This window comes from Theropithecus gelada, chromosome 13 (genome assembly GCF_003255815.1).
Source record: "Theropithecus gelada isolate Dixy chromosome 13, Tgel_1.0, whole genome shotgun sequence".
Classification (NCBI taxonomy): domain Eukaryota; kingdom Metazoa; phylum Chordata; class Mammalia; order Primates; family Cercopithecidae; genus Theropithecus; species Theropithecus gelada.
Window position 1 is genome coordinate 14,313,560 of NC_037681.1, and position 124,791 is coordinate 14,438,350.

Sequence of the window (124,791 nt, forward strand, 5' to 3'; positions counted from 1 at the left end):
TCTCGAATTGTAATCCCCACATGTCAAGGGAGGGACCTGAGGAAGGTGATTGGATCATGGGGGTGGTTTCCCTCATGCTGTTCTTGTGATCTCATGAGTTCTCATGAGATCTGGTTGTTTGATAAGTCTCTGGCACTCCTCTCTCTCTCTCCCTCCCTCTCTCTCTCTCTCTCTCTCTCTCTCTCTCACCTATCACCATGTAAGACATGCCTTGCTTCCCCTTTGTCTTCTGCTATGATTGTAAGTTTCCTGAGGTCTCCCCAGCCACGAGGAACTGTGAGTCAATTAAACTTCTTTTCCTTATAAATTGCTCAGTCCCAGGTAGTGTCTTTATAGCAGTGTGAAAACAGACTAATACAACCTACAGTAGAATATTATTTACCCTTAAAAATGAAATTCTGAAATATGCAGCAACATGAATAAATCCTAAGGACGTTATGCTAAGTAAAATAAGCCTGTCACAGAAGAACGAGTATTGCATGTTTTTACTTACATGAGGCATCTAAAATAGTCAAACAGAATCCAAGAATAGAATGGTACTTGCTAGGGAGTTGGGGTAGGGGGAAATGGGGAACTGCTCATCAAAGGGGCATAAAGTCTCAGTTGTGCAAGGTGAATCCTTCTAGAGGTCTACTGTACCACATCATTTCTATAGTTAACAATACTGTATTGTACACTTAGAAAGTGGTTAAGAGGGTAACTTCATCTTAAGTGTTCTTGCTAGAATGAAATAATTTATTTTCAAAAAAGAAACAAATGCATTATGTGTCCCTTCCTAAATCCAATGTGACCCTTGCCTCAAATCCTCATTTTATTAAATGCAAGACCGTCTATTTGGCTGCTTAAGAAACTTTGGCATTATACTTGGTTATCTCTCTTCTTCATATGCCACATCAAGTCAAACTCCAAGTCTTCTTACTATGACTTCCAAATATCACTGGAATCCATTCACATCTCTTCATCCCATTTGCTCCTCCAGCACCTGGAGCCTAGGATACCTCAGTAGCCTCTCTGCCTCCTGTTTCTCTAATTCTGTGATCCATTGTGTGGCGACAATAATCTTTCCACTCAAACTCTGTGCTACATCTAACTGCTTTAACTTTTAAGCCATCATGCCCTCCATAACTCTTACTCATACTAACACACCTCTTCTCTACCTCTGCCTTTTCAATTCATATTTATTTGCTTTTTTAACTCACAGCTTAGATGTCATTTTCTTTGTAAAACCTTGCTTTGTACCATGACTCTAGGCAATGGGCTCCTGTAGCATTTTTCTTTGTAAAACCTTGCTTTGCACCATGAGTGTGCCTTTCTAATTGGCTCCTGCAACATCCCACTGAAATGAAAGTTTCTACTTAGTTGTCTGGATCCACTTCTGACTTACAGAAACTACGGTTGTCTTGACCACTGCTGTTGTGATAGAACCTAGTATGGCACCTGGAATATAAGAAATATTCTAAATAATTGTTGAATGAATTAATTCTTAAATTAGTAAATTGTTTTAGGACTAGTTGAAGACTAAACAGAAGTAAGAAATTAGATTGAGAGAATTAAGGTGCAGATTATCTAAATTATTCATCATGTCTATTTTGTGTCATACATTCCTGAAAAATGCACTTGTAAGCATGACTTTTATATGTCTGTGATATATTTCATTAATTACTGTCCATTCTTCATTTCTTTCTGATGCTATGACATTTTTCAAGTAAGTTAGCAAAGCTCTCTCACCGGGGGCAGGGTATATTTCTCTACGTCTTAGCCCTGGTTTCAACCATGAGGGATGCTTGAGGCAGTAGATTAATGTGAAAGTAACACTGTGTCATTCTGAGTCTAGGACTCAAGGGGCCTTGCATGTTTCTGCTAGCTGTCTTGCACCTCAGCCATGCCATGAGAAGACTATGCCTGTGCTAACCTGCTTACCCCAGGAGGAGAGTGAGACCATGTTCCACAGCTATACTAGCCAAGATGCTGTGGCTGAGCCCAACCAAGCCATGCTCTTGGTGGCTAAATAAACGCTTATTGTTTTAAGCCACTGAAGATGGGGGTAGTTTGTTATACAGAAAGCTTGTGTCAATCAATGCCCGATATATAGGTCTGTCACTTTAATTATTTGGGCCTAGCTACCCTACAAAATAGTTATGACATTTACTTGCCATTTTTCTTTAGGAGATAATGATATTTTGAAAAAAAAATTTTGCAATACACAGATCTGGCTAAATATTTGAATCCAAAATATATAACTCAGAGAAAACAATAATCAAAACACAAAAACCCAGTTAAGAATGGCCACCCTATTAGACTTGGATAAATATTTCCCAAAAGAAGATATGCACATGAAAAGATGCTTAATATCATTAACCATCAGGAAATGCCAATTAAGATCTCAATGAGATACTGTTTTACGTACAGTAGGGTGACTCTTATAGAAAAATCTGACAAAGCTAAATGTTAGTAAGTGAAGCAACTGGGACTCTCATCTATTGCTGGTAGGAGGATAACAATGTCCAACCACATTGGAGAAGCCTTTTGCAATTTCCTATAAAGTTAAACTTACTCCATGACCCAGAGATTTAACTCCTAGGTATTACTCAAGAGAAGGAAAGACTCTATGTCCACAAAAAGACTTAGAGAAAAACGTCATGGTAGCGTCATTCATAATTGTCTCAAACTGGAGACAACTCAAATGCCCATCAACAGGAGAGTGGATCAATGAATTGTGGTGTGTTCATTCATACACATTGAGTCAAAGTAAAATACTCCTCAGTGAAAAGAAACAATCTGCTGACACACACACCAATTTGGATAAACTTCAGAAACATAACAGAAAAGTCACGTGATTCAATTCACATGAAGGTCAGTATAGCCAGAACACAACTATGTGACAGAAATTAAAATGGTGTTTTTCTCTTGGGGGAAGGTTGCAGAGTTGACTAGAAAGGAGCATGAGAGGATTTTCTGGGGTTTGGGAAATGCTCACTATTTCCTTATGGGTGGTGGTTAAATGAGTGTCTACAATTGATAAAACTAATCAGGCTAAATATTCAAAATCTTAACATCTATGCATTAAGGTAAATTATATATCAATAAAAGATTGCTTTGGCCAAAGGGAGGGATGTATATATAGAGACAGATAGATGAGAGAGAGAGAGAGAAAGACAGAGAGAAAGAGAGAGAGAGAGAAAGAGAGACATAGAGAAGGGAAGAAATAATCAAAATTCAAAACTACACTTCAACATAATACAGCAACTGCTGTATTATGTATGCAACCATGTGATAAGGGAAGGTTATTAAGTTTTGTATAGGTTTTCCCTATACAAAACTTAATAACAAACAGAAATAGTGCCTTATATAGCATACATAAGGGATTTGTGCAATGAATGCTACAAATGTTCCTGAGGTAGACACAGTGAGATCTTCCAAAGACCTGGGACTACTTTATGAAGAATACTGAAGTGCACGTAGAACACAAGAGGCTACAACTGCGACCTAACAAGATGCTGCTCTACGTGGTCCGCTGTAGTTGGGAGCCTCTAGAGGCTGACAGGGTGCTCCCCTGGCTAATGGCACAAGAGCAGCACTCATGGGACTCCAGGTTTGCTTGAACTGGATGACTCCTGCCTGGGCTCTACACCTGGCAAAACAGCAGACCATGGGGAGCGCCATCTACTTACATGGCATAGGTATTGGTATTTGGTACAGTCCAAATACAAATGAAGCAAATACTTTGCTTTTTGCTAGCTGATTACTAAATTGAAATGAAAGTATTTTTTATTTTTTATTTTCTGTTTTTTTTGGTGTTTTTTTTTTTGGTTTGTTTTTTTTTGTTTGTTTTTTTTTTTTTGTTTTTGTTTTTTGAGACAGAGTCTCACTCTGTCACCCAGGCTAGAGTACAGTGGTGTGATCTCAACTCGCTGCAACCTCTGCCCCCTGGATTCAAGCAATTCTCCTGCCTCAGCCTCCCAAGTAGCTGGGATTATAGGCGCCTGCCACCATGCCCAGCTAACTTTTGTGTTTTTAGTAGAGACGGGGTTTCACCATCTTAGCCAGACTGGTCTTCAACTCCTGACCTCGTGATTCACCCACCTCAGCCTCCCAAAGCGCTGGGATTACAGGCATGAGCCACTGCACCCGGCCATCTTTATTTTTTCTAATCTTGGAAGCCAGAGATCAACAAATGTTAGTTCTCATGACCCTGTCCTGTATTTGAAATCTTGAACACCATTTGTGTATTGTGTGTGTCCCTCCCAATTTATGTCATGGTGTAACATTTTTTGTTAAAAAATGCCCAGTCCCACTGAGAGCTGATATGACTGTTCTCTAGTTGTGTTCACTCTAACAATTCTTTTAAAATTTAGATTCACTTTGCTTATTACCATAGATGAATTCCTGGGAATTTGATAAGCCAATTAGCAAATCATCTTCATGCACTGGAAGGATTCACTATTTAAAGGTTTTGCAATTTAAAGGAATATTATGATGAACCTCTCTCTATATAATCGTGGCAGCATTTGTGGTTGCAAGGAGAAGGAATGCATTGATTATCTTAAAGAGGAACTGAATGCATTGGAAAAGTATCCGGGGCTCAGAGCATACCAGCTTATGTTCCAGACTAGACCAGTGCCACAGATCTCTGGAGCACTGTGCTGCAAGGATCACAGACAACATCACACTGTAGCCTCCACACACTCACGCAGCAGCCGCCACTGCAGCAGCTGTGGCTCCAACCTGCACCATCGCCCTTGGGTCCCTCTCTAAAGAATCAGTGTCCACAAGAGAGTCGTATTGTCCAAGGGTAAGCCACATTGTATCCACTGTCTTGCTGGACCCTACCACCTACCACTGACACACAATGGAGCCATCCTCAAAAGATGATCCCATAGCAGTGGGAAGTGTGAGAGGGAGCTGAGCATGGGGGATGAATGCCAGGAGCTGAAAATTGACAGGTATCAACTACAACTGCATTTATAACTGATGCATTCCAAATTGATATAAGATGGAGAAGGCCGGGCACAGTGGCTCGCACCTGTAATCCCAGCACTTTGGGAGGCCGAGGCAGAGAGATCACTTGAGGTTCAGAGTTCGAGACCAGCCTGGCCAACATGGCGAAACCCCGACTCTGCCACAAATGTAAAAAATTAGCTGGGAGTGGTGGAGTGCGCCTGTTATCCCAGCTACTTGGGAGGCTGAGGCAGGAGACTCACTTGAACTGGGATGCGGAGGTTGCAGTGAGCCAAGATTGTGCCATTGCACTCCAGCCTAGGTGACAAAGAGAAAGTGTATTTTAAAAAAAAGATGGAGTTATTGTTTCTTTTACCTATAAAACTGGAAAAAGTTAAAACCTGCAGTTACTAACCATGTTGTTACTAAGGATGCTGGACAACATTCTCTTATTCTGTGGCTAGACAGAAAATTGATCTAATTTATTTAGGGGCAATTTGGCAATTTCTATTAAATGTAAAACTGGGGAATCTATTTGAGCCCACAACTGACCTTCTAGGACTCCGTGTACAGCTATACTAATACACATGTGCAAAACAGATTTGCAGGGATATTCTGGGCTGCATTGTTTATAAAACAAAAGGTGAGAAACAAAATAAGTGTGTTCATCAATAGGGACATTGTCAAGTAAATTATGGCCAGGATTTATGTTCTGTGAGGAATATTCAAATATTTTGTTTTATTTAGTAAATTCCATAAAATTCGTGAATATCAGATCAGGAATAATTTTGAATTCAAATTTATAGGGAATCAATTTTATTACAGATGCAACATTTTGGGATTCAGATTTTTAAAACTATCTTTAGAATATGTATTGAGTTGGATGTGAGGAAAGAGAAAATTAAGTCCTACATCTTGATTTGTGTTTAAGCAACTACATTGAGAAAATGCAGTTTAACTGCTTCATACTAAAATTAACAGAATAAGTTATTAGATGATCTAAGTAGCTATATTTTTCTTCCTAATATTAACAATTAACCATGATAGGAGCAATTCATCTACAAAGAGGAAGGAAATTAATTGGCTTTGATAATATGTTTTGTAAGTATCTACATGTAGTTTTAAAATGTTTTGCTAAATAGTTTAGTCATCTAATATTAATGTCTAATATTAGATAATTAGATCATTAATATTAGTAAATATAAATAATATTAACTAATTATTAAGTCATTAAATCATTTAGAAATATTCATGAGCTTTGAGATATTGATTATTATATAGCCAGATCAAAAACATTCAAAGTAAAAATGCAAAAATTTTTGCAATGTCATTTTTGTCCATTTTTTTAATCAATAATTAATGCTGTAAAATGCATTTGGAATGTTTTGCTAGGTTCTCACAATCCATTATATAGGTTACAAGCTCTATTTTAAGATATTAACTATATATATAATTTAAGATATTAAACTATGTCAGTGCCCCATCATTTATATGGTACCAAAAAAAAAAAAGTAAACAAACTAAAACACTAGTGTTCCACGAATTGTTTGTAGGTAAGCAGTAATGACCTGACAAAATAGTCAATTTCCATGTACTTTTACATAGAACTTTCACCAGTCCTCAACTCCCCCAAAAGTGCTTTCTCATCAAATGTTTTAATTTTTGAGTGTGGTTGAATTTTTTTTTTACCCCGAGTACTTAAACTCACTAAGCTGTAGCACTGATCTGGGCTGGTCCCTGCATGGTGCTGTATATTTTCAACAGGGATATTATGTATGCACAGATGTAGGGATCTGCCTTTTGATACGAGGCTTTCCTCCATGGGTGCCAGATTTAGCAAATATAATTACAAATGCCCACTGAAATTTGAATCATAGATAAACCAGGAGTAATTGTTTAGTATACGTATGTCTCCTTTGTTTATCTGAAACTCAGATTGAACGGGGCTCCCCCTCAAGAGGAGCAATTTCAGGAAAAGCCCTTATGCAACTTCGCATCACGATAATTGTTAAGGATGTTGTTTATTGTACCACATAGTTTCTCTTTTCACAAAGAACCCAAGCATGTTTTTCTTTTTTCTAGTCTAATACCAGGAAGAGTTGGTTGTCTTCTGGGAAACGTATTTGTTTTTATGCTATGTGAAGGAGTTCTTGACCAGGTTATTCTGCAGTGTGGCTTTTAGTATATGTGGTCTGTTCGTGTGTAAGCATGCGCATAGATACCATGGTGATGCATATTCTTAACGTCTTTACTGGCTCCATTTTACGGCCCCATCTTTGGTTTCCTTCCTTCTACTTTATTATTGTTATCTTCTTGGGTTTTGTATCATTTTTAGCACTCTTCAAAAGTTTTGGGGACAGGGTGTGTAAAGAAAAATAAACAGACTAAACCTGGAGTCTTACAAAAATAGTTGGATAATTTGATACGGAACTCTTTGTTTTGAATTCCACCAGGGTCTGATGGCCGACGGTTCATTTATTGCTATTTGGAGGCCTACAACACAAACCCACTGTGAAAGTGGTCACAGGACCAAAACCCCAAAGATGGCAATGAAGTGAGGATCCAGTGTATTTTCATTCTTCATTCAAAGCAGATGATGTTTTAATGATTTAACTGGCATATTATATACTCTTTTCTTTCTTACCACCTCTAAAATCATCATTGTTTTGTTCAGGTAACATTTGTATCAATATGACATTTCTATTCAAAGATATACCTCATCTCCCTTTTTTTCCTTTAAACCCGAAGTAATCAGTTGTATGCTGATAAGCAGTTTTATATCTTCTGATTAGATGGGGAAGTAGGCCCACAGTCCATATGGGATGTTGTATGTATAATCCCGTCTGAAGTTTGAGTTAATTAGGCAGAAAGTTAACTGATTCAGTCGGTGCAAAGGTTGAAACTGGGACACCCAGTTTAGTGCTAGAGTCTCAAAGTTAACTCTTAGCTGGCTGGTCCCCTATATTATCAGTGCTTATTATTTGGTGGCAATATTCCTGTTTTTACTTCTTTCATGGGATTAAATATTCTTGTACTTAATTTCTTAAGCAGTTATCAAAGTCTGCCTCTTTTATTTTCTCTTCCCCCTAAATTTTACACCAAGTACTAGGAGTATGAGAGGAAACAGGGAACTGGAGAGATGGGTACCAGTTCAATGGCTCCATGTATCAGTATGCAAACAATAAGTATGAATAAAAATAAAAAACAAGAACAGTTTTAAAAACCTACTCTAAAGCACAATGATTTTTTTTTTAAATGGAGTGCAGTTTTTTAGATACCTTAATTAGAATGTCTTGGGTAGTTTATTAAAAAAAAAAAAAAATCAATGCACATTGGCCAGGTGCAGTGGCTCACCCTGTAACCCCAGCACTTTGGGAGGCCCAGGCGGGCAGACTGCTTGAGAACAGGAATTGAAGACCAGCCTGAGCAACATGGCAAAATTCAGGCTCTACAAAAAAATGAAAATCAATGCATAGTATGAAATATTTAAGTTTTTAATGATGACAAACTAGTAAAATTATTTAGGAGAGCAAATCAAAGCTTATGCCCCTGGCATATGACCATGGAGAGAAAGAATCAGACAAGCTGTTAAGAAAACTGCTGAGCTGGCCTACTCGCTGGGACAGACCAGTGGTGCTGTTGCTCTCTCCATATGCTGTGAACACATTCGCATTTCATACCATTTTCTCTTCAGTTCTGAGACTGGGCACAGCTCGCGTTTCAACCTCAACTTGACTGTCATTAAAATAACTCCTTTCTTCCAAGAGTTTCTCTCTGCACTTCCTGGTTTCATCAACAGAGGTCACTGTGGCACTACTGCTACTAACAGCCTATCCAGCTAGCAAAACAATAAAGAAAAATTCATTCATTCAGTCACTAACCATTTACTGAATGTTATCAGACACTACTGCCAGGCACTGGGGATAAGAAAGTGTATAAAGGAGGCAGTCTGGGCATCACTGAAAAGAACAGGAGTATAAAACGAGGATAGAGTTAAACATGCTAAAATAATAAATGTGGATCAGATGGTTGGCAAAAGCACCTAAATATCCGATTTAGATTTGGTATGCTGATAGGCACAAATAGAATTTAGTAGCATTTATGTAAAGTATCAAACATGAACTACTTTTCTCCCCTAAATCTCATCAACTTGCATCATTTGAATCTATTCTATATTTCTAGATATTTTTGCAGGCATTTCTTCAAACAAACAAATAGACAAGAACATCCTCATGAATCTTTTCCTTTGAGAAATAAACTAATATGTGTTATCATTCATCTTTTATTATTGAAACTACCTGCAGCAGGTAGTAGTCAAACCCTATCCATTATCTTCCCCTAGAACAGTGAGAGTTTCTCAACCTAGCGTAGGGGGCCTTTTAAAAATCCCCATGCCTAGGCTTTATCCCAGGCCAATTACATCAGAGCCCTGAAGGATGTGGGGGTACAGGCAGCCATCACTATCTTCTAAAGCTCCCACAAGAGTCCAATATGCAGCTAAGATACAGAGCCATCGCTCTAGCATGTCTTCAGCTGTGGTCATCACTTAGGCTCCAAAACTGATATTTTATGAATGATTGTTTTTAAGTCTATTTCATGGAAACTGCCTGACAAATAAACGGTCATTTAGTTCTTTAAAAAATATTTGCATGGACTGAAAGTAGGGCTGCTACTGCGGTTGGATTTGAGGAAATGGTGTTGTTGCAGGAGCTTGTACCCTTTTGAAGGCTGCCAACGATTATCTGTGGGTCATGTGAAATGAGTTTTATGTCAACAGAGTTGAAGCTGTTTTCTCTGAGTGGTTAACTACTTTTGCCTGGTTAAATAAGCAAACAAAAGTGAAATAGGGAAAAGAGCAGCGTTTGATTAGCCTTGTGTTCACCTGAGATAAGTGGCCTACCTTTCTCTTAGGTTTGGTCTAGAACAGAAACTACCTGTCCGGCCGCCCTGGCCCTGGATTGTAATTGATAGCAGGTGCTTATTGATACGGGGACATTAATATCCACCATATTCATCGGTTCTCATCACAACAAGTATAGGTCCATGATTTGAGTTTTACAACTTCCTTCTCAAATGAAATGGCTACTCCTGTAATTGACATGAGCTTTAAGCTCGGTAAACACTAGCTGCGTGACGAGAATTGGTATAATTAAAAATACTCTTATAAAAATTTAGTTTATTGAAATCTAGTGATTATTTTTAATGCCCCCAAATTGCTAAATTAGTTTACCACATTATGGACAAAGTATGTAAAAAAGATAATTTACCTAAAAGAAAATAAAAATGTATAAGCAAGATGAAAATTGTTCGACTTCATTTATAGTGAAAGGTTGCAAACGAAAGCAAAAATAAATGTTATTTCCTCTACTAAATTATTTTAAAAAGTACATTATGGTGCCTAATGTTGGGAAATACATAAATAAAACTAGTAAATCTACCCATTGCTGAGAAGCACAGAAACTGGCAGATAATGTTTGAAAAATAATTTGACAACAGTTATAAGAGCTTATAAAATTCAAACTCTAAGTAATAGCAACCTAGCACTATTAATATAATACTCAGTGTTGGTAATATTAACATTATAGGCTATAAGAGGAAAATATATTTTTAAAAATTATAGAACCATTTGTAAGTCAAGAAAAATTCCAGAGTGTAATACCTTTTTTAAAAATTAAAATCAGAAAAGAGAGCAAGGACATAGATTTATTTAAATATACATTCTTTTCCAAATACTTTTAAATTCAATTATTTGGAACATAATTAAATGTAAATGTCTAACAATACATTATGCACTTATATCTACATATAAGGTATTATTCAGGTATGTTGAATATGCCAAAAATATTAGTTTAATAATTTCAAATTACCACGTTGCTCAGGCTGGTCTTCAATTCCTGGGCTCAAGCAATCCTCCTGCCTGGGCCTCCCAAAGTGCTGGGGTTACAGGTGTGAGCCACTGCACTTGGCCAATGTGCATTGATTTTTTTTTTAAATACATTTTAAAATAAATTTAAAATTATTCATGATCTCCCCGGCACCACCTGGTTCTACCTGTCAGCCTCTATGAAGCAACATAGAAAAAGTTTATGCCATACATGTGATCAAGAATGAGTACATTCAAAGCTCAGGAATACAATGATGAGTTCCTTAAGATCTCAGGAAAGAGGAAAAAAAATCAAGCAGCATGCAATCTTTGCTGTAATAGAGGTTTATCTAATTATTGTGTAACTTAAGGTGGAGAGACAATATTGGGTATTTAGTCAGCTTTTGAAGTGAAGGAAGAAGCACCTGAAACAAAATTTGGGAGGGCAATATCAGCAGGCAGATATTTGTGTGCAGCTGGTTAACCAGCTATAGGAAGCAGACTAATCAAAGAGAGAAATACATGTTTGCAGAAGGCATGCTAAGGAAGTGAAAATAAATTATTTTGTTGATAAAATCGTACACTCTTATCCAGCAATTCATCCATTCATTCAATCAGCCAGGATCTACCGAGCAGCTACTTTGACTACACACTTCTGGGTGTGCAATTTAGTGGCGAGTAAGATACTGTCTCTGTACTCAAGGGGCTCAGAATCCAAAGCATAAGACAGAAAAGGAGTTAAGTGTTAAATTGACGTAAGTGCTGTGCAGATAATTCATTTGGGGTGGTGATGCTCCCAAACATTCATTATTGGATTTCGTGACAATAGTAACCTATGAAGTAGAAATTCTGTGTTGGGACCCTTTAAATCAGTTTGGTGAAGGACTAACGATCATGACATCAACACTCAAACCAAAAATGCACTCCTGAAATAAATTTTCCAACCGAAGAATAAGGACTAGCAGGAGGAGGAAATCACAACTTTACCAAAGAAGCGCAAACCATAGTTTTTCACTCATCAGACTTTATTCTCCTTCAATTTTTGTCCTTTAAGATTCTGCCTGGACTTTGAGATTTAGTATAAAATCCACCTTCCCTATTCAAGATAAGCCATTTCATTTAATGAAGAAATATTTGCTTGGTACCTACTATGTGTTAAGCACACTGCTAAGGTCTGCGGACACAGATGATTCTCACTCTCTGACCTCAAAGAGCATTGACTGTAGAGGAGGTGGCCAAAAACTACGTGATCAAAGCTGACAATCTTGTACTTCAAAACCAAATTGGGCAATCAAGGCCAGCTTCCTGAGAGAAGTGTGATTTGAGTAGGGTTTTGAGGGATGAATAAGAGTTCAAAAGTGAAAAGAAAGAGGTGTGGAGTGATAAAAAACAAAATCCAAAGGAAAAGCACAATGGTAATGAAGATCTAATTATTTATTATGCTGTTATACTGGATGTCATGCATTTTACATACATTAATCAAATCTTAACATCGAATCTTAGCCTTATGAAGTAGGTGTGACTCCTGTCATCATCATCTCTATTTAATAGTGAACTGAGGCACAAAATTGTTCAAAGTGTGGCTCTGGAGGCTAACTTTTATCACTGGAAACTAACAGGAATATTTGATCTCTCCTAGTGTTGGACTCCTCTCTCAAACTACAGCTCATTCTGTTGGCTGTGCCGTGTTGCGTTATTTTCTGTTCATGGATGTATTTTATCTCTCAACTGTACTGGAAATTCCCAGAGAGCCCCACACTGTGCTTCTTCTACCATGCATGCTGCTTTACAGATGTGCTGAGGCTTCATGTTGCCAGCCATTGCAAGAGGAAAAGCCTGGTTTTAGCAAACCAGCAACAAAATAAAACAACTTTGCAAGACATAATCCTGGTCTCTTTCAAATGTTAGACATGAGTCTGAAAACACTTATTTTTTCTTAATGATTTCTTCATGTGTGCGACATACATAAAAGTCTCAAGAATGTTCTTAAAATCTTTTAGGTGATTTATTGCTAGTAATAAGTTGCCTATATTTAATCCATAATTTGTTGGGCCATATATTGCTTTTATCTTCCCAAAACTATCTCTTCCAATCTGCAATAGGTCTTTTGAGTTTTTTAAGAAGACAAGGCCCAGCAGGTTTTGCTCTTACCCACGTGTTTGCAATGACTCTGGAGTGAGGCGCCAGCATGATCTCCACGGCACCACCTGGTTCTACCAGGCAGCCTCTGTATTCTTACCTCTAGGGAATTTTCACCTTTCCAGATACACAGATTCTAACCTATTTATTCTACCTCCTATGAAACCTTCTGTAACACTTTAATCATACTGTTGCTTTTTTAGATCTGCTTTGTTTTTTTGTGAAGTGTGATAATCAAATCCATATGACAGTTTCAGAGGGATCATTTTCTTAAGGGTATGAAGTTTATTCTGGGAGCATTGAAGCCTCAGCAAGTGAGAATTTGTTTCCTATGTGATTAGCACCTGCCCAAAGGACGTAAATCATAACCAGAGATTAAATTAGGCACCAAGGAAACACAGTACAACAGGGCTTAGCTCCTCGGGGAAGGAAGCAGGGCAGGCAAGGGGAGAAACAGAGGCTGGGTCACGCAGCGCAGGTCTGGCCCAGAAAAAGAGAGAGCCTTTACACCGGAAATGGTTACACAGTCCTGCAGTCGAAATGAAACACTCTGGTTTACCCGTGATCAGACACTTGATGTAGTTCTCAAAAATGTAGATTCCTGGGCTCCAGCATAGATCAACTAGGTCACTTGAAGGAGAAAGGCAGAAGGGTGTATAGACATCTGAGCTTTTAAATTCCCCAGGTGATCCTTTTAATTTTTTTTTTAATTTTTATTTTTTGTGGTTACATAGTAAGTGTATATATTTGTGGGTTACATGAGATATTTTGACACAAGTGTATAATGTGTCATAATCATATCAAGGTTAATGGAGTAGCTATCACCTCCAGCACTTATCCTTTGTGTTACAAACAATCCAGTTTTATTTATTTATTTATTTATTTTGAAACAGAATCTCATTCTGTCACCCAGGTTGGAGTGCAGCAGCGTGATCTCGGCTCACTGCAGCCTCCGCCTCCCAGGTTCAAGTGATACTCCTGCCTCAGCCTCCTGCATAGCTAGGATTACAGGCATGTGCCACCATGCCTGGCTAATTTTTGAATTTTTAGTAGAGATGGGATTTCGCCATGTTGGCCAGGCTGGTCTCGAACTCCCGGACTCAAGTGATCCGCCTCCCTCGGCCTCCCAAAGTGTTGGGATTATAGGCATGACCCACTGCGCCTGGCCCTTTTACATTTTTTTAAATGTACAATTTAATTATTATTGATTAAAGTCACCCTGTTGTGCTATCAAATACTAAATCTTACTCATTCTTTCTATTGTTTTTGTATCCATTAACCAACCCTACGTCCCCCTCTCCCTCACTATCCTTCCCAGCCTCTGGTAACCATCATTCTGCTGTCTCCCCAGGTGAGTGTGTTTCTCACCCACAATGAAGTTTGAGAATCATTAAGATAAAATGTTAGTGGAACAAGTATTATTTTAAGCGTGATTACCCTTAATCCTGAGAAAATAGTTCCTGTGTCCAAATGTCCGGAAAAATACTTTTTAAATCTTTCTACTTGTCCAATTGCTTCCATTGAAAGCCTCGAAAAGAACAGCAATTTAAAATCATGTGGCAAATCTAAGATGGCATAATCTCATATTTCTTTCAACTTTGGTTAAAGATACATTCTAGACTGTTGAGAGAATGCTTTCTAATGTTTAGTTTGGACTTAAAGTAACCACTTCGAGTTAGTTCAAGTTCAGCCAAAGTACTAGTTTAGACCAATTTTTGTTTTAGTTTGAATTTGTACGCTAATCTGTGCAAACGCATTTCCTTTTAGGAAGGCTGTCCTTAGTATGAGAGGGAAGTCCCTCTTTCCCCAAAAAACCCTTTTAAGCCACTTTCCTGCCTGAAATTCATTTTTCTCAAACTTGGCTCAGATGCTGGTATTCTGAGAAATCTAACCCACCAAAATGGAAGGCGTTTGTTCTGAATTTTCCTAAGAACATATTTTGATAAGCGGGGGTTGGTGTTGAGGCCTGGAGGCGGGTCAGGGCAAGCAGAGGAACAGCAATCCAGATCCTTTCATGACCTTGGCCACTTCATTATTTCCCCAGGAGCAGCTCTGATGTTATACCACTGCATTTCCCCAAAAGAAAGAGAATAGCCATTTGAAGATAATGGCTGGGCACTCCCAAAATCATAGCTGCTGGAGCTAAAGAAATCACTCACTCAAAACCTAGCTGTTTGTCTAAAAGGAACAGAGGAAAAGTTGTTGCAATGTACCCAGATAATAGATCAAACCAGGGAAAAATGATTAGTCCATAAAAGGCTTTTGGCCCTGACTGTATTTGCTATGGAGAAAAGAAAGGAGTTCTATTTCAGCTACCCTGTACCTCCTCCCTGAGCTAATTAAGGGTCACTCCGGGATCTTCAGAGTTTTCTTTGGTGGCTTCAGAAGAGAAAGATAGGAGGTGGCTTTGAACAAACAGGAACCTCACCCAGAAAGTCAATCTCATATTTCAACCTCAGTTCTTTTGCCAGCTAAAGCACCCGCATAGAGCTGGGAGTGGTCCATTGTGCCAGGGAATTCACCCTTAGGGAAAGACAAAACCTCAACAAGCAAAGACTAACAAAAGAATCTCAGAAACAAGGAGTCACACTGGCTTTCGGGGAGAAACACGCTCTGACTCCTCATTCCTTATCATTGAAGATAATAAGACCAAACATCAGGGGCTGGATCCAAAGGTGGACGGATACAGTGTGTACTTAGGGATAAAACTTGGCCTTCCCCAGTTGTAGCCAGGGGTCATCTGTAGTCGCTTGAAAAACTTCTGATGACTCCCAAAGCCTTCCCTGCCTCTCTGCTAGCTTCCCTGTCTCTCTCCAACCTCACAGAGCTCATCCAGCTGGTAACTCTTTTCATGGTCTTTGGGTGTCACCTAGTGATTCTGTCCTGCCACCACCAGGCCTGAAGGCATCTTCTAGGAGATTTGAAGAAAAGCCAAATGGAAAGTCAAACAGGCAGAAAGCTTAGCAAAGAGATTAGTTCGCATTAAATAATGTGTGTTTTGCAGGGCTGCCTTGTGCATGGAAAAGCACTGTGGAGGTTTACTTTGGTTTTTAAAAGCTAATAATAAATGTTATTATTATTATCTAGCAAATTTTAACAATCATCTTTAAGAGGGCCTTTGGCTAACATCCTATCTACTTTACAAAAAGGAAAACTTCTCTTAACGCCCCAAACCGATATTTTAAGTTTAATATGCATATGTTTAGGTTTCAGCCTCCATAATTTAAAAAAAACTCTTAAAATTTTGATGAATCAAACTTAAATATTTATTGAGAAACTTGAATTATCTTAAGCTTTCCATTGATATTTTTAATCTTACTAAGATGTCTACTTAAAAATCATGAGTTTTTCAATTGCTTAAAAATATACTTCAAATTGGAATTATGAGGTCAATCTGTTGTTTCTATCAAGTTAAAATTTTGAGTGATATATATACATGTAAAGTATCAATCATGCACAGATTTCTTATTTCAAGGATATTAATACCATATATTTGATTCTTTCAAATATTTTCTATATTTAGTTTTAAGTCTTTCTGCCTTTGAAAGATATTTGCCCATTAAGTAAACAATTATTGCATTCTACTCCATTTGATGACTATTGTCCTGTGCAGTTTTAGGGGACAGCTTCTCAATTTGGCAAGTGTCTTAATGACCAGAGATTTCAGGCAGGACATGAGTGATGTTTGGTTTGAGTCAAATGGGGTATATCGTACCTATTTGTGTTGGCTAAGTCAATACTCCAATACTCACAGGAGGTCATCAGGTAGTCCTAATCTCAGAATTAATTATACAATGACTAATTACGTGGAAAAGATCTCCAGAAGTTATACAATGACCCAGAGGGTTAATTAGATTTTGCATTTCTTTGGCTCTTGAGATACATTTGTTTTTCCATTTCACTCTAAAGAACTGTGGATCTGATATAACCCTCTACTCTGTTTCAAATATGTCCTGTCTCTCACTGATATTAAATTATATCTGCTTATATGTTGACTCTCCTCTTATGACTTTATCTGGGTACTGGATTGCAGTTTTCACAGTCCTTCTACTAACAGGAAGATTACATCGAGAACATGCTGCGAGGCCACCTACACAGCTATCTGGGCCTGATTCATCCGAACATATGTGGGCAATAAGCTAGAGAAGTCCGTTGCTATAAGCTGAGCAAGTTCTCCGTGCTACTTTAACTGGTCATTTCAACCCTCATTTTTTCCCTCATATCCTTGCCATTGTTATTTTCCACAAGGCTTGTTATTGCCAGAAATGAATGCAGGGGACCATGTTAATCTGAAGCTCAAGAAACAGAAGAGCCACTTGTGAGGCTTCCCAGGGAGGATTTGCCACATTCTGAAGGGTCTGGTATATAATGGCAAGGTTCTTTGGGAACAAGAATTTGCTGCCCATACAGCTCTACAGAGAAGTAGAGCTTGGAAGATGCCCAACAATAAGGCAGAATTGGAAGGTAACGTGAGTTCCAGGTACTGAAACAATAAAACGAAAGTGAATACTCTCAATCAACCAACCAACAAAAACCCTAGCGAAAAATAAATAAAAATAAAACACTGGACATAGTAGGAAGTGTCATATTAAAAACAACAACAACAACAACAAAATTCAACTGTTATGTACAGAAGGAAATGACCTATTTTGACTAGAAGAATTAGGGACCAGCTTCATGAAAGAGAGAGAAAAGTTCTAGTGAACTTTGAGGTATAGATTAAATTCAGGTTGCTATAGCTAAGGGAAAGGTCACAAGTTAAGTTGAGCTCTGTGATGACAAATATATCCCACTGTTATGCCTCCTTCTGTATAAAATGCATATATATATACATATATGAACCGCCCTTTAGTGATCTGTGGGACAGTATCGGGCAGTTTAACATTTATGTGATTGAAGTCACAGAAAAACAAGAAGAGAAAAAAAAAGGCAGAAGAATATTTGAAGGAATAGCTAAAATGTTCTTCAATTTGGGTAAAAACATCAAGATACAAATCCAAGAATCTCAGTGAAACTCAAGCAGGAAAAAACAACAAAGAGAAGGATATGTGAACACACCATAGTAAACTGCTGATAATTAATGGTAAAGATAAATTCGTAACAGGAGGCAGAGAAAAAGACATTAAGTAGAGAGGAACAACGTAAAATTATGGCTGAATTCTCATCAGAAACAATGGCGATCAGAAAACAGCTGAATTACGTTTTTAAAGAGCTGAAAGAAAAGATGGCCAACCAAAAATTCTATGTCCAGTGAATGTACGAAATAATAGCACAAAAGGTAAGAGAAGGGATAAAATGAATTATACTGTTAAAACATACTGGGGTGTGTGTGTGTGTGTGTGTGTGTGTGTGTGTGTGTGTGTGTGTGTGTGTAATGTTGTATCAAGTCAAATTCAGAATTAAGTTGGATTAACATTCAAGTAGAAGTGAAGTTAATTCAAGTAGAATAAAATAAGGATACATATCATGATCCTCAGTGTAATCCCTTAAAAATAGAGAAATTCAACAGAGGAGATAATATACAATGCTGAAACGCATGCAGCCCTAAAGAAGGCAAAAAGGGAAAAACCAAAAACAACATATCCATGAGACCAATAAAACACACACTTAAACTCATCCATAATTACATTAACAGTATATCAGCTATACCCTTCAATTAAAAGTCAGAGATAATCACACAGGGCAAAAAGGAAAGAACCAACTATATGATATTTCATGATTAATATAAATATAAAGACACAGAAAGTTTAAAAGTCCAAGGATAAGTAAAAAGATATATGATGCCATCAGTAAGTATAAGAAAGTTGCTTTAGCTATATTAATGTATAGCTATATTAATGTAGAGATAACAATGGATATTTTATAATGATAAAAGGGTCAATTCTTCAGGAAAACATAATCTGAAATGTGTATGTATTTAATAACAGACCTACAAAATAAATGAATAAAATTGGCAGAAATAAATAAATAAATCTCTAATCATAATTTAAAATGTTAACATCCTTCCTTCAGTAATTGATAGAATGAGAAGACAAAAAGATATTAAAAATTTGAACAACAATATCCAACATGGCCTAATTGACATTTATTGAAGGAAACACCCAATAAATGCAAAATATACATTATTTTCAAGTGAACATGGATATCGCACCAAGATTGATCATCTGATAGACCATTAAAAGAACCTCAATACATTTTAAAATAGTGAAATAATTTAGAGTATGTTCTATGAAGTTAACAAAATTAAATAGAAATTAATAAATTAAATTAATAAATTAATAAATTAAATAGAAATTAATAATGAAATATCTAGAAAATCTCTAAATATTTCACAATAAGGCAACACATTCCTTAAAAGGATATGGTTCAAAGGTAAAATAACAAAGAAAACAGACAACATTTTGAACTGCATGATACTGGAAAATTTGTGGGATGCGGGTAAAACAGTCCTTAGAGGAAAATTAAGTGCTTGTATTAGAAAAGAAGACTAAATGGTCTAAGGTTTCATCTTAAGTTCTTAAATAGAAGCACAACTTAACCTTAAATTAAGGAAGGAAATAGTGGGAATAAAAAAAGAAATGAACTGAAAGAGAAAACATTCCAACAATAGGCAAAGTCAGCAAAGCAAAAATTGGTTTTTTGAAGACATTATTACAATTGAGAAACCCTTAGCAAGATTAATCAAGAAAAGATAACGAAAGTGGAAGTGACATCATCAATGTAGCAGAACAGGAAACTCCTAACTCTCCCTTCACCCACAGATGCACCAAATACAAATCTATTCATGAATCAGTTCTCTCCAAGAGAAAGTCAGAGACCAATTCAGAGACTCCTACCCACTGGGCAATTGAGAAAACATCCATATCAAATATGTAAGAAAAGCCGAGGAAAACTTGGGTATGGACCCCATCCAGGCACAGCAGCACACAATTGGAAAAGGAATCCCTGTGGGGAAGAGGGTCTAGACCTCACATGTAGGACCCTAACCCTAAGTTTCCCATGGGTTGACTCTTAATTCACTAATGAAATTACTGGAGCATAGATTGGACAAAAGTGTTGTCTCTTTAAACCATAAGTAAAAGTAGTGGTTTTATACAGACGTACAAACACTTCCAGTGAGTTTATCCCTCCAGGAGTATGCACAGAAGGTACTTAAAGAAACACAGGCCTCTGTTTCTTTCTCCAAGGGGCTTAGAGAACACTCATCCAGTGGTTTTGTTTTGTTTTGTTTTGTTTTGTTTTGTTTGTTTTTTTTGGCATAACTCACTTTCATTTTTTTTAAATTATACTTTAAGTTCTAGGGTACATGGGCACAATGTGCAGCTTTGTTACATATGTATACATGTGCCATGTTGGTGTGCTGCACCCATTAACTCATCATTTACATTAGGCCAGGACATAGGCATGGGCAAGGACTTCATGACTAAAACACCGAAAGCAATGGCAACAAATGCCAAAATTGACAAATGGGATCTAATTAAACTAAAGAGCTTCTGCATAGCAAAAGAAACTACCATCTGAGTGAACAGGCAACCTACAGAATTGGAGAAAATTTTTGCAATCTACCCATCTGACAAAGGGATAATATCCAGAATCTACAAAGAAACAAATTTACAAGAAAAAAACAAACAACCCCATCAAAAAGTGGGCAAAGGATATGAACAAACACTTCTCAAAAGAAGACATTTATGCAGACAACAGACACATGAAAAAATGCTCATTATCACTGGCCATCAGAGAAATGCAAATGAAAACCACAATGAGATACCACCTCACACCAGTTAGAATGGCGATCATTAAAAAGTCAGGAAACAACAGGTGCTGGAGAGGATGTGGAGAAATAGGAACACTTTTACCCTGTTGGTGGCACTGTAAACTAGTTCAACCATTGTGAAAGACAGTGTGGCAATTCCTCAAGGATCTAGAACTAGAAATACCATTTGACCCAGTGATTCCATATACCCAAAGGATTATAAGTCATGCTGCTATAAAGACACATGCACACATATGTTTATTGCGGCACTATTCACAATACCACAGACTTGGAACCAACCCAAATGTCCATCAATGATAGACTGGATTAAGTAAATGTGGCATATATACACCATGGAATACTATGCAGCCATAAAAAATTATGAGTTCATGTCCTCTGTAGGGACACGGATGAAGCTGGAAACCATCATTCTGAGCAAACTTTCGCAAGGACAGAAAACCAAACACTGCATGTTCTCACTCATAGGTGGGAATTGAACAATGAGAACACTTGGACACCGGGTGGGGAACATCACACACTGGGGCCTGTCGTGGGGTGACTTGCATTGGAGGGTTAAAGAGACAGTTAATTATTAACCCACTACCAGTCTGGGAGGAGTGTCCACTCACACCATATACCCTAACTCTTACAATGTCTACCCAAAGGACTGAATCCTAAGTCTTCCAGCTCTAGGAAGAAAAGGGAGTGACATATACACGTCTCTGCACCTCCAAGGACTTCATCCCTCTGGAGCAGTGCAGAGAAAGGGCTTAAAAAATTCAACTACCTTTTAACAACAGAAATTTAGGACACATATTAAGAGCCCTACTATTTAAAGCTACCTCCCACATCCCAAAGGAGTGGATTTTAAATATAGTAGCTTTGGGAACAAAAGGGACTAGGCATATGTGAGTCTCCCTTGATCACTGAGCAAAGAGGTGGCCTTAAACAGGTGTCCAAACACTTCCGGGAACTACATCCCCTTGGAAAGGTGCCAAAAAGGGATAAGAACATGCAGCTCTCACTTTCTCTCCAAAAGGGGCTTGAGACACACACACTCCCAGTGGCTATTTGATAGCCTGGTTTCTAATTAACTTGCATGAGGGAGCTAATGGGTCAAAAAACAATAGCCCTTCATTAGCCAGAGCCAGAGCTTGGCACTTCATTAGACCTACCCAAGTTTGTCCCAGGGACAAATCCAGGGCTATCCATTCTTTCTGGAAAGAACTGGGTCATGCACCAAGCACCACAACTTTCATAACTACCACCTAAGGGACTCTCTTCTTAACCTAGCTCTGAAAGTCAAAGGGCTTTTGCAATCCTGAGTGACCCATGGCCATAGAAAACAATCAGGCAGACACATAACAGGCCTGCAGCCAGCAGCTATTCCTCCAGAATCAGAAGGTGCAGCTTGAATATGAGTATAGGGATTTGCCACAGATCTTCTCTTCAGCTTAGTGCAGAGAGTGGAAGACAACACCTGCATGTAGCACCACAATGAAGATAGCAAGAACTAGGACATACCTCAAGCACCCCAAACTTTCTAGCTACATCTAAGGAGCCAGGCTCCCATCATACTAATATTGGTCTACTGCCAAGACATGGCACATTCTAAGTTCCAGGGGCACCTTAAAATCCTTGGTAAGACAAATTGGTGAAAACCTTCTCTCACACAAGGCCAGTGTGGGAAAGCTATAAAGTTGTCTTACCTAATGTGCAGAAACCAGCATAGAGGATAAAAGAAAATGAAGAAACAGGAAAATATATTCCAAATAAAGAACAAATACCCTGACTTGATCATTACATATTTTATGCATGTAAAAAAGTCACATATGCCCTCATAAATATGCAAAATATATGTCAATTTAAAGAAAAGAACAAAATAAATCTGCAGGAACCCAAACGAAGTGAAGTTTTGTGATTTACCTAACAGTGAATTCAATATGATAGTCATAAATGTGCTCACAGAGGTCAAGACAGCAATACAAGAACCAGCTGAGAACTTCAACAAAGAGATGGAAAGTATTTTAAAAAGTGCCAAATGTAAATCAGAGATCTGAAGAATGCTAGTACTGAATTGAAAAATCCACTAGAGTAATTCAACAAGAGAATAGATCAGGCAGAGAAAAGGATCAGTGGACTTAAAGACAGATCACTAGAAAGCATTCAATCTGAGAAGCAAAAATAATTTTTAAAGTAAAGATAGCTTAAGAGACTTAAGGGACACTGTCAGCAGAACAACTTGCACATTATTGGTATGCTGAAGGAGGAAAAAAGAAAGAAAGGAAAAAAAAAAACACATTAAAAAATGGCAGAAAACTTTCCAAGTTTGGGGAGGAAATTAGAAAGCCATATCCAGGAAGTACAGGAGATACCAAATAGAATAAATCCAAAGACACTTAGAACATGATGCATCATAGTCAAATTGTCAAAAGTTAGAGACAAAGAGTGTTGAAAGCAGCAAGACAAAAGTGAATCATCCCAAATACAGGAACCCCCATAGGACTATCAATGGACTTCTCAGCAAAAACCTTGCAAGTCAGAAGGAAGTAGAATGATATATTAAAAACCCTGAGAAAATTGCCAACCCAGAATTTTAAACTCACCAATTCTGTCTTTCAAAAATGCAGGGTAATAAAGGCTTTCTCAGACAGAGAAAAGCTGAGATAATTTATCACCACTATACCTGCATTACAAAACACGCTAAAAGTTCTTTAAGCTGAAGGAAGAGGACACTAATTGGTATCATAAAAACATATGAAAGTATAAAACTCACTGGTAAAAGTAAGTACACTGTCAAATTAAAACAGTCTAATAGTGTAATGCCAGTGGATAAAACATGTATATTTATAGTATAAAGGTCAAAGACAAAACTATTAAAAACAATGAAAGCTACAATAATTTCCTAAGAGATCTTTATCATAAAAATTTTTAAAGTGTGACATCAAAAACAAAACATGGGAAGGGGAAGAGTAAAAGTGGGGAGTTTGTGTACATGATCAAATTAAGCTATTATCACCTTAAATTTACCTATTATAAATATAAGATTTTTTTAAGCCTAAGAGTAACCACAAAACAATAGCCTGTAACAGATACACAAAAGATGAAAAGAAAAAAATCATACCACTGTAGAAAGACATAAAACTGCAAGGAAAAAAGTAAGAAAGGAACAAAGAATCTACAAAACGACCAGAAAACAATTAACAAAATGGCAGCAGCAAGTTCATACTTACCAATAATCTTAATTCTAAATGAATTTAATTCTCCAGTTAAATGATATAGAGTGGCTGAATAGATTTAAACAACACCACCCAACTATATTCTGCCTACCAGAGACTCATCTTACCTATGAGGATACGCATAGACTGAAAATAAAGGGATGGAAAAAGAAATTGCATCCAAATGGAAACCAATAGAGAGCAAGAGTAACTATTTTTATATCAGATAAAATAGACTTTGAGTAAAAAAGAAAAACTGTAAAAAGGCAAAGAAGGTCATTTTATAATGATGGAGTCAATTTAGCAGAGGGATATACCAATTGTAAATACATATGCACTCGATATGAGGGCAACTAAATAAATAAAACAAATATTAATATATCTAAAGAGAGAGAGAGAGATGACAATAATATAGTAGTAGAAGACTTCAACATCTTGTTTTCCTCAATGGACAGATATTCCAGACAGAAAAGCAACAAAGAAATGTTGAAGTTAAACTACACTCTAGACCAAATTGGCCTGACATTTGCTGAACTTTTCATCCAACAGCTGCAGAATACATATTCTTCCCAACAGCACACAGAACATTCTCCAGGATTGACCCATATGTTAGGTCACAAAACAAATCTTGACAATTTTTTAAAACATCAAAATTCTGTTAAGTATTTTTTGTGATAACAATGGAATAAAACTAAAAATAAATAACAAGAGGAACTTTGAAAACTCTACAAATGTACAGAAATAAAATAGCATGCTCCTTAGTGGTCAGTGGGCAAATGAAGAAATTAAGAAGCAAATTTTAAAATGTCTTGAAACAAATAAAAGTAAAAACACAACATATCCAAACCTATGAGATAAAGCAACAGCGGTACTAAGAAGGAATTTTATAGCAATAAATACTTACATCACAAAAGTAGAACAACTTCACGCTGGGCACGGTGGCTCACACCAGGAATCCCAACACTTTGGGAGGCCAAGACAAGCAGATCATTTGAGGTCAGGAGTTTGAGACCAGCCTGGCCAACATGGTGAAACCCCAAATCTACTAAAAATACAAAAATTAGCCTGGTGTGGTGGTGTGCACCTGTAATCCCAGCTACTTGGGAGGCTGAGGCAGGAGAATCTCTTGAACCTAGGAGACAGAGGTTGCAATGAGCTGAGATCATGCCACTGCACTCCAGCCTGGGCAATGCAGTGAGGTGTCATCTCAAAAAAAAAAGTAGGACAACTTCAAATAAACAGTATAAAAATGGAACTCAAGGCACTAGAAAAGCAGGAAAAAAACAGAATAAAAATTAATAGAAGGAAATAATAAAGATCAGAACAGAAATGAAATTGAGACTAAAAAATAGAAAATATTAACAAAGGTTGGTTTTTACAAGATAGACAAAAATAAAAATACCATTAGCTAGATTAAGAAAAAGAGAAAATAAATAAGATAATAAAATCAGATTAAAATAAAATTAAATAATTAAAATAAAATTTAAATAATTAAAATAAAATAATTTTAATCAGATTAAAATAAACTAATTTATAGAAATAACAAAAACAAAGGTTGGTTTTTGACAAGATAAACAAAAATAAAAATACCATTAACTAGATTAAGAAAATAAAGGGAAATAAATAATAAAATCAGATTAAAATAATTTTAATCACATTAAAATAAAATAAATTTAAATAATTAAAATAATTTTAATCAGATTAAAATTAAATAATATATAAAAATAAAATAATAAAATAAATAAAATCAGAGATAAAAAAGGAAACATTAAACTGATTCCACAAAAATACAAAGGATCATGAGGGTCTATTTTGAACAACTATATGTCAACAAATCAGAAAACTTGGAAGAAATGGACAAGTTACTGAATGCATACAACCTACTAAGACTGAACCATGAAGAAATAGAAAACTTAAACAGATGAATAATGAGTAAGGTTATTGAATCAGTAATGAAATATTTCCCAACAAAGAAAAGTCCAAGACTGGATGGCTTTGCTGCTGAATTATACCAAACTTTTAAAGAAGAACTAATACTGATTCTTCTCAAATAATTTCAGAAAATTAAAGAGTAGAGAATTCTTTAAAACTCATTCTATGAGGCCAGTATTACCCTGATACTAAAATTAGATAAAAACACATTAAAAAGAGAAAACTACAGACCAATATCCCTAATAAACATACATGAAAAATCCTCAAAAAATACTAGGAAACCAAATTCAATGGAACATCAGAAAGATTATATACCATGATTAAGTGGGATTTATCCCAAAGATGTTAGGATGGTTCAATGAATACAATTCAATAAACATGATACATCATATCAACAGAATTAAAGACAAAACCATATAATCATCTTAATAAATGCAGAGAAAGCATTTGATAAAATTCAGTATTCTTTCATGATAGAAGCTCTCAACAAATTAAGTATCAAAGCAATATATCTCAAAACAATAATGACAATATATGACAAACCTATAGCTAACATGAAAATATTTTCACACTAAATGGGAAAAAGTTGAAAAACTTTCCACTAATATCTAAAACAAGATAAGAATGCCCACTTTTACCACTTGTATTCAATGTCATCTTGGAAGTCTACTGCATTATCTTATATGTAGCAAAACCTAATGACTCCACTAAAAAAAACTGGAACTGATAAATGAATTCAGTAAAGACACAGGATATAAAATCAACATACAAAACCAATGGTACTTCTCTACGCCAATAGCTAACAATCTGAAAAAGAAATCCCATTTATGATAGCTAAAAAATAATAAAATCCTAGAAATAAATTTTTCCAAATAGGTCAAAGACTTCCACAATGAAAATTATAAAACACTTATAAAAATTATCAAAAAGAGCAAAAAATGCAAAGATATCCCACGTTCATGGATTGGAAGAATATTTTTATAATATATGGAATGATCTACTGATTCAGTGCAATTATTATAAAAATTCCAATGACATTCTTCACAAAAACACAGAAAACAACCTTAAGATTTATATGGAACCACAAAATACTCCAAATGACCAAAACAATTTTGAGCAGAAAGAGCAAAGTTGGAAGTATTACTCTACCTGACTTCAAAATATACTACAAAGCTATAGTAACCAAAACAGCATAGTACTGGCATAAAAACAGACACACAGACCAATGGAACAGAATAGACAACACAGAAATAAATTCACGTATTTATAGCCAACTGATTTCAACAAAGGCATCAGGAGCATAAAATGGGGAAAGGCCAGTCTCTTCAATAAATGGTGCTGGGAAAACTGGATAGACACATAAATAAGAATAAAACTAGACCCATATCTCTCACCATATAAAAAATTCAATTCAAAATGGATTTAAGACTTAAATATAAGACTGAAACCTATGAAACTTCTAGAAAAGAACATAGGAGAAATGCTTCAGAATATTGATTTAGGCAAATAATTTTTGGATAATACCTCAAAGGCATAGGAAATGAAAGCAAAAATAGGCAAACAGGATTATGTCAAACTAAAAATCTTCTGCACAGCAAAGGAAACAATCAACAGACTGAAGAGACAATCTAAATGGGACAAAATATTTTCAAACTATCCACCTAAAAGTGATTAACATCCAGAATACATAAGAAACTCAACCCAACAACAAAAAAGCAAAAAATCTAATTAAAAATGGGCAAATAATCTGAATAGATACAAATGTCCAGTATGTATATGAAAAAATACTGAGTTTCACTAATCATCAGAGAAATGTGAATCAAAACCACAATGAGATATAAAAATAACAAATGCTGGCAATGATGTAGAGAAAAAGGAACTCATACACTATTGGTGGGAATGTAAATTAGTACTGCCATTATGAAAAGAAATGATAAATGTTTGAGATGATGGATTTGCTGCTGACCCTGACCTGATCCCTTTACACCACATGTATCAAAACATCCCTATATATCCCATGAATATGTACAATTATTATTTGTCAATTAAAAATAAAATTTAAAATACCTAAAAATAGCAATGCCATGTAATTTAGCAATCCACTACTTGGAATATATCCAAAGGAAAGGAAATCAGTATGTCAAAGCAATATCTGCATTTCCATGTTTATTGCAACACTATTCACAATAGTCAAGATACAGAATCAACTTAAGTGTTCATCAATGGATGAATAGATAAAGAAAATGTGGTATAGGTACATAATAGAATACTATTTAGCCATAAAAAGGAAATCCTATTATTTGGGGCAACATAAATGAGGCTGGAAGACATTGTGTTAAGTGAATATAGGCACAGAAAGACAAATACTACCTGTTTTCACTCATATGTGGGAGCTAAAAATGTAAATCACAAAGAAGTAAAGAGTAAAATAACGGTTACCAGATACTGGAAAGTGTAGGGGGGAGGGGAAAATAAGGAGAAGTTGGTTAATGGGTACAAGATTATAGTTAGATAGGAGAAACAAGTTCAGTTTTCTATAGCGCAGCAAGGTGACTGTAGTTAACTGTAATTGTTGTATATTTGAAAATAGTGAAAAGAGGTTTTTGAATGTTCTCAACACAAAGAAATGCTAAATATTTGAGTTGATGGATATGCTAATTACCCTAATTTGATTATTACACATTGTATACATATATCCATAAATATGTACAATTATTACATCTCAATTAAAATTGAAACAAAAGAAGAAACACACAATTATTACATACTAGAGATTGTAAAGGACATAAAAGTATAATAAGATGGTATTATGAACAGCCTCATGCCAATAAATTTGCCAACTTAGACAAAACAGAAAAATGTTTTGAAATACGCAAGTCACTAAAAGTGATTTCAGAAGAAATAGTAAAATGGCTTAATATCTGTTAGAGAAATTTAGTTTATTGTTTTAAAACCTTACCACAAATAAACTATAGGTTTAGATGGTTTTGCACACAAGTCCTATAAAATATTTAACGAGGAGATAACACCAAACCTATATAAACTCTTTCAAAAGATACAGGAGAAAATACATCACATCTAATTTTATGAAGCCAGTATAAGCTTGATACCAAAACATGTTAAGGGCATTACCAAGCAAAGAAAATGATAGACCAATATCATTCATGAACAAAGATACATCAATCTTCAACAAAAATATTAGCAATAGGATCCATGAATATATTAAAAACTACTACATGATGATCAAGTTGGGTTTATCTCAGGAATTAAAGCATAGTTCAACATTTTAAAATTAATAAAAAAGTTAATTTGTTAAAAAATAAAAAAGAAAAGTGATTTGATTATTAGATGCTGATAAAGCATTTGATGTAATATACAATCCATTAATGTAAAAATTCTTAAATTAGAAATAGAGAACTTACTCTGAAAACAGATTTCTGTTAATCCCCCTCCACAGCTAACTTAATGCTTACTGGTTAATTAATGATGAATTTTCCCCCTCTCTACATCTTTTCAACATTGTGTTAGAGATGCTAGTTAGTACAATAAAGCAGGAAAAAAGAATACAAACTACCAATATTGGAAAGATACAAACTTATGTTTATTTGAAGGTGATATGATTGTATACATAGAAAATGTTGATAGATCCACATAAAACATACTACATCTAATAAGTGAATTTAACAAGGCCACAGGATACAAGGTTAATTTGGAAATTAGTTGTATCTGCATATACTAGCAACAAATAATTGAAAAATAAAATCAAAATGTAGTAATTTAGAAGTACGTAGCACAGCCTAAAAATATTAAAATGCTGAGTGACACAGTTAGTGAAATATGTACAAAAAAATCTACATTAGAGAATATAAGACATTAATTACTAAGTGAAATTACATACCTCAATAATGGGGAAATATACCATGTTCATTAATTGGAAGACTCATTATTTATAAGATGCAATTTCCCTCCACCAAAATGGGATCCACCGCGGATTCACCATAATACTAATCAAGATTCCAGTGGATATTTTTTATAGAAACTACATGTTTATTTTGAAATTCATATGGAAATGCAAAACACCAGAGACAGTCATAGTTATCTTAAAAAAAATAAACAAATTTGAGGACTAACATTTCTGGATTTAAGGATATGCTATAAAGATACAGAAAGCAAGACCATGATATTGACAATAAGGATAGACCATAATTTAATGCAGCAGAAGAGAGGGTTTTGGTATAGACACATACATATATAGTTAGCGGTTTTTGACATAGTCACCGAGAACTACATCTTCTATGTTGACTGGGTCAGTGTGGAATCTGTAAGGCTGGACTTAGAAATTCAAAGCTACAGAGCTGTGGCAGCCCTGGCCAGACTGAGGGTACTGGACAATTGGAGGTGTGAAAATATATGTTAGTGGCAAAGAATAATATCTTCGCATGGTATGGTTAGGGGGTAAGGAGCCAAGAAAATCCTGGGTTTTTAGAGTTGTTGAACATAAGGCTCCTACCCACCTCCGTGGACCACATCTTTCATGGGAAGTGGTTCTATAATTCCCCTGGACACAAGAAATTACTTCCATTCCACTTTAGATTGGAGAACACTTTTTAAAAAAAATTGACAGTGTACCAATGATCAGCGTTATCAAAGGCTAACGGAAGTTTGAAAAATGGTCATATTTTGTTTGGAAATAATTATAGCAACTCACATTTGTTGACCAATTGTTATAGACAAGCAGTGTCCTACATGCTTTTTAAGCACTATAAATTCCTCAGCAATGGTATGACCATCATTACCATTTTAGAGATGAGAAAATGAAGGCCATTTGCCCAGTGTTGTAAAACTGATTAATGTAAGAAAGATTGGATATAAAAACCCAGGTAGAGGCCAGGTTCAGTGGCTCACACCTGTAATCCCAGGACTTTGGGAGGCCGAGGTGGGCGGATCACCTGAGGTCGGGAGTTTGACACCAGCCTGACCAACATAGAGAAATCCTGTCTCTACTAAAAATACAAAATTCGCCGGGTGTGGTGGCTCATGCCTGTAATCCCAGCTACTCAGGTGGCTGAGGCAGGAGAATACTTGAACCCGGGAGGTGGAGGTTGCGATGAGCAAGGATCATGCCATCGCACTGAAGCCTGGGCAACAAGAGCAAAACTCCATCTCAAACAAATAAAAATAAAAATAAAAAACCCCAGGTAGTCAGACTTCATAGCCCACACTCTTAAAGACTAGTCTATATTTGCCTCTCCAAAAGCAAACACTTTTGCACCTCTTCTTGGCATTTATTTCTCCATGTTTGATCTTTGTGATTCTAGTTACATTTCCTTAAGATACGCTCATGCAGCCTTATGGTATACATGTACTTGAGGAAGAGCTCACAAAATTTTGTTCAAATCTGCTTTGTTAATTTATACTTTACAGGGGGTGTATGTAATTGGATTATTTGCGATATAATGGGTACAATCTCTCTAAGCATCACATTAACATCATTAATATTAAACACCATTCTCGCTTTCTTTCCATCCTCCTTTAACAAACACTTTCCCAGCTTGTACTCAAACTTCATGCTTTCTTTGTTCACACAGTCTGTGCAGAGATGGATTGCTACATTTTCTAAGTGTAGTTTCTGAGTCGTATTTATCTTTATCATTTCTCAGTTTCTTTGTCCTCTTTTGTATGATATATTGAAGTTTCAGAGAAACTCTTGCTCATGTCCTTATCTTACACCAAACCAGGCACTCTCTCAGAAAACATAAAAAACTCTTATATTTAGCCAGCATTGACGGAGTGAGAACTTGAAATGTGTAACTCCTTTATCTAAGTATATTTAAGGTAAAATTGAAAATTATTTTGCTAAATACCACATAATACTAGTGTCTGCTATGTGTTATGTATAATACTAGCCTTTAAAGGAGCAAAGATGAGTAAGACTTGGTAATTACTCTCAAGCAGCTAATGATTTGGTGGCAGATTTGCTAATGGACCCCTGTATGTTCCATGGATTTAAAGAAATGCTAGAGAAGGAAACTAAGCCAGAGGAAAAAGGGCCCTGACTGAGGCCCTGGAAGTGCAGGAACCGTATCTCCATATATGGTGGTTTAATGAATTGGCCATTCGTAAAAGCAATAAATAGCAGTGGAATGTCTACCATGTGGCAGACATTGTTTTAGGGTCTCTAAGTATAATTTTTAAAACTCAGGACAATTTATGAAGCAGATATAATTATTGTCCCCATTTTACAGATAAGGAGACTGAAGCACCAAGAAGCAGAGTAACTTGCTCAGCATCACCCAGCTGGTAAAAGGTGAAACCATGCTTTAAATACAAACATTACAACGGCAGAATATGCATTTTTAACACCAAAATCACATGTCTCCACTAACTGGGTAGTCTCAGACAAGTTATCAAAAGTCATGCAACAGTACTTATTTTACTTCAAAATAATGGCTACTTTTGATTGAGTGCTGCCATACTTCAAGCACTTTTTTAGATCCTAGAGAAAACAATAGTAAACATTGCAATTGTTGGTGTGCAAAATGGTAAGCCACATATCAAGAAAATAACTAGATGCTGTTTTTTAATTTTTAATCCATTCAATATATATCTACTAAATATTTTTTATGGTTTAGAAATGTCTAGGGTAGGGCAGGCAGAAATGGCTGTGAACATGATACTCCTAGTTCTCCCGAAGCTTACTTGTTAACAGAAAAATTAACAAATTATACATAGATAAATAAACAAATAGACTAAGGTTACCTATCATGGTACATTCTGCTTTTTTACAACTATCATCATATTGTAATTTTTTTGATATTGCAAAGATGTTGTAAATCCCTTTTATAGATATAGATAGATAGATAGGTAGATAGATAGATAGATAAATAGATAGATAATAGATACATAACATCTTTTGAAAAGCCTTTTGATATTGGAGCAAATTCCCATGTGATATGGTTTGGCTGTGTCCCCACCCAACTCTCATCTTGAATCCCCATGTGTCCTGGGAGGGACGCAGTGGGAGGTAATTGAATCATGAGGTAGTTGCCTTCATGCTGTTCCCGTAATCCCCATGAGGTAGTTGCCTTCATGCTGTTCCCATAATCCCCATGTGTCCTGGGAGGGACGCAGTGGGAGGTAATTGAATCATGAGGTAGTTGCCTTCATGCTGTTGTCATGATAGTGAGTGAGTTCTCACGAGATCTGACGAGATCTTATGATAAGGGGCTTCCCTACCCTTTGCTTATACTTCTCCTTGCTGCCACCATGTGAAGAGGGACATGTTTACTTCCCCTTCCACCATGAGTGTGTTTCCTGAGGCCTCCCCAGCCCTGTGGAACTGTGAGTCAAAAATTAAACCTCTTTTCTTTATAAATTATCCAGTCTCAGGTATGTCTTTATCAGCAGTGTGAGAATGGAGTAATACCCCATGCTGTCATGTATACCTTCCTACGTCATAGAGAGAACTCAATCTGTACCTCTTTCAGCAGTAATACAGGTGGACTTGGTCTCCCCCCATCAGCTATACTAGCATGGGATTTGAGTTCAGAGAGTGCAAGGGGAGGAAGTTGGTTCTGTAGAATTTCTATTTGCTGGCAAGAGTGGTGGTTAGGTGCCTGTCTTTTGGGTGTTCTAAAGTCAAGGCAGTGATATAACAGTGGAATCAATGCTAAGGGTAGTGAGATTGCAGTAGAGTTCCTGGCATCTAGGGCCTGCTGTCTGTGATGGCAGCAGAAAGAACAGCAGCTGTGGTTTCTTTAACAGGCCATCTCTGTGGCAATTGCAGGCATTTTTTTCTGGACATTTAACCCCAAACCCACATTTCTGCTTCTTTCCCAATGATACTGTGAGCTACTGAATATCAAATAATAACTTCCATATAGACTGGATAGTGAATTCTGTTGTTAGCACCTGAGATCCTTATGTTATTCAGTAATTTTTACCAGGGTAGGTGCAAGCAGCAGGTCCTCATTGAAATAAGAGGGTGATATTGCTTATCTGGCCTGGCTGAAAACATCAAAAAAAAAAAAAAAACAATTAGGATTAGAAGAGAGGATTCTGGTAGCCATTTCATGTAATGCTGAAATAATTTCTTAAATTATCATCAGTGCTCACCTTGAATTAAGTGTCATTAGAGATAAGGTTTTGAAGGCGATAGTGTATGCTGCCTTAGGACAGTGGGAAGGGCATGCAGAACATAACAGTATGGTGGCTGCTCCTAACTGTGCGGACAGTGTCAAGAAAGACAAGTCTCAATACTTCAAATTTTCCTCTGAATGCAACATAGCCACCGAATCAGAGATGTTTCTATGATTCTCCTAAGAGAATGTTTGGGAACTACAGACCTATAGAACTAATGTAGCTGAAAATCACACTCCTTGATCATATGAGTTGCTGATTAAAATATAGGTTGAATTCCCAGCTCCCAGAATCTCTTATATGTGTCCATAGTCACTACCCAGGAAAGAATGAGATGCAGTGCATTTGAGTGGGTACATTAAGGAATATTTGAGTCACTCAAAATACCCCAAATTTTAAAACTCCACTGACCCTCCCAGACAGAAGAAGCATTCCTTCAACCCTACATGATGAATGCCTGCCTTATTGAAGACCTTAAAATGACATCAGTAGGGAAGCTACTTTGCAATGTAAAGTCACCCCTATCACCAGGTCCTTATCACATCCCAGCATGCCCTGGGGCCAATTTCAGGAGGAAAAGATTTACTCTCTAAAATAACTGTAAAATATTCTCTAGTTTATATTGATCAAGCAAAGGAAGTATTTGTGGCAATGAATTAACAGGGCTCCAGACCAGAGAGAGATAAATACAATTTTAGATCAAGATGACTTTGATACCAATGCATTTACCAGACATTCCAGATTTAATGTACATTTTTGGGTGGTAGGAAACACTCTATTTGCTTATTTTGTTGGCTGAAACCTGAACTCAGTGGTAGTCTACACTAAATGAAGTACAGAGGCCAGAAACTCATTGGTAACATATAAAAGGATTCCAAAGACATGAAAAATGTAGTAAATGTATCTGCATTATTTTTTTCTCCATCATAGTTCTATCCCTCAAAGAAGACTTTGGAGTTCCTCTTTTCACCATGATAAGGGGAACACTGGTATCTGTGAAAATACTGTAGTAGCTTTTTCCCCTAAGTCATTGGATGCATTTGGGAGATACCCCTATTGAAATGGGCTCCCAAATTTCAGTGAATGATAGACTCTTGATATGGTAGAGACCAAGTAGCAGTATTCAGTAACCATAGACAAGGTAGTTGTTGCGACCGTGATCATTAGGTTGATTAATGTGATTATGGGAATGGTCTCATCTTCAGGGATCTTCAGCAGTCATTGATTGATCACCAGGTTTCCAGAACTGAAATGACTAGGAAACTTACTAATATCCTTCTCAGTCCCCTGAAACGCTGGGACTGTAGCCAGATGTCTGACTTAAACCACCACAGTAGATTCATGACCATTCACAATTTCTCGGATTTAAGTCAGTTCATAAACCCTGTGCCTCTTGAATAAAGGGGAGCCCAGGTCCTCTTGAGCATCTTATAATAACATTAAAATGCCGTGCATGAAGCTTCCTACCCAATATTTCCCAGAGTTACTTGTAGATATTTTATATGTAATTGTGTCCAAGGAAAAGAAAAAAATCCTGGTGCTTGGGGAGTATTGGACACTGGTTCAAGGTAACCTCATTTCTACAAATCTAACATTCCACTATGGAGCATGAGTCCAAATAGGGGCTTATAGATAAAGCAACACAGGGAATTTGTACCTACCTTTAACTATTGATGACTTACTGGATCTATGAATCCATTAGTGGTTAATATTTTAGATCTTGAATGTATAATAGAAACCTAGCAATTGGGTCCCTGACTCATCTAATGGGCGCCATTATTTCATAAAGATGAAGTAGAACTCTCTGGAGCTTCTCTTACTAAACAAAGTAGGAAGCCGAATGTATTACCACATTCCTAGGGGAATCACACAAATCAGTGCTGCTTTCAGAGATTTCAAAGATGCAAGAAGGGTGATTTCTACCACCTCCCCACTTGACTGTCTGATTGGGCTGCGCAGAAGAGTTCTGGAGGTGGTGAGGGCTGCAGTCCCCCAGTAAGACCCCCTTAGGACTGAGACACAGCTATCAGGAATGCTGCCTGCTAAAGGTTTGAGGCCTATTCCCTCCTCAGAAATGCCCTTAGCTGAAGAGAGTGGCCTGGCCCAAAGTTAAGACCCTTCCCCAGGGCAGCCTACATCTAATGATGGGTCCTCACTAAGAGTTAAAGGCCTCACTTTAACTTTGTCTGAGTTCAGGTCATCTCTGAAGGGTCCCCACACCATCAGAGCTCCCTGTGGGTTTGGCAATGACCTTTGTTGCCATTCTATCACAGTTAACTCTCTCCCTCTGCTCAATCCCCATCACTCACAGGTATTCCTGGGCATGCTCCCTGTAAAAATCCCTGCAAACAATCTGCAGCTCAGAGTCTATTTCCCAAGGAACCAGACCCAAGTCAACTGGTGTCCAAATTGGCCACAGGAATCAAATTCAAAATGAGATTTTGCGGCTAGGTCACCTACAAATTGGCCATGAGGACCCCATATCTGATGGTAGATAGAATATATAGCCTGTGGGATGCTGTTATTGTGTAGCTATTAAATTTTCACTGGTCATATACTGGGATTGAATGCCAGCTGGAGGAGATACACAGGCAGGTGAAATAAGGAGTTTGAGGGGCTTGGGGAAGTACAAATTATACGGAAAACAGAATTGGATGACTGCTGCTGAATACCATGAATGCACTAGGGAAAGGTGGTGAAATGCTGATGGTGATTAATTGCCAGTTTAATCCTAGATATGAAGCCAGAGGCCTCCTTGAAAGCACATAAAGAGACTCACATCCTGCATGTGGAGAGCAGAAAAAGTAAAGGACTGGCCCCAAAGACTGGCCCTTTGCAGACTCCGCAAAGTTAGTAGAACAAGCAAAGACAAATTAATTCTCTTATGGTTCTAGAAATCAAAAGTCTGAAATGGGTTTTACTGGATCAAAATCAAGATGCCAGCAGGGCTGCAGTCCCTCTGGAGGCTCTAAGGGAGGGTCATTCCTTGCCTTTTCCAGCTTCTAAAGGCTATTTGCATTCCTTGGCTCATGGCCCCTTCCTCCATCTTCAAACCCAGCAGAGTAGCATCTTTAAATCTCTCTCTGACTTTGACCCTCTGTGTCCATGTCTCATCTCTTTCTGACTCACCCTCTTGCCCTGCTCTATAAGAACCCTTGTGCTTGCACTGGGCCTGCTTGGTTAATCCAGGATAATCTCCCTATGTTAAGATATTTTACTTGATTACATCTACATAGTTCTTTTTGCCTTGTAAAATAACATATTCACAGGTTTTGGAGATCAGAATGTGGATTTTTTGTTTTGTTTTGTTTTTGAGATGGAGTCTCGCTCTGTCACCAGACTGGAGTGCAATGGTGCGATCTCAGCTCACTGCAACCTCTGCCTCTTGGATTCAAGTGATTCTCCTGCCTCAGGCTCCTGAGTAGCTGGGATTACAGGCACCTGCCACCATGCCTGGATAATTTTTTGTATTTTGAGTACAGATGGAGTTTCATCATGTTGGCCAGGCTGGTCCAGAACTCCTGACCTCAAGTGATCCACCTGCCTTGGCCTCGCAAAGTGCAGGGTTTACAGGCATAAGCCACCATGCCCAGCCTGGAATGTGCACATTTTTTGAAGGGCATTACTCTGTCCATTGCACCACCTAAATAAACAACAATTCCTTGCCAGTTTGCCAAACTGGTTAGATTTCAGAACAAGAACCCACTGACTGAAGGAGAGGCCAGATCCCCAAAATCACAGATCCTATAACACTAAAACAAGTATATATGGTATGATTTCCTACTCCTTCTCTAAAAGGATCTATAGCTTTTTACTCAGGGAGCCATCAACTAGGAAAAGGGGAGTACCCAGACATTTCAAGGGATGTTGGACACAGAGTTGACTTGACATTAATACCAGAGATCTAAAGGATCATCATGAACCAACTGTTAAAGTGAAAGTAAGCAAGAACGAGGTCTAGCTGACTATGGGTTCATCTGCCACGAAGACCCACTCAATGGTCATTTTCCTGAACCCTAAATGTATAATTGAAGTAGACTTATTTAGACATTGACAGAGCCCTGCATTTTTTTTCTTGTCCCTTAGGGTAAAAGCTAGTAAAGATGAGAAAGTCAAATTGAAGCCTCTAAAATGTCCCTTCTGTGGCCAAGATATTAAATTAAGTGACAGAGATTAGTTCCACCTTTAAAGACTTAGATAAAATAGTGGGTTCAGTGCCAACAATATTCCCATTTAATTCACCAGTCTGGTTCCACCTAGAAGCAGATGGATGCTACAGGCTGGTAATGGACTATTGCAAATTGAAACAAATAGTTGCTCCAATTGCAGCTGCTATTTATATGTGGTATTATCTTTGCTAGACCTGATAACATTGATGCAGGTATATCTTATGCTATCTTATGCAGCCATTCATCTGTTTAATGCATTTATTTTCATCCCTACCAAGACATAGAAACAAAAATAGTTTGTATTCTCACGGAACAGACAGTGATGTGCATATATGGTCTTTCCCCAGGGCTATATTAATGATCCATTTCTCTGTCATAATATATTTTGAAGTTACCTAGTCCTTATAAACATTACGTATCAGATCATAGTAATACCATAAAAAGTGACCCGAATGTGCGAGGAGTATCAAGTGTTTTGGTGGCCTTAATAAGACACGCACAGAAGAAGTTTGGAGATAAACAATACAAACATTTAGGGACCTGCCACATTAGTGAACTTTTCATGCCCCAAACATGAGGCATACTGAGACCACCCCTTCTAAAATAAAGGTCAAAATGTTGTGTCTTGCACTTCTCATTGCTAACAGGCAAGCACAAGGTCTGGTAGATTTCTTTGGGTTCTAGAGATGGCATATTTCTCACTTGGGAATATTTCTGTAGTTCACTTATCAAGTAACACAGAAGACTGCCAATTTTTAAAAAAAAATTATAGATACACAATACTTGTACATTTTTATGGGGCATGTGATATTTTGATATAATTATACAATGTATAATGATCAATTTAGGCCAATCGGACTATCCATTACCTCAAATATTTATCTTTTTATCTTTTCTTTGTGTTGGGAATATTTTAGACTCACTCCTCTAGTGATTTTGAAATATGCAATACATTCATGTTAACTATAGTCACCTTGCTATGCTACCAAACACTAGATCTTATTCCTTCTAGCTACCTGTATTTTTTGCACCCGCTAACCAACTGGGACTCCTCAGGAAAGATATCTGCAACAGCTCCAAGCAATGTTGCAAGTAGTCCTGCTACTTGAGCCATATAACAAACTCTATGTCGTTCAAGATATGTGTAGTAGGAAAAGAAACTATATAGAGTTTATGGCAAGCTTGTGTAGAAGACTCACAAAATCAGTGTCTACAATTCTGGAGTAAGGCCATGCCAAAACTAGCAAAAGATTACATGTTTTAAAAGCAGCTGTTGGCATGCTACTGGGATTCTATAGCATCTGACATGGGACATCAAGTGATCATGCTTCCAAATTGCCTCTTGTGATCTGAGTCTGTGAGACTGCTCCCTCATGAGCCAACCAAAGTTTAGTCAGGCCAACCAACAGACAACAATATCAAATTGGTATTTCTGGGATCAGCCATGAGCCTAACCAAAGAGCACAAGTGAACTGCACAGCCACGTGGCCTGGACCCTGTTCCACTCCTGCTCCACAGTCTAGGGGTGGAAAAGACTTCCCATCTTCACTAGCCCAAGGGTATTTTGTTATTCCTTGTTGACATTCCTAACTTTGTCTTCATCTTTCTGAATAGATTCTTCACTAAATCATTGTTAATTATCAGTAGAGGGGGTTGCATGATTTTCTGACAGAACCCTGAAACTGTGGGAGAGAATAAATTGCTTTAGATTTGTGACCTATGGAAACCTAACTGGCTAGGACAATCCTTATATTTTCATTGAATGGATCACACTTTCTCTAACACATATATGTCTTACTAAGGCATCGATATTTCTTGCTGTTCCCTGGTAACGTAGCCCTATCAGCAAGTCATGGAATAGTCTGTCCTATGGAATGATAAAATAATTAAAGCCCTTGTGGTCTAATTTACAGAACAGAACTGAAGTGGATACAGCCTAAAACAAACTGGCAAAAGTGCAGTTGAGCCTTGAACAACATAGGTTTGAACTGTGTGTCCTACTTACATGTAAATTTTTTTCAGTAAATATATTGGAAGACTTGTTGGAGATTTGCAAAGATTTTTAAAAACTTACACATGAACTGCACAGCCTAGAAATATTGAAAAAATAAGACAAAGTTAGGTATGTGGCGAATTCATTAAATATAGATACTAGGCTATTTCGTCATTTTCTACCATAAAATATACACAAATCTATTGTAAAAAGTTAAAGTGTATAAAAACTTATGCATGCAAACACAAACTATACATGGTGCCATTTGCAGTTGAGAGAAAAGCAAAGAAACGTAAAGATGCAGTATGAAATCATAACTGCATAAACTCAACTGTAGTAGAAAATGCACTATAATAATAATTTCATAGTCACCTCCTGTCGCTATTGCAGTGACCTCAAATATTGCGAGTATCTGCTTAAAATGCATTGTGATGCTGATCATGTCCATGTGAGCAGTTCATTTCTCCAGTAAATTGTGTTATCAGGTTGTCTCGTGCTTCTCTTGTATTTTTCGTTGTGTGTAGTGAGATATTATAAACCTTTAATAACACCATGGGACCCATATGAAGTGCCACTAGTGATGCTGGAAGTCCTCTCAAGAAGCAGAGAAAAGTCATGACATTACAAGAAAAAACTGAATTGCTTCATACGTAGCACAAACTGAGGTCTGCATCTGTGGTTGACCATTTCAGGCAGATGGTTCATCTTGCAGACAAACGATGAGATCAATAAATATAGTATAGAACTATAAATGTATTTTATTTTCCTTATGATCTTTACACATTTTCTTTAACTTCGTTTATTATAAGAATATATTATGTAATACATACGATATGCAAAATATATGTTAATTGACTGTTAATGTTATAGGTAAGGCTTCCGGTCAACAGTAGGCCATTAATGAAGTTTTTTGGAAGTCAAAAGTTATACACAGATTTTTTTACTCCACAGGGGTTTGGAGGATTCAGTACTCCTGACCCCCACATTGTTCAAGAACTAATGGAATTAGTACGATCTCTTCTAAATTAAAGAAAACTATATTGTTCCCTGCTTATTGAAATAGAGGGGGAAACATATTTTCTAGTTCAATAGCTGCCTACTAAGTGCCAGGAGTTATATTAATTTATTTAAGTAAATTTACCAAATCTGGAAAAATCTGGTCAGATTCTCCATGAAAAACAAAATCTTTAATACAGAAATTTGTGTGCAGAAAGTTTATTTGAGAATGATGTTAGCAACATTTATGAAGCTCTAAGGGAAGGGATTTGGGGCCAAGAAAGAAGTTGTGCTGTAATGTATTGCAACATAGACTCAGCTCATTTCACAGAATATTCTGAATCAGAGCCATTCAGAAATGTCCTGAAGTGAGGCAGGAAGAATGGCCCTTTTTGTCTTCATATGGATAAGTTACTGGACTTAGTCTGCTCCCATGAAGGAGGAGAAAACTTGGCAATGCAATTCTCTTTACCTGAGGGCAATCTCTGGGGAAGGACTTAACTGTTGACAGGCAATGCTTTTGGAAGCTGGCAGAGTGATATCAAAATCCTGAAGGAGAAACTGGGTTGTTCACTACAGGGTCCAGTACAGTCCATCCTTTACACCACTTGACTCCACTTGTTTTGTAGAAATTGACACTATCTGGGAACAGCTCTGAAGGAAACTTACAAGAGGAAGAATAATAGAACAAACTGTGGTCCTCACATCTGCAGCTGGTCTTGGGGATGCAATTAACCACACTCATCTCCCTCCTGTGTTAAGCCTTCTAGATTCCTCTCATCATCATCCATCACTTCTGATTATCTAGGTGGCTTTTCTGGTGGGGTAGCTTAGACCCATATCTCCGAGGGCTTTGAGCCACTGCTCACTTTGCCCTTCGAAGGCTGTGGCTGCTGCATGTGTTCATTTACCACAAAATTGGCCAAGAAAGTATCAAGAGAAGTCCCACTGGATCATCTGGGGGACAGCCATATTCTTCCCTGTCTCTGTTGTGTAAGAACATCTTGACCATCAGTCAATTATCCCCACCCAGATGGTGAGTCCTTTTCTTATGTGCTGCTTTTCAGCTTAACATAGTCCCAACTTTTCTACCTTTCTCTTGACCCTGGATGGATGACCACTATGGACTGTATCAGTGAGGTCCTTGTCCTTTGGCTTCTGATTGTGTTCATCCTGTAGGAGGTAGACAGGAACAAGAGGAAGATGTAATTTTGGTATTTATTACCCCAGCTACCTGAGTACTGTGCTGGGTAGTACCATGGATACAGATATGGAAGGTCACAGATCCCTTTGAACAGCCTTCTCTTGCAGCTCCTAGAGTCTCATACCCAGATTCATAATTTGGCTAGATCTAGTTATATTTTATCCTCCTTGATAGAATACCCTTAGAACCCACTCCGATACACAGTCTTCAGACTCCTCTCAATACACATTAGCAGAGTTCTGAAACTATTTTAGTATAGGTTATTTCCTATGGAAACATGCCTTGTACTACTCACTCTGGCATGTGATGGCCCTGACTCTAATTATGGTTCTAGAGGCACCCAGGGGAGATGAAGTCAGCCTGGCAGAGAATTATTTCCTTCTTGAGAAGCAGCTATCACAGTCAAGTTACTGAAATCTTTGTATACAAAGAAAAGCTTCTTTCTTCTCATGAGAAGAAAACAAGGACTACTTTTGGCAAGGAATGGCCAGAAGCTCTGCAATGTCAGAGTTTGCAGAATCATCTTTGTCTGCCTAGATATTGCCATCACAGGTCTCAGGTTTTTACACTTGTCCTTTTCTGAGCATAAGTAACTTGGCAGGGTTGAGCGTCTAATTGGAGGTGCAACTCTACAACCATTATAATCAAGCCCAGGGCTTCATCATCATACTTGCCCTGAAGGTTGGAGTCACTATATGCTACATTTGGAGATGTTCTTCTGATATTTTTAACCTAATTTTCCACAAGATTGCCAAATCTGAGTGAGGTGCAGAAAACTTCAAATAACTAAGGCCATAAGACAAGTGGCTTCTCTTCTTGGCCCTTACGTTACCACAGATTCACTGATGCTTAAAATATTGGAAAAGACTGGCAGCCCTTTGAAGTCTGTGTCAAGTGCCAGTAGAGAAGTCACAGTAGAAACCCCTAAGTGTTTGGCGTTAAGCCGTGCAAGTAATTTTTTCTTCTAAGTTTTCTTTTGACATGTAACTGTGTTTCTTTTGAGACTGCCTGATTATGGAATACCAGGTGTCCCTGCTATCTGAGTTGCCCATTATAAACGGGGTGTTATCTGAACCATCAAGCCAAATGACACCCAGTTGTCAAACAGAAGTGTCGTGTAGGCCAGACATGGTGGTTCACACCTGTAATCCCAGCACTTCCTGAGGCAGAGGCGGGTGAGTCACAAGGACAGGAGTTCAAGACCAGCCTGGCCAAGATGGTAAAACCCTATCGCTACTAAAAATTAGGCAGGAATGGTGGCAGGCCCCTGTAATCCCAGCTCTTTGGGAGGCTGAGGCAGAGAATTGCTTGGACCAGGGGGGCGGAGGTTGCAGTGAGCTGAGATTGCGCCACTCCACTCCAGCCTGGGCGACAGAGCAATACTCCATCTCAAAAAAACAACGAAAAAAGAAGTGTCGTGTATAGTGTATAAGTTTCCAATTGCTGCTTACCAAATTACCACAAATATAGTGGCTTAGATCAACACTAATTTAATTATCTCACATTTTCTGAAGTCAGAAGCCTGGCATGACATGGCTGGGTTCTCAGAGTGTCACGGGGCTGATATCATGGCATTAGATGGGTTGGGTTCTTGTCTGGAGGCCTTGGGGGAAAAATTCCTTCCAAGCACATTTTTTTTTGGCAAAGTTCACTACTTTGCATTGCAGAACGGGGGTTTATGTTTGTTAGCTGTCAGCCAAGGGCCATGCTTAGCTTCTAGATGCCACCATATTTCTTGCAACATGACCTCTATCTTCAAGCCAGCAATGAAGAATTCCTCTGTAGTTGAAGGCCTCTAATGCTTTGTATCTCTCTTGCTTCCCTCTTGGGACCAGCCTGAGAAAACTTTCTACTTTGAAGGGATCATGCAATTAGATAAGCCCCACTCAGATAATCTTTCCTTCTTAAAGTCAACTGTGCCATAAAACATAACTTAGTTACAGAAGTAAAATCTGTCATACTCACAGCCCCAGGGGTTATGCAGGGTGTGTATACCCACAGAACATCTTCGGGGCTGTATTACTTTCCATTTGCTGTGTAAAAAAACCACCACACCGTGGCTTGAAACAACACAAATGTATTCTGTTACGATTCTTGAGATGAAAGTCTGACATAAATCTTATTAAGCTAAAATTAAGGCGTTATCAGGGCTGGTTTGTTCTAGAGGTTTCTAGGACTCCAGAGAAGTTTCATCATTTCCAGTTCCTACAGGTCTCTGGCATTCCATAGCTCATGGCCATATCACTCCAGACTCTTCCTTCATCTCACCACTTTCTCTGCCTGCTGACCCTGCTGCCTCCCTTATAAAGTCACCTGTGGTTACATTGGGCTGACCTGGGTAATGCAGAAGAATCTCCACATCCTTGGTCTTCAAGCTAATAATAACTGCAAGGTCCCTTTTGCCAAATACATTCACAGGTTCCTAGGATTCGCATGTGGATGTATTTTGGAGGTCATAATTCCACCTACCTACCAAAGGAGCTATTTTAGAATTCTACTTACCACATATAGGATTGGGCTTGACGAAGTCCTTTATTTAAAAGGTGAAACTCATGAGCCTGTGACTCACACTCCCAATATCTATTTCTTGCTCATTCTATGGATTGGACCTCATGAAAAGTTCCCTATGGCCAGTTGAGCCCACCTTACAGGTAGCTCTGCGTGAGCTCTGGCATGTATGCTGGCATGACGGGGGAAGGACTACTTCAACATGACAACCACAGATGGTGATGGCCCTGTATTTACAACAGAAGAAGGAAATTATACCAATGGCTAGAACTATGATTTACATGTCTGTTCCCCTATGCGTAGAAAGGGAGATTACTCAATGAATTAAGCTGCAAACATGGTTAGCAACCCGTTTGTTGTTGGTCAGATAGTTGAGGTCATGGAAGGAATAGGGACATGGATGACTGGAGACTTGGAAGATTAGTGACAAGCAGGTATAGGAAAAAGGAATAAAGGTGGACCTGGCAGGCTGGGAGAATATTTGAATCTCGTGTTAATACTCAGCGAAAGTCTACCTCTACAGAAGCTCTTAGTGATATGATGGAGAAGAATTCAGGATATTAGTCATCCCTCTTTTTTTTGCCATTAGTTGGTGATTTCATGAGAAAAATGTCATGAAAACAGGAACAGAAGCTATGTATAAGTTCATTATGATAAATTTTTTCTTCATCAAAACTGACTTTTCCCGAGTGCTGGTGTTTAACTCTTTGAGGATATGATGTAACCAACTGGAAGAACCCAACTCCAGACTATCAGTCAGTTTATTACATTGAATCTCTTTTACTACAGAAGAAACAATGATTTTCTCTCACTAGAACAGGAACTTGCTCTGTATTTCTCCATGTGGATCTGAGTTATTGCCAAGCGTCCTTTCATTTCAGCCTGAGAGACTCCGTTAGCATTTCTTGTATGGCAAGTTTACTAATGATGAATTTTTCCAGTTGTGTTTATCTGAGAATGTCTTACTTTCTCCTTCATATCTCAAGGATAATTTTGATGGCTATAGAATTCTTGCTTGATAGTCTGTCTTTTGGCATTTTTTTTTTTTTTTTTTAAAGACGGAGTTTCACTCTTGTTGCCCAGGCTGGAGTGCAATGGCACAATCTCGGCTCACTGCAACCTCTGCCTCCCGGGTTCAAGCGATTCTCTTGCCTTGGCCTCCTGAGTAGCTGGAATTACAGGCATATGCCACCACGCCAATCTGATTTCGTATTTTTAGTAGAGACGGGGTTTCTCCATGTTGGTCAGGCTGGTCTCAAACTCCTGACCTCAGGTGATCCGCCTGCCTCAGCCTCCCAAAATGCTGGAATTACAGGCGTGAGCCACCACGCCCAGCCTCTTTTGGTGCTTTTAATATGTCGGGTTACTGCCTTCTGGATTCTGGTTTCTGATGGGAAATCAGCTGTTAATCTTACCAAGGCTCCCATGTCTACAACGGGTCATTTTTTCCCTGCTGTTTCTAAGATTCTCTGTCTTTGTCTTTCAATAGTTTGACTATGATGGGTCTAGGTGTGGATCTTTTATAATTCGTCCAACTTTGAGTTATTTGAGCTTATTTAATATGTAGATTAATGTTTTCACCAGAATTTGGAAGTTCTCAGCCGTTATTTATTCAAAGTATTTTTCTCTCTCCTTTCCTTGGTTTCCCATTCATATATTGGTATGTGTCCCACAGGTGTCTGAGGGTTTGTTCGTTTTTCTTCATTTTTTCTTTCTGTTAATGAGATTGGATAGTCTCTGGTGATTTATCTGCATGTTTGTTGTTTCCTCTGAAAGCTCAAATCTGCTGCTCATCTTCTTTAGTGAATTTTTCACTTCAGTTATTATACTTTTCAGCTTCAGAATTTCTATTTTGTTCTTATTTTAAAATAACCTCTGTTGCTTTATTGACATTTTGTATTCAATGGGATGACATTACCATGCTTTATTTAATTCTTTAGGCTTGGTTTTCTTTACTTTTTGAGCATATTTCTAACACCTGATTTAAAGTCTTTGTCTAATAAGACTTTAGATTAAGTCTTAGTAAGCATTGCTGCTGACATGCTGCTGACAAAGCATTGCTGCTGACAAAGAAACATATTTTATAGCAAAAGAAGTTATGCGATACACTGAAACTGATAGAATTCGCTGATTTTACCATATACCCCACCACTCAGAAGTAAATAATGCAATAGTCAACTGAAGGCTCAGTTATGAATGAAGCCGGCTGAGAGGAACTGCCTTGTGAATTTGGATTACAGTCCTAACAGGATCTGATGTGTAGGCTGAACTAATCACTAATGTGTGATTCCATGTTTATTGTAACCCCAAATATATGGGTCCAGGAATCAAGGATAGAAGCGAGATTGGCTCTTGTCACTATTACACCCAATGAAAATATTTTGCACTTACTATTAATATACTTGAAAATATTTTTTTCTTTCTGATCTCATGGCTCTGGCTATTTTTGACTCATTAATCTTTGTTCAAGTTCAATTTAAGAATGAAACTGGGTCACATGAGAACCAGTGACATTGTTTGATAGGAATGATTAGTTGTGGCTCCTCTGTGTTACAGAAGAAGGATTATACAATATTGATGTTGAGTGGTTGGGAGAGGGAGGGCTGGCACCATTTTTCATTTTTATGGCAGCTCACTGTCCTTTTAATATTTCCATATTTGGGATATGTGGTGATTATGGAGGTGTTGTGTTCAGATACCATTTTAAGAAAACTTGCTATAGGGAACATGAATAATTGACTGCCTCCAGCTGCTATATCTTGGGATCCAGCTTGGTGTTCACACCAGGCCATACTTTCTCTGAGCTGCTCTCAGTCAATGAGTGAGCACAGGAAGGCTATTTTAAACAGTCACTCTTGTTCAATGGTGAATTTCTTTAAGGGGCATCTTAGGCTCAGGAATTTCCCCAACACACACACACACACACACACACACACACACACACACACACACACACTCAGGCTTGGTTTAAACTTTCTCAGAACTGTTCTGCTATCTGAGTTTATCCCAGCCCAAACCTTTCTTTCCTCTCTCCCTTCATAGGTGTGAATCCTGCACTGTGTTCTGAATTTTCTCCCTGTCTACACTCATTACCCGTCTATCCCTCAGAATGTTTCTCCCAGTAAATCTCATGCATGCCTAATTTAATCTGAGAATCTGCTCTTGGGGACCCTAGACTAGCATATGAAAATTCCAGGAGAGCTGTTTTCCCAATAAAATAGTCAAAACACAATTTTGACTACTAGAATGTGAGCATATGACCCAAGGTCCAACCAGCAAACATAGCTGAGTAAGACTGTTTCAGACGGGAGCAGTTTGGGCAAGAGACTCGTCAGGGTGATAATAGTAGCAGACTGTCTGGCTTTTTGAGTTTGCAAAATCAACTGTCTGAGTCAGAAGTGGCATGGTAAGTGGAATGGCAAGGAAGAGTAGTAATTGCAGTAAGGTCAATTTTCTTCCATTTTATGCTTGGTGACATCAGTAGTGGTAGCAGCAACGGCAATTTCTTCACCAAGGGTTAGTTCATTGCCTGGTTTTATACATTTTTCCTGAAAACTTAATTTCTAGTATAATTTGACAGTTCTCTCAAAAGCCTCTTCAACAGCTATTAGTGAATTCCTTTTTCTGATTAAACTAGAGAATTGTATTTGTTATTTGCAATTAAGAACCTTGGCTATTAAGACAGTCTTCGTAATTTTGTCAACAAATGAGTTTAATGGTAAGAAGTTCCTTTCTTGGTGGTAATTTTTACTAACATATTTTCCATTCCAATAGGGATCGTAAGTCAACAATTTTTGACATATATCCTGGCTTCAAGGATAGATCTTCGACTGTTTGACTACTGGTTACGATTCCTCTTACATATTAAAATATTATACTATCGAAAATATTTTTACTTGATAACCTTGATGAATTTACCATGAACTAATGTCAGTCAGTTTGTAGCCATGTAGCCTCAGAAACCAGAGTTAGCATATTGAGAATGAACCAGTATCTTAGAAGCAGATGACACACGAATTGATGACTTAAAACAAGGTGTTAGTTTAAAATGAGGACTGTCATGGGCATCCAAATATGCAACGTCTCCATGATAGCGACTCATCTCCCCTGTGATAAGGTCCAATATGGTAGGCTATTGGTCAGTCCATTTCATTTTTTATTCATCCTTATACTAAGGATAATTTATGGAGTCCCAGTTTTACGGGGGGAAAGATCTGTTAACTCATGATGAATTGAGACTATAAGACCATTAAAAATAAGTTAGATTCACCTGATTTGTCAAATATCTTTCAGATGACAGCTGTTTTCATTGCCCTTCTTACGTGTCTGGATAGACACTTTTATTTAGGTTGTGGCCCAAGTATTTTGCATTTTTTTGATCAACAATGCTTTTTAGAAGCTTACAAAATGTGTAATTTCATAGTTTAAGTAATTTTCAATGGGAAAATACCTCAAATATCATATTTTCATAGTTAAGTATTAAATGCACCATGAATTGATTTTTATGTAAAATGAAAGGTGGCAATCCAATTTTTTCCCAATGGATAGCCAGTTATCTCATCATTTCTTAATTAATCCCCAGAGATGTGCAGTCCATTCAGTTATCAAAAAGTATGTTTCCATATATGCGTGAATCTATTTATGGAGTCTTTTCTCTATGGTCTTTGTATCTATCCTTTTCCAATACTATATTGTCTTAATTACTGTAGATTTACAAAAAGACTTGAGATTTGATTTAATTAGCCTCCCAAATCTTCTTCTTCTGAAGTGCCTTGTCTATTTTTGAGACTTTGCGCTTTTACATAAATTTAAAAATTACCTTCAAGTGTCATATTAAACCCGTGGATATTTCTATTGAAATTTCATTAAATGTGTAATCCCATGTAGGGAAACTAATATGTTATTTATATTAATTAGATATATTCATTAATATATTTATTATATTGAGTCTTCTTATCCATCTTCTGTCTTCAATTGGGTCTTCATTAATATTTTCCAAAAAAGTTGTATAATTTTCTCCAAAATAACTGGTATACCATTTCTTAGTGAAAAAATGTTCAATAATACCAAGAAATGGTATAAATGTAAAAGAAGGACACTAACACCCTTTTCCCATATTACTTGGCATTATCTTCTGAATTTTACTATTCAGATACTCTATGATGCAGCAATTGTATTTTTAGGAACTTTTCTTAGAGAACATTGGATTTTTAAAATATAGAATAGAGAAACTCTAGTATATTCTCACAATGAAATTTTATGCAACAGTAAAATATGAAGGAACTCTATAGCTAAATGCAACAATATAGATGAATCTTAGAAACAATAAATACTGAACAAATGTCGGTTTCAAAATATTACATGTGGCATAAAGCCATTTTTCTAAAGTCTGAAAATGAACAAAATGGAACAGTATGTCCTATAGAAAGGAACACATCTAGTATAAAAACATAAACATAGAATAATAAATGTGAGATTCAGAATATTGGTGACCTATGAAAATGTGATATCTGAAGTATTTTCCCATTGAAAACTACTTAAACTATGAAATTACACATTTTGTTAGCTTCTAAAAGAAAGAAAAATAGGATAGAGAAAGAACATACTCATTAACATAGGAATTGCGTAGTCCTTCAACTAGGTTGTAGGCTCATGTGTGTTTATTTTACTGTCTTGCTCAGTAATATACACATGATTCCATATATTATTCTTATGTATCAAATGTTATATACTACAAAAAGAGCAATTTTTTATTACTTCAACCTTGAAAATTTTGTTAATTCTCTGGCCAACCTTAGTTAACCTTTATGAAATGTGCTAACAGATTTTTGTTTTAACTTGATCTTCAAAATATTATTTTTAGTGACAAATATTAAAATATTTACATATACATTTATGCATTGCCTGAAAATTCACATCAAAATAATTTGGTGAATGTGATAGCAAGTGTGAGTATAGCTGAAATTAAGATTGGCCATGAGTTAATATTTATTGAAGCTAGGGATGGATATAGAGGTACTAATTATCATCATCTTGTTACTTTTATATATGTGAAAATTTCTCATACTAGAAAGTGTTTCTTTTAATCCCAACAACCACAAAAGAAATAATAACTATAGAGAACACATAGATCAATTGAAGCTAAGTAATGCAGATGGGAGCTTTTGTGACCATGAGAGGACAACTATACACAGGAAGGCAGATCACCAGCTCCATGTGCATTGACAGATCACCAGCCCCACATGCTCTTAGATCAGCAACTCCATGTATACTCATGCAGATAGCTGGATCCATGAGCACTCAGATAGGTCACCAGCCTACGTGCTTTTGTTGAAACTTATAGAAGTACCACCACCCCAGAAAATTCCACTTCTTCTGGCGAAGGGGATAAACTTCATCCAGATTATTGCCTGCTGTTGAATTTTGCATCTCATTCAAATGTTTTCTCCTGTGCATTCAGGCAGAACACCAAGCCAGTGGCATTGATTCCATTTAAGTGTTTATTATGGGTTGTCTTATGCCAAAGAACTTAATTATGTTATTTGTGTTTTGTCTTGAAAGATATAAAAGACAATCAGGACAATATTGATTCAGTTTTGTCAATGCTGTCAACAATAGCCCCCACTCACTAGGAGCTGTGGGGGAAATTGTCCATGTCTATCTTCCTTTCCTGTTCCACACCTAATCCCAACAGGGCCATGAGGTACACACAGAACTCTCATTCAAGGAAGATCTCAGAGTTCTGTGAACAAGTTACACAAAGAAAATATTGTTAGTGCCTTCATTTCTCTCTCTCTCTCTCTCTCTCTTTAAAACACACACACAGTCACACACACAGACTTCCTAGAGACATAGAGGGAAGGGTAACAATTTTTTAAAAATTAGTGCTCAGTAGATTCTTTGCCTGGGGTTTTACATAAATTTTATTTTTTAACATCAGAGGTAATATTATTATCACCACTTTATAAATCAATAAAATAAATAAAGGTTCAAAGAGCTATGGTAACTTGTCTAAGGTCCCATAGTCTAATGAGTTCTATTATCAATACATCAAAACAAACAATCTGAACAACAGAAAGGAAAAACTTTTCACTGACTTTAGACAGCTTTGCAAAAGTTGGGCATATCTTAGAAGCAAACATAAATCCATAATGACAATTCATGGGGTAAAAATGGTGTTTAAATAGACAAACGAACTGAATCCCATGGTATTTGTTGATACAGTTAGTAATAATTGTATGAAGGGTGCTGATTATCTTATTCTTAAGAAATAGTTGGATCAATATATTAAGTGAATTCTTTAAGGGTTGAATCTATTGAAAGCACAAAGGAGTCAAATTTGAATGAGATGCAAAATTGAGCCGTAGGCAATAATCCAGATGAAGCTCACCCCTCTGCCAGAGGAACTGGCCCTTTCTGGGTGATAGTATTTCCCATCGGTTCTTACAAAAGTAAAATTTAAGTTTACAACATTAGGGTATCAAAATATTTCACTTTCTCTGATTTCTAGACTAACTTTAATCTGCTCCAACCACTGTCATTTTAGTCTTTCATTTTCTATGAATTATTTTGTTGTCTTTCAGCCAATTACAACTCTGAAAATTATAGAAAACTGTTGACATTGCCAAGTAATTCTTGTTCATAGACATGCAAATGGTTCTATCAGGTGGAGAGACAATTTTTGATTTCCCCTCCCGCCATGCAAAAAGCTTGTTTTGCATCTATTTGTAAGTTAATTTTAGCATTCCTGATTGTCTATAAATGGCATTTTGTATTTGCCTTCAAACTGCTGGAAACATCATATTTGTTTTCTCAATTAATGAGTTGAATATATCTTCGACAACTGTTCATCTTATATTTGAGAGTCATGATTTTTATTTATTTATTTATTTTTTTCTTTTTTGAGACGGAGTCTGGCTCTGTCGCCCAGGCTGGAGTGCAGTGGCCGGATCTCAGCTCACTGCAAGCTCCGCCTCCCCGGCTTACGCCATTCTCCTGCCTCAGCCTCCCGAGTAGCTGGGACTACAGGCGCCCACCACATCGCCTGGCTAGTTTTTTGTATTTTTTTTTAGTAGAGACGGGTTTTCACCGTGTTAGCCAGGATGGTCTCAATCTCCTGACCTTGTGATCCGCCCATCTCAGCCTCCCAAAGTGCTGGGATTACAGGCTTGAGCCACCGCACCCGGCAATTTTTATATTTTTAAAAAAATATATTTTCACAGGATCTAGACAGTCTGACTCCATAGTCCACACCTGCCAAAGATTCTTTGTTTGACCAAACATTAGGCAGAGGCTAAACCTTCTCTAGGCCCTTTTGTGTATCTCCTTATAAAATCTGTTTTAGAAAAGAACACTGCTAAGTCAGTTTAGCAAGAAACACCACCCCCAGCCCCCACCATACCTGATTACCCTCAATATCTCATTGGGGTCTTGTCCTCCACCATCCCCCAGGTGATGTCTGATTACTCTGGCCTGTCTTCAGCAAGAGTTAGGTTGGTTTGGCCAGAATCCCCCTTACCCCTGATGTTTCCTCTTAGTAATTTCCCATTCAATTACTCCCACTCTGCCAGTGCTGTAATCAGCGTGGACCCAATCTCTGTTTCTCGCTGCAAAATCTCATTACAGTGGTCTCTATATCTATCTTGATGCTCCCAAATGAAATCTTCCTTACTGTGCCTTAACAAGTGTAATTGAATAATTTTTTTCTTTAACACACCTTTAACTACAAAACTATCTAAAACCATCAATACGGTAATAGCTAACATTTACTGTGCACTAAACTGTATGTCAAACATTCTGCTAATGCTTGGAAGGGTTAAGCAAATTGTCTGAGTAAGGTTTTACAAAACTGCAAAACAGCATTCAAATTCAGGTCTGTTTTACTCTTGTACTCCAGCTCTTAACCACTTGTTTTTCCTCTTTAAGTTCTTTCATAGGCACAAAAATGTTTCTGGTTGCTCGAGACAGATACAGGGCTCCATACTTCAGAGTTTACTAAACTCTTGACCTCATCCGAGTCTCACAACCACTTCATGAGTCAGACAGAGTAGATGTCGTTATCCCCAGTTCAGTGATATGGAACTGACTTCCTTGGTCAATACCACACAGCTGCTAAGCTGTGAGCGAATACTCCATCCCACACCTGCTGATTCTGAACTATTGCCTTGTTGAAGGGAGAGGCTATAGGGTTGTCTCCAGACAGGTGAGCTAATGCCTGTTGGAAAGACATCTATTGCAAGGTAAACTACATTCACTGTAATCCTGGAGATCGTTCAGAAGCCTGGAAGAACTGACCCTGTAGTGCTAAAGCAAGGTTTAACCATTGCTCTAAGATATTTAGATCTTAGGACTTAACAGGACACATGAATGCAGCAACATTTTCCAGAGCTTTCTTTATGTCTGGCATCCAAAGCATTTAGAGTCTTGTACAGAACACTGGACAGGACTCTAAACCTTGCAAATAATTTATCAAACGTAAAATTATCTTCCTATGTATGGAAGTTTCCTGAGCCTCCCTTCAATACCAAGAAAGGCTTAGTGTTGTGATTTAATCATGATAGGACCTTTTCTCCTCCAATAAATTCACCCTCCTTCCTCAAGTCATTATGCCACTAAACCTCTTGTGAGGTACCCCAAAATGTCTTATTTTCTGTTCATTCTGCCTGGAAGAATTTAATTGCCCAAATTCACCATAGATGTAGTTTACTGTTCAAATTTTCATTTTCATTCTTTTAATATTTGTCCAATTTTTTTTCTTTTTACCAGAGAGCTGCCTGAAACGGCATGTGTTGTGAAGTGAAAGTGCAGACATTCCAGCTGTATTGTCTAAAATCAGAACTTGAAATTCAGCTCCAGGGATGTGGGTGGGGTAGGGCAAGCATTGTTTGCTAAACCCTGTGTTGGGCTGGTCTGTACTGCCCGGCTCTGTGTGACTTTCCATGGGCGTGTCCTTGGGTGAGGACCTGTCCTTTTGTCCTCTCCTTTTGAGAATATCCTTTTTTGGAGGACAAAACATTTATCCTCCTTTCTGACTGGTTGTTTTTTTAACTTCTCCATTTAGAACTTTGGGGATACCCTCCCACCGCCCCCCCTCATCTACACGACCCCTTTTAAAGATGGCACAGTTAGATAATAGAGCTGCCTCCTGAACCAGGTCCAGGACAAGCATGAACTCAAAACAAGGGCCGCCTTCACGGGTGAAATAGTACACCAGTGAAACCCAGGGTCGGAGTTTCACTCACTCTTAGTTACCCAGAAAAGTTGCTGTAAGAAAACAAAATAAATGAAACACTATGGGTCCTTCCTTCTTTTTAGACTGGCTCAGGGCCATGGTGATAAGAGACCCCTTATTTTAAGAGTTTCTAACTGACTCAATTGCGAGTGTTTTCACTAGTTCAAAGATAAAATCCAATGAAAACAAAAATACTGAATAAAAATAATTTAATTCAAGCATAACTCATAGCCTCACTTCACTATATTTGTCCAAAGACGCAAACTCCTGAATGAGTGATTTCGTCACAGCCTCTCTGAGCATGAATTAGCACTTCAGCATCAAGTAAAATGGAAAGGAAGCTTGGAGCTGTGGCAGCAGCAGTCAAACAAGACCTAAATTTTATCTGGTTTGGTAAAGTAACCTTTAAAATTCAAAGGATGGTGGCAAAAAGCATATTCTTTTTTTTTGCAGTGTATTCTCTAGAATAGTTATGAGGGTAACTACAGCTTAGCGGATAGAGTTAGTGACATTGGAAACAGGTGGCTCTAAATGATAACTGCCACTTACTAGCTGTATGTCCTTTGTGTTAACTTAGCTGAGACTCAGTTTCCTCCTCTGTACAGTGGGGAGAATAAACATAATAACTACTCTATAAGATTGCTATGAGAATTAAATTTTTGAAGTATATATATAGAGTACTTAGTAAAATTATGAGCATATAGTATATGTTCAATTATTGACAAAGTGCTTGCCAAGATTATAAGTTCTTTTGCAAATATTGTATGAATGCTTCAATAGTTGAAGTCATTCTCCTTATCCCCTCCCATTTTCTTCGGTGGAAATGTTGGTTTATGTGTCCATTCTAAGTAAACAACATAGTTCATGTTTCAACGTTGCCGAGAACTGTGGACATTATCTGGCCAGAGACTCATTTGGGAACCATGAAAAAGTTCTTTGGAAACAACGTATAATTGAAATTCAAAAAGAAACTCAATTTAAAATCAGACCAGAACATTTTATGAGTCCTCAAAAACAAAAACATAATGACTCAAATTAGCAATCTTGCTTATCATCTAATTTTTACATCATTCATTAAGTTTATAAAAACAAATTTTCAAAACGACAACAGTTTCCACTGTATTTACATGTCCACTTTAAAGCAAAGTTCTTTTTTGGCAAGATGGAGCTTCTCTGTTTTTTTCCTACTGGATCTTTCCCAAGCAAGAAAGAATTTTGTGTAGATCTGAGTCATTTATTAAATTCCCAATTCTGCTCAAGGAGGAAATTTAGGTCAGTGGTTATGAGCCAAGACAGACCTGTTGTCTAAGGTCTTCCTTAAAATTAGGGAGACCTTGGACCTGTTACTTAATCTCTCTAAACTCATTTCCCTTCATTTCAGATGTACTGAAACTAGTATGTAAAGCATTTTAATAGTGCCTGGCACATGGTAAGCACTCTAAAAATGTTGGCTATCACTACTCCATTCAAGATTGATTTCTTAGAACACGGAGTAAATACCTTGATTTTAGAACCACCTATTTCAATTTAAGATCTGTATTATTAAGGAAATAGTTTTGGTTCAGTCCACAACATGGTTTTTAGTTAATTTGTTGAGTAAAGCCCAACTTGAAGAAGACTAGGCAGAGGAAATTGTGTTTCTAACCTGCCATACTTACTTGGGTACCCCTGGCTTGGAAGCTCATTAGAGCCTCAGAAAGAAAAAGAATTTATTAAATCAATTATTGTGCACAGATGAAAGGGCACATCACTTGCTAATTACAGCAGTGGCTAGCACTGATGCAGGCATCTCTTTTATTCCCCTTAGCTTATGGCCCCATTAGCAATTAACAGTGACTGATGTCCTGAAAGAAGCGTTCTGTCTGCACTGCTGGGTTTTCTCAGGAGGAATTAGAAATGAGATACTTGACAGAGTTTAGCCAGAAAAATAATTAAAACAAAAACAATTTAAAACTACAAGAAACCACCTGTTTTATTTGTGGGTAGACTTGCAAAAACCTTAAACAACATCAATACACTCATTGACTTCATTTATTAAGAAAATTTTACTTTGCCTAATTTTGCAACATTATGAAAAGTACCAGAAACTATTTTGTTCCATACTAAAAGTGCTTAAACACTTATCTCTTTAGTTAATATTCACAAGTTAAAAGAATCACTTTTTTGGAGGGAAGGTCTCTTATAGAAATGAAATTCCAAACTGGGGAATTAAAACTCCATTGAATTATTTCTCAACAAACAGGTTTCCCTTTTCCTCACTGTGTGCCCATCACAGTGTACAGAAGCAACGCCATGGTCTCTCTGGGAGTGAATCAAGATTAGAACTGTACACCAGGGTATCTACATGAAAAGCAAGCCAGCAAACAAAAAAGCAATATTGCTGATATTTGAGGTAATGACCTAAAAACAATCAAGATGAAGTTGTGTTTTGGTCGAAAGATGTGACTCCATATTCAAGCCCCACCTTTGGTCTGCTCTTGATTGATGGATGCTGGGTAGAAATGTGTCCAGGTAGAGCTGGGATCAAGGTGGCGATGTTCTCTATTTCTGTCACATCTTCTCCCTTGCTCCCTCAAATATCCTCTCTTCTGCCAATCCAGCTAGCTTTCAGAAGTCTCAGTCTCAGTTCACATAATTAAAGCAATGTATGTCCTCCTTCATAGGCACATGAATTTTAGCCTAAATAATTATAGCTAATAGTGATCAAACTCTTCTATTAAAAAAAAAAAAATCTAAGCTGAAAATTTTATGTGTATTATCTCATTTAATCCTCACAATCATTCTATGAGGTAGATAAAATTACTACCCTATTTTATCCATTGATAAATTTCAGCCTAAGTATGACAATTAACTTCCCCAAAGTCTCTCAGCTACAAGTGGTCTGATTTCATAGCCTGGGCTTTGAAATAACTATGTTATTGAAAATCTAAATGATCATAGTGTCAGGCATCTTGATAGGTGAGGCCGTATTCACGGGGCTTCTCTGCAAATTGAAATCAACATTCCAGGCTGAAGACTTGAATTCTGCCTTAGTAGTCACCTCTTATACAGGAAAAGTAATTTTATCATGAAACTCGGGTGGTAATTCCAGCTCTGCCTCCCATGACCCTTCAACTTTCTCAGAGAAGCACAGTATAGAGACTTTGTGAGAGAAAGAAAAGAATAAAGGACACATAATAAAGTGTCCAGAATCTCATTCTCTACTTTGTCATAGTGGATTCGCTTATAAGCCAATGTTTCTGTTCTAGCAGGTAGGTTAAACACAGGAGAGGTGCCCATGGCATCATGTCAGACTTGAGGAGGACGAATAAGAACATTTACCATATCCCAAACACCATAAATGTGTGGAAAATCTTTAAAGTGGAAGCCTACTATATAGGAAAAACAAAAAAAGAAATGATACTTTACTCAACTTCAGAAATTCACTGAAACCCAAGACCCTTCAGGCTAATAATATAACTAGATTTTAGAAAGTTAAAGACAAACAAAACAAAAACAAAAACTCTTAGAAGAAAATTAGGATTGTGTGTGTTGTGCATGAGTTTTTTTTTTTTTTTTTTTTTTTTTTTTAGGTTGAAAATAAAAGGACAAATTCTTTGGGCCCATTGGCAGAGAATGTTGACTGTTTAGTGGACCAGAAGCCAGGCTCAAAATAGGAAACTGAATGCAATTTAATTTGCTTTCAGCGGGAAGTAGGGAAGAAGCAACAGGCTGTCCTTGACACTCAAGAGAATATCCCCTCTGCTGCACTGCTGGGTGCCTCTTGGAAAAACTCATCATGTGAAATTGATAACCAGAGCATTCCTGGGCTAGCTGCTGTACACTCAACCAATCTCCAAAGTGCACTGCCCTTCCAGAGGGTATGGAGGGAAGATCAAATCACACTGCATTTTCAGACAATAGTGGATGATGAAATACAGAGGCCATTTTGGCCGTAAGCTCTCCATGTCTGACAGAGCCACCAGCACCACAGCATCACTGGGGCCTTCAACCTGCCACGAGTTTTAGGAAGTAGCTTCAGGGCCTCTTTCTAAGCTTGAACAGCCATGCCTATCTGTCTAGATGAACACATGTCCTTGGGGAAAACAACTCCATTATGACCTCTACCAACTAAAGGGTAATGTTCTACTCTACTAAGTCATACCACGCCTCACCTTAATGGCACCAGCATCTCAGGGTAAAACAGGAGAGTTTAGATAGAGTCCACTGATTCTTAGACCTTGCCGGCTGCTCCTGGAAGGGGCCTTCGCAATGGATATCTTGTTGTTGTATGGACAGAGTCCAGTAAGGGATGTGGGGACACTTCAGGTCTCAAGAGTTCGTTTCCTTAATGGCACTGGAAAGGTGAATTCTGATGACTTCTCTCTGCTGCTGTATCTCCATCTATGGTTTAAGGATAATGGCCCACTGCCTTTCTTTCATGGAGCACATTTTCTTTTGTTGTTGATTGCTTATTTCTTTAAACAAAGAGAACAAAATCTGGCTGGGTGCAGGGGCTCATGCCTGTAATCCCAGCACTTTGGGAGGCCAAGGTAGGCAGATCACTTGAGGTCAGGAGTTGGAGACAAACCTGGCCAACATGGCGAAACCCTGTCTCTACTAAAAATACCAAAATTAGCCAGATGTGGTGGTACGCACCTGTAGTCCCAGCTACTTGGGAGGCTGAGGCAGGAGAATTGCTGGAACCCGGGAGGCAGGGGTTGCAATGAGCAAAGATCATGCCATTGCACTCCAGTCTGGGTGACAGAAAAAACAACACAAAACAAAAAACAAACAAACAAACAAAAAACCAAGGACAAAACCAAAGATTCCTGAGTTTTATGTGTGCTTCTATCCCTTTAGGCTGATTACTGTTATTTGATAGCGTGTAATTTTTATTAAAATCAAGATATTTAGACAATTTAGAAGCAGCTTTATATTTCAGGTTTGGAAGGAGAAAGACAAATGGGCTTCTTTGATGGCCTTTCTACCACTGCAGCAGGAAAATGAGTTCAAGTCATAAAAAAAGATACATTCAGGAGAAAGCACATGTCTTTAGTAACTAGCATCCACCGGTTATATTAGAGGACAAGCAAGCATCCCTCAAGGAAAAACAAACTCTGAGCTGGCATCAGAGAGCATCTCAAGACCTCATTTTTATCATCTACAAAATAAAAATGCCTGATTATGCCTTTTCAAATGCCCATTACAGATCTAAAACACTATTGTCAGTTTAACATTTATAATCTACCAGGCACAAGGCACTGTGATAACCGATAACAGAAAAAGATGAAAAAAAAAGCCAAAAAATACAAAATAGGTAAAGGGGTGAGATAAAAAACCCAACAGATAAATGGATACAATTTAAAATGAACAAACTGTCCTCCCTGTCCTTCAGCCCACTGACCACCGGAACAGACCCACGTGTGTATGCATAGACATAATTCACAGATAAGGCATATAGCATATCCAAAGGGATGTGGGGCACCAAGGGAGAAGGTAAAGGCTGGTCTAGGGATGGAGGATGCCCTTGATCATGGCCTTTAAAGACATATAAGATTAAATAAGCTGAGGATGGTAGAGATGCCAAAAACAGTGATGGCAAAAGGGTATTTGGTTAGTTGCATTAGTCATTTCGCCCAATAACAATGCTTGATAAATGTTTGTTAACCTACTGGTGGCCAGAAGAGAAGACAACAAGTGAGTAAAATTGAAGAGCTGGAGTGTGAGATTCAAGGTCAAATTCAGAGATAATGGGGATGGAAAATGAAATTGAAAAATAGTTTTATACCCTAGAGTAAAATGTCACACCCTACAAATGCACCCCTAATAAATACGTGTTGTTGATGTCATTGCTATTAAACTCTGTTTATGGCTGTTTTGTTTCTAATGTTCATTTTTAAAATAAATATTCCAATTATGAAATAGACCTTAACCCCATTGTTCACAGATTAATCCTATAGTGTGTATCACATCTATCATTGCTACTGACTAAATCAAATTCATAACAAATTTTATCTCTGATAAAACATAATTATTGCATATTGAATGTGAAATCAAAATCAAATCAGTTTCATTTTGGAGGGAGGGCAATCCGACTATGAACTCACCATAGTTCACAGGGACTACATGTCCTTTTCTATAAACACAGGGGGCTGAGTCAGGTGACTTCAAAGGCTCTTCTAGTTCTAATTGGATTATAAGTTGCATATGCATATTGGCAATGTGAATTACTGACCAATCACATTTGTATTTCAATATATGGCTTGGATCCGATGCTTGTGATAGAAAGTTCTTAGGAATTCTTAGTGTCTAATTCCTGGGGTGATTAACTTCTCTCATTCACCGGGAATTCATCTAAAGGTATCCCACACTAAGAACATGGAAGAGCCTGCAAGTCTGCTCCCAGTCCTTGGAAAAAATCTTCCTGCTGCTTATAGATCGATGTCTAACAGCTTCAAAACGGCAAACTCAATAGCTCTATTCTGAATTCCAGAAATCCTTCTTTCACAGTCACAGGAAGACAGACTCTTGAGAAACACCAAAACAATCTTGTGGACAATAACACTATTTTTTTTGGAGCAAAGGACTGTGGGACCTGTTATGGTCCCTGCTGTGTCCACGGTCAGCTGTCCACCTCGACTGAACCTCGACCAAAGAGGCCTTGCCCTCACTCTCCCCTCCAGACTCACCCTCCTCATCCACTGCATGAAACAGAGGTTTGGGCCTTAAAGCCACCCTCCTTACTCCACCCAAGTACTCTTCTTGGCTTGTGTTTCTTTGATAACCAGAGTTGAATGCCTTCCTTCCTCTGTGTAGGCTCTTCATCGGGATTATTTCTTGTGCCTCTTGTTTCTGAAGCGACCCTATCCGAGAGAGTGCGCTGAACATGATGGATGGGGATCCTGGATCGCTGCTGTCATCATCTAGGAAAACATCATGGCAAGAAGAGGAAGGAACAGGACTTAAGATCAAAGGTAAGACTTAATATCCACATGGCAGGAAGTCAGAGTGAAGCAAACCCTTGCCTGAGGTTTCAGCTCTACACTCAACTTTCTTATCAGCACAATTTTTCCTTCTCGAGGACACTGCCCGAAGCAGATGGGAGGACAGAAGCTATAAGTGCAGTGTCATAAATAAATAGAAATGCATGAAAAATGGTGTATCAAGCCAGTCTCCCCAGGCAAGTAAGGTCGTGGCTTTTTACAGAATCAGATCAGTTGGCCATAGACATAAACCATGGGACACAAAGATACTTGGTCTTGTCCAAAGCCAGCGCTACACAGAAGGTTATGTGGTGCAGCCATCTGAAAGTGGTTGCTTTTATCTTGGTTTGCTTTTTCATCAGGGGTTACCAGAAAGCATTACATCTGAATTCCAATCTTTGATACAGAAAAAGTCAATCCTGGAGAAAGGGGGATAGGAGGGAGCCACAGCAGAGACCAGGGTGTGACCGGATGCCCTCCTTTCAGAGGAGTAAGCAGGTGACAGACTGACTGGCACTTGATGGGAACTTCCCTTTCCTGATAATTTACTATATGCCTGTCACTGTGCTCATCCTTTTACATATATCATGCCATTGAATCCTCATAGAGGCCCTTCCAGGTGAGTAAAGTTATGAATCTCACAGGTAAAGTGGCTGAGATTTTACAAGGTTAAGCAATGCTCAATATCACAAGCTGGTGAATATGGGACCAGAGTTTGAGCAGAGCCTGCCCAGCTTCGAATCCACTTCTTACCATCATGCCTCCTTGGTGTATCCACGTGCAAGAGGGAGGGCTCCCTCGTGCGAGGGAAGCCAGCAGCTGTGTATACAATGTCCCCTCTTGGATTCTCTTCCAGACCCCTAACCCATGCCTAGGACATTGCCTTGTCCCCACTTCAATGTGCACACATCTTTAAAGGAATATTTCTCACATATCTCATTTCCTCTCATTTCCTCAAAGTCTTAGCCTCATAAATTTATTTTCCCTTTAAAAATTCTCCTAAGAACTTAGGTATTTTCAGACATTTATATTTAAATCTGAAAGCCGTGTTCCTTCTCTCACTCTTCCTCCTAAAAAACAAAACAAAAACTACACGTCTAGAATGAATATGCCCAAAGATTTACATCGAAAAAATGTATTTGGAATGTGGGACACCTGAAAATCTTAAAATATTCTGTTCAATAATGTTTCTCTAAAATGTGACCCAATTATACTAAGAAGGTAACTTGGAAATTGGGCAAGGGAGACCAACTTCTTTCAATAAAGAAAACATTAATTAATATATCTGTCCATTGTTTTCCATGACTCTCCTTTAATGTGTGCTCTGTGACGAGGCCTGGGACCAGTCCCTCTGGATCCTTGGTGCTTGAAGCACTAGCTAAGGAAGCAATGGCCTGGAGGCTTCTGCCCCCAAACCCTGTTCTCTCACTCCAAGCTTTCCTGCTGAACGCCCCATCAGTGGACAGATCTTAGTCGTGGTTTCGGTTTCCCGACCACCCTCTGGGTTATTTCACAGTGGACTCCAAGCTCTAGGAAGAGGCATGGGTGTGTGACTTGCAAAGTTTCGCTCAGCTTAGAGCTGCCCAAAATTGAAGGAAGAAGTTGGCTGGAAAGCAGAAGGCAGAAAAAGGAAGAGTGAGGACTGTGTTTCGTCCTTTTTGCGTAACTCTCCTCCATATGGGCACCCAGGCAGTGCAGTTCCAGGCAGAGCAGTGGATACTTTGTCAACAAAATCTGAGTATCTGTTCTTTTACCTCCCACCTGACCGACAGCCTGAACTTCTGGACATGGGCACCCTGGCGTGAAAGGAGAAATAAGGAAGGTGCTTCTGCTCAGCGCAGGGCGAGCCCCAGCACATAGAGGATGAACTACCTGATGCAGGATACACTGTTCAGACACCCAAACCTGGAGTGCAACCCTCCCCACCTCCATATTTTTTAAACTTGTGGTAAAATATACATAACACAAAATTGACCATTTTAACCATTTTTTTTGTCTAACTGTAAATAAGTGTACAGTTCATTGCATGAAGTGCATTCACATTGTCATGTTATCATCACCACCGTTCATCTCCAGAGCTTTTTCATCTGCCTCAATGCACATGGATTCTAAGCAGCCTCGTCATTTAAGGGGTTTCCAGGCAAGACCTCTCTACTTATAACACTAAGTGAGCCCTAAAGGCAAAAGAGCCCCGAAAGAGCATGTGAAGTCCTCCAAACCAGCATGGAGCTCCAAGACATCCAGAACAAGAAAAGTCCTGACCCTGGAGGGCAAGGGGAGAGCTAGGAAGGGAAGCATTCTCCAAGTTTCAGGCGGGTTAGCCAGGGACTGCTTGCCTGCAGAACAAGAGTCTCCACTGTCTCCCCTAGATCCCCTCCAGCCATTCTCCTGGTGGAGAGAGACTTCGGGTTTGGTGAGAAGGATTCCAGTGATCAGTTGTGCTTGGCTACACATTGAGGACCATCTCAGCCTTATCCTCATCATTATTATAATCCTTTTTAAATGTATCATGGTTTATTATTTTTCATAAATCACAACCACAGAAATTACAAATTATTCACAGTAGAGTTAATTCCAAGCAAGCCAGAAATGAGTCTGCATATACAGGCATAAGTTTCCATGACAAACAGGAACAAGTATATAAAATCCTACAGACATACGACTCATAACGTATTGCAGAGCACTGATTTCCCATCTTTAAAACTTATTAAAGAAAACTGCTAACATAAGTGCTATTTCATTACTTTTCCCTCAGATTTCTAGTTTAACCACTCTCTTTATTCACCTAGTTGAAATTTAGAACCAGCCGAGTATATGTAAAAGAAAAGAAATCATTGGGACTAACAGTTCATTCCAAGTCTGAATTAATTCATGTAGAAGCGACATTGTGAAGCGTTGTCTTTCTTTCCAAGAACATCTGTATTTATGCAAGTCAAGGCTTCCTTAAGTCCCTAAGTAGTAATAGTAATAACGACTAATATTTCTTGCACATCTACTTGGTTCCAGGCTCTGTTCTAGTGGCTTTATGTACCTGTTGATATGTGTACCCTGCATGTATGAGACTGGCTTTGCATCAGGACAATACAATTGCATATGGAGGGAACCAATATTATCCTCTTCATAGACCAGAAGTGACAGCGTGGAGAAGTAGAATTTTATTTTTCCTTCATATAGACTCTGTCTATTTTTTTCCTGGCATTTTATGGCTTTGACTGAAAGTGTGACTGAGATATCCTTTAGTGAGGACATCTATTAAAAGGCTAGGATCCTGTGACCTGTTTATTAGTCTAGTGAATCATGTATGTATGTTTCCAAACGTTAAACGACTCTCAAATTCTGGAATACACCCACTTTGCAAGGTGTATTGTACTTTTAATGTTTTGCTGTATTTTGTTTCTAATGCTTATTTAAGATTTGTTCATTAGTGCTCAAATGAGGCTGCTCCGTGGTCATCTCCTGCTACCATAGTCATGCGGTATTGATGCTCGTCTCTTAAGAAATAACTGTCGTCCAGGCATGGGGGCTCACACCTGTAACCCTAGCATGTTAGGGGGCGAGGCAGGAGGATCCCTTGTGCCCAGGAGTTAGAGATCAGCCTGGGCAACATAGAGAGACCCTGTCCCTTTTTAAAATTTTTTTCTAAAAAAATTTAAATTAAAAAAAAAATAACGGTGACACTTTCTTGTTTTCTCACTCAAATAACAAAACTGGTTCCAGGTTATTTGTACCAGGAAGATTATTTTTAAAAATTAAACTATTGACCAGGCTTGGTAGCTCATGCCTGTAATCCTAGTACTTTGGGAGGCCCAGGCTGGGAGATCACCTGAGGTCAGGAGTTCAAGACTAGCCTGGCCAACATGGAGAAACCCCGTCTCTACTGAAAATACAAAAATTGGCCGGGTGTGGTGGCATATGCCTGTAATCCCAGCTACTCAGGAGGCTGAGGCAGGAGAATCACTTGAACTCAAGAGGCAGAGGTTGCAGTGAGCAGAGATCGTTCCACTGCACTCCAGCCGGGGTGACAGAGAGAGACTGGCCTCAGAAAAATAAATCATTGGCATCATTTAGGAGAGAAAATGGATGAAGAACCCTTGTTATATAGGGTTCTTCAAATTCATCTCAAGAAAATCAACAACCAAATAGAAACAAAACAAAACAAAACAAAAAATGAGCAAAGGCAGAAACAGAAAACTTCACCCCAAGAAATATCATTGGTTCCAAAATGTGAAAGATGTTCAACTTCACTAAAAATCAAAGAGATTCATATGAATTAAATCTGGCATATAAATTTTATGCTATCATATCACAGATTACTCAAAAGTTTGACAACAGCCCAGTGGTATTAGGAAAAGATCATTCTTACAGACTGTTGTTGTGAGGGCAAATTAGTGACATAATCTTTTGTGATGGTGTTTTGACAATATCTGTAAAAATTTAAATCTATATGAATTTGACCTCAAAATTTTACTTCCAGGAAAATATACTAAGGGAATAATTGCTTATTTGTGAAAATACCAATCACAAGTGGTCAGGAGTCCTTATTATTTATCGTTGTTTATCTTTATTAAAAGTTGATAATACCTTAAGTATTAATTAGGAACTAGCTTAATAAGCTTTGGCACATGCATGTAATTCTTATTAACTCATTAAAAATGAGTATTAGATCCACATCTACTGGCATGGAAACCTATGTACAACATTTGTTCAGTGAACTAGGCAATTTATAAAAATTGCAAAACAATGACTATACTTTGATTTTTGTGTATAATAGGATGCAATGTTTTTGTGATTTTTTTGTGGGGGGAGGTGTCAATATGAGTAGTGTGGGGTCAGGCAGGTATAGGAAGAATTCTAGAAGGATGCTCACCAAAACATTCTATGGTGATTATACCTTGGCATTGAGGTTGCAAGTGCTTCTAACTTTCTTTTTCATGCTTTTCTCTACTGAATGATTTTAATTTTGTATCAAGTATATTTTTAAATCAGAAAAAAAGTTTCATTTTGAAGTAATTACATATACTCCTTAAAGATTAAATACTAAAATCCTATGTTTAGTTTATTTGAATTTCCAACATGATTTTAACACTTAAAAGTTTCCTTACTCCTTATACGAAAATTAATTCAAGATGGATTAGAGACTTAAATGTTAGACCTAATACCATAAAAATCCTAGAGGAAAACCTAGGTAGTACCATTCAGGACATAGGCATGGGCAAAGACTTCATGTCTAAAACACCAAAAGCAACGGCAGCAAAAGCTAAAATTGACAAATGGGATCTAATTAAACTAAAGAGCTTCTGCACAGCAAAAGAAACTACCATCAGAGTGAACAGGCAACCTACAGAATGGGAGAAAATTTTTGCAATCTACTCATCTGACAAAGGGCTAATATCCAGAACCTACAAAGAACTCAAACAAATTTACAAGAAAAAAACAGACAACCCCATCAAAAAGTGGGCAAAGGATATGAACAGACATTTCTCAAAAGAAGACATTCATACAGCCAACAGACATATGAAAAAATGCTCATCATCACTGGCCATCAGAGAAATGCAAATCAAAACCACAATGAGATACCATCTCACACCAGTTAGAATGGCAATCATTAAAAAGTCAGGAAACAACAGGTGCTGGAGAGGATGTGGAGAAATAGGAACACTTTTACACTGTTGGTGGGATTGTAAACTAGTTCAACCATTATGGAAAACAGTGTGGCGATTCCTCAAGGATCTAGAACTAGATGTACCATATGACCCAGCCATCCCATTACTGGGGATATACCCAAAGGATTATAAATTATGCTGCTATAAAGACACATGCACACGTATGTTTATTGCAGCACTATTCACAATAGCAAAGACTTGGAATCAACCCAAATGTCCATCAGTGACAGATTGGATTAAGAAAATGTGGCACATATACACCATGGAATACTATGCAGCCATAAAAAAGGATGAGTTTGCGTCCTTTGTAGGGACATGGATGCAGCTGGAAACCATCATTCTTAGCAAACTATCACAAGAACTGAAAACCAAACACCGCATGTTCTCACTCATAGGTGGGAACTGAACAATGAGATCACTTGGACTCAGGAAGGGAAACATCACACACCGGGGCCTATCATGGGGAGGGGGGGGGGGAGGGATTGCATTGGGAGTTATACCTGATGTAAATGACGAGTTGATGGGTGCAGCAGACCAACATGGCACAAGTATACATATGTAACAAACCTGCACGTTATGCACATGTACCCTACAACTTAAAGTATAATAATAATAAATAAATTAAAAAAAAAAAAACCACTATTTAAATTCGTACTAAGATTTTACCAATAAACAGCTATAACTAAGAGCTTAAGTAAAAAAAAAAAAAAAAAAAAAGTTAGGAAAATAAAAATAGATAAATGGCATGTTACACATATTATGTCACCTTTTGCTAATAGCAAATCGTTTTATACACACATAAAAATAGTAACTTTGCTTTTATTAGAATAATAAAGTTTCAATAATTCTAAGAATTCCACTTAATTAAATATTAAATGGAAAACATTTAATCAGTAAGTCTGGTGAAATCATTTTAGTGAAATTAAGCCAGGTTTGGAGAATTCTGCTCATACTTAAATGGTGAGTAAATACTAGAACTTCAGCAAAACATCCCTTTCACATTTCTTCAAGATGTGATCAAATTATGACCCTTGGGCTCTATCTGGCCTACTTCCTCTTTGTATATGGCCTGTCAGCTACAAATGGTTAGTACATTTTTAAGGGGCTGAAAAAATTAAAAGAAGATAATATTTCATGAAAAGTGAAAATTGTATGAAATTCAAATTTCAGTGTTCATAAACAAAGTTATGAGTTTCATCTATAAAAGAAGTTGTTTTCTTCTTTTTCTTATCATGTAAGTAACCTACATAATGTTCTTAATGTTGCCTCTTGTTCCACACCCACAGATATTTACCATCTGACCCTTTACAGAAAAGCAGCAGAGAAGCCAGGCATGCAGCTTACCTGAGAACTCAGCAGCCCTTGTGTCTCTTCCTGCAGACTGAGGATTCCCGTAGGGGAAGGAGAGGTAGCGAACATTCTTGGTGCCAGCCTGTGGGTAGCAAGTAGAAAGAAAAAGCAGAATAAGCTGCCTCAATTCAGAGCTTCACATGGCAAATAAAGGGAAGGGCCAGACACTTTGGCTTACGCCTCTAATCCCAGCACTTTGGGAGGCAAAGGTGAGCGGATCACCTGAGGTCAAGAATTCAAGACCAGCCTGGCCAACATGGTGAAACCTTGTCTCTACTAAAAATACAAAAATTAGCAGGGCATGGTCACAGGCACCTGTAATCCCAGCTACTCGGGAGGCTGAGGCAGGAGAATCGTATGAACCCGGGAGGCAGAGGTTGTAGTGAGCTGAGATCACATCACCCACTGCACTCCAGTCTGGATGACAGAACGAGACTCCATCTCAAAAGTAATAAAATAAAATAAAGGGAGGAACACAGACCTGTTCTGTGGCATCTTGTTTGGATTACTGGCTTTTAGTTTTTTTGTTTTGAGAAAGCAGACCACACCAGTCTCCAATATGTATTTCCTTTCCCTCTCATGACAAAAGAGACCATTAGCAACCTTTCAAAGTTACTCCCATATCCCCACTGAGGATAGGTTTGAGATTAGGGCCTGCTTCTCACCCAGCCTCCATCCAAACTGCAGGTAAGACTGGTTTGTTATGGCCTCAATGGGAAGAGTGCAGGAACACAGTGGCTGATGTGAAGGTGAGCCCAGGAGTCGGACCAGGTACTGACCATGAGGACTGAAGGGCATGGTCAGTACCTGGTCACCATAAGGTCTGGGTCTGGACTCACAGCACATCAAGTGCATTGCAGTCCTTGACCCACCCTGGAGGGCAGCACCCTATGGGCAGATGCCTTCAGTCCCTAAGATTCTGAACCCAGAGAAAAAGGTTGCTCTGGTGTCTTGCACTCTTGCCTTAGGATCCCTCAGATAACAAGGTGGGGTTTTGTTTGTGTAAATATTGATGGTCACGCATGTGAGATCCTGTACAGGAACAGGCTCAGCAGGTGACAAACACTTGCAGACTGAAGGAATGTCCCAGTCCCCAGCCCCAGTATACCGGCTTTCCCCAGGGCAGGCTGTGGCCTTTCCTCATGCTCTCCCTTAAGGTGTTCTGGCGGCGGATCAGAATCTCTTTAGCCTGCTTCTCACTTGTTTGGGGTTTGAGGTTATATTTGTTGTAGGACAGGGTCTGCAGAGAAAATGGAATGTCAAATACGTAAGGACTCCTTCATACAACTTTCAGCCAAGGAAGCCATGGAAACATCAGGAACCTAAGACCAAGAGAACAGGTGAGCACCTTGGAGGTCAGCTAAGCATTTGCCTTGATTACGAATGAGCAAGTTTCAGTCCTAGGAAGAAAAGTGTGTGACACCAGGTCATGCTGCTCTCAGGGCAGAGCTGTGGCTGGAGCCTCTGCCTTCTGCTCTAATCCTTACAGTGGTCCTTCCCTTAGTTACCCACAGACTCGGCCTGCCCCGTAGATACACTTTCCTTTCCGGGTCATGTTTTTGATGCCAGGCCAGTGAATTTAATAAGAAAGGAAAATATCAAAACTAAACTACTTTGGGACTTTCCATAGGGCTGTTGTCTTTTAATTTTACCAATTAAGGATACCTACACATGCATGCGTGCGCGCACACACACACACACACACAATTTCTATCAACCATTATCATCAATTCCGAAAGAAAGTCTCTTAACCAAAGTCACAAGAAGAACATAATTTGAGATTTTTTTAAAAAAAATAGCCCTTCAAATTGAATCAATTTAGCTTTATGAGAACGTCTTCCTTGTCCTTTACCCCAGACCAATGGAAACTTGTCATGGACCCTAGGCCAACATTAGTCAGTCCTCAGACAAATGTTTGCAAAATGCTTAACTGAAATTTCCTCTCCTTTTTGGTGCTCACTAAAGGCCCACCAGCAAATGCTCAATTTGCCAGGAGTCAGTAGGTGACACAATGTGCACTAATAAACCACAAAGTCCTGGTAGATGACAGGATCGGGACCGCAGGGGCTCTCCCTCCCAAGTGATGGATGCTGTGATAGGGATAGTCAGTTCCACTTCAATAGAGAAAATGCTCCATGTGCCCTCAGGTGCTGTGGAAGGCACAGGATTAAATAAGTGAGTACATTAGAACTACAGTCTTCAAAAGGCTTACAGTTTCCTGGAAAAGTCAAATCAATAGGGATAAGATGCTATGCGTGCAGGTAAGTGATAAGACTCTGGGATCATCAGGGGTCGTAGAATACAGGCAAAAGGCACTTCATCCAGTCTTGGACGCAAAAGGTTCAGTGTACTGAGATAAGTCTTGAAAGATGAGTGAGTGTTATCCTGGGAATAAATTCTAGGAAGAGAAAACACATGAGCTAAGACATCAGCTGGTAACCACCTTGGAGGTGAGAGGACAGTCAGAGGATGTGCTGGAAAAGAGCCAGGAATGAGTCTGCTACCACGAAAGAATGGGGTGCTTCATTCAAAATGTGTGAGAGGTGAGACTGGAGGGGCATGGAGGGGCTGGGGTCAGGCCACAGGTAGCCTGCCAAGGAGTAGCGGCTGCATTTTTCAGGCCATGCGCTTTTTAGGTGGGTGCACACACTCCAAAAAGTGCCACAAGATGCCCCACAGGGTGAGAAAGAAAATACTGATACTTCTATTTCTATTGATTTTTATCCAAACAAATACAAAGCATATGAAGCTCTATTAGTACTTAATATATGAATGTATAACGGGCCCTCACTCAGTCCATACATGAGACAGTCAAGTCAACAAGGGATCCACAATGGCATCCTCATAGGTTTCACCAGCTTGCAGTTCATTGTGTTTCAGTGTGTGTGCATCCAGTTAAGTAGACGTGTGGTTTCCATTAGCTATTAACTAAAGTACCCCTCACAAAATAGATAATTGTATTTAAAAAGTGTTGTAAAGAAGGTGTAAACTGGACTGCTAAGGTGGCTCACACCGGTAATCCTAGCACTTCAGGAGGCCAAGACATGTGGATCACTGAGCCCAGTAGTTTGAGACCGACCTGGGCAATGTGACTAAACCCTATCTCTACAAAAAAATACAAAAAAAAAAAAAAAAAAAAAAAAAGCTGGATGTGGTGGTGCGAACCTGCGGTCCTAGCTACTCACGAAGCTGAGGTGGGAGAAACGCTTGAGTGTAGGAGGTCAAAGCCACAGTGAGCCGTGATCATGCCACCGCACTCTAGCCTGGGTGACAGAGTGAGAGTGACACCTGTCTCCAAGGGAAAAGAAAAGAAGGCATAAACTAAAGGCCAAGGGAACAATGAGGGAAGGGTAAATCCAACTTTCTCCTTCTCCCAATGGGAGCTCTTTGTCATCCACTTCTGACACATTAACAGATCTGACAAGAATTTTCCCCAAAAAGTTGAAATTTGAAAATAGTTTGAAATATGAATTCTTGTCTATCATTAGTAATGATACACCTCAACCTATGTGCATTTTATACATTGAAATATTAAATATTAAAAATGGTAACATGACACGGTCGTGAAAAATAAAACAAGAATTAGGAATATAGAGACAAACTTTTACAATTGTTTATCAATTTTAAAATCATGCAAAACTGAATGCAGTGTGTGTGTGTGTGTGTGTGTGTGTATACATACAATGTATTGCTAGTAGGATTTCCTACACCTAGACTTGGGAGGAGGTTGTACTTTTTAAGGAACACTTGGGCGGTTGGCTTCCTATTTCATCTCCCATAACCTCCCATGACCCACGTGCTTCTCTATTTTGCCTGTCTACAGGGAGCATAGAAGCCTCTATGCATATAATGTGCATGCAAGTTTCTTCCCTCCTCTCCCTCCATTTCTGTGTTACAGTGGAGCTTGTACTCCCCACTGGACCTTGAGTCCTAAAGGAGAAGGAACTTTGTCTTATTCAGTGCAGTGTTCCTGATGCCCGGCACATTCTAGATGTGCATTAACTATTTGCTGAAGGAAACTGAAATTGCTCTCTTCCTTTGAAAGCATGTAGAAATTCTGAGAGTAATCTGATTATCCAGGCTACTCAGGAACCACCCATCAATCTGTGACCTATCCTGGGGGTCTGGGCTGAAGCCAGTTTCTTCTCTTGTAAGTTTAGTCATAGTATTTCTCAACCTCCATCCCCGCTGTGTTTCAGAGAGCTTCCTCTGTGGTTGTCCTACCAGGAACCTCCAGCGGTGAGTCCTTTAAGTTTTTCACCCATGAAGATTCTGTCCTGGGTTTACTGAGTCGAAGGACTTCAAACAGAATTGGCTGGAGTCCTCCTAGGAGCAACAGACCCAGCAGGGCCAGCTCAGTTTTGGATCAACTCTGCATTAGGGTCGCCCAGAGTCAAACTCTGCATTCATCCTGGTCCTGTTCTGAGGTAACTCCCGATGCCCACGATGGCCTCTTTCAAGATGTGAACAGTGAGAAATGCCCTGGCTACCAGGCCTGCATCTATCATCCAGGCTACAGAGTGCAGGATGGCTAAGGTACACCTTTTGTGACATTCCTCAAAAATGTAGATTGTCTGCTAGAAACAGAGTAAATGTATAATTGTCCTGAGTTGCATTTTCAGGTAGACTTTTCCTTCAAGAGATCAAGAGGACCACGGTGGAAGACAGAATTCTCATGACCTTTGTAAAGCTGAGTAAGGAGAGGAAGACGGGAAGAGGTAGGACTGGTGAGTTTGACTTATGGAGTAAGCAAAGTAGAGTCAAAGAGCCACCTCATAGGCTTGTAACTGCCCTCTGTTTATCAATTGCGTTCTCCCTATTTGGCTCCCAAGGTCATCAGCAATAAACTTCTTAAATGGAAAGATGCCTTTGTGCTTTAATTTGAGGGCAATGAGGAAGGGAGGTGCTGTATATCTTAGAAAGTAGAACTCTGGAAAGCAGAATGCATAGGATACTTATTAAAAGAGACGAAAGGAGACTATCTTGGAAACTGCATCCAAGGAAGAAAAGAAAGGATGAGCAGTTGACCTTATTTTAGACTGGATTAGAGTCCTAGGATCTTCATCTGCATTTCCAGACCTTTCCCTAAACTTGATCTTCATCTACATAGGGAAAAGGCTGAGTAACAGGTACCCTCTGGACTCCGGCTCTCACTAAGCTAGCCACATTCTTCAAACCAGGAAGTTGTTATCTATTATTTATCTAAGGCAGGATGTGATAGTCTTACTGAAACAGTTTCACTTGGAATGATTTGAAAGCCTTGGAATTTACTCTAAGCACAGTACCATTAGTGCTGACCTGTATTCCTCCAGCTGGTGCAGAGCCTTTCGCTGACACATTCCTCTTAATCACTGACCTTTGAGTTGAAACAGGAGACCAGAAAACATTCACTTTCATTGGATTATGTAAGTCCAGAGTCATGAAAAGACCACTGGGTGGGTGGGTAGAAGTCCTGCGTTCTTAACCTGGACTTGTTTTGTAACCTTGAAAAAGTCAGATAACCAACTCCACTGACCTCATCATCTTCCCTTTGAAAATGAGGAGCTTTGTCTAGGTGATTTTGTTTTAGTTTCATTAAGACTATGATCAAGGACACAGTCACAAAACTAAAGGTCCTCAAAATGAATTCATTTCTAATCACACCCAAGTATTAGGATTAGGATGGATGATCAAATCCTCAAACTATAAAAACTTCTCATTATATGACTTCGTTAGATGACTAATTAGATGGAATATTTAACTAAGTCAAAGTTTCAGAAAGATTCATTCACTGCCCTCAGAAATCCTCTTAGTATGCACTTTGGACCAGTTCCCAAGGACTAGTAGAGATTTCATACCTAGTTCCAAAATAGAGAAATAAGATGTCTCCTTTTATTCAGGCATTTATGCATTATAAATTATAGTTTCAATATTGGAACCTAAACTATCTCAACTTTCTTATTGTAGTCAATACAATTGGGACAAGTGCACTGTGATCAGCGTCCTGGTGCCATCTTTGTTCTGTGGTGTGGTGGATGAGCTTCTTTGCAGAGAGACCTGCTAGTTCTGGAAAGCACCAGGCTGCAGGGCTAGGGCAGCCTGCCCCCTAGAGACAGTAACTAGATTTGCACTTCTTTTTATGCCACAGGTGCCAATTTTGCAGCAGAAACATGACAATTAACTTTCTATTCTCCAAACTAAGCAGAGAGAAAATATTCAGCAAGAGTTCACCTTACAGAGGATGACATGAACATCAGAGGACTCCTGAAGGACTTCAAGGACAGACAAGGGGGACAACACAGGTGGCTCATACACACCCTTTGCCGAACTTGGTACATGTTGGATGTCAGAATGTCCCTTATGGACTCCACATCTTCAGGGGAAAGTCTTTTGATTCCTTGTATCCTCTGGGCCCTGGAATTGTTATTGGAGAAGAGACAAACGTTATTCTTTCATTTGGCAAGAGGTGCCACAAAAATATCAGTGGGCCTTGCTCTGTACTGAGGGGAATCCTAAGCTCCAGAATCCTACATATAATTTTTCCTATTGTTCTAGTAAGTTGATTTGAAATGTCAGAACACGTGTCTTGATTTCAGGTTTTGAAAATACTGGTCCTTTGCCTATAGCTTATATGTGGTAATTATTCCAACCCATTTTTTGAAAAAGGTCTAAAGTGGTAACAAGTTTTTTTTTCCCCCCACAAATCTGTTATGAACTGGAATGTTTGTACAATACAATAAAAGTCCATTGTTAGAAAATGATACCGTACCATGCAATCCAAATATTTTACCATTAAATGCAACAGAAAAAAATGATTCAGTCCAAGACAAACTCTTTGCTAGTTTTGTACTTACCTATCTCACTGAGGACGGGTGGCAAACAATTCACAGATTTAATACCTTCTACACACCACCACATTTTGATTAGCATTTATCTAACAAAATGTTAGTTTCATGAGTACATTTGTATTGGAATTGTACCTGTAGGATTTTATCTTTGATTAAGAAATAATTGAAGAAACCAGAATCACATTTTACAAGGGCAATTAGACTATTTATACCATGAGAGCCAGCCCAGCTCTGAGATATTGTACACCGTGACCCCTTCCCACCTCTGGAAGGGATTAAAAACTGGGTTATGCCTGTGCCCAGGTTAGCAGTCAATGCACAATTGTCCTCTGGGGATTATAAAGTCCTGACAATCCTGGGGGAAGAATTCTCATGTGACAAGTATATTTGATTACAATCTAGTGGCAGTAATTTTTAAAAACTTTATATTACATGAATAATATATATTCCATGTGGAACATAAGAACCAAAAAGAGAGAACTAAAAATAATGAACTCCCTTTTTAATACTATCACCTTCCTTAACATCTTGATATAAACCCTAATGGGTTTGTTTGTTTGTTTCTAGCCTCAGCTCTTTTGAATTTTGAATGCATAAGGGCACTGGAGCTTTGATATCTGCTTGCATACGCTCTTAAGATAATTGGCCACAGACCTGAGTAATGATTAGTTTTAATACAGGCCACCTTTCAAGTATTTTTCAAAACATTACTAGCAATACAGCCATCAATAGTGAAGACATTTTAAAAGTAATGTACGTTTGATAAAAGATTTTAAAGGACTTGGGTACTGAATATCACAGCAAGCCTGGATTTTGTTTAGCAATGCTATCTGTAGACTGACTAATGTCCTCTCTACAAACTGATTGAAATCAGTTTCCATATCATAAAGCTGCAAATGTCACCTCTATTGATACACAGTTACCACCCTTGGTGATCTTAACATTATTATCAGGGCATTTCAACCTAACTGTTTAAATGTCCTTCAAATAACATTTATTCTGATTTAGATATGCCCACACACTTCCACAATCTGAACACATTCCTTTAATGTGGTGAATGTGATGTACTGCTAAGCAGAAACAACAGCCAGTCAAATAGTTCCATTTATGTGTTCATTATGAAACAACCTAATAGGAGAAACCACTGATAAAGGAAATGGTAAAATTACACTTGATATAGCAGTAGATGTAACTTGGCACTCTTCCCAGTTTATAATTGACCACTTTGGGAAGGACGAACTTAGGTAAAGTCCATTCAAGCTCTGGTTGGAATGAGCACTCCAGGTATCCCAAAGGCATCTCCCATCATGGAGTCACATTGAGAAGCTGCAGCTATAGAATTATAGCAACTATCATTCTACAGCTATAGAATTGACTCACTTGGGCAAGGTGATACCTGGAGGTTTCTTCATGCCGCTTCATTAGCAAAATCGTCCCTGAAATACTCCCAGCACAAGCACAGGAGATACAGCTTTAGAAAAACTGAATGAGTGATCATTTCCATATCAAGTCAACTTATAAACCAAAAGACTCTTGTCACTGGACCATTGATTCATTATCCGTAAAGGAGATCTTCATCACCTTAAATAAAAGTTCTGCAATAATTTCAATCAAACTGGAAAAATCTGAACCTAAGTATATTGAATACAATGTTCATATTTCTCATAACGCTTCTTACTTATCTTTTATATTGATACATAATGGTCGTACATAGTTTTAGGGTATATGTGATAATTTGATACATTCATATAATCAAATTAGGGTAATTGAGATATCCATTACGTTGCATTTTTATATTTTCTTTATATTAGAACCATTCAAATCATTCTCTTCTAGCTATTTTGAAATGTACAATCAGTTAGTGTTAACTATAGTTACCCTGCAGTCCTGTCAACCACCAGAGCTTATTTCTTCTATCTAAGTGTATATTTGTTCTCATTAATCAACCTCTCTTCAATGGTCCCTCATTCTTTGTCTCTTTTGATCAGTTGCTATAATAATGTAAAAAGAGGCTTCAATTCTACTATAATATCTAGTAGAATACACATATCATAGTATGAAGTTCCAAAAGATCAAATATGATTTGCTAATTTATTTAGAAGAACACATCTCTTTTTTTAAGCAGCTAAGATGTGAAGTGTTTAGGAAAAGTGGGCTCAGAGGAAGACTTGCCTGCGATGCACACAGTGGTGCCCACCAGCAGCGCTGTGTGTGCAGCTGCTTTGCATGTTTTTACAGAGGTCACCAAGATGAACAACATTTGGAATGAGTGACGAGTGGCTGAGATGATGCCGCCCCTCAGAATACAGTGTTCCATTGTGGAAGTGAAAAATGGCATCAGAATCTGCATCCTAGTCTTCTGGGTGAGAATGTGGAAATGTGAATTTGTACCTGTCAATGTGCGATCCATTAGAAAATTCTTAGACTACAATGAAGTTACTTTAGGTTTCTTTAAAAAATAAAGGACACATTAAAATTATTTGGGAGTTTTAAAATACATTTCGAAGTTGTATGGTTGTCATTTGTTATGCCTATAAATATATAAATATTTTAATATCACTTTAATCCAAAAGTGTTTAAAGCTTCAACGCTTTTAATCAGCTTGAGCCTCTATCTCTGATAATTTCTAACAGCTTACCACTCATTGGTGAGATGAGCCGCTTCATATTTGAAATAGTAATCCAAGTGCATATTCTACCTATTCATAGGATTGTTTTGAGTTTCACATAAGGTAATGTATGTAAAAGCAATAGGATTCCAAAAAACCAACATTATCCAAACTGTGCAAATAGACAACCATGGTGGCAGTGTTCTCCTGAAGGTCATAGAATTTGAAAATCTAAACCTTTTGTAGAACAATTGCTTGAACTTCTAAAGAAAAAAATACCTGTGCATTTTGTTGTTATCATCTCATACAGAATAATAAAAAGCGAGCTGAGTACACACTTCTTTTTCCTATTATTGTATGAAGGTTTGTTTTGTAAGAAATTCGCTGCTTTGATCTCAGGAGAGGAATTCCTTTTTGCTTGACGTCCTACAGATTTCTGATGAGATCAAATAAATGCAATTTAAATACTAAATACATATTAAATATCAACTTTAAAAAATCTCTCCCACCCCAGTTAACTACCTGCTTGGAGTGTAGGAGGGAAAAAAATTATCTCGTACCTATAAGGCTCTCTCACTAATCTTAAATGCATTTCTAAAGAAATAATTAACTCAACTGGCAGGCCCTGCTCCAAATAAAACTGGTTTAAAGATTGCCTTGAGATCAGAAATTAAGGCAAATGCTTATGGCTGATGCAATGTAATACAAAAATTCAAAATATGCTTTGCCACCTGGCAGACTGATTCTCATTTGAGATAAGCACGCCTGCCTTCCTAGACCAAGTGCTCACTTAAGTGAGCAAAGCAATTAAGGAAGTTTCTGATGGTCTAAACTGCATTAATCAGCATTGATCCCTCAGTGAGCAGGCCAAAGGCAAGGAGTCCAGGTGAGGTGCACCTCTCATAGACTTGCATAGCTCTCTGTTCTTTATGATTATGTTTGTGTGGCCTTTTTTGTTAATGTCATGACCCTACCAGAGTGTGGTGTCCATGAGGGCAAGGCCTGTGTCCGCTTCACGGTGCTTGGCACATAGGAGGTGTCTAACAGACAGGATTGGATCAAAGGTGTCAAATGCAAGGAGGTTCCAAAAAACTCAGTAACTAAGGTAAGTCAGATTCAAATGCAATATTTTTAGAAATAAAGGTCAATGCAAAAAATTCTTGATGAATATAATATCAACATTTTAAATAACAGAGGATCAATATGCCTGATGTTTCCTTTGCCTGAGATTCCACTATGATGCAGCAGAGCATTGCCAATATATATTTGTCAGCACTTTTCCATTTTAATATCAGAAGTTTCCTTAAAGCCACGTGATGGGCAGCATCAAAACAAATCAACACCCCCCCGCCAACCCTCAAAGAAAAGTCACTAAGAAATAAGGCAGAAAGCTTTGCATTATATTGAAATATCCTCAGGGACGCTAGTTAGGATTCTTCTCAGGCCATGTAAGAAATGCAAGGGTGTTTCTGATTTATTAGCAGGCAAGGGATGAAGGTGTTATCTCAGAAATAAGACTTAGGCAATAGTGACAATTTTATTGCTACCTATTCTTAGCTCTTCTTCCAACTGCCTTTTTAAATGTGAAGACATAATTGAAGCATATGATCAAGTGTTTTTACCTGCTGAAGACAACAGGATGGAGGGGGCCCATGCTCCTTATCCTAAATATATGTTGTGATTAATTTTCCCAATTTATAAATCATTTTTTTCGAGGAAAAACTGGGCATCTTTGGGAAATTAATGCATTCTTTTGACATTGAAGGGGCTCTCATTAAATCTCAGAGTTAAAGCAGTTTTAAGAAGTATTTAGCCAGCTCTTGGGACAAGTGGCTACCAGAGGCTCTACCACGTTGCACGGAAAATCATCTTGTAATGATGGGTTTATATTCCAGTATCACCCCTCCCTATGTCCTGCTTCCACAACAACTCCCTGTTCCTCAGGAAGCCAGGCCACTCGCTGCTTCTACTCCAAGCTGGTCTCACATAGACTCAAGGCAAATTTCACAATCTCATGTAGACCTTCGCCTCAGATGCAATTACAAACACAACTTTCTCTTTACATAGACCACCAATGACAACACCTCCTGCTATCATCAGTCATTCCCAAATCCAAGTTATCATCTCAGAAAGTTAACTCATCTCTCACGTAAAAGAGGAAGAGAAATGGCTTATGCGAAGAAACACAATGGTAGGAAGGACAGAATCACATGCACAGGGGTCATGTCAGGAGCAAACTGAGACAGTCCTGTAGAATATGCTGCAATTCTACACATTCACTTGCCCTTCCCTCCCAAAGAAAGATGTCATACAACTCTAAGCAACATATGCTAGAAAGTAATTTTCAGAAACTAGGTAAAATATGTTGAGCTTTGGCCAAGCCATAAAAATGCCAAGACTTAGATTACGTATTTTAAACATAATTTCTTCTTTATATTTCTGCCTCTTTACTCCTCGTGTACCTTTAGATGAGGCAATGAGTCAGTGCCCCTTGGAATTCTGACAGTGAAAGTTTAGAACAAAGAACAGATATGACTTACTGATGGGGTATGGAGAAAGCTGTAGAGCTTAGTATCCCAGTCTCCACCATCTCGATGGCTTGTTTCATTTCCAGCTTCTTGTACAAAGAAACAATGCTTGATTTGGGTAGGTTCTTTCGGATGAGGATTTTCCGTAAGTATCTATGATCAAACTTCTTAAACCTAAAAATGAAAACCAACATTTTTGAAATCTTGAACGTCTGTTATGTGTTACGTAAGTATGCATTTCTCTTAAAACAAACTACTTACTACTTAACTTTATTCTGAAGAAACATCAGGACAGTGCCTGGTATTCATAGCATTTGAACACATTTTTTTTTTTAAATTCATAGTATTTATGCATTTTTTAAAATAAAAAAAAAGAATGGCCTACTGGCCTGAATACATTGAAAATCAACTAAACAAAAGGAAGGGACAAGCTGCAATCAGGGCAAAAAGTGTGCATAAGTGAGGCGCGGGGGAGGCCCAGCCCAGCTCAGCTCCAATTGTAAGAGAAGAAATGAGGGGGCTGAAGCTTTTGAACAAGTGTTCCATTCTAATAGCGCATAACAGCGGCAGCTGCACTTACAGTAATACTGGCCTATTCAACCAGAACCCAATAACTTTAAATGGCCCGGTAGTTACAGTAGTTTTGCCCCATTATGCTGCAGATCATTTTGAATCCTACCAATTAAGGGGAAGAAAAAAAACCCTACATATGTCCCAATAGCCTGAATGATGGAGACTGTGAATAGGCGAGACTGATGGCCGCTGACTATTGTAAGGAACCTCTGGCCGGCCCATTCGAGCGAGCTGCGCTTTGCATATGGTGCCTTCAGAGTCAGCCATTTGTTTGGAGTTGGAATTTTCAACACTTTCAATCATTTTACATTCAAAGAGTAGTTTGCCCGCCTGCTTTATTTTCCAGAGGGGAACATAGCTTCCCGGGCTGCTGATTTATTATCTGGCAATTGGTTTCCTGGTCCATGAGCTCTGTCAGCTCAGCCCCTCCAGGGTCAGGGGCTGGCTTCCTGAGCTTTGCTGTCTGAGCTCGGCTCAGACCAGGCCTCCTCTTATTCCGACTGGGTCGATCTTCTGTCTTCTAGTTTTCTGCCCTCATGAGAAGCCATGGCTCCTGTGTATTCTCAGCCCACGGTAATCACCTCCCCAACCATAACACCCTCCCTGACTTTCTTTCACTGAGATCGCACTTGACCTTGTCCTGTTCAACTCCAGAGGCTGCCCTCATCCTTCCCATCCTGGATGCTTTGTGTCTCCTGACGTGCCGGGTTCTCCCTGTGTGCCCTCCACTGCCTGACTCGCTCCTGCTTCCCTGCCAGACTCTCTGACGGCTTCTTCTCAATCTCCTTCCGCACTTTCTTTTCCTTGCCTGCGCCCAAGAGTGAGAGCTTCTCAGAGCCCCATCCTCAGTGAGCTGCCAGCTACTCACTCCAGCCGCAACCTTCCTCCTGAACTGGAAACGAAATCCAGTAAAACAATACATTCTGAAAGGTGAGATATGGTGGAGAAGAGGGACTTGGGCATTTAAAAAAAGAATTACCATATTTGAGAATCTTAAAGATCTTCCACCATGGCCTTCCCCACAATGGAGGAATCCCTTGCCAGGATTCCTAAGGAGGCACCAAACTCCCTTTCCAAACTCCTTTTCCAAGCTGGCCATTCCGTGGTAGAGCTGATCTTATCCTTGGGAAGCTTGTCCTTGTTTTTAACGTAAATATTACTTTTCTAATTTCTACTCATTAGCTGTACTAGTTCTCTCTGGAACAACCTACACCGACTCTACCGCGTCTTCCACCTGACAACTCTTTATTTTCCAGGCTTAGCATGCCCTGGAATTTCAACTGCTTCCTGTAGGGGATGGCTCTGGAGCACCTTATCTTCTTGGTCTCCATTCCCTGAATTATCTCTGGTTTTATGCCCAGCTTCCAATGGAACCTTTAGAAGTTACCCATGCCACCCGTATGCTTTGCCAGGGAGTGAAACCCTCGGCCTCCTTACTTGTCTCTCACTTGGTAGTGACTCCAGTGCCCACACACGTCTTCGATTCCAGCCTTTAAGTGATCCATCAGCTGCCAAACAAACACAAGAAAATGATTGCTGGAGAAACGCGAACTCTGAAAGACACACAGGACAGCTAAGACACCTTAAAAAACAAAGGAGGCTTTAATTTTCTGGAGCGTATCTGACTTTCTATCACTGTGTTCGTGTAATAAAACATTTGATGCCTTTCACAGTAATTTCAACTTTGTGTTGTGGTTTAAAGACTCGGTAGTTAAGTTTCTTGATAATTCACATAATATGTAATGAAAACAGGGAACCTGGCATTTGCTTTGGATAATACTTTTCTAGAATGATCTAGGAAATGTCTCATTACTGAAATCATTTGGAGGATAATTAATAATAATAAAATATATCATATTTAAGATATTATTAAATAATTGTAATAACTTTTAATTTCATTGCAAAAGAAAAGAACACACTGCTATCCAATCATATAATTTCTGAAAATATAATTCTATAAATATTATACTATAACATATAATAACAAAATATCTATATTCCTTATTTTTATATGCTTGTTTGATCTAAGTACTTACATTTCACCACTCGAGCAAATTATATTGCATTTGTTTTATCCAAAATTGTTTATGGAAATTTAGGAAAAAGTGCAGTCTTCAAAATAATTATGAAATTAGTCTCCAAATACTTTAAATTTGAAATTATTGAAGTCTATACTGGCTTCTGAATTTTGTTTTGAAAAACAGATTCAAATATTAAATTAATTATTAAATAATTGGTTCACTACTTTCTACCAAAAATTATAACTTTTTTGAGGAAAAGAAAAATAAATGAGAGAAGAATGAAATATCCAAGTGCCATGGACTTAGGTGGATTATCTAATTTGTCAAAATAGTAAATCATAGGAGACAAAGATAGAGACAAAAATCTATGATCAGTTTAAGGCGGTACATATTTCAAAACGGTCACTACTTATCCTTATCTGTTAATTATTTTCAAATGGCCTTGAAAATTTTTCATTAGGATTTCCTGGAATTTAAATAACCAAATTTCCTAGGTCACTTTGAACTTTAGGGTAGATTTTGGAAAACTTCATCATTCATCAGTTTCTCTAGTATTCAAATGGTGAACTCTCAGGGACAGAAGAAACCTAACATTTTTCAGGTTCAACTATCTCCTCAAAGCTTGAATCTCATGTACAGCAACGATGCCACATGTTCCCAATCACTGGTTAGACACATCCACTTCAGCTTCAGGTGTGCCAATCAGGAAATGATTGTCAGAACGCTCTTTCATTAACTGAGTTGAAGTCTCCACCTATAACCCTTCAGACATTAGTTCTCATTTCTATTCCTTGGAGCTATACACAGTGGTATCCCTTCAATGTTGTGCTGAACTTAAACAAACAGGTAGAAACCATGCTCAATATCATATTCATCTTTGCTAGCCTGGGATGTTTTCACTAAAATCTGCCACTGAGCCATGTTTGCAAAAGAAGTAGCACCCTTTGCCCCCTCCTATAGTAAGAGTTCAAAAAAGGCAGAGGACCCCATATTTCACTGGAACAGTGATTTTAGAAACAAGCATGACAATTTTGAATGTTAGTCACTGTGATAGTATTTTGAGGTATCAACATAGCCAGGCAACTCCCCGGTTATTCAATCAAACAGTACTCTAGATGTTGCTGTAAATGTATTTTGTAGATCTGATTGAAGTCATAATCAGTTGTCTTACGTAAGGGAGATGACCCAGATAATCTGGGGGAGCCTGATTCAATCGGTTGAAAGGGCTTAAGAACAGGCCCCAGGCTTCCCTGATGAAGAAAAAAATCCTACTTGTAGACAGTAGCTCTTTTGGATGACCTGTCCCATGGATTCTGGGCTTTCCTAGCCAGTCCCAACAATACTGAAAAACAATTCCTTACAACAAATCTCTTCCTATCTCTATCTCTATCTGTATCTCTATCTCCATTTCTATCTCTGTCTCTGTCTCTATCTCTATCTCTGTCTCTATCTCTATCTCTATCTCTGTCCATCCATCCTACTGGCTCTGCTTCTCTGTTGAGCCCTGATGGAAACACCACCAGCTTGGACAAAAAAGAGGAGGAAATGAACGAAATATGTCAGACCCTCACAATTCTATAAGCAAGAAATAGACCGATAAAGTTACTCAGCTGCAAACTTATGCTACCTTTGTAAACAAAGGAAGTATGATTCAGAGGGTGAAGTTGAGAACTCAGAGGGTGGAACAAAGAGTTGTAAGGGATTAGGGGATTCCCAGCCCTTGAAACCAAATAAAGCTTGCCCAGGAAACATTGAAGTTTGCTTGGCATCGATGACTCCTTTTTTTCTTTCATTATCTCCCCAGCTTTTCGAAAGGCAATAGCCATAACTGTTATTCAACAAGTGTCCTACCATATATTTTAAGAGCAGATAACTTGTTTCTTGAGTTCAACAAATTCATAGATGAAGAGAAACTGAGCCTCAGAAGAGATTATACCCAGAGCCTCACTGAGCCCTGCTCTAGATGATGGAGATAATGAGATTTGGGATTTTTGACCTGATAAGATTCAGATGATATTTTGGATTTTGAATTGATGATGCAGTGTATTGAGACTTTTGGGGTGTTGGGATAGAAAGAAGGTATTTTGCATGTGGAACAGATATGAATCTTTGGGAGACGGAGGGCAGACTGTGGTAGGGAGAACAATGACCTTGCAAAGATATCCATGTCTTAATCCCCAGAACTTGTGAATATGGTAGTTTAGTTTAAAGGAGTATTAAGTGGCAGATGGACTTAAGGTTGCTAATCAGCTGACCTTAAGCTGGAGACAATCTCCTGAATTATCCATGTGGATGCAGTGGGATCATAAAGCTCCTTCAATGTGGAAGAGGGAGGCAGAAGGATCATTGTTGGAGGGATGCAGCCATTGCGGGCTCTGAAGATGGAAGGGGCCATGGGCCAAGGAACGCAGGCAGCCTTTGGAAGCTGTGGGAGTTGAGGAAACAGATTCTCCCCAGGGCCTCCAGAAAGGAGCACAGCCCTGCAACACCTGGATTTTGAACTTCCGACCTCCAGAACTGTAAGACAATAAATCTGCCTTGTTTTAATCACTAAGTTTGTGGCAATTTCCTACAGCAGCCATAGGAAACTTATACAGTCAGCCTTGGTAGAGGAGGAAAGAGGAAGTCTAGTGACATGTGCACACGTCTCATGGTAACAAAGGGGAAATGTCTTATTAATTTATTTATTGTGACTATGAGATAACTTACACGAATATGAAGCTCTTCATTGATGGATTCTTTTTTATTGGTTTTTTTAACATCCAGGTACCTGACCAGAGGGCCAATTGTGATTCCCTAGATCAGAAATAGCAAAATAAAAGGGTTCTGCTGTGTTGAACACTGTCACTAGAGAGAGCAAATTTATTAACAAAACCATTAGAATGTCCAATCTATATGTTTTGGTACTAGCTATTACAGAATAAATGCTCCAATGTTCACTTCAGGTCTTCGTTCCTTTAAGTACTGCAATAAAAATAGATACATTGTTTGTATTTTAATATAGGAATTTGGTTTCACCCATTAAAATAAACGTTCATTGGTTCATTAAGAGCTAACTCCCACTAAAACAAAAACGTATGCTACCTAGTACTAATTGGAATCTCTTTTTCAGAAATATAGAGTAGCTATTAGTCACCTGTTACTCAGGAATCTTTTTCTTAATATGCTATAGTGATTAAAAGGCAATATATTTCAGAAGTTAAAGGATGGTCACAAACATGATCTAGAAATCTCTGGAAATTTAGTTTGGGTATTGAGTGCAGATCTGAAAATCAGATAAAATGCCTTTATTTGTATTTTACTAATTTACTACGTTGTCCTGAAATAATCTATTTTAAATATAAGGGAAACCTACTCACCTGAATAAATACAGTAAAGTATATAACTACTAGAGTAGCAGTGACGAACATTTTCTTCCTAGGAAAAAGAGACAGAGGAAGCAAAAATGCAAGTGAAAAACTTCCGGCTCCTCGAACACCACTGTAGAAAATGATGCACTGGTCCTTGATGGAGAAGGGGAAAGTCCGAAACTGGTTACTGATATAGAAGAGGGCAAATACGCCTAGAAAGGGGGAAATATGTATTAGAGCAGAGGATCATGAACAAGCAGAGATACAGAGCTAGTGAACTGAGGTTGTGTGTGCGTGCCCTGCAAACAATGCAGCCTAATTCCATCATACATCCATGATTGTCTATCCCAGGTAGAGTATCTTTTATGGCTTTTCACTTTGTTGGTTGTGAGACAGTAGCACTTCAAGTGGGAATCTTCGCTACAGTTTCCTGGCATGTGTTGTGTGTATGTGTCTGCATTAGTGTGTTTAAATTAATAACATCTTGATTTTTTTAATGTAAGGTATATATTTTTCTAATCTATATTCATAATTTTTGTCCTGCCTTTCAAACCTAGTCAAAGCAAGGGTATTGTTGAGTGGGTAGGGGGGATAAACGCATTCTTATCATCTCATATTCTCATTAAGTATCCAAAGGAGGTCTGTAATTTTAAAATGAGAGGGGTCCTCTTAGAGACTATGGTCTCTACAATCAAATCCTTTATTGTTGGCTTGTCTCTCTTGAGGTTCATTGCAAACAAGGAAGGAAGTTGGCAAAGGTTAGGGGGTGAGTGGGTGCTTCTTACTGCCAGTGAGCTTCTTAAACAGAAGGTTTAGGGTGGAAGAGCTTGCTGGAAACATAGAGGAGTTTTCTACCACATTGATTTTCATCCCCAAGTGGCTCACATAACCTAGGTACCACCAATGCAGTGGTGCCTGGTAGGAAAGGTCCCTTCACTAAAGCTCTGATAAATCAAGAGTTTCACTTAGTAGAATAAAACTCTCCACATCCTTATGTACTTCTCGTCACACAGACTTGCCAGCAAGCATTATTTGATAATAGGCGCACGGATAGTGCAAAAGATAAGCAAATTTACTTTTTAAAATATTGTTGTGTTTGTCCTGGATCCTCTCCATGCCAGTCATGTGACCTTGAGTGAGGTTCTTAACCATTTCATGTCCTCAGACTCCTCATCTGCTTGATGGGGTAGCCATAGTTTTTCTCTCAGAATGTGAATGTAAGGATTAAATAAATTTAGCATCCATAAATAACGTAAGATGCAGCCTTTTACGTAACAAGCCTTCACGAGTGTGAACTACTATTAGCTGTGATGAGTCAGCGTAGGAAGAGAACAGGCTATGAGGGGGAGAACCGAATTCTAACACCTGGCTTTGTCAATTGCTGTGATGTGACCAATTTTGTCACTGTTTTGGCGGTTTTTCCATCAATCTCCTCAACTGTAAGAGTATGGGGTTGATCTGGATCATGAAGGATTAACAATGTCGAGGTTCCTGCAACATAAATCCTCCTCTTCTAGTTAGTTTCTTTTCTTGTTGGCTGGGCTAAAGCTCTGTAATTTTACTTCCCTTGGGCATTTGCTCTCCTCCCCTGTAGATTCCCAGAGTATTAGAACTGAAAGGGAACTAAGAAATTTGTTCAAATCCATCATTCTGTGATTGAGGAAGATGATTTTGAACAGTTAAATGTCTGTCCAAGATCAAACACTGGTTCGTAATAAGACCAGTGATTTGAGATAATAAACTTGTATCACAGCTTCCTCTATTCTCCCACAAGGAGCCCAACAACATATATATTCAGAGTTACTTATAGATATTTTCATATTTCTCTATTCTTGTTAATCTCCTCTAGAGCCTAAAACCCATCCTAAATGAATTTGGAATTAACTTGTTCAAGATAGGTTCTCAGTCATTTCACCTAATTTCTCTTTGAGTAATTGGCTTGAAAATATGGATCAAAGTCATTTAACATAACGCTTCAAATATTAGTCGAGTCACTTAAAAATAGACTTGCTTGTAATCAAAAGGCAACACATATATTGTATGTCAGTGCTTAATGTTCTTTTCTGGCTCCTGAAAAATAAATGTACAAGATAAATCATCAACCACTAGTTCTCATTTTAAAAGATTAGTTACATTTTACAGGTGTGATGCCAGTTACACTCTAAAGTTGTTCTTACTAATTAATACAAAGCTCTTTTAAAAATATTCACTTCCTGATTTTTTTGTTTGCTATACATCACACATTCATGCACTCAACCCTCAAATAAAACCACCTATACTGTTTAGGGGGATATTTTCTATCACTATTTGTCTTCCATGGAATACAATTTGTGAGATCTCACTTATCCTATAGTGAAAGTGTGAATAAATGCCCACAGTTTATAATCCATATCTGATGTAAGGTGCGAGAGGATACAAATCTGCAAAGAAGTGAAGAGCAAGGGATATGTTGGTCTTAGAAACCAAAAACATTGGTGCAACTCCAAATAAAAGTAACAAACATGTATTTTCCATTGACTGAATTATATATAAATAGGTAGTTGTGAAAGTTCTTTCTTCAATTAAATAAAATACTCCTTGCCCCGACCTTGCTTCAGTGCAGAACCTGATCAACCACTAATTACTTTGAGCTGACTGAGGGAACAAACAGGAAAGATTCCTGCTCACAACCAGGTGCCTAGTCTACCCTAACCGGTAAAACCAGTTAGCATCTACTCAGTCCTCTAGTTTTTACATTGCAGAAGGGAATAAAAGAACCGAAATGCAGCAGGACCAGAGACTCTGGGGTCCTGTTGTCTCTTACTGATGGCTCTCCAGATTTGGCAGAAGGCCAGGGTGAAGCAGATGAAGGCCCAGTTCCACTCATGATTCTTGCCCACGGTGGACACGCCCATGAAGATGAAGATCAAGGTCTCACTGACACTGCTCAGCATCTTCATGAAGTACTTGATGGTCGTGTATGACGTCTGGGACACGTTTTCTTCCACGTACTTTTTCATTGTTACCGCGCAGGCTGTGATTCTATAAAAGGAGCAGAGTCGAGTCTCAGAGAAAATCTATGAGGTTTTCCCCCTCCACAAAACGCCCTCCCCACAGGCGATGCCACAGATGCATGAAGCCCTTGTTGATGCAGGAATATCTCCCTTATTCCCTTCTGTGGCTGCAGATTGTCCACAGATCGTCTTTCTCCCTCTTTTCCCTCCCTAAGGGATCTTTACAAGGTAAAGCCAAATGTGGTGGGAAGGTGGGCGTGGCACGGTGAAATAAAAGGACACGTAATTCCCATGGGCACACCCAATGCGGAATGCTTCTCTCTTGCCCTCTTCATGAAGAGTTTTCAGTCCCAACTCACACTCTACTTTACTCTGCCTTAAACCAAAATAACAGAATAATTCAGCAAGGTTCTCATTTCCTCCAACCCAACCATAAATGATCAAAACTTCTAAAGCAATGCAAGGTTCTCTTTTATTGGCTTTATTTCAAATATTTCTGCTCAAGAGCCATTAAGCAAGTATGGGAAAAAGAAAAAAGCTTGCCTTGTCTTAGAAGTTTTGGTCATTTTCCAGGTGGGAAAGTGACAGACGCCTGGAGTTTACACTATCACATTTAATTGAAAGAGGTATTTCTCTACAATAAAATTAAATGTATCAGCCTGAATAGCTGGAAAGAACGATAATGCCATAGAGAAAACAACATGACCAGATATAATAAGCCATGCTGAGAAGCCTCATTCAAAGATAAACATCTCAAGGATACAAGGACATAAGGATACACATTTCAAAAATATTTTCATTAGAGCCAAGAAATGTAGATTTCTAGTCTGATCCCACCTGCCTAGTTTCATCCCACAATGAAGAGCCATGGCTGCATGATGTGGTTGGAGGGGCACAGAGGAAGGCAGAGCCCAGGAACGGCAGTCCTTCAGGCATGCCTCTTTTCAACTTTAAAATTAACTTTTCCACTTTGGGAGGCCAAGGTGAGTGGATCACAAAGTCGGAGATCGAGACCATCCTGGCTAACACAGTGAAACGCCGTCTCCACTAAAAATACAAAAACATTAGCCGGGCATGGTGGCGGGCACCTGTAGTCCCAGCTACTCAGGAGGTTGAGGCAGGAGAATGGCGTGAACCCGGGAGGCAGAACTCGCAGTGAGCAGAGATCGCGCCACTGCACTCCAGCCTAGGTGACAGAGAGAGACTCCGTCTCAAAACAAAAACAAAAACAAAAAAACACTTTTCAAGGAAAAAACACACTACTGAGATGAGAATAAGTTTCCCCAGATCTTCTCTGTACCAGCTTTCCTGAGCCTTCTAAATTGAAGTGATAATTGCTATGCTTTCCTCAGGCAAATCACAAGAAGACGACGACGAAGGCAAACATTGGGGAGAATGTTCGTTTGACAAAGAACCTGAATCAGGTTTTATAAAAGTTTAGAAGCGCCTAAATCCTGCAACACCTGGGAGGGTTAGCGTCATTAGTCAAGTCTTTCCCAGCTGCCCGGTTCACGTGATGGGGTCCTAAACTTTCTTTCTATTACTATGTGACTTGATCCTTGGTTTGTACTCACGCCAGGATGCCGGAGAGATAGAGGGTTTCAGCAGCTAAGTAAGACAAATAGCTGAACATGAAGACGATGAGTGGCTCAATTGCAGAGATATTCTGCGTGAAACGTGTGATAAACGCAGAGATAAATCCAAAAACGATGCCAAACAATACCCCTCCAAGCCCCACAATGACGAATCGGGCACATCCAGCCAAAATGTCCACAGGTTCTATGTCTTCAAATTTATGCATCTTTGTAAAGGCAATTAACATATTGTATAAGACCTAGACAAAAAGGAGAGAAAATAAATATGAATTATGAACAGGAACAGAAACTAGGAATACTTTGCGTGCCGATTCTCAGCTTTGTGTCTAGTTGAGTAATACACAAAAATAAATTACACAACAAAAAATACTAAGATGACTGCCTTTTAACTGTATTCCCAATAATTTAGATGTATTTGGTTTCACTGAATAAAAAGTGTAATACTCACAACTTGCAATCACTGAGCCCCTACTACATGCTGGTCTCTTTGCTAAGCTTTCAGTGGCAGTTAATTTATTGCCTCCAAACTCCAAATGTACCGTTCCGTTTGTGTTCTATAATAGACAGTGGAATTCCTTTAAGCATTTTTTTCTTTAAAGTGAGCACCTAGTTAAGCTCTGTCCGTAGAGGGCCTAGAAAGGACATTCAGGGCCGGGCGCGGTGGCTCACACCTGTAATCCCAACACTTTGAGAGGCCGAAGCGGGCAGATCACGAGGTCAGGATATCGAGACCATCCTGGCTAACACAGTGAACCCCCGTCTCTACTGAAAATACAAAAAAATTAGCCGGGCGAGGTGGCGGCGCCTGTAGTCCCAGCTACTCGGGAGGCTGAGGCAGGAGAATGGCGGGAACCCGGGAGGCGGAGCTTGCAGTGACCCGAGATCACGCCACTGCACTCCAGCCTGGGCGACAGGGCGAGACTCCGTCTCAAAAAAAAAAAAAAAGAAAAAGAAAGAAAGGACATTCAGGTGCAGGCGGAAGGGCCTTCCTGCAGTTCTTCTGGGGCCTGTGGGGAGAGTCAGCCATGTGGGTGTGAGGAACTCCAGCGGATCCTGCCTGAGCCACAGGCCCTGAAAGTGATCCCTCTGCAACCCTACAGCTTCGGCCTGGCCATAACCTGTCTGCAAAAAAACCCCGGCATAGCCCATGTGCAACATGTCTGTGGCCCAGCGCTCCCAGCAGCCCACGCTCTGAGAGCCTTCTCCCCCTTCCCCGATGCAGCCTGCTCTTTTGAAGATTCTCTGCCATCTTCCAAGCGCAGGCTCCCACTGCAGCCCCGCACAGGGATTGCTGACTGATGTCTGGCCCTGCCTGCCCTCCAGAGGGTGGTTGATTGCTTGCCCAGCAACTCCAGACCAGCTCCAGTCTGGCTAAAGCAGCCAACTTCTCTGCTACCCAGTGGCCAGTCCACACCTTTTCCAGTAAGAGGTAAACCCTTCCCAAGCGTGTCCTTCCTTGGGTGCCCTCCCTCAGCCCTAGGGTACATAGAGAGTTTCCTTATATCTTATAGTTATGCCTTTATTATAGTTAATACATTTTATAATGCATTCACATTTTTTATTTAACCTATCATGTGGTGTATCTTACCTGATTGCACCTAGACTGTTATTCCCTCCATACACATCATTTCATCAAATCCCCCAAACGACTCTAGCCTATGTGACACACTCTCTGAATTTTCCCATTATTTCTCTATTTATTTCAACGTTATTTTGAAGCTGCAGAGATCTACTTATCACTGTTTCATGCCACTCCACAGCCCAGAACTATGATCTAGCTCCTGCAAAGCGGCAGCAGGTGTACAGGTAATGAGACATAGAGAAGAGCTGAACGAAGATCTCTGCAGAAATGAAGACCTTTGGGAATATCAGCCCCTCAAGAGTCCTGCAAAACCACAGTACATGCCTCTGAGCCTCTATCTACACCAGGAAAATTGCAAAAAATCAGAGCAGAGGGCGGAAGCTAAAACTCAAGGAAATCGTGGCCATGATGGTATTCTGCATGCTTCAGAGGCACAGATGGACTGCATGGACCTTCTAGAACTGAAGATGCCCCTCACCTTCACAGCTGGCTCTCATGTCCCCTCTGGCTGTGGCCTTCCATGCTGCACCTTGCCAGACTCGCCCAGGCCTTCTGCTTGACTCTGATCTCTCCAAGATGGGAATCATCTTCCTTACGGGGACACTCGGTGTCACCACTGATATCCAGTGTGGCCTGACAGCCTTTGGGTTCTGGCTTTGGGTTCTGGCTTTGGCTTCATCCTCAGGACTCACCAGAACCGCACACTGCGTTGTGTACACACTGTCCCCTTGCTGTGGTCTGCAGCCTACAGGAATTCATTCCTCCTCCAGCCCCTTTCCTAGTCCTGGCCACTCCAGGTCGTCTGTAAGCCCGACCTCTGCTGATTCCCTCTAATACCACCTTCATGATAAAAGATTGTTGTTTTTGGCCAGGGGTAGTGGCTCATGCCTGTAATCCCAGCACTTTGGGAGGCCGAGACATGTGGATCACCTGAGGTCAGAAGTTCGAGACTAGCCTTGCCAACATGGTGAAACCCCATCTCTACTAAAAATACAAAAAATTAGGCAGGGCACCGTGGCTCACACCTGTAATCCTAGCACTTTTCGGGGCCAAGGCAGGCAGATTGCCTGAGCTCAGGAGTTCGAGACCAACCTGGGCAACATGGTGAAACCCCATCTCTATTGAAATACAAAAAATTAGCCAGGCATGGCAGTGTGCTTCTGTAGTCCCAGCTACTTAGGAGGCTGAGGCAGGAGAATTGCTTGAACCTGGGAAGTGAAGCTTGCAGTAAGCCGAGACCACACCAATGCACTCCAGCCTGGGTGACAAAGTGAGACTCTCTTAAAAATACAAAAAAATACAAAAATTACACCACCGTTGGTACACACCTGTAATCCTAGCTACTCAGGAGACTGAGGCAGAAGAATTGCTTGAACCTGGGAGTAGGAGGTTGCAGTGAGCTGAGATTGCACCACTGCACTCCAACCTGGGTGATAAGAGCAAAACTCAACCTTATTTAAGAAAAAAAAAAATGTTTTCTCATAGAGAGGTTGGCAGTAAATGATTGATCATGTGCAAAAGTTGTCCCTAGGCAGCTGTCTTGTTTTGTTCATAATCATGAACAGTTGGAGTGCATCAATGACAAAGGCCTTCTCCTTGCTCTCCCTTCTAAAGAATGCCTTAGTTTGTTTGAGGGAGGCTGTCCTCTAGGGACAGATAGATGCAAAAGCAGCAGGAGGTTATGGGATGGACATATTTGTGCTGCAGTCACCATGTAACAGTACACTTTTTGCTACTCCCTTATGTGCGGATATCAAACATCATACAGAGTGGCTCTGGGCTTGGGAATGTGAGCTGGCAGTGAGGGGCATGCCTCGAAGTAGCTCCAGTGCCATCAATCCTCATCTAGGATGCTTCATTGCCAATGTACTTTGTTGACAGGGGAGGGCACACAAGGAGGTTGCACAGTGGCCCTCTGCTAATGACTTTTTGGTCCACAAGCACCTCTACAATAAGGTTCTGTGACCTTGACTCCTGTATGACTCCCCTAGGGATGCTGCGAGAAAGTCCCACAAGCTGGGTGGCTTGAATTAACAAAAATGTATCCTCTCACTGTTGTGGAGTCTAAAAGTCCAGACTCGAGATGTTGGCAGGGCCATGCTCCCTGAAGGCATTAGGGGAGGGCCCTTCCTTGCCTCTTACAAGCTTCTTCTGGTGTCTGCCAGCAGTCTTCACTGTTCCTAGGTTTGTGAGTGCATCACTCCAGTCCCTGCCTGCATCTTCACCTGGTCTTCTCTGTGTGTCTCCTCTGTGTCATATCACCTTCTTATAAGGACACCAGGCATTGGATTAGGGTCCACCATGGTCCAGTGTGAGCTCGCCTTCAATAAGGATAACTGTAAAGACACCGTTTCCAATTAGGGTCCCATCCTGAGGTTCCAGGTGGGCATGGATCTTTGAGGGGACACTATTCCACCCAGTAAAGCTTTTATAAACAAAATGACCATGCTGTGAAATTAACTTGTATTACAGACTGGAAGTTTTCGTTATAAATCTCTCAGAGCACAGATAATTTTATTTTGAATTTTACAAGGTCTTAAACTGTGGCTTGTTCCCCAAATGGTTCAATCACGTTTCTTAAGAGAGCCTAGGATGCAGGTATTGAGTGTATGGATTAGTGCTCACTGCTCAATGTAATAAGTAACCAGTAGCCAATAAGCACGGTTAGGTAAGGGAATGTGGGCAGAAGGTTATAATAGGCTTGCCGTCTTCCCTCAAACATAAGTTTCTAGTGTATTCTCTGGGAGGAGAGGAAGCTGGGGAAGATGAAGAAGAGTCAGAAAGCTTGGTGCCAATGGGTCCAAGCAAGTATACGCACAGCATACAGACACACACAATAGACACACACACAACAGACACACAACAGACACACAAGCAACAGACACATGCAACAAACACACAGACACACACACATACCACGGACATTGTGAATTTCTGATATTAGGACAGGAATTACTTAAAAAGAGAAAGACTTGCAGAAAGCTTAAACTGAATTTGGTTAAGAATATACATGATAAAGTGTAGAAATGTCCAGAAACAAAAAAAAAAAACAAAGGAAAAGCCCCACAAATGTCCCACAATCCCTCCTAGAGAAAACTACTACAGATATATATTTTCTAATTCTGTCTGTCTATCTATCTGTCTGTCTGTCTATCTGCCTATCTATCTATCTATCTATCTATCTATCTATCTATCTATCTATCATCTATCATCTATCCATCTGCTGTCTATCATCCACCTCTCTATCTGGGGCAGTCGGAGCCCCTCAGATCTCTAACTGCAGGGATTCCCATCTGCCATTCTCAGCTAAGGCCTGAGCTTAGCAGGGACACTGAGATAGGCCCCTTTCTGGAAGGAAAAGGACTCCTTGGATACGTGTTTTAGTCTGCGGTTCCTGATGAGCTTGATAAAGTCTCTAAGAAATGCAGTAAAGACAGTCCCATCCAGCTTCTGTCCCTCCCTCTCTCCTTCCCCTGGAATCACTCTGCACGGTGACCTGAGGGCTCTCCCATCCCCCTGGGCTTCTTCCCCATTTTCCCTCACAGAAGTTTCTCTAGTAAAACTCTTATACGTTTAATGCACTCTGAGTGTCTGATCCATGACGGACCTGGACAACATCTATCGGTCTGTTTGTGTATCAATCATACTTTACAAAACTGTTAAAATCCTGGTCTATTTTATTTAAACAAACTGAAGCCATGCTTTAAGAAAACCTGGGCTGAGTATTTGAAACAAAATGTGACTTATGATTTTGAATGAATCCAAAAGAATCTTAGTGGTTGTGTCTCGACTCGGTGAGTTTGTTTAGTCCAATTTCACTTTCTGCCACATACGGGTCTTAGAAGGCCTGGGTATTGCACTGTTGGAGTTGAGCTCACACTGAAAGGAATGAAGCCACAGTGAGGAGTCACACACTCCCCACAATCCCAGAAAAGGAAAATCTGAATGAGGTTAAGTGGAACCTGACTGTTTATTTGACTCTCAAATCCAAAGGAAACTCAGAGAACATGACCGAGACTCAAAGATTTGAATATTGTTGCCATAAACTAAAATTCTTTTACATAGCTTGTTAGATTATTAGTAGCTACCCAGACTGTTCCAATGGCCTGGGAAAGGCAATTGGACCAGCCTTGTCTTTGGACACCAGTGTGCCCTGCCAGGAAGATGCCATGGCAGTTTCAGAAGCTAAAGTAGTACATATAATTAAGAAGACTGCCTTTACAATCACAATCCTTACTACTGCACGAAAAACAGTTCTTACCTTTCAAATTACCAGGCTTTGGGTAACATTATAGTTGCAAAAGATTTTCTTTGGGTTCATTTCAAGTCACAATAATGTGTGTGTATCTTTTATACACTGAAGGGAAAAGCTCAGCCAATGCTAAATCTCAAACATGTCCACAGCCCCATAGAGAACAAGGTTAGATTTTCCCTCTTCACTCATTGTCTCAGCAAATGATCCTTTTGTGTTACCTTTAACACAAGATTCTCCAAGCCTTCCAACATTATAATAGTGATGGTCCTGTAGCTGATGCCACTGTAAAAGTTTGCAAAGCCATTTTAACATGCAGAGACTCACACAATGACTAAAAACATTAGTCCTTCGACCAGGGCTCAGCAGAGGTGAAGAGTCAATCCCAAATGTGCTATTTTTTTTTTCTTGTTAACTTTATTGAGGAAAGACTTACATATGATAAACTGCATCTAAAATGAATGAATACTGGACATTGTGGACACCCATAAAGCCATCGCCATAGTCAAAATACAGAACAATTCCATGAACCCTGAAAGGTTCCTCATTCATTTGAAGTCCATCCTTCTCTCTGACCCTGCCCCAGGAAATCTCTAATTTATTATTGTCACAGTAGATTAATTTACATTTTATATAAGTTGAATAACAAATTATGAACCCTTTTTTTCTGGCTTATTTAACTCGGCATGATGTTTTTGAGAGTTACCCAAGTTGTTGCAGATATTAGTGGTCCCTTCCTTTTTATACCTGAGTAGTATTCTATTATCTGGTTATGGCATATTTTCTTCATTTATTTACCTATTTACCTGTTAATGAATACTTGTCCACCCCCCACCCCCAAGTTTTTGGCTGTTTGAATGTTGCTACTATGAACATTCATGTACAAGCCTTTTTTGTAGACCTATGTTGTCATTTCTCTTGCATATGTACCTAGGAGTACAATGGCTAGGTAGTATGGTAGACATGTGAAAGTTTTAAGAAACTGCCAAATTGTTTTCAAAGTCATAATATCAGGCCAGACATGGTGGCTCATGCCTGTAATCCCAGAACTTCGGGAGGCTGAGGCGCTGAGGCAGGTGGATCACTTGAAGCCAGGAGTTCAAGACCAGCCTGGCTAACATGGTGAAACTTGTCTCTACTAAAAATACAAAAATCAGCTGGGTGTGATGGCATGTGCCTGTAATTCCAGCTACTCAGGAGGCTGAGACCCGACAATCCCTTGAACCTGGGAGATGGATATTGCAGTGAGCAGGTGAGCAGAGATCATGCCACTGCACTCCAGCCTGGGCAACATGGTGAGACTCTCTCTCAAAATTAGAAAGAATAAAAACAAAGTCATCATATCATTTTATATACCCACCTGTGGAGCCTAAAGCAACCTCATCTTAGATGCTAATCCACCATGTTGCCTCTAAGATTTCTGTTTTATCCACTGTTCTTTTTGTAAAAGCATATACTGTAAATTTTATCCACTGTTCTTTTTGTAAAAGCATATACCCTTGATTTACAGTAAGTAAAGCAAGTACAGTAAGCCCAAACAACTTTGTCCATAAATTCTGCCTATAGACAGATTTATACAACATTCTTGCCTTTCCCTACAATTGTTCTACACATTCCTTCTCTATGGTATATAAGCCCTGGGTCTGGGAGTTAATGGCACGGGGCTCCACCGTATCGTCTCACCACTGCTGAAGACACAAGCATAGCTTCTGTTCCTAAGTCTCTGTTAAATGTTTATTTCTAAAAAAACTAGGTATATCCATCTCTTTTATCTGCCTCTCAGCTTCCTTGGACTTTTGGGGTAGACTTGGACAAACACTGTCTACTGCAGAACACCACCAGAAATGTATGAGATTTCCAGTTGCTCCATATCCTCGTCAACACTTGATATTGTCAGGTTTTTTTATTCTAGTAATTCAAATGGCTGGGTGGCATTTCACTGTGATTTAATTTGCATTTCCCTGATTACTAATTATGTTGTGCATATTTCCATGTGCTTACTGGCCACAAATATATCATCTTTTATGGTGTATCTGCTCAAATCTTGTTCCTATTTTTAATTGAGCTGTTTATAGCCTTATTGAGAACTAAAATTATTTAAAATTATTTGCATATTCTCTATGTCTTTTGTGAAATGGATGTATAGTGAATGTTTTCTTTCATATGTAGCTTGCTTTTCTGATTGTGCATTTTGAAGAGCATTTCTTTTTCTTTTCATAAAATCCAATTCATTGCTTTTTCTTTTTTATGTGTGTTTTAATTTGTGCTTTTCCTGTCTTTTGACTACTCCAAGGTCAAAAAGTCTTTGTTTCTATAGTCATAAAGATTTACTTCCATGTTTTCTTCCAGGACATTTATAATTATACCTTTTCCATTTCATCTATGATACATCTTGTGCTAATTTTTAAATATAGCTTGAGGTTAGGGGTGATTTTCATGTTTTCCACATGGATACCAGATTTTTTCAGCACCATTTGTTGAATAGACTGCCTTCCATTGAATTGCCTTGGTTCTTTTGCCAAAAATTAATTGGCCATGTATATGTAAGTCTATTTCTAAACTCTCCAGTCTCTTTCATAGTCTATATCTCTATTCTTTAATTAATATTGTCATTTGTGTAGAATTATTATTATCGTGGCATTATAGTAAGTCATCACATAAGTCTTTTAGCTTTGTTTTTTAGTTTTAAACATTGTTTCGTGTAGTCTAGGTCATTCACATTTCCAAACAAAATTTTAGCATCAGCTTTGTCAATTTCTACTAAAATGTTTTCTGGGATTTTGATTGGCTTTTATTGAATCTATAGATAAAATGGGAGAAAACTGATACCTTAAAAATGTTGACTCTTCCATTAATGAATATGATATTATTTAGGTCTTCTAATTCCTGTCAGTAATGTTCTATAATATTCAGTGAAAGGATCTAGCATATCTCTGTTAAAATCAGTTGGAAGTATTTCTGTTTTGGGGTACTCTTAAATGTTATTTAAAAGATATCTAAAATGTTATTTTCTTTCTTGAAACATGAAACATCTAGAAGTGTGTCGTTTAATTTCCAAATATTACGAATTTCCTAGATATTTTAAATTTATTTTTAATTCTGTTGTGAACAAAAAATATACTCTGTGTGGCCTCGAGGCTTCTAAAGTTATTGAGGCTTCTTTAGTTGTCAAATGTATGGTCGTTTTTCTTAAGCATACCATAAGCACTTGAAAAGAATGTTGAGTTTGCAGTAGTTGGGCACAATATTCTATGAATAGGGATTAGGGCAAGGTGGTTGATAATATTCAGATTCTCCATGCCTTGCTGATGATATTTTACTTGATTTTAGTATCATTTCCTAAGAGAAAGGTATTAGAATCTCTTACTAAAATTATGGAATTGTCATTTTCTGCCTTTCAATCTGTCAATTTTCAATGCATGTATTTTGTTGCACTATTATTAGGTGCATACACATGTACAATTTTTAGGTATTCTTGATTAGTCAGCTTTTTTTATCATTATGATAGATCCCTCTTTAACTTTCTAATACTTTCTATCATTATGTCTTTTAACTGATATTAATGTAGCCAAATCAACATTATTATGCTTATTGTTTGCTTGGTTTATCTTTTTGTATCCATTTACTTTCACCTCATTTATGTCTTTATAATTAAATTGCATTTCTTATAAATAGAATATATTTGGGCCCTGCTTTATAATCAGTTCCATTAATCTCTGGCTTTTAATTGGAGTGGTTAGTCCATTAACAGTCAATGCATTATTGTTATGGTTAGATTTAGATCTACCATATTACAATATTTTTTCTTTTCCCCTCCTTCACTCCTGGTTTATTATCTTTTCCTGCATTCATTTTTATCTATTGAATACTTTTTAGAATTCTATTTTAATTTTATCTATTGATCAAATTTTTTGCATTATGTTTGGTGGTCCTCTACAGTAACATCCTTAACTTTTTACAGTATACTTTGGCTAACATTATACTACTTCATATAAAATAAAGAAACCTTATAGCCATGTCAGTTCATTAAATGTACTGATTTTTAACTGTCCTTAAGAACCAAAGTAAGAAACCTCTTTGTAGTCATAATATTAAATCTTATGGATTCATTTGACACTGATAGCTGAGGCCCTAATAATAATTCATTGCATTTTGTTGTGATCACCAACCCTCCTAGCCATGAGAGTTATGGTCCCCACCATGCACATGGATCCCTGTAAGGGTAACTTCTATGACATAGCATCTGAGGAAGGGGTAGTCTTGTTTGACTACATTACTTTTAACAGGGGACTTTCTACCCAAGGGTGAGAGTAGACAGACCTTCAATAAGTCTATCGATAGACTAGGGTCTGGGAAGTAGTCTGAGGTGAAACCCTCTGCCCAGCTTGCAGCTATGGTAACTGTTTTTTTCTGTCACAAACATAATTGACTTGGAATGGATGACTAGAGAAATACAGTGAGATAGATTAAGGTACAACGAGGGACCATGAACAACTATGAGTTGTGGGACAGAAAAACTGAAAAATAGAAACTAAGAGAAGGGAAAGGATAATTCAGTGAATGATATGGAAGCTAACTGGAGCGGTGGTATGGTTTGACTATATCCCCACCCAAATCTCATCTTGAATTGTAGTTCCCGTAATCCCTATGTGTTAGGAGAGTGACATGGTGGGAGGTAATTGAATCATAGGGATGGTCACCTCCATGCTATTCTCATGATAGTGAGTGAGTTCTCACAAGATCTGATGGTTTTATAAAGGGCAGTTCCCCTGTACATGCTCTCTTGCCTGCCACCATGTAAGACGTGCCTTTGCTCCTCCTTTGCTTTCTGTCATAATTGTGAGGCCTCCCCAGTTATGTGGAACTGTGAGTCAATTAAACCTCTTTCTCTTTATAAATTACCCAGTCTTGGGTATTTCTTCATAGCAGCATGAAAGTGGACTAATACAGCAAATTGGTACAGGTAGAGTAGGGTGCTACTATAAGGATACCCAAAAGTGTGAAAGTGATTTTGGAACTGGGTAACAGGCAGAGTTTAGAAGAATTTGGAGGGCTCAGAAGAAGACAAGAAAGATTGGAACTTCCAAGAGACTTGGAAGGCTCAGAAGACAGGAAGGTGTGGGAAAGTTTGGAACTTCCTAGAGACTTGTTGAATCGCTTTGGCCAAAATGCTGATAGTGATATGGACAATAAAGTCCAGGCTGAGGTCGTCTCAGATGGAGATAAAGAACTTGTTGGGAACTGGAATAAAGGTAACTCTTTCTATGTTTTAGCAAAGAGACTGGCAGCATTTTGCCCCTGCTCTAGAAATCTGTGGAACTTTGAAGTTGAGAGAGATGATTTAGAGTACCTGGCAGAAGAAATTTCTAATAGGCGAAGCATCCAAGAGGATGCAGAGCATACATATTTGGAAAATTTGCAGCCTGAGGATGAGGTAGAAAAGAAAAAAAACATTTTTTGTGGAGAAATTCAAGCCTGCAGCAGAAATTTGCACAAGTAATGAGGAGTTGAATGTTAATCACCAAGACAATGGGGAAAATGTCTCCAGGTTCTCCAGGATATATCAGAGACCTTCACAGCAGTCCCTCCCATCACAGGGCTGGAGGCCTAGGGGGAAAAATGGTTTCCTGGGCTGAGGCCAGGGCCCCCCTGCTCTAGGCAGCCTTAGGACATGGTGTGCTGTGTCTCAGCTGCTTCAGCTCCAGCTGTGGCTAAAAGGGGCCAACGTACAGCTCAGGTCATTGCTTCAGTGGGTATAAGCTCCAAGCTTTGGCACCTTACACATGGTGTTGGGTCTGTGGGTGCACAGAAGTCAAGAATTGAGGTTTGGGAACCTCTGCCTAGATTTCATAGGATGTATGGTAACGTCTGGATGTCCAAGCCAAAGTTTTCTGCACGGGCAGGGCCCTCATGGAGAACTTCTACCAGGACAGTGCAGAAGGAAAATGTGGGGTTGAAGCCCCCATGCAGTCTCCCCATTTGGGTGCTGCCTCGTGGGGCTGTGAGAGGAAGACCACAGGCCTCCAGACCCCTGAATGGTAGATCCACTGACAGCTTGTACCATGTGCCTGGAAAAGCCACAGACCCTCAACACCAGCCCATGAAAGCAGCCGGGGTAGAGGGGGAGGTGGGGGTTGTACCCTGCAAAACTACAGGGGCAGAGCTGCCCAAGACCATAGGAACCTACTTGCATTAGCATGACCTGGATGTGAGACATGGAATCAAAGGAGATAATTTTGGAGCTTTAATATTTGACTGCCCTTCTGGATTTTGGACTTGCATGGGGCCTGTAGTCCCTTCATTTTGGCCAATTTCTCCCATTTGGGACAGGTGTATTTACCCAATGCCTTTATCCCCACTGTATCTAGGAAGGAACTAACTTGTTTTTGATTTTACAGGGCTATAGGTGGAAGGGACTTGCCTTGTCACGTGAGACATTGGACTGTAGACTTCTGAGTTAATGCTAAATTGAGTTAAGACTTTGGGGAACTATTGGGAAGGCATGATTGTTTTGAAATGTAAGGACATGAGATTTGGGAGGGGACAGAGGTAAAACAATATGATTTGACTGTGTTCCCACCCAAATATCATCTTTAATTGTAGCTCCCATAATCCCTACTGGTCATAGGAGGGACCCAGTGGGAGGTAACTGAATCATAGGGTGGATTTTTCCCATGCTGTTCTCATGATAACGAATAAGTCTCATGAGCTCTGATGGTTTTATAAAGGGCAGTTCCCCTGCACATGCTCTCTTGCCTGCTGCCATGTAAAATGTGCCTTTGCTCCTCCTTCGCCTTCAGCCATGATTGTGAAGCCTCCCAGCCATGTGGAACTGTGAGTCCATTAAACCTCTTTTTCTTTATAAATTACCCAGTCTCAGGTATTTCTTCATTAATAGTCAAAAAATGTATTAATACAAATGGGAAGACAAATTTAAAAATCGATTGAAAAAGCAGTAGAGTGTGAGCGAGTGACCGAATACATCCCTGATGAGGCTCTGAAATGACTACGTAATAGCTATTAGCACTGCTTATCCAATATTTCTTTCCCTTCTAGGAACCTTGTAGGATTGCACTTCTAGTCTCTTTGAGGTTAGTTGTCACCATGTGATTATGCCTGGCCAACTTTTGAGTTTGCAAGAGTTTTTGTTTGTTTGTTTGTTTTTCTCAAGAAAGAATTATAAGAGAGAGTTTCAAATAGGAGAGAATGGGGCATTTGCTTGCTGAGGTGAGACCCTCCAGAAATCTCTCTCTCCTCCAGCACAGTGACCAGCAATGTTCAAAATGGTAACTGCTCTATAAGCTAAAGACCTTGAATAACGATGAGTCCGGTTGATTTTCTAGCTTGTATTAAGGAGCTCTGGCATAGTAAACTCTGTCATGGGCAGTTTCTTGGCAACCACCTTCTCTGACTCTCCGACCACAAAAGGAAACCAACTAAGAAGACCAGCAATTACCTAGTAAGCTCTGTATAACGATGTAAAAGGCAGAAGAGAGGACGCTCTTTCACCTCACTCCTAAAGGAGGAGAAAAAAACACCTGAAGCCCAGGATAGAGAAGTTAAACAAGGTGTTCACCCATGTTCTTGGGGTTGAGATCTCTGGACACTCATTGTTTCTAAGTTCAGTGAACAGAGGCCAAGCTGGTGAACTGAATGGGTATCAGAACATGTAATGAGGAGAAAAGTGTGTGGATCAATAAAATCTGTTTATTGACCTAGGGCACAGCAATGACATTTCTTTAAGGAATTATTTTTCAATTTAAAAAGTTTGAAACTCTTCTGAGCTTTATGAAAGATGGAGGATTGCCATGGTTCGTAGCTGCAATTATCGCCTACTTGCCAATGACTTCCAAATATGCATCTTGTTTGATCTCTGGCCCAGGCTCTAGATTTTCATTTCTAAAACTACTGAACAATTTCTTTCAATTGCTTGTAGGTTTCTAAAACTCAACAATTAAAAACCAACCTAATACTATCATCCACCTCCACCAACACCTGTTCCTCATGGTGCCATCCGCCATCCAAGAACCCACCTGAGCCTACCACCCCTCAGTCTATGCAAATCCCTCTCCTCCTTCACTCCCCTCATCAATTTGGAGCAAACGACTTTAGGACTATCTTTCACCCTCTAGTGTCAGTTCACCTGCATGATACAAAAGGCAACTTAAAAGCCACTTAACCTCAAAACTGTTTTAACCATAAAAGCAAGCATCAGTTGTAACTGATAGATTTAAACTCACTGAAGACTATCTCTGTAATTTGCTTTTTCTGAGAAGAAGATTGCTCTGGCATAGTGGAACAAGCAGTGTCTGACACTAAGTAGTAGCTCAGTAATATTTTTTTGATAAATGGATGGATGGATGGATGGAGGATTAGAACTCAGGGGACCTCTGGTTCCACCAGACATGACTGAACTTCATTGTTAACATAAAGAAATGAGATTTCATGGTCTCTCAGCTCTCTTGGTGGTATTAGCCTATTACTAACAACCAAAGCTGGTCCTGGGGGGTAAGGAGGAAAGCATGGATTACCTCAGCCTGGAGGCAGGGTCAATGGTTTCCTCCCTCACCCATCACCTGGATCTAGTGCTCTCATCCAGGCCTGTGCAACAGGTTCTGCTGGATGTCATCCATTTATGCAACCATTGAGGAAGCTTATAAGGAAATTATTTGTCAGTCAGCACCTCCCAAACGGCGAACTCATGGGACTTTTCACATGACAGTGGGCATGTTTTTTTCCTACTGCAGCCTAACATACCCACAGGCCCTTAAGGATGCGTGAACGGGTATTGTTGGGGGTGGGACAGCTGTTGAAAACCACAGGACTAGGAAAGTCCCCAGGCTGTGCTTGAAGCCCTAAGCTTTTCTCTCAAGTCAGGAATTTCTGTTAATGTATTATGCAACCTCCTAGGAATTATCTGTGGCTAGAAAGGGTTCTAATAAAACACAGAACAAGCAGGTCCATGGTTAAAAGGAATGATTTACAAACTGAAAGAAATAAGTCGCGTGTTCATAGCTGTGGCTCCTCAAAGGCAGGGGATGAAGCGTGTTTGCTTTTGCATCCCAGGCACTCAGCAAGGCTGGCTGGAGAGAACTTCTCCCATGCGCTTTTCTGTACTCTTTCGGATTATTCCCTAAAAAGCTCAAGAGACATTGCTTCCCTCCCTGTTTCTCCTCTAAATCCATTTCCATAGCTGCTCAACCCCACCTCCTGACAAAGAAAAGACAACTTGAAAACCAGAGAGGATTTGTTCTTTTTTCTTGTGCTTGTGACCTGAAGTGAGTTCTAATCACTCCTCGATAGCTCACAGTGTAGTCTAGCTGAAAGCCAATTTGTACAATTCAAACTTCAACCATTCTGTTTAGCCAGAAGAAAACGAACCAAACAAGTGTTTGATTAATCAAATGGGAGGTGTTGCAATGAAATAATAAAGCGCCCCTCCAGCCCTGTGGTGCTTTAGCATGCCTCCCAAAGATTATCCCACACCCTTCAGGCTGCTCCTTAAAGGGCGAGTCTGCGGCTTGGACGCCCGAAGTGCAGGAAGTAAAGGGGTTGCCTGTTGTGGAAGGTTCGAAGTCAGATTTGGTGAACCTCCGCCCCCTGCAACACTCTCCTTCATTTCCTGGGATCTGCATTGATCTACTGATCTGCTCCTCACTTCTCCCAGCTCCTCCTGTCTCCCCAGCCCAATCCAAGCTCTTTATCACAAGCTATAGTGGTTGCTGCACCTCTCCCTCTCTCTCCCCCACTCCTCTCTCTCTCTCTCTCTCTCCATCTCTCTCTCTCTCTCTCTCTCTCTCGGTCTGTCTTTCTCCCTCTGCCTGTCACACACAGACACACACACACACACCCCCCACCTGTGGGCTGAGAAGTTCACCGTGAGAACCTCCAAATATTTTTACTGAAAGCGCATGTCTGAAGGCAAATGCCTGAATCCTTTGGGACCCATGTCTGGACTGGGTGAGCACCAGACTCCTGCCCTCACCAATAGAAGGTCAGAAGCAGCCCCAGGAGAGAGCTTCACAGCTAAGGCACTTGCTGAGACTTTGCAGGGCTGTGGAGTTCACTCCCCAGGCACCCGAAGCCAACCAATCAAGGCTGCATGGCCCTTTCTGCCTGAAGTTTAGGTATAATCTCCGTTTCTATGCCTGACAGACACCCAGCAGATGGTTGCTTTTACGTGGACCCATCTCCGGCACACAGGAAGGGCAAGGGGACATTTGTGTATCACCTGCCCTGCGCCAGGCCTCCGGAGTCTCATTTCACAGCCTCCTCACAGTCACCCTTTGAAGTCAGATTAATCATTCCCATCTTACATATGTGGAAACTGAGGCACAAAAGGATTGCGTCTCTTGCTCAAGATCAGGCAACTTTGTAGGCCCACGCCCCCCATATACAGTGAGCTCTCTACATTCTTGGCCAGAGGAAAGTGTCTCCTAGTAAAGCTATCTCCTCTCAGCTCCCATCCTTGGAATCAGAATAAAATGAAAGGAAATATAAAGAGGACAAGGAAAAGATGCCTATTCTCCCCTCAAGATTCTGTTCAAGTGTACATACAGCTCTTCTCTAGGAAAAGCTGACACTGCAAAGTTCAGATAGACAGACACGACAATGTGGCATCTTTAGGGTGTCAAGAGAGCTCTGTGGCTCAGACGTACTCATGCAGGTGGGGGGGGACTGACTCTGTGCCAGGTGTTATTTTAAATGCTTTACGTGTATCAATTCATTTTAACCCTCCCTCAACCCTATCTCCATATTACAGAAAGGAAAATGAGGCCCAGAGAGGGTAAGTAATTCACCTGACGTCACTCAGCTTGCAAGGAGTGGAGGCAATGAAGCATATGACTTCCCATCCATGCTCTTGGCTATGCTTTACTGCTCTTGAATAGGAAGTAATAGAGTAAGGACCCCTTTTGAGGCAGGAAAATATAAAGCAGAAAGGATCATGAAGGAAAATTTGCCCTCAAATGAATAGGCTGGATACGTGGTTCACCCTCATGTGCCCTGTGTCCAGGACAGTGGGGTGCAGGACACGTGCATGACAAGGTGTGGGGAAGGAGAGATAGGACCCTGGGAGTCTTCCCTCTGCCCATGCCCGCCCCTGGTTTTATCCCACCTTTAGCATTTAGGCTCAGGAAGCAATTCTGAAGTTTGGCGGTGACAATTAATTTGAGGAAAATCACCCCAGTTTGCTCCCTTTTGGGGGCTTGAAGAAAGGGGGCTTCAGTCACTGGAAACATAGACCTGGGCAGCAGGCCAGCCCTAGGGCCAACGCGGCCCCTGCACTCCTCTCCTAGTCCTCACTTCTTGTTGCTTCATTCATTATTCACTCTTCCGGCAGCATCCATTCTTTCACTAGAGCCCTTGACTCAGCGCCCTCTGCAATGCTCCATTCTAGATGCCGAGTCCTGTGATTGCAGGAGGGAACAGCATGGACAGAAATCGAGAGACCCAACAGACAACAAGCCAGCAGAGTTATGTTGCTACAGGGACAGACAGATGAGAAGAGAAGAGGGCAAAGGAATTTTGGCATGAGGGATCAGATATAGGATCGAAGATATCGGATCTAAGCTAGCAGCAAGAATCCATAATAAATAGAGGGAAAATTGCAAAATGAATGAAAGGTCAACGGTCTCTGATAGAAACTCTTGCCATTGATCGCCTCAGCCAAAGGGAATTGCTGGCTGGGCAAAGCAGTGAGTATGACTTTTCACTCTGTCTCTGGGATACTGAGCTTCATAGAATAAACTCTAGTCAATGAATAGATAAATGACTTCTATGAGAATCTGTGTCTTTATAACAAAAATAAAACAGTGAAGAAACTTAGGCACATGGTGACCTGCTAAGTCACTCAAGAGGCCTGAAGGACTGAGAAGGGCCAGTACAGAGATGTGGACCTAGACAGTCTGGGTCCAGGGGGTCTCTGTCCTTAACCACTATGTACTATCACCCCCTCATTAAGGTGCCGTGAGGCTTACATAAGGAAAACGGCATGAAGCAGCCATCAAGGTGACTGACCCAGCGCTCAGAACATTTAGCTCTGCTTCCCCACCCACTATCCTCCTGGAGAATGGCATCCAGAGCCAGTAAGATGTCACCAGAGGAGGAAGCAAGAGTAGGAGGGGAGAGAGGGATGGGGAAAAGGGGAAGTACCGGGTGGCAGTCAAGAGCAGAGACGCCTTGAAGCCAGGCTGCGTGGGTTCCAGCCTCAGCCCTGGCCCGCCTGGGTCTTTGACCTCTCTGATGAGGTAGAGGAGATAAGGAGCTGGGGCGAGCTGGGGATGATAGAAAGCTTGGTGGCCTCCCTTTGTTGCTTATCCAGCAAGTTGATCCAAGAAAACCAGGGCAGAATATAAATCTAAGAACAATCCGCCCTACCACCTGTGAGGTGGTGCCATATGTAAAATCAGCTGCTTGTTCAGAATGAGCTGAACACTAAACAGGGTCTGGGAGCTGCGTCAATACAAAGTCATGGCCAGCATTCATTGAGTGCTTACTCCAGGCTGGGCATTCACTCTGCTAAGAGCTGAGTATAAATTTTCCAGTGATCCTGTGAGCTGAAGAATGTCATTATCCCAATTTTACAGCAAGAGGAGGCACAATAGGATCAGAATGTTGCCTCAAGCCACACTGTTTTGCAGAAAGAACCCTGGCTTCACTCACTGGACTTGAGCCCAGTCTCCTCATCGGTAGCACGTAGGTTCTCTCTTGTCCCTCCCAGTTCCATGAGTGGAAAATTCAAAAGGTAAGGACAAAAGGAAAAGTTTAGGAGGCAGAGCTGCGCACACCCATGTCTGCTCTGTCATCGTTCAGGCGGTGTGTCCTTGTGCAGCTCATTTTAAACTCCTTTGCTTTATTCTCTTCATTCATGAAGTAAGGGCACTTGGTCATGCCTCTTAGTAAAAGCAAAGGATTTAACAAAACACTAATAAATGCAGAAATGACATAGTAGCCGCACCTGTCTTCCTGCTGTGATTTTGGCCATGAGATTTTAACTAGGGACATTGTTTATGCAATTTTAGAAACATCCTTTTCTTAAAAATAAAAAATTGTATATATCCAAGCTGTACAGCATGATATTAATATATATATTAATATGTTTTTATATATAATATATTTTCACATATATTATGTATATGTTTATGTGTGTGTGTATATATATATGCTGTACATGGTGAGATAGTTACTAAGGTCAAGCTAATTCTTGTATCCATCTCCTCACATTGTAACCATTTGTGTACAGTGGAGGGTGAGGACACTAAAGATATCTGGGTTTTGTCTCCCTCCTTTTGCCCGATCATTAAGCGTGTGTGTGTTCTGGTGATTAGTGTCATAACCTAAAATATTCAGCAAGATGGAGGAATAAGTGGGGCAAGAGATCTGGAGAATCAGATTCATCAATATTTCGGCTGTTGGTAGCAACCCCTTGTCTTTGGTGGGAAGGCAGCTCTTTTGTGGATGAAGATTTGCAGCGTTGTCGCATGTAACCCACAATCACAGGCCACCTTCTGGATGACTCAGCCTCCTTGCCGAAAAGGCATGCTTGTGACTGCTGCCCCCAAGAAGGCTCCTTCCTCAATGAAAGGGTGAGGTCAAGGCCCTTAGCTCAAAATACAACTGGACGGCAGCAAGTACCCGTTCCTTTTCAGCTGTGTTCTAAATATGGCCCTGGGGCTTCTCTGGTTTCACTTAGGGACCCAGCAGTGCCAGTGCACACTTAATACTCACTGTGCTGTGGGTGACCACAGAGTGGCCCAAGATTGACGTGTGGACAACCCCACAGAGCCAACGCAACAGCAGCTCTGCCCAGCAGAGGTCACAACAGTGTCCTCAGCAGATACTCCGGTGGCTTGAAAATTATAATTTTATCCTGAAATGATCGTTCTTAAAAATGTCTCCCCCAAAGCAATTAAACTTTGGGGAAGTCAAACAAATGTTGCTAACAAAGAAACCCCAACCAGAAGCCAAGCCGGGGTTGGCTCTCCATGTGAAATCTAGAGACAACTCAGGAGGAAGTCAGATTCTCAAGCTCGAGGCAGGAGTCAAATGCTTTCCTTGGTAATTGATAAAGACTCTTCCTTGGCAAGAACTTTTGTAGATTATATCAGAGTTTTTGATGAATAAAGAATGTGCTGTGAAAATTAAAGAAATGGCATTTATCCAGTAGTATCTTGACTTCTGTAATAATTCATGAAGGAGAGGTTGAATAATTGCCTCAGAATGGACTTCCAAGGGGTGGCCCTGGTCTTGTCACAGACGAACACCCTCTGGGACATTGTCAGTAGTGTGGGTGAGAGTAACCAGATAACCCCCAAAAAACTTGAATCTGAGTGAAATAAGGTTATCTCTGGGAGATGAACTAGGAAATGGACACATCATGGATCAGAGGGGCTGCATTAAGAGATAGAATGGATTCCCAGACAAGGACATTTACTCATTTGTAACACAACTGAAAGTATGACAGTATTTATAGAAGGAGTGGGTTGGGGAAAAGGGATCTCAGAGACTAATCCAGTGTGGTCTGGGGAGATGGATACGGTCCTTGTTCTAGGCACACCATCATTTTATAGCAACATATATCAGCTTCTCTCAACCTGAAGGCAATAAATCCATAGTTCTCAAACTTCAGCAGTCATCTGAGGTTTTAATAATACAGGTTTCTAGGCTCAACTCCCAGACAGTCTGGGTCAGAGGGTGTGAAATGGGACTGGACATCTGAAGATTCATCAGTCCCACCAGTGTGATGTTGAGACACATGGCCTGAGGACCAGACTTTGAAAAATGAAATCTCTGAATCGTATGGCAGTCTGGAGTCCAGGTTCCCCTGTCAGCTTCCTGACAATGTGGCTTTTTGTGAAGCATGCCCACAAGTGTAGAATACACCAGCCTGATGATTCTAGTGCCTTGCCTCAGCCATTGGGGATTCTCATTACGAACACATGATTTGACATCTGGCTTCATGTATGGGCCTCCTTTGCTTTGGAAATCTGTGGGTATAGCTCAGATTATTTCTCAAAGGGGACTTTTTCTCTCTGTACTACTTTTGCATAAAGGTTTTACAAAAAAGATCTTGCTTGCCAGGTGAATTAGTAAATTGTAAATGGGAAAAAAATTAAAACCTGAATGTTTGCATGTCTTTTGGTTAGACACAATCTCTGGAAGCAAAATATGAAACCCAGGATCAAAAAAGGGTACATTAGTAGGTTTCAGTATATAAAAGTTTAAAACTTCTATAGGGTAAAAGATACTATAATCTCAAAAGTGTAAATGATAGAATGGAAGAAAATATTTGGTCTTTATGAGACATTCAAAAGTTTAAAGGTAAGATAATTTAATGAATTTCTATAAATCTTTTTTAAGCAAGTGGTCCCAAAGAAAAATGGGCAAGATGCAACATTTGCATATAAAAATTGGCATATGACACACTTTTACTAAAAAAAGTATTCATTGTTTATCTGAAATTTAAATTTAACTTGGTGTCCTGTATTTTTTTAAGTTTGCCAACCCTGAAAGGACATGAGCTTTCAATGTACAGCATGTGACAGAGTCACGATTTGCAGTTGCTGAAAAGTTGCTTAATATTATCATGGAAATTAAAACAAATATGAGAAATGCTTTTTGCTCATGACATTAGAAAACATTAAGGAAACAATGTCCCTTGTCAAAGATACAAGAAAATATGGATGCAATACACTGTCTAAGGAAGTATAAACTGATAAAGGCTTTCTGGAAAATCTTGACAGATGTGGCCTAGGGGCTGAAATTAAGGTTTGATATTATGTACTGCCTCGATATTTGGCAAAATTATGAAGACCTCAGCTGGTCTATCTGCAAGTTTCCCTCCTCGCTCCCATCCCTGGATAAGTTGCCCCAGCCAAACCACCCTCCTTATCAAAGGTACCAGGCACAGTTCCTGCTTTTTCCTCAGGTTTCAGGTCCCTGCCAACCTGCAAAATGATTCCAACAACTCAATCACCTCCTCCTGTGAGAACCAGGGAGCACCTGGTTCTCTTGTTACTACAAAGCCTGCCTCCCGCAGCTCCTGCTTGTTCATTCTGTTCCCAAGTGCAGCCTCTGTGTGGCCCTGCGGGGCATGTGGCATCCTCCTCCCCTTGGCGGTGAGTATAGGTGACTGATAAACTGCTGTCAGTCTCATCTGCCCAATGTTGGGTGTCATGTGTTTGGCCATCTATAACCTTAGAGTGAGAATCTCTCATTTACCAAAGAGGCAGATAGGAGCTGATTCAAACAGCAGCACATTTTAAATTGTTAAATATACATATTATTTAAACTGGAAATTTCACTTCTAAGAAAACATCATATAAAAATACAAATGCAAAGAAAGAGGCATGCAGAAAAAAATAATATTCAACATGCATTTCAACATTGCTTGTAAGAATGAAACTTTGGAAACAACCTGAATGACCCATTCATCAGGAAACTGTTAGATAAGTTACTGTAACTTCATCTATGAAATACTATGCAATAGCTGAAAAGACATAGAAAAAGGGCCAGACACGGTTGCGGTGAGCCAAGATTGCATCATTGCACTCCAGCCTGGGCAACAAGAGTGAAACTCCGTCTCAAACAAAAGAAAAAAAAAACAAGACATGGAAAGACTTGTTATATCTAAGCAATACATAAAATCCACCCACTTTATATTAAAAAATACAGATCACATACACATACATGATAAAAGATTTGCAAAAATGTTGTATATGCATATAACAAAGACAGGAGGGAAAAGGCCAAGCTGATAAAAGTGGTTGCCTCTTGCATAGAGGAGGAGGTGAGGGCAAGCAGAAGCTTTTGTGTTTCATGCGATATAGTTTTGTACTGTTTGATTCCTACAGTGAAAATGTATTCTAGTATCACTTATGTGCTGTGACAGAAATTTAAAAATAAGAAATGTATATAAAAGTATGTATAAAAGTCTTCTTGTCTAACAACTGCTGAAAGTTTGTAGTAATTAATGAAATTGAGTAACGGGACTGGCTACTTCTCAATATTCCAGCACCCCCAGCCTGCAGACATCCCCTGAGCCTTAATGGTAGGTGTTGCTCAAGCCTGTATATCCTTCTCAGTTTCCCACCAGAAAGACTCATAAGCAAAAACACCTCATTCACGTTTTTCCATACAAGTCCCGCAACTGAGTGATACAAAAACTAACACATTTTCACGAATCTGTCGCCATCTCTTCCCTGACCCTTATCTCTAATGCGGTATGTTAAAAAACAAAACAAAAACGCATATAAAGGGAGTGAGAGTGAGGTCTGATGATGGAGAGAAAATAGAAACATCAGCTTCTGCTTTAGCTGCCGTGAAACCCCAGAAGGGCCATTAGCAACAGTTTCTGTTTGCTAAGTGAAAAACTACATTTAACTCAAGAATGACACGTTCTTTCTCCTTTCCCACTCTTTAGAGAAACGAGCTGGCTTGTGAATGACAAGCAATGCGAGTGAGCCGTTATGTAGACAGTGCAGATCCTCAGGAAATTCACCAGAACTCGGACCACACCGCGTGGGCTGAAGCTCATCCCTGTCGTGCTGCGCTGAGCCACGCTGGAGCCCTCTCCATAGCCTCCGGTCCCCAGCCCCACCCCGAACCCTCATCTTCCCCGGAAGCGGGGGCGGGCACATGACATCTCACCACAGTAATGCCGTCATTGAGCAGGGCCTCCCCGAAGATCATCATGTAGAGCTGCTCGTTCACACGCGCCTCCTCAAACACAGCCAGCACGGCCACGGGGTCCACGGCGGAGATCAGGCTGCCGAACAGCAGGTTCTGCAGCAGGTTGACGTCGCCCAGGCCAAAGGCCTTTACCTGGCAGATGAAGTAGAGGGAGAGGCCAATGCCCAAGGCGTTGATCAGGGCCCCCAGTACTGCCCACCACAGGATGGAGCCGATGTTCTCAAAGAAGGGCCGGGTGGGCATGAAGTAGCCGCCCTCCAGCACGATAGGTGGCAGGAGATACAGGAAGTAGATGCTGGAGTCCATGACCGGAGGCGATTTGTGGTCGGTGCCGAAGATGATGCCGCCCACTAGCGCCCCCACCAGGATGAGGAGGCAGCTCTCTGGCATGAGGCCCGGCAGCCTGCGGTAGAGGTGGAAGCCTGCGGAACAGCGGAGAGCACAGTTAGGTGTTTGCAAACGAAACGGTCTGGGTGTACCTGAGGTCTTTTAAAGTCAAGCAGACAGGACCGTGGGCAAGCTGGCTGGCATCCGAGCCTCAGCGTCCCACCTGTAGCAGGAACTGGTAGTGTCATGAGGGCCGTCAATAAGATCAGTAGGTAACATGCCCAGCTCAGTGCAGGTCACAGAATCATTCTCAGCCAGCTGCTCCCTCCCCCATCCTCCTTCCTGCTTTCCCATCTTACAGGGATCTGCGAGGGTGCGTGAGGGAAAAGGAGAAACGAGGGTGAAACTTTTGCACTCATGCAAGCCCAGGTTTCAAGCTCATGCCGAATCTATTATAGTCACCAAAACCTGAGCTTGTTCCAAACTTACCTGACCTCATTCCCCTCTTCACCCAACACATACACAAAAATTAAAAGTCCTTTATTTTGTCTCCTGTGTTTAACCAATGACATTGCTATCTGGTCAGCCACTGAAGAGGGAAATCAGGTCGCATTCTCATGAGTGACTCTTCATCAATCAGCTCTGTATTTATTTCTTATGTCATGACTCTCATTCACTACCCTTAAAATTATCCCCTCCTCTCCATTTCTTTGGCTACTGCCTTTATTTAGGATCTTCCCATTTCTCATCTTAATGATTGCATTGTCTTCTTGACCTCCAATCTCACCCTTGACCCCCCAGGTCATTCCACACTCTACTGTCAGATGATTTTTCTACACCATGGGTCTCTGATTGTCTCAATTCCCACCTAGGATTCTGAAGGCACACAAAGCATCTCCTGGATTGTAAACCAAGGGTATTAGTTGAGCCTCACTGTGCAAAGACTACAGTTAAGTACCGCCAGGTGGAAGACCAGAGAGGTAGACAACTGCAATTCCCAGTATTGATAAAGTTTTAGAAACAAGACATGAGCAACTAAGAAGATGACGTGTAAGTATATAATGAACGGCATATTGAACATATCAACAAACATGGTGAGAGATCAGAGCTCAGCAGATCACCATGGGGCTCTCTCCAAGTCGGTCTCCCACACATTCTGCACTATCTTTATGTAGCCTGCATTCAGTCAGTCAAAGGCGTCACTCTGCAGGCCTCTTTCTTGTCTTCTCATTCTAATGTCACTGCTTGGATTGTCCTTTTCCTTGGTCCCTTTAAGTCCTGCTCATCCTTTGAGGCTTAGCTTTCCCTAGCTTCTTCCTAAGTTCATATGTTCCTCTGAATTACTACTAATAAAGCATTTTATCTGACTCTGTCTAATAACAATAATCCCTGTCTACTATTTTTTTGTGCATGATTCATGTCTCCTAATAATGTGGAAACCCCCCAGACTCAAGCAGAATGATTTACATTGTCATGTCTCCCCAAATACTTAGCACGGTATCTTGTCCACAACAGCTGGCCTATTTGCTGAAAGCATCTGTAAGTGTATAAATGAAGGAATAAACAGTTAAATGTTTATCAGAGAAGCTTTCTCATGAGAAGAGATTGAACAGGTTGTTGGAGAATGATGAGGATTGGGTAACAGAATGGGAGAGATTTTAGGTGAGGAGAACATCAAGAGTGAAAGAAGAGAGGAACAAATGGCCTAGCCAGATACCTTTGACGTTCATTGAGGGGATCCACTCGGCTAGAGCAACCTTTGAACTGGGAAAAGTGTCAGGAGAGGACTTGGAAAATGATTTTGAGACAAATAATGGAAGACCTTGAATTCAAACCTAAGGAAGGTGGTGGGCTTCCAGCCACAGGCCACAGGGAGTCAGCAAATATCTCCTTGGGAATTGTTAGATTCACCCATCCAAAGATGATATAAGCTTCCCTGACCATGGCTTTGAACTTCTCCATTCACTATAAGTTAACACAACAGGGGGTAATTATCACCAAGGAATACCATCCCCACTTTCATCTGGCTTCAGGGTCGGGGTAAGCACTCTTCTGGTGCACTGAACTCATCATTTTCTAATCACTGCTTATTTCTCCATTTCCTCTTCCTCCTCTTTATTTTACTTCTTTCTTCTTCTCCTCCTATTTCTCCATTTCCTCTTCCTCCTCTTTATTTTAATTCTTTCTTCTTCTCCTCCTATTTCTTCTCCTTCTTCATCTTCTCTTTGTCCAGCTCCTGCTGCTCCTTCTTACTCTCTTCCTCCTTCTCCTTCTTTTTACCTCCTCCTACTACTTATCCATCTCCTCCTTCTCTTTCTCCTTACCCTTCTCCTTCTCCTTCTTCTTCAGTTAGTGCTTATTTTAACCAAACTTAACTTTTTTAATATATAAAGGAGGTGGAAGAGCCCATAGCGTGATTTTCTCAGGCCTTATAGCTCCCCAGTTTGGCCTTGCTTCCAGGAATCCAGTTTCCTGAGATGGATCCAACATTCACCTGCTTTAAGTCAAGTCGTTCTCTACACAGTTGTGCAGGAAGAGGCCACACATCCATAAGTAGGGCCCTGTAAAGAGAAATGCTACCTGCCTTTCACATTTTAAAACTTCTCCCTTTCATGATGGACAATAGAGTCAATCACTTAAAATTTACAGTTTCAGTCCTTAGAGCTTAAATGGACACAAATATTAAAAGTCCTGTCTGAAAGTCAAAGAAGGCCCTACAATTCTGTTCTTCCCAAAGATTCAAGGAACATTCGTCTATGACGTTCTAAGACGTGGAACTGAAGTAGAAGATAAACCACAAAGTCTGAGGTGGCTTTGTATTATCTTTGTTCTACATTATCTTTGTTTTATAAGTGCACAGTTGGGTGTTTTAAAAAGGACTAGGGGAGAGTTTTGATGTTTTTCTGTCAGAGTATCTATGGGCAGTAAGTACTAAGTTAAACTACCTTCCCTATTAGAGCAAGTCCCTTGAGGTCAGGGACCACGGTCATTTCCACATATTTCATGGGTGTTCTGAAAATACCCATGATAGAATGAACATGATAGAAAAAACACCCATGATAGAAAAAACACCTTGATAGAATGAGGAATAAAAGAATGAATCATAATAATGATTATTAATTTTATTCTGATTCATGTTTAATAATATAATATTTAAAAACCCATATGAATTTCTTAAGTGTTAAAAGTATAAATCATCATCATAATTATTATTTTGGCCCTAATACATAAGCCCTTATACATAAAACTACCAGCCTAGTACCTGGCACATAGTATATATTCAATAAATATGGCTTTTTTTTTTTTTTTTTTTTTTGAGACGGAGTCTCGCTCTGTCGCCCGGGCTGGAGTGCAGTGGCCGGATCTCAGCTCACTGCAAGCTCCGCCTCCCGGGTTTACGCCATTCTCCTGCCTCAGCCTCCCAAGTAACTGGGACTACAGGCGCCCGCCATCTCGCCCGGCTAGTTTTTTGTATTTTTTAGTAGAGACGGGGTTTCACCGTGTTCGCCAGGATGGTCTCGATCTCCTGAGCTCGTGATCCACCCATCTCGGCCTCCCAAAGTGCTGGGATTACAGGCTTGAGCCACCGCGCCCGGCCAATAAATATGGCCTTTTTATCTCCTCACTCCTCATGTCCATATGGAATACAAAAATAATCTAAATTCTTGAAGACTAGTGAATATGAAATTGTACTTGAATAAGTGTATTCTGATATCCTACTCTTTTTTCTAAAGTATGTTAAATTACATCATGAAAATCAAGAACATTTAAACCAACAGTTCTATGAATAATCGTATTTTCACAGTGCTCTTCACTCCTAGACAGAATGAATATGGATGCATACAATGCCTCTACAAAACAAGCTAGGTTTTACACAAATATAAAACCAAGACAAAATGCACCCTTTCTGCATTTATATGTTTATTGATAGAGCAACTAGCTAGTCAGTGACAGGACGAGTTTCCTGGTACTCAGATTGACTTGAGCCATTTCTGTGAAGAGGAAGCCGGGTTGTGGAATGGGAGCAGGAAACACAGAATCTCTAGCATATTGTTTTAAAAGGAAAACTCAAGTACCAAGTAAGATCACCTTGAACACAATCAGTGTCCATATGATTTCACGAAAGATGTTAGACTGCTCTGAACTGAGAATGTTATCCATTTAGAAAGCCATTTTTACTTGAATATCTCTTAAAAATATAGTAAGACCCTTTGTGTGACTTAATTACTAAGCAAATTGCACAAGACTTCTTCAAACTAACAATTCCTATTTAATCTTCACACTTTACTAGCTCAAAATGAATAGCAACTATAAAGGATAGTCTAAAGGGGACACTTATACCAGTGTCCCCAACACCCATGGAGAGGCAGCTAGGTGAATAGCCAGAGCCCACAGAAGGTAACTGCCAGACCTCAAAGCTCAACCCACATTTCACATCCATCCTAGAGAAAACATACACATATACATAAATGAGAATTAAAATGTTTCATTGATTCTATCTCAATAAGGCAATCTACATACTCAAATAACATAAAGTTTATAGCTGAGGCAAAGGAGACATTGTGCTTAGCATTTGAGATAATTATATTAATTTTCCACTTTCAAATAAGTTGGTTTTAAAGAGACAAGGGGGTGCAGTTAGGGATTAAATAGTCACAGAGAATAACCACCTCTTTGGTTTTTGACACAAAGATCCCTTGATTGGAATTTAATCTATTAACTTGGATTCACTTTATTTCACAAAGGAAACTAGAGGTGCTCACTGGCCCCACTTGGCCTGGGTATAAACTAATATTTTACTGACAGATATAATCTTATATGCCCCAGCATCCCATCACTGAGTGATACTAGTTGCCTATGGCTTTTTTTTTTTTTTTTTTTTTTTTTTTTTTTTTTGCTTTCTGTCAATTTGCAAGGAGCACATGCTACTTCTAAAGAATAGTTTTCTAAAGAGAGTTTTCTAAAGAACTCTCTTCTAAAGAGAGTTTTGCATGTCAACAATGTCACATGGTTGTCACCCTGAAATGAGAAGAAACCAACACAACCCAGTACACAGAAGTATACTCTCAAATATCAAAGCACAATCTCAAAGTATTAAACAGCTTAGTAAAATGCAGTTATGACTTTCCCTTGACTGAAAGGAAGAGAATTTTTAATGTAATAGCAGTAACAGTTAAAATCCTCTTAGCCCATTATCTACAAGGCATTTTCACATTCACTATCTTATGCAAAAAAATAGCTCACCAAACCAGGTGTTGAAGGACTTACCTATTTTTGCAAGGGATGCTAGAAGTATCCAGAGAGTGACCTCATAAGGAATTTGCACATAGTCATAATCCAGTTCAAAAACAGATATCCTCTCGTCTGGCTCTGAGCTGGCAGCAGCAAACCAAGCGTTAGGTGCATACTGAGCAGTGGAATTTGCAGATTCATTCAAATCAGAAGATGCTTCAGAACACTCAAGAGCCACTAGCAGTAGCAAACAATTCCAAGGACTGAAAGTCACGAGCATCTGCAGAGCCATTCTTGTGGGCTTCTCCTACCTACACCCCTGGGTGGATGTGCGCCACACATCTGAAGTCGGGGAGGCTTCTAGAGAGTGATTGCATCCACCTGGGTCAAAAGTAATATAGGTACAGTCCGTGGGTCCTCCCAAGAAGATTCCAAGTGTGTTATTGAGCTCTGCATCTAGACGCTTTCTAATCTTCTTTAAATCGTTTGTGTTCAGGCAACTCAGCTTCCAACTCAAACGCAGTTATTCAATAGACTTGTTAAAGTCCATGGAGTTACCTGGAGGACCTCCATCCAATCATGGCTTGAGCAGTTTATGAAAGGAATAAAAATCTCTTCACTTAAAGGCATTTCCTCATTTCACTGCATACTGGCTTTGTCTTGTGGGTGAAAATTTAAAAGGATACTGTAGCGGTCATTCCACAGATCATTGGAGTCCTTCTAAAGAGGAAAGGAAACCTTCCCTCTCTATCAGATCCCAAGAAGGAGCTATCTGATCTGCACCTGTTCCTTCTCTCCTCCCCCTGTCCTCTCATTTGTTTTGAATGGCCAAGGCTGCAGGTAGCTTTTGAACTACACTTAATTATTTGCTCTGATTTGACTTTTGTAATGAAATCCTTTCTCTGAGTGTTCTCGGGAGGTCACACTGCTGACACCTAGTGGGCACCTGCAATACAACACCCTTGACACGTTCAGTGATGATTATTAAGGTGACCATGAAAGTATCTAAACCAGGACACTTTGGGGAATGAATAATAATAATGATAATTATGCAAAGCTATAGGCACAAACCAGAACTGTCTGGCAAACTGTCTTATATTGTCTCTATACATGAGGAAGAAGGAGGATAAGAAGGAGGTGGTAACAACAAGGATGGTAGCAAACACTGAAACTTTTGCGTGTTACCAGACTCCATGAGTAGTCATTCATAGAAGGAATGAAGTTCCAGATCTCTATGAACTTTACACTATAATTTTTTAAAAAACAGGAAGCCAAAGAACAAGTTCCATAAATACACCTAAATACCTGGATTTGTAATTTTTATGAGCCTACTTCTCACTCTTCTACTTGTGGCCATGTGACCTTGGTGAAGTTAATTACCTTTCAGAAATTCTTTATCTGAAATGGGGAGGAAAATATCTGTCTCATTGAGTAGCTAGGAACATTAAATGAGATAAAGCAAGTAAAGAATTTGGCATATCATTGGCACTTAAATGTTAGTTTTTATTTTAAATTACATTTCTTATTCTTTTAGGATAACACACAACACTTTTGCAACGATTACTGATACTCAGTGAAAAATGAGAATAATACATCATCCATATACTACCTCAACATCTCTTTTACATGTGTTTTGTTTTTTTCTTAGTTCATATTAGTGAGTGCAGGGGATTTCCCCCCACCCAACACACACACACACACACACACACACACACTCAGCAAACATCACTGGGAAATTGAGAAAGGAATGGTTGAGAAGGGCTAACACCTAGATGCAAATTCATAGTGAGGCAATAGAATTAAAAGTTCACATATGAATATTTTTTCTTTTTCCTTCAGTTTGACTCCAAAATAGATTAGATTCAGTCACTGAAATGAGACTATCAGGTGGACTACAAGAAGGGTACCCATATTGAGTCAATTATTTTTTCTCAAAGAATATACGAATATCTTTTAATAGAAAGCTGCTTTATAATTGGTGTTTTATTTTTATTTGCATTTTATTGTTCTTTTTTTTTTCTAAAAAGAAATGAGGGAGCAAGTCTCGCATAGTGCCTTGTGGGAAGACCAAAACTAAGAATCAAAAGCCTTATTTACTCAGATATTAATTATCTTATTGGCTTTGGAAAATTACCTGTTTGCACCTTAGTTTTCTCATCTATAAAATAAAGATGCTGTCCATACCTGGTAACCTTTTCCTGCTCTAAAATTCCAAATTTTGTGAGTATATGGCAACCCATTTAGCCTTATGATCACCTGATGGTTGATAGTCCAGTCCCTCTCAGAGTAAGAATGTCAATCTTGGGAGGATGGTAGGAGAACAACTTGAGCTCTGCAACAGTCTACTAACTTGGAGTCCAGGTTTAGATGTAGCAGCCCACTTCATCAACCATTGGCATCACTTTCACTCATGCAGTACTTTCATACAGATGTCTGAACATTCTTTCTAAAATGCTTTCTTAATATAAGTTCCCCAGAAAGTGTATGTGAGACAAAGCTTCCATGAGAAGTGCAAACCAAGGGCGGCAAAAGTGAGGGGAAAGGGGGAAGAAGGGAGAAGCTCTTCCAGAATGAGAGCATGAGAAGCACCATAGACTCTCTTCCTAGTGAAACAACTATAACCGGTGAGATCATTAAAAACCAAAAACAACCATCTAGTCTCTGGAAATTGCCCTAAGAACAGATGGAAATTGAAACAAATCTTCTGAACATTGGAAAGATCTGAAGTCATGGCCTGTTTTCTCTACCCACCCCTCAGCTCAATGTGAGAAAAACTCTATTCTGGAGAACATAGCCAAGAGGATGGGGCTGCCTCTAATCCCAGATCCCAGTTTAGGACTACAGTTTCTACCCAGAAAAGTCAGGTTGTCAGCATATGTAACCAAACTCTGCCCTACTCCAATCCCAGCAATATGTTGAACAGACTCTATTGCAGGCAAGTATAACTGAATCTACCCCAGAAGCAGCAAACTAGGAATACTGGACCCTGATAACTCTCAACTTGCTCATAAGGCTGAGTTTTCACAACAGGGGAAATAAACCAAGATGACCAGTGGCTACTGCCCTAGTCCAGCATCCCACTGACACACCAGGGGTATCACTCCAAGAGAAGTAGGTTACTCTCTCTGTCCCCATCTCCAGAGTAGTGGAACAGAGGTTCTGCCAAGGAGAGGAGACAGGCTATAGAACAGAGAACTCTATAGCTAACTCTAAGTAGACTAACTTTAGTTGGAACAAAATATAGAGACGTTCAAGCCTAAGGGCACTGTCAAAAACAATGAAGATTTAGGTTGTGAGCAAGGAAGTAAAGCTAGTAGCCCCATGATTGCAATAAGTTAAAGAGTAGGCCAACTGGAAGTTTAACAGAAGAACCAGAAGAAGAGATGGATGAAAAGAGCTCTCCTGAGGTTATAACATGTCTCAAAGACTGCTCTCAAAGATTACCCTGCAAAGGGGCCTGACTTTAAATGGATCATACTGTGGAGTAATTTAAGACTCAAGGCATTGTTGAAAACAATAGGCCATATCAGCCAGCAGTTACTGGAGGCTAACAGTTGAGGGTGATATCAGTAGATACAACAGATCAGCTAGAAACTTAACAGATCAGTGAAAGAAAGTCAGAGAAGCCTGCTAAAACCGTTGTTATTCTAGGAGAAGGGAGAAAGGGTTTAGGGGTATTATAACCATGTCCCAGGCTTCACTGGTTGAGGAGTAATATAAAAAGCTGCACAGGGAAATAGACTTTGCTGATATAGTCCAGCCAAGTCACCAAACAAACAGCAAACAAGCAACAAAAAGTCCTGCAGTTGGGGGAGGGAGAGAAAGCAGCATCAAGAATTGCTACAAGATATCATCTAAAATATCTGGGTTTTAGGCAGAAAAAAAATTTAGTTCCAAAGATACCAGTAGGTTGAAAGTTAAAAAAAAAAGGGAAAAGATATATCACACAAACAGTATGCTAAGAGAGCTTGAGTGGCTTTACACTGACAAAATAGGGTTTAAAATAATAAATGTTACTAGAGCTAAAGAGGGACATTTAAGAAAAAGAAAAGGGTCAATCTATCAAGAAGACGTAAGAATTCAAACTTATGTATACAAAGTGGGATTTATCTCAGGAAGGCAAGGTTGGTTTAATATTTAAAAATTATTTC

General features: G+C 39.4%; 1 protein-coding gene across 1 annotated transcript; it reads right to left on the minus strand.

Moving 5' to 3' along the window:
- Positions 1-60,836: 60,836 nt before the first annotated feature.
- On the minus strand, positions 60,837-121,404 carry SLC9A4 (solute carrier family 9 member A4). The gene is made up of 12 exons (XM_025354681.1): positions 120,677-121,404; positions 115,040-115,503; positions 91,536-91,795; positions 89,772-89,989; positions 86,978-87,180; positions 86,328-86,414; positions 83,035-83,105; positions 81,037-81,198; positions 75,358-75,454; positions 70,170-70,301; positions 69,056-69,143; positions 60,837-61,988 (listed from the first exon to the last, which is right to left on the minus strand). The coding sequence occupies exons 1-12, from the start codon at positions 120,930-120,932 to the stop codon at positions 61,630-61,632; spliced, it is 2,397 nt and encodes a 798-aa protein (XP_025210466.1). The 5' UTR covers positions 120,933-121,404; the 3' UTR covers positions 60,837-61,629.
- Positions 121,405-124,791: the final 3,387 nt, after the last annotated feature.

What these genes read in the sequence shown, in the direction of transcription:
- SLC9A4 (XM_025354681.1), bottom strand. Translation starts at nt 120,932, where the DNA reads ATGGCTCTGCAGATGCTCGTGACTTTCAGTCCTTGGAATTGTTTGCTA. An exon ending in TCAATGACGGCATTACTGTG is followed by an intron (nt 91,796 to 115,039) that starts GTGAGATGTCAT and finishes CTTTTTGTCTAG; the next exon opens with GTCTTATACAATATGTTAAT. An exon ending in AAGGGCTGCTGAGTTCTCAG is followed by an intron (nt 61,989 to 69,055) that starts GTAAGCTGCATG and finishes ATGTTTTCCTAG; the next exon opens with ATGATGACAGCAGCGATCCA.